Genomic DNA, 144,179 nt, shown 5'->3' with positions numbered 1-144,179 from the left:
ACTTTTTGGTTTCTAATCTCTTTCTATATGGGTCAGAATATCCACAAGATTTTGAAAATTAATTTAAAAAGAATAAAGCGAAAAATATCATACATACGAACAAAAATCACAACTCTTTTAGCATTTTCTTCGTTACCATATGCGTTTGTTTAAGTTTTTAATTCCGCCATTAGACAGTGACTGCAGTGCCCCCTATAGTTCGTTGGAGTTGCGAATTCGGTTAAAAACCGATTTCACCATAGCAAAACTGGCTCCAAGGTCAAAATATTTTAATTACTGACAAGAAAATTGTATAGTGGAAACAAATGTAACAGATAGTTGAATGCAAAATGTTGATTTAATTACATTCAGAATCTTCTTTGTTTGGTACTTTAGTGTTAAGGTCGAGTGCTTAATATTTCGTTAAAGTGAAGCTTTTCAAGTATATTTGGAAACGTATTGAACCGTAAAAAAATGAGTTGACAAAAAATAATTCTTTTAAAGCCGAGCGAGGCTCGGTCGTCCAGGCACTTTATTTAAAACTAGTGGTACCCACATGGCTTTGCCCGTAATAGAAAATTAAAAGGTCTTTTGGTTCGCCTGCACATTTACATATAATGTATGGTGAATTTTCTCGCCAATTGGCTTGGTTACGGTTTCACGTAATGATAATTTCGTAATTTACTCGTCCATCTTATGAGAATTTTGTTCTTAAAATTGGAATAGAAAAAGAACCACATCGAATTTTCGAAAAATCGCTTCGAGGTGCACACCCCCATGCTACAAACTAACTTTGTGCCAAATTTCATGAAAATCGGCCAAACGGTCTAGGCGCTATGCGCGTCACAGAGATCCTGACAGACAGAGTGGACTGACTTTCAGCTTTATTATTAGTAAAGATAAGGAAGATAAAGATAAAGAGATAAAGATGTAAAAAATATTACAAGACACTATATCCACCCGCGCTTTCGGTGGATGTATTCGCTGCTGTGCGGATACATTCGTTGCGGACACGCGCATCTCGCGATATTCGTTCAAATTCTTACTGCTTACTTCTAATTTGTTTTAAACATATATAATTTAATTAATTTGTAAAAATTATAAATGGATAGTATATACGCAACCGCGTTATTTTGATACATTCGCTGCGGGCACGCGCATCTCGCGATAATCGTTCGAGTTCTTACTCCTCACTTCTAATTTGTTTTAAACTGATATTATTTAATTAATTTTGTAAAATTATTAATAGATAGTACATATGCATATGCAAGCGCGTAAGGCTAATATATTCGCTGCTGTGCGGATTACATTCGTTGCGGGCAAGCGCATCCCGCGACAATCATTCAGGCTCTCCTTCTTTACTGCTAATTTTTTTAAAATTAATATTGCTAATGTGAAACGTAGCAATCATAACTAGATATAGACCAGCGGTTCCCAACCTTTTTTGCCTTGCGAGTCCTTTTCAAAATCTGTGCGAGTTTGGCGAACCCCTTGTGCACTAAGTTATAAGTGGCAAGCAACCCCCCCCCCCTCCTCCACACACACAGTATAGTTTGAGAAACCAAAATAATAATTACAAAATATAGAAGTACAAACGGTGCTACAAGCTAAAATGATAGCTAAAAAAGTTATTACAAAACAAATTCAACGGAACAAATAACCCAGTGATAGTTCTTTGAGTTTCTGCACACTTTGAAAGATTTCTTATTAATATGATGGTTGCGGAAGAACTAATTTCAAAGTTTAGCTCAAATGTCTTCTCTGACAGTTTCAGTCGTACTTAATTCCCTTCTGGATTTATCTCTATGTGCTGAAATTTATTTTTCTTTGGAAACTTTGTCCAGAACGGGTAATAAAATTTAAAATATTTTTTTTGTTTCAACAGTACATTTATTTAGAATGCGAAATCAGTCAATCAAAAAATAATCTTTGAAAATACCTTTTGAGGAAAATGTCTCACATTAACTAAATATTTTTTCTTACAGAAAAATTAGAAAGTTCTCTAAATTTACATCTTCTTGGAAAGGACTGCGAATCCAGTTTTTGATCGTTTGGGTGCTGAAGAATTTTCTTGTCCTTATACAAAAAGTGCGGAATAAAATGCGTAGGTTTTTTTCATTATTATTATTAATATTTTTTAAAATTTTATTTTGTTTTTAAAAATAATAGAAGCGTCTGCAACTAAATATAATTATTACATTAACGGTCAATTTTACCAACAAAAATGTTTTTATGCTCACTTATTACAAGAGAGTTTTTCTGCGTAATTTTCATAATTCACCCAGGAACTTTTCTCAACATATTTATTTATCTTTTTCACACTTTCTATAGTATTTTTTTGGGGTTGCTAAATTTCTCTATTTCTTAAACAAAGCTAAAACTACATTATAGTCTTAGGTAATGTGAAAATTATAGCATCAATCAGCAATGCCACTGCACTTCTGTCACTAGCATTTTTGGCGAAGCACAAGAGAAGCGCGATAGATCTTCGTCACACGCAATTTATAAAGAAACTAAACTTAGAAAATTAAATTAAGATGTTTAAAAAGCTCGCATATGCTCCATGTAATGTTTCCACTGAGGATCAAGATCAATCGAATTTTCCAATCAAACGGAGAAAATTAAAGTATTCATACGCTGTCATCCAAATAAATTGGGTTCAAAAGTTGAACTTTTTCGGCACAGGTTTAATTCTATCATGCTGAACGAAAATGATAAAAACCTTTGCTTTGTAATGACAGACTTAATTCTTTAAATTTACAAAATAGAATGACAGCAAGTGTGCTAAAACATTTGTACCCAAAACGATATCGAATGCAGCAATGAATATATGATGGAGAAAAACATGAATAAATGTTGAAGAGAAAAAACACTTGAACTTGAGACTTCATCTGAAACTTCAAACAAACATGTTAAATTTCCGCCATTACAATATTATTTTCGCGAACCCCCTTTGTACATCTCGCGAACCACCGGTTGGGAAACGATGATATAGACGGACTCAGATACATTCGCTGCTTAAGAAAGTATTTGCTGGATTGCTGCTGTGCGGATACATTTATTGCGGACATGCGCATCTCGCCATAATCGCGAGTAATGATCTCGCTTTCCATCTGTTATTTTTTTCCTTCTGTTAAAAAATTACTAAAATATTGACCCTCCCTTCTTTACTCCCGAAGTGGTGATAGCTAAGCAATTCTTTTCATGTGGCTTTGTATTTCTTTTTTTTCCCTCTTTTTTTTTTGCGCTCCTATCAAATCACGAAAGCACCTGTGGCTTTAAAGCATATCATATGGGGTCACCAAGTTCTCACTTGCCAAATTTTTGGAATTTTTGCACCGCACCCGGCGTGAGCGCCGCGCTAACGAACAATGTTAAAGAAAAGTTGTTTCCATTATTTATTTATTTATTTATTTATTTTTTGAAGATCTGGAACGCAACAGATTAAATATTTCAAAAAAAAAAAAATCTTAGCTACTTTATTGATACATAGTTAATTACCCTAAATCTTACAACCACGGACTTTTCTGAATTTCAGATTGCTGCAGAAAATTTTGACATTGCGCATGAAAAAACTTTGAACGATCGCCTTTATGGATGTTTAAAAACGTTATGAACTTACTTTGAAATAATTACAGGATAAACTCGCTTAAATTTCAACACCTTAGTCCAAAAAACTATACTTAAAGCAGGAGATTCGGACTTTTCCGCGAAATAAAAACTTCGCAAATTTTCCCGATCTATACGCGAAAATTTGGACATTTCACCGATTTTAGTTCAATCCTTTTAACTAAAAACCAAAGAAATAAAATACATTCTGGCATGATTTTATATTACTTTCCGTTAATTAAAGACTTAAATTACACTAGAAGCTAAACTGTGCGAAAAAGGCGGGACACGCCGATTGTTAATTCATCAATTGATCGCTTGGGGGGAAAAAGTCTGTTTAATAATGCTACCGGAAATTCAAAAAGAAAATTTTGTTATTTTTTATTCAAAACACATTTTGAACATATTTCTGATCATTTCAAAGAAAGTTCCAAACATTTTATTTCCCACCTTTTCAAAATAGTTTATTTTCTGTGAAATATTAACTAAATTATTAATAATAATAATAATGATAATAAAACATCGTATGCGCCGCACCTACTGTATCCGCCGCATCGGCAAACAAACTTTTTTTTCTCGTAAGCACCGCGGCGCTTCCGCCCGAAATTACTGTATAGTTTTGGAGCCTTTGTGTGCATTGGGCTATTAAGGGACCAAAGGCAGATGGGAGACTTGAAATGCACATTTGCTTTTAGCTCTTGAAGAAAAATATATTGAACTGATGAACTGCATTTTGGTGGTTCCTAGCGCAGGTGTCTCACGGGTCAGTAATTCAAGGTTTCATGCCCTCGCCCCCCTCAATTTTTTTTTGATATTTTACATTATTATGAAATCTATACAGCTTTTCAGAAACAACTCATTCTTATTTTTGTGGTGTAACGAAAGTTAGTTTAAGTATAAACAAATATAAACTGCGAATGGACCTTATTCACGGTTTGGCAACGGTCCCATCAGCTGTCCGTCTGCGGGTATTTTGACCAATCACGCAGTGTCAGTAGTGCTAAAAAAACTCGTTTTATTTAAGGATTACTGGACTTCATGCGCATAATGAACATGTTTAGAGCTTAAAAAGACTTACGAGTGCATGGAAAATGCCGAGAAACGGAGAAAATAAAAAGAGAATTCGAGTTTTCACCATGTTTGTGATAAGGAACCAAAGAGGCTTAAACCCATGAAAATACGATAATAAAGAAAGTATTTCGTATCAAATGAATCGTTCATCATTCTTTTACAGCGTTTCTTAGTTAAAAACGTAAAAAATCTCCCATTTTTAAATAGAAAGAAGAGTTTATAAGCCACACAAAAGCAAGTGTTATTATACGCTGTAGTGCCGGATTTTCGTCTGCTACAGTTCCCACAATGCACTGCAGTGAGGGTTTTTACCCGATGAAATCTAGAGTCCCTATTCACCAAATATCCTAAATAAACAAATAAACCACTGACGTAGACCGGAAGTAGCGAGTCTTATTTCCGGTTAAGCGCCAATCTCCATTGCTAGAGATAGGTGTTCATAGCGAAAGCGATTTTGTTGTGCTTCTTTAAAAAGCAGAATAATGTCTTCTGCGTATTTCAATGTATTAAACAAGAAAGACAAACTTAGTTATTGTTAAAAATTATCTTTCAATGGCTGTGACCTTACCGATCCTAGTAGATGGATGGCGAATCTATTGCTAACGATTGATGTTTACAGTGTTCAGGCAATTTTGTTTTCTTTCAGTTCTAGGTAGAATCATGTCTTTTGCGTATTTTAATGCATGAAATGAGTATAATAGGCTTTGCTATTCTCAAAAATTGTCGATCAACGGATCTGATTTTCCTGATCCTTTAAATACAGAAATAAGAGAGAGAAAAAAAAAAAAAGAGTCTTCGTTTGTCGATCATTACCGCGATTTCAATGATAAGCATTTATGAATACCTCCTAAACAGAAATAAAGTTGATACAAAGTCTGCTTTCAAGAATCACAAATCTACTGGATTGCAAGTACTACGTTGTGAATTATAATTCCTATTCTTAAGTTGAAGCTATTTTTTCAAAGATGGGAGCTTTTCTGCACTGTGTTCACACAGAATGGCTATGACAGGGAGTTTTGATGTCATATTCAATCAATTCTCCTGTTGTAGCTTTTCAGTTCACACACACTTATTACAGTTGCTACCTAATTTTCAGGTTTGATACTTAATATATTTTATTACATATTTGTTCATCACTTTTTTTTTCTGTTTAATCAACTTGCTTCTGTAGCAAGATTGATATAGGCATAAAAAAAATTGAAAGATAACAAAATTTAAATTTAATCTCCGAGTGCTTTCTCCTGCGTTAAAATTGCTTTGAATGTAATACCAATAGCTGTACTATGATACTATACTATAACTTTAATTAATGTGTTTGTTTACCGATTGTCGAATATCTAAATTTGTTTACAATTAGAGCGCCTAATATTAAAGTACCGTCAATAACTCGAAGTCCCAAGAGACGGGCTAAATGGTTCGAGTTATTGATAGTTCGAGCTATGGGAAGTTTTCTTCTCATGAGGTAATGAATAGTGGTTCTTTATTTTAATCACACAAATCAAACTGTTTGAAACCCGTCAAAACACTGGAAACTTTCAGCTTTGCAGGAAGCAAATAAAAAATTGTTCATGTTGAGTTTTTCTAATAATCAATTTAATATAGATCAATATAGATCTTCACACATTACAGTAAAAATACAAAGCTGATGAAATTAAGGTGAATGTTTCCAGCTCGTAAATACCTCGCACAAAGTGTGTTTACTACTTAATATTCATTAAGATTCAATTCTTTCGATTTAAAGCATTGGCTTTGATTCGACGATCAAGACCTTTAGAAATTTGAACATCTTTATTTCTGACATCTTATTTGCTCCTGTCCTCATGCTGTACCCGAAAGCAGAACAACATCCCCTCTTTTTACGAAAATTTTGCGCCTTTGAAATTCATGATTAATTTTAAAAATTCAATCAAATTACAGATACGTAAACAGAGCAATTCGTCGTAAGAAGCAATACAAATAAGACTTCCGCCGGAAGTTTTGAGTGACCCCGTGCAGCCCTGCCACCTAGTGTTCAAAAGAGTAAGCGTGGCTTGGAATTTGGTGAATATGAAAACGTAGTTTTCAGAGTTGCGACAACAGCTACGCTCGGAAAGCGCAACCATAGACTAATAATAAGAGTAGACCGAGCTTTTTCATTCTTGCTGATGAAGAAAATTGGTTCATAGATGTATCACGTGACTAGTGGAAGGGCTTGGCGAAGACTTTGGCAGCATGGTTGCTAGATGGCAGCATTATCTATAGTTTGACACTCGACATGTATTTTAAGACAATGTGTTTTCATTAAAAATTTTGTTCCAAGTGCAGAGATTGAACTTTTTTTTTTAGTTATGCATTATTTTGACATTAGTAATAGTTTTTGGTCACAGCTTTCAGTAACTTTTATTTCATTCGGAACTACTACGTCAGTGTTAGCGTAAACGTAATGGCGTAAACGTTTTGCGTTAACGCAAAAATGTACTAATCGGTATCTTAAATTGAAATTGTAGGTAAAAATCTTACCGTTTGCCGATTCTTTTTGGGCACTTGCATATTTAATTGCTTAGAGAGTTATTGAAATTGACTAAAGAAAATGCACAATACTATCTAAACGAAAAACTAACTATATTAACAAAATATTTACAACTTAGAATAACAAATTTACAAATCGGACTCCATAAAAGATTCCGTGTTCCATCAATTCAATTTATTTTATTTCTCGTTGATCGTCTGCTACGATCAACGCTCGCTGTTGCTAGGATATCCACCAGTCACATGGTTTGGTTTATGAGCAGCAAAAGGGTTGCCATAGCTCGGTCTATTCTTATTATTAGTCTATGAGCGCAACCGGTTACAGGGGGAAGATAGGGTTGCCGCCGAGCTGCAAGATTGGCTCCTTGTTCGCTTTCGAGTTTCATTTAAAAAAATAGTCGCAAGCGGGATCGGAAAGAGTAGATGAAACGGGTTTTGAAGGATGAAAGCACGCGTATTCGAAAATGCATGCTGTTCAATAAGAGAAACGCTCGATTTTGATTCAAACATTAAAAAAAGACAAAATGGCCATGTTTTAGCAGAATTAAGGCTCTTCTAAACCTCTCCGTAAAATCAGATTCGACGAAAACACGAAATCTGTGGCAACACAGGGGGTGTATCTGGGAGGGGCTAACTCGATTTTTTTGCACTGCTAATTGGTCAGATTTCATGATGGACAACGTCAATCATTGAGTTGTTGAAAGGACAGTCGTAAATCTAAGCTGTCCCCATGAGGGCAGAGAGCGAGCTAAGAAGGATTCTGTTCCAAAACATGTCCCCCACCCCTCCGGCCTGTTTCCCACCACGACAACAGATCGGGTAGAAGGGTGTAGTATGAGGGTGAAGAAAAAAGAATCCAATTCTCCTATTCTATTCTACCACCCTTCTCACTTTTACTTGAAAACTTTGGAACCGCGAGACAATTCTACACATTTACTCTTCGAATCGAATTCTGTATTTGTTTTGCAATTCATGGGCGGCATAATTTTCGTTTTTTTTATTTGTTTTATATTTATTCGTTCAGTTCATTCATTTATGTATTTTTCAATATATAATTGAGGGGGAGAGGGCGAGCGGAACACTGATGATCTTTATAACTTTATCGATAAAAGATTGCTTTCCTTTTTACAGAAATTTCTGAAACTATTCTTGAAAAGAAAAGCAAATTAATCATAGAAAAATGTCGAAGAATTTCTGCGGATGTCGGTGTGAGCATAAAATAAAAACATTTGGTAGTTGTGTAGTTAGGTTTGCTGATAGCTAGTTTGATGAATGTTACAATTAATAAAAAGGCATAAATAGTAAATCTTTCGAAAACAATCGCGCCCTGTACAAGGATTTTCTGTGCAGTTTTTAATTAGAAAATTATGCTTTTGTTTTGTCTGTGAATTTTCTGCGCATTAAAAGAGGAAATAAAGAAACTGACGAATCTGCATGTTGGCACGATAGAAAACAGGAAAAGAAAAAAAATGCTGTTGTCTTGTTAGTGATCAGAAGGATACCATATTACCAGTGGCGCACATGAATTTTTTAAAGGGAGGGTCCAAGGTCGAAAGTCTCATTCCATTATTACGCCGTCAAACATATTGACTTGATTTTATCGATTCCCGAGAACAAAAAACAGTAAAAAATAAGCTAATGAATAAATAATTAGCATTAAGTAAAGAAATAACCAGAAATTAAATAATTTACGCTTTTATTTTTCTCATAATAAAAAAATGAATTCAAGTTCAAAGGATCTCATTTCAATTTGTAATCACAAAACTAAAAACATACTTATTACTGTCTATTCATTTATAATCCCTATTCTTCTTCTCATAGGCTAAGTGCACAATATTTTAAAAAATCTCTTAACATGCGGGTTTTATTTTTTCACTTATTAAAACAGAAGTTATTGTAACCTTTGTTTGAAATTATTTCACGCACAAAATATAGAATCGTAATCGATCGGGGAAAAAAGCAAGACCTATGGGAGGGGTCCTGACCCCCTGGTCCCTAGTGTACGCCAATGATAAATACCCACTAAGGTTTTCATTATTTATACACGTGTACTAAATAATTAGAATGAAATGACACCTCTCAGTAATGCTAAAAGCAAATTATTGCAGAGCTTAGTATTTTTGACAGTTGCATGCAGAATCAACGCTTGATTTAAATCTGAGAAAAGCCATGTTACTGCGTACAAAAGCCCTTTATCACGCTCTGAATGCAAATTGGGAATTTTACTGTTGTTTTTCTTGGATAAAAGCATACTTCAATTCAAACTTTCGTCGATGTGCCTATTCATCAACATTTTAAGATAATTTCAATTCATTGAGCGTATTGTTAAAAGAATAAAAATTATATGTTCACAAATTTTACCAATGCATATAATAAAACGTAAGTAATTGAACTCTAATGGTTTAAATATACTTCGAAAGAATGAATGAAGTGTAAGAAAGCGTACAGTGGTTCAAAATAGTCAGCAAGTGGTATTTAGGAATTTCCGTATCATAAAAATTTGATTTCTTGATCTTGAGGCAAAGAATGTTTTTTTCTTTCAGTTTGACACTCTCTGTTATTTAAACATTTTGTTCACATAGTAGGAAATAAATAAAATTCCTTATGAAAATAGAGTGGCGTTAAACAATATGAGTAGCACAGTATACAAATGAAAAACGTTATCTATCATGAAAGCGTCTCGAAAAATATTTACGTGTACCAACAACTACGCTGTTGTAAAAAGATTGCCATCAATCATGAAACGAGAAAAAAAAAATCCTAAAAAAAGGAAGGAACATGGTTTTGTTAATATTTTCGAAAAATATTTTCGTTTAGAGTTGAAAACTGTCATATGACAAAAAGAAAAAAAATGCATCGATTCAATGAATCAAATGTATGATCATGTTCAATATCGAGAATTATAGGAAAAAATAGATTGCAAAAGACACAAAATTAAATAAGCATTATTCGAAAGGAGAGACAGTGAGGCACTCAATTTATGTGCCGAATTAATTATCACTATGAGGAACTTTCTTTTTCCCAGTCTCATTCGCTGTACGCAAAAGAGAAGACTTGTTTATCCAAAGTGGGGAAACAAAGTGCAAAAGGTGAGAAAAAATTATACATGAAATCAAATGAATTGATATCGTTCCATCTTCAGTATTGGAGGCAAACAAAATAATATGAAAATTCAAAAAAAAAAAAAAAAAATGAGCAAGGAAAAAATAGTACTGTGGCCCTAAATTACTGTGACAGTATCACCATACTAAACTTTCTTGTTCGCAGCCTCATTTCTTTTCATGCAGTCACGATGATTGACAAATTCGGATTGCAAAAATAAACTTTATGTAACATGAAAAGATTTCGGAAAATGCATTGTAAATTGTGAATAGAGTTCTTTGATTGTGAGCATGCGCAAATGATCAAGACGAAAGTTCAACTAATGATACTTCTTGAAATATGGAGAATGTTTTTGATATGAAGTGCTGCTGGCGTCATTGCTTTCTGGATTCTTTGAAAAAAATACTTTCAATTAGTGTTTTAAAGAGCCATTTGGGCGGAAAAAAGCATCACTTTATACATGAAATTGAATGAAGCAAATATGATCTTGTTCCATCTTGAGTATTGGAGGCAAACAAAATAATATGAAAATTCAAAACAAAAAAAAAAAAAAAAAAGAGCGAGGAAAGAGTACTGTAGCCCTAAATTACTGTGATAGTATCACCACACTGACCTTTCTTGTTCGTAGTTTCATTTCTTTTTCATGCAGTCACGATAATTGACAAATTCGCCCTGCAAAATTCGTATTGCTTTCTTGATTCTTAGAAAAAATATACTTTCAACTGGGGTTTTAAAGAGCCATTTGGGCGGAAAAAAAAAGCACCAATTTATTCATAAAATTGAAGGAACCGAATATGATCCTGTTCCATGTTGAGTGTTGGAGGCAAACAAAATAATATGAAAATTAAAAAAAAAAAAATGATCGGAGAAAAAAGGTTGTGAGGTACAAGGGCGGATTCAGGGGAGGGTCAAAGGGTCAGCCGACCCCCTGTGAGAAGAATGTCATTATGATTATTATTAAACTTCAATTCTTTACATCCGAAAAAATAGTACATGGAATCAATGTCAACATTTTTTTTTTGCTCGGTTCTGTAAGGTAGTTCTTTTTAGCGCGTCATAATTCAAAGAATTGACTGGATTTGTTTACTGAGGCATTGCTATTTTGATTTCTTTGTTCATTTTCAAAAGCGCAAATTTCTCTAATGAGCTTAACTTTTTCCCCAGTTCTCCTCCCCCTCAAACCACATGTTGTGCGTGTTATGGGTGCTTTTTATTACTATTTATAGATGTTATCTCATATAACTAAAGCTTACGGTGACACGACCAGCATATCTGCCGAAAGAAATGTGACTTTTGATGAAAGTTTGAGGGAATATGATCCATGGCTCAGGCTGTGGCATTGAAAATTTAGGGGGAGGGGAGGTAATTTGAATGGGTTTTGACTTGGGGGGGGAGGGGAGTGCTTCGTAGCATATGAGGCGGTACGCTCTCCTGCATGGAATGATGGGCAACCCTGATTAACTGCTACTTTTTTACGTAGGAATATTAACGATATCCATTGAAACTTGACCCCCCTTACAAAAATTTCTGGATCCGCCCCTGTTGATGTACTAAATCATACTTGCTGATGACAGTATCACCGTACTGAGCTTTCATGTTCGCAGTCTCATTTCTTTTTCATGCAGTCACGATGATTGACAAATTCGCATTGCAAAAATAAACTTTATGTAACCTGAAAAGAGTTTGGAAAATGCATTGTAAATTGTGAATAGAGTTCTTTGATTGTGAGCATGAGCAAATGATCAAGACGAAAGTTCAACTGATGATACTTCTTGTACTAGCGAGAATTATTTTGATATGAATTGCTGCAGGCGTCATTGCTTTGTTGATTCTTTGAAAAAATACTTCCACTTGAGGTTTCAAATAGCTATCTGGCCGAAAAGCATCATTTTATACATGAAATTGATTGAATCAAATATGATCCTGTTCCACCTTGAGTATTGGAGGAAAACAAAATAATATGAAAATTTCAAAAACATTGATCGTAGAAAAAAGGTTGTGAGGTACTAAATTACTTGCTGATGGCTGTATCACCACACTCAACTTTCCTTGTTCGCAGTCTCATTTCTTTTTCACGCAGTTGCGAAGATAGACAAATTCGCTTTGCAAAAATCGACTTGATGTAACATCAAAAGAGTTCGGAAAATGCATTGTAAATTGTGAATAGAGTTCTTTGATTGTGAGCCTGCGCAAATGATCAAGACGAAAATAAAAGTAATGATAATTATTGAAATATGTACAATCTTTAAAGGAGAAGCATTTTGATACGAGGTGCTGACTTTGCTGATTCTTCGAAAAAATACTTTCACCTGGGGCTCTAAAGTCACAGGGGAGGAAAAAATGCATGAAATTGTGTATTTATATATATATATATATATATATATATATATATATATATATATATATACATATATATATATATATTGGATTAATCAAATGTGATCCCTTTCCATTTTGAGTATAGGAGGAACACAAAATAATATGAAAATTTAAAAAAACAATTATCTGGGAAAAAGATAAATACTGGCTGATGAGAGTATTACCATAGTGAACTTTCTTGTTCGCAGTCTCCTTCTTTCCTTTTTTTTCACACAATTATAATGACTGATAAATTGATATTGTAAATAAAAAAAAAATAAAAAGAAAAACCTTTATCTAAAATGAAACATTAAAGAGTTCGAAAAAACCATTGTGAATTAAGAGAGTAGATCCATGGTCGCGCCGTCCTTATGTGCGAGGTCGTGAGGCGCACTACGGCGCCAGAGTCAAAACGGCGCCTTTCACTACCAATCAAAAATGTTCCAAATGGGGGGAATCTCTCCAACCAAAGAAGGAAAAAAAAGAACTTTTCATTATATCCAGTATCCAACAGGGCCCTCTCAGCCCAAAGTGATGCCCAGGCCCTGGCAAAATTTGGTGCCCCCTCTCACAGGAATATCTGCAATTTTTTTGTGTGGAAGTTTTCAAAAACGGGAAGAAATAAAGAAATTTACCCCCATTTTGGTGCTCCTAAAATTGTGGTGCCCAGGTCCATGGACCTACCAGACCGTGAGTTCATCAGGCCCTGATTATATATCCTATGGTGGCGGAGAAATTACACTGCTCACTGAAACAAGCAATCCTCTCGCTGCCTATCTAAAATGAAAAATTATTGCCATGTTGTGTGTCTAAACATGCTTTTCAAGAGTGCAATCTTTTACACTGAAATCACGTGATGCTAGTTAATTCATACATCAGCATTTTTCTTCTTCGTGTGGAGGCGTGAATGCTGTTTAGGGTTAATAGTACACGAAGCTGAACATATGAGGCGCGAGAAATTTTCTATTCTTCATTTTGGATCTTGAGGAGAATATGTTGTACTATAATTTGTGCAATATGTCTCTTTTTGATTTTAAATTATTGCTCGCGGAAATTCGACTATTTCATTTTATCATACATAAAAATTATGGTAAGTGTATTTGCATATATTTTACTTGTGCGTAATATTTGTATATTGTAGACTACAATTTTGACTAACTTTTTAGTTCCAAAAAGTAACGACTTGACCATAATTACTCGATTCCTCTCCCCCTCCTTTTTTTAAAACTATTTGTGTGTCAGAAAAAGAGCTTTGGACAATGTATTTGTTTTAGATATCATATTCAATGCCTTCCGTATTTTAGAATTGTTAATATTTAAAATATTTTCTTTTTCCTAAACGCATTAGCATATCAGAGGAGCTACTGAACTCGAAATAAGTTCGAGATATGAAGTGAAACTGTAATCACACACGTGCACTGTAATCCAAAATTAAATACACATTTTTTTCAAAATCAATTAAATGACAAACGTATTTTTTTCTACGTCATATTGGTCTACAAAACGTCAATCCAGCTGTTAACTATATTTTCGCCGAACGCCACTGCATAAAGGCGCTCAAAAGACATTTGCACAACGGCGTTGATCAGGCTTGGCGCGGACCTGAGTAGAGCTCTTTGATCTTGGTTATGCGCAAATGATTAAGACAAAAGTTCAAGCAATGACAATTCTTGAAATATGTATATGAATCTTCAAACGAGAAGACTCACATTTTTTCCCATTATAAGATGCAGTAATTTACACAGATTCTTTAAACAAAATAACTTCTACACTCAAACGGTGTACTTATATTAAAACAGCATTGAAAAATATATCACCTAAATAATTTCAAAAACTTATCGAGGAACTCGAAAAAAGAAAAAAAAATGCGTTTTCTTTTTAGAACGGATGTCACCGTCGAGTCACATAGATACAAAAAACGACAAAGAATGAATGGTCATTAGTAGGGATCCAGTTTATTGCCTGGCGAGGCCTGTGGCGAGGCAGAGGGGAAAAGCGGAGAAGCAGCCAAAGACCCTGGGGGAGAAGAGAAAGTGGTCCCTCAAAGTGGGGTGTGGGGGGGAAATGGGTGTGGTCTGGTGGAAGGCGTGTTTTTCGCAGTTTTTCTCAATATTTCGAAAATAAGGCTTTACTCCGTGGAGAATATCAATAGAACAAATTGTCTCAGAAACAAACTCAAAATATGTTTTTAAAGAGAAATGTTCAATCTCTTGCTCTCCTTTTTCCGTTTTTCCATATCATTTTTCAAACGTGTGAAAATAGTCGTTTAAAGTTTTAAAATGTTATTAAAAAAATTTCAAAATAACTACAGAAAAAATAAAAAAGAGCATCTCTAGTTCTAAGTCATAGCCATCGTTTAAAACAAACCGCATGAAAATATTCCAGTAATTTCTCGTGTTATGCTTTGTATAGGTAGCAGATTTTCCCGTAGAGAAAGCATTAGCGTCGAAAACCAAGATGGACGGTATAGAAGAGCCTTAAGAGCAGATTTTTTTTCTTAAACCTTATTCTCTTTAATACGATCAATTTTAAATTAATCAAAAGATTCCGATACAACGAAAATTATATTATAATTTTAATTGATTCAAAATAAATGAAAGAATAAAGACTGATTAAGAAAATGAAAATAAATATGCAACAAATAACGAACATAAAAAATGGCTTGTTTTTGCTACATTAAATTAAGCTTTATAAAGATTTTTGAACATAGAAATATTTCTTATATTGATATCAAAAGCATTACTTATTTATTTTTTTTCTATAAGAGGAAAAATATACAATTTTCTGATTTAAATGGAACAAAGTTTAGCATTAGCTTAAAAATTCCGAATTTTTATACCAAAACAATACTAGAATGAAAGGTAGTTAGATAGTACACATTTTTTCAATGAAAGAAAATTAAAACAATTCAAAGCACCAAAAAAGGACTTATACTTATTTTGAATTCTTATCACAAAGCAAAAACTAGAAATTGAAAACAGTTTAGCATGAGGAAAACTCATTTATTTCATGCTAAGTTTTCAGATCAATAGCATGATCTTATTGTTGTAATCTTGTTGTTGTTGTTGTAAACAACATAGATCTCTGTTGTTCAATTTACTTTTTGGTGTTATTGTATCTATAAACTTTATTTAAAACACAAAATTTTCAGCATTTTCATCCAAAAAAGAAAACATTAGTTTAATTAAAAACTTCAGTCACTAAAGGGCTAATCTTCAAAAAGTGCAACTTTGCTGTCACATGCCTTTTACAGTTAAAACTAAGGAATAATTTATTATTTTTTAATTTCAGCAAAAATATATCCATTTAAATCTGCCAACAGTTTTTTTTTTTTTTTTTTGTAATAATTTTTCCTTTTTTTTTTTTTTTTTTGGTTCGCAGCATGTGAATTCTCCTCTCCATGTGTTAGAATTTAATTGATTCAAAATAAATAAAGAGATAAAAAATGGAAAGAAAATGAAAATAAATAAATGAACGACAGATAATGCACATTAGAAATTGCTTGTTTTTGTTTCGGAAAGGCAAACGTGGTAAACAGTTTTAAATCTAAAAATACTTCCTGTAACCATCTAAAAAGCAATATCACTAATTAAAACGGTTTGCTTTATAAAAAAAAATGCTAATTAAAATTGCATGTTTAAGTTTACCCTGTACAATTTTCTGATTTAAATGTGATTAAGTTAAACATTAAATTAAAAATTTGAAAGCTAAATATGCAAAGGAAAATTTGAAAGTTCAATACTAGAAATAGGTAGATGGTCAAAACGAGGTAACCCCCCCCCCCAAAAAAAAAGAAAGAAAAAATACCAAGAACCTCTAAATATTTTAGTGGTTCAGTAGGCACTATTGGTTAAAATATTAATTTGAATAAAGTTGAAAATTATTACTTTAATTTGATGTAGATAGAAATATTCAGAAATAAATTGAGGAGCTGAGGGGGTGTAATTTGAAACATTACTTATTTTCAACTCATATTGAATAAGAAACAAATGTATCTATTGTTATTTATTTCTCTGCATCACATCATGCATCTATTACTTAGATTTTGAACAATATTTTCAAATCAAAACAATGTTATAAAGAAAAAGAAAGTAGACACTTTCTTAATGAAATGAAGAAAAAATCATTCCCAGCACCAGTAGAGAACTTGTTCTTATTTTCAATGTTTGTGGAAAAGCAATGTTTACATTTAATTTTGACAGAGATTTTAAATACAACTTAGCATGAAGAAAACTCATTCATTCCATTCTAACAGTTCAGGTCACTACCACATAAAGATTACAACAAAAGTCTCTAATGTTCAATTTATTTTTTGGTGTTGTTACATCTGTAAACTTTATTTCAAACATAGAATTTCTAACATTTTTACACAAAAAAATAGAGAAAACAAAGACATTTTTCTTAATGAGGCAATTAAAATCAAATTCAGGGTACCAAAACAGAATTTGTAGTTTTTATAGATTTTGGGGCAAACTATTATTGTCAATAACTGCTTAAGAGACAAAATAAGCAAAGATTAATCTTTGTGTTTTCTAAAATGCAACGTAACTTTAAAATATTCACATGTTCAAAATGTGGTTAATATTATCAAATTTTTAAAAATTCTTTACACCAAAGTATCATTTCCTAAAACTAATAACTATGGATGAAACACAAGTTTAATCAAAAATCAGTCACTTATAAGCATAAAGAAAATAAATTTTGTTATAGGCTTTACTCCCATCTACTCAATTAAGGAGTTTCGATTAGACAGGGCAAAAAATACTGATGCTTGTAATTTATTTCCTTTTATACTATTTGTGAAGTGAATGTTTGTGGGGAAAGAAAAAAAAAAAAAAAAACCTTGATTGAAATAAATTGAATTTTTTGTTCAGATTTTTTCATATAGATTGCAATTCCATTCATTACCCTGTATCATGGATGGATGAACATGACCTATGTTCCAACATCCTGAAAAATGCTTCCAGAATTTAGTCAGAAACAGAGAAGGTGCATTGACAGTCGGAAGTGGACTAAGATAACAGTTGCTACCTATCCCTTCCAAAATTGGAGTTATTTGCAGTTATTCAAATCCTGTCCTGTAGTTTAAGTGGGGAGAAAAATCTCTTCTTGAGAGCGGGGGGGGGGGGGGCGGATTTCTGGATAACTACACAAAGAGAATAAGCATCAATGAACTGTTCATTTAATGCTGAAATAAACAAATCTAAATATATCTTTCATAATTTTATGTATACCTAAATTTTTTAGCCTTGCATTGAATACTGAAAAATTTATAAAAAATCTAAATTGAAAACAATATTTTTACATGACAAACAAGCATAAACCTTAAAGCATTTGTTTTACAAAACAAATTCAAAACTCTAAATTTAGAGAATCAAAACAGAATTCCAGCTATTTCTCAATTTCTGTTGCAAAATTATTGTTTGTTTTACCTCTTTACATTTCAATATTATTATACAAAATGAATGATAATAAATATGATAATAAGCGTGACAAATCAGAAATACAGCATTATTGGTATGAAGAAGATCAAAATTTCATTTAATTACACTATTTAACATTTAAACACAGAATTTTTGTTGGTTTGTATGTCATTGTTGAAAGTTCAAAGACTATTTCGGCAACAAATTTCCTGAAGTCATCAGCATAATAAGAAACATAACAAACATGAATGGCATATTATGTATGGAAGTTTATTTTTTTTTAAACAACTTCATTAGTTTTGATAAAGCTATCAAGCTAAGAAAACTTGGAAAATGATTTCTGGACATCCTTGTAAACTAAATATTGGAGATCATTCTATTATACAATTCTTTAAGCGAACAGTACAATACTATCATGAGTTTTCTAGAACATCTGCATCAGGGCTATAATCAGTGGCGTACTGGGTTCAATATGTGTACCGGGAAATACACTTGACCGGCGCCTTGTTCTATTTTCGTAATCCCCCTTCCCCCCAAGTTAACTAATAAATTAAAGTTGACGAACTTCCTATCAGAGGAGTATATAATCTTCAGCGTCCTGGGGAAAATGTAACCTTTGTTCCCCCCCCCCCCTCGCCTCCCGTTTGACGAAATGAGAGAAAGTTTCTTTTTAATCTTCCTTCAGTGATGTTAGAAAAAATGATGTTCTGGGTCGGGGGGAGGGGAGGAGGAAATATGCTCAACCGGAAATTTTTCGAAATTGAAGTCCAAAACAAGATTGTAGGAAAATCTGAGACAACGTTAGTGAACGGGGAAGGAATGCGATTTGGGACTCTTTTTAGAAATTTTTCGAAATAAGTCTCAAATATGCAATACAGTAAGCCATCTTAGATGAAGTTAGATAGGTTATCGTTCGGAATTTTTTACCCAGAAGATTTTCGATATTACAGTCCGAAAAACGAAAACTAAGATGGTTTTTATAGCAATTTTGGAGCAATGCTGAGGTCGGAGATTCTTCTCCAGAATGCTTTTAAAAAAATTAGGTTCTGAAAACGAAATTAATGATGTGAGAGATGAGTTGTTCAGAACTTTTCCTCCGGAAATTTTTTGAAATTAAACCTCTTAAAGTGTAGCTGTAGACCAACTGTGATGATTTCAGGGATAAAGATTGTGCATTGTCCTCTGATAATGTTTAGAAATACAAGTCCTAAAGAATAAAAAATAAAGATTATTTTTTAATAACGTTTGGCCGAGATAAGAGTCTGGGGCGGAAATTATTCAAAATTGAAATCCTAATTGCACCTTTGTCTGCCATCGTTGATGACGTCAGGTGAAAGCATGGGTTTCGGGGACTTTGCCTGGGAAATTTTCAAAATGGAAGTCTTAAATCGGAAATTTTAGACGATCTTTAATGTGGGAGGGGGATTGCGTTTGAAGGGTTCTCCTGTTTTCCGAGAAAGTTTTTTGAAAAGTATCAAAACGTAATTTGAGACTTAGGCTATCTTTGATTACCTGTAAGGAAGAAATGGAGATCGGGTTCTCATTCCCGGCAATTTTTCGAAATCGAAGTTCTAACTTCTAAAAATTAAACTTTAGACCAGGTTTTATAACTTTGTGACAGGATTCTCGTGGACGGGGGAAGAGGAAGCTTTCCCACAAAATTTTTAAAATTTCTGACTTGGAAACGTTTTTTTATACGTTTATAAATGTGGGACTGTTGCTACAGTCAGGAGCTCCCCCAGGTCTCCCGTGAAGTCAAAAAAGTAGGGTAACTACAGGGGCGGATACAAAGAAAGTTTTTTCAGGGGGCAACGGTAAAGTAAAAAGCCTCCCCCCCCTCCGCTCATACAATTTTAAATTTCGTGAGTGTTCCATTTGTGCCTCCCCCCCCCTAAAATGCGCTATTGCAGGTGTATGAAAATGGCGGCCCTTTAATTGTTTCAAAAATATCTATACTAATAATATAAAGCTGAAAAGTTTGTTTGTTTGAACGCACTAATCTCAGGAACTACTGGTTCAAATTGAAAAATTATTTTTGTGTTGAATACTCCATTTATTGATTAAGGCTCTAGGCTTTTTTTTTTTAAATCAGATTGACCGAAATATTTGTAATTGCTAATTAAATGTTTAATTGTTTAGTTCTATGAATTCCTAATAGATGGCGGAGTAAGTTAACTCATCGAGTTGGCGCTGGCCGAAAGTATCGATAGCTGCCAGGAATCATGCCACACGGCTCAGATGCTACGCTATTGTGGGTCTGTAGTGGTCAGCAAACTGATTTTGGAATGCGTTTTTTTTTTGTTTTTTTTTCATGTTCAGGTACATAATTTGATTTTGTAGGCTTTTTCGATTGGGTTTTGTTTTCCTTATTTCTTCAACGTTTGTTTTTGTTCTTATAGTTGAAGATAGTTACTTATGTAAGTAAATAATTTGATTTGTCGTAGAGTTTTTATTTAGTATTGTTTGTTTGGCGAAACATTTTAAATTGCAGAAAAAAATCGTTAAAGGACAGGGTTACGGTAGCGTGGTTACTTAGCGCGTTAAGCGATGAACTATACTGTTGAAGGATTATTTTGAATTGTATAGTTACTGTTATTCTTTAATGTGTTTTAGCGAATAGTTTTGAATTCCAAAGAGACTTGAATAGGTTTTTTGAAAAGGTGTGTACGCATTTTAGTTGAAGAAAAATAATCATTTCACATCAGAAGGGGGGGGGGGTGCGTGGATTTTTTTTTTCTTCTTCTACGGACTTTCTTTACATTCCTAGTACGGGTATCGCCGTGCGGGTACCGCTGGTTTTAAATAAAGAGTAAGAGAATGTCTTCATCTTCTAGTTTAAGAGTATGGTCATTACTAGATCTAAATATTGACAATATGAACCTAATCATGAGAATAATATTCAATCAAAAATAAGTGTGGGGTACGAGGGCTTCTCCCCCGGAACTTTTTTGTTTTTTTCGTTTTCAGAATGCATTTGAACGATCTTTGGTAATGTTAGGAGCAGGAGAGGAAAGTTAGCGCTCCCTCGTCTATTTTCCGGAATTGAACCGTTGAAATTAAATTGTTATCTACAATTATGATAATGAAAGGGGGTCTGGGGTTCCCCCCTTGAACTTTTTTGAAATTTTAGCTCTTTAAACGCAGTTTTAGACGATCTTTGGTTGTACTATAGAAAGGAGATCGAGGCCCATCCCGGAAAATGTTGTAATTTGTGATTTTAAAAGTGCATTCTAGATTATCATTGGTAATGTTAGGGGCTGAAGAGGTTCGTTGATGCTCCGCGACCATATTTCAAAATTGAAACTTTAAAAACGCAATTGTAGATAATATCCTTTTTTTTTTAGAAGGAATGTGTGTTGGGCTGGTGCTCTCCCCCAAAAATTATAGCTGTAAAAAAAACGCATTTAGGCTATCTGTAGTGATCTTAGGGAAGGAGAGCCACTAATCGCCGCGCAATTGTATACTTCAGTATATCATGAGACATATTTTAATATTTTAATTTTTTTTTTTTTTTGGGGGGGGGGGGGGGAGGCGAAATGTGAACAAGCTTGGGAAAAAAGATTGTTTCGAGAAAAAAATTTCCATTCGCCTTTCTTTTCGCCGCCCCCCCCCCCCCCTCCTTTTGTGCTCGGCACCCTACGCGGTCGCATGCCAGACATCCTCGAATCAGCGCTGTGCATATCTCTAGATAGTATAAAATAAAGTCTCCAAAAACCGTCTGTTTGTTTAAACGCGCTAAACTCGAGAACAATCCGAGCCGATTTCGCTGAGATTTTCGCAGCATCTTTCTTTTAACCCCGGAAAGGATTGCAGACAGGTTTGAAAAAAAATTTTGACGAGTAGTTTTTTTTTTAAATTTCAATATAGACCCAATTTTCACATAAAATCCCGAATATGGGGGTGAAAAATTACTTGCACATATATTAATATTACATATCGTTGGAAAGGGTAGAATGTTCCACGTTTTACGCAATTTGTTTCAATGCTCTAACTTAATTACGGCGGGAGTTATTTGCGTTTTTATCTCGAATTTTTTTAGGCTTAGCTGAAATTTAGGCACTACTTTCTTCATTAAATCTATCAATAAAAAGTGAAGGAACTGTCCCACAGTGTTTTTTTTTTTTTTTTTTGACACCATTGGAAAAAGCGATATTTTTTGCTTCAAATCCATCTCGACCTATGGTCGAAAAACTAAGCTTCTATCTCGAAAGGAAAAAAAGTTACAAGCCTTTTTAAATCAAGTTCAAAAATTCTCTTTCCCATTCAAATTGTTAAACATTTTCATTCGCATTTCAATTCCTTAAATTTATTTTATTTTGTGTTTCCATGGTTACGCTTTTAAAATCCATCTTTCTCGATTTAATTTCTTTAATATCTGTCGTCATTGTTTGGGAGGGAAATTTTGCATGATGTTTTCTTTTAATTTATTTATTTAAACATGATTGTTGAACATACGTCACTTGATACAATTTTTATTTTCAAGGTGGACCGGGCAACGCAGATTATGAAACTGTTGAAATATTCCGCAGCGCTTCTGAATCATGAATAATACTAAAGTGCTATGCAATGCTGTTAGTTATGATTAGTTATATCAGTGGTGAATCTAGAGAATGAGCTATCGTTGGAAGCGATCCCAAGACAATATAAAAATTTTTCGTCCTCAGTCCCTCACCACTCCCCCCCCCCCCCCGGAATAAAATTTTTGCTTGCCACCGAGTTATTGAGAGAAAGGCGCCGTAGGAAAGTTAGATGTCCAAAATAGGCACCTCGGTTCAAAAATATCTTGGAGCCATAACATTAGCCAACAAGGGCGTCCATATGGGGGGAGGCAAGTGGGGACTCAAGCCTCCCCCCAGAAATTAGAATTTCCTTGCTGTTAGTTCTTTTTCTTTACAGAAATGTAAAAACATTTATTCATCAGTCATTAATGAATAAGTTATTAGAAAATTCAAATTTTAATAACTCTGATGATCTGTACTAAAATGGGTTTCCATGAGGAATTTTTCCTGCTAAACCATGGGGAAAATATCTGAGCCTCCCTTAAAATTTTGCATACAGGCGCCCATATTAGCCGAGACTTTTAATGCAAAGATTTATTAGTTTCAATTGAGTTCAAGTCGGCGCTGAAAGTTTACTTATTGTTGTTTTTACGATTCGTGAATTGATACTAAAAAAAATAATTAAAATAAAATCCTATGAAGTAGTATATGTCACTTTTATTTTGAAAACGAAGAAAAAAAAATTTTTCTTTGGGAAATAGGTAAATTTGGAAAGGAGGGAAATTTGGATGAGAATGAGAAAAACAGAAACCGATGATGATAGCAACTTTGATTTTAAAAACTCCTATTCCGTAGTTTTATGACGTCAAGTCGTCTTATTTGTTTTTATCACACAATAAATCTTATGGAATTTAGGCGTCATAATATTCAGCACAAAATCATAAAAAAAAAAAAAAAATACTTTGGCACCAGCGCACTAAGGGCACCGGCGCACCGGGAATTTTCCCGGTATCCCGGCGGCCCAGTACGCCACTGGCTATAATTCAGCTAATAGTTGAGCTTTCTTCAAGTTGCAGAATATCTGGAAGAAACTTAAAAAACATTAAGGGCAAATAAATTTAAAAGCAGAAGTAAAACTCTTCAAATGTGCTAAATCATCAATACAGCTGAACACAATTGGCAGGAATGTTTTTTTAAACTAGTTCATAAAATTATAATTGGAAAATAAATAAACACACTTTATTTGTAATAGAGCTGTATTTCAACTACTTTGCATTAAGTGTGTCGTAAAATTTAATTTCAAATAACAGGGTGTGTTTTAAAAACACTTGAAAAAGTAAAACACATATTACAGGGGAATATTTCACCTTATTCATCAATATTTTTTGACTAGCATAGACTGTTTTTCATTAAATTATGTACATATTTGTTACTGCGCATCATCTTTGTTCTTAAGAAGAGAAATCATCAGTTTATGATGACTAAAATAAGTAATGAACGTTCGTGATTCTAAATTTTTTAGGAACCGTGAGAAAACTTGCTTGTTTTTTCTGCACCTCACTTAGGAATATCCACAACAAAATTGTAGGGGGAGGTGGGGCACGTTGGACAGTGGGGCATGTTGTACGGGTTCGAATTATTTGAATAATATTAATATTTTTTATATAATTTTTTGACCAACAAATAGCTCCTATGGTCCTACAAATCCTATAATGAAATCACATGGTACAGTTATATTGAACAAATTTTATTCCAGAAAGTGTTATTTCAGCAGTCCTGAGTACTTTTCAGAAAACTGTGAATTAATTTTTTTAATGGTTTTAGTCAAGATTACGGAAAAAAAAATTGAACTCCTGTCTTAAACTTTTACGTGATGTGAGTGCATACTAAAGAAATTAATTATAAACTGTTTTTGTTTGTTTTTAATATATAAATTTAAGTGAAGTAAAAATATAGAGAATGCAATATACTGATGCTTGAATTTAAATTCTTTAAAATAAAGCCACATTTTTTAGTAAATTCATTTATCTATACCTGATATTTCAGCTGGCCACATGAATCAGTTTTGAAAGCCGTATGTTGGGCACCACTGTTTTAGAGCTTTTGAATTCCCCTTTATTTCAATATTCTATTTCCTGACAAAAGTATTGATTTTCTAAAGACTTCAACAAATTAAGATAAGCTCTGATAAATTGAATATTGATTTATTTGTATATTTGTTTTTATGAGCGGTTGAAATGAACTCGGCTGCAATTGAATTACTTTTTGAGTGAGTGAGGCAAAATCATGAACATGTAATAAATGAATATAAATAACGAAAGAAAAATTACTTTTAAAGTTGATGCATTATAATAATAATATAAGAAAATAAATACCTCTGATTTAAGGAAGCAGTTACTAAACACTTCATTCTGCATTGGTTGAAAACATCGGATAGATATCAAAATATCCAATATAGAGTCGACTCCCGCTACAAAGCGATCCGACTTACGCGAAATGGCTATTACGTGATTTTTTCAACAGTAAAGAATTTTTGAGCTATCGCGAAATCCTCGCCCGCAACATGAAAATTTTCGGAAAGGAATCGCGGTGAGTAAATTGTTTTCGTCAACGGACCTTCATCCCTTTAGAATCACCGAGAGCAGAAGTACCCACACTGTACTAGTCTTTTATCGCTTATATAAATAAGTACTTCTCATTTTCCATTATTTTTTTTCATTCTAAATGCAAAAGTTAACGAAATATAATGACACCTAGGAGCGCTGCTTTACCTAAAGTTGGTGAAGATAGAAATAAAAAGAGAACGTATCTGACAATTAAAGAAAAGGTAAAGCTTCTTGAAAAGCTGATGCTGAACCAAAAAAATTCTTCGAAGGGTAGCACAACAATTAGGTATGACGGTATGAGTGAAAATTCCATACGTACAATTAAAAGTCAAGAAAAGGAAATCCATAAAAGTTCACCGAGTAATAGTATCCAAGCAAAATGCAAAAATTATGAAAATGGAAGCTGTTTTTTATTGTAAATTAAAGAAACCAGGAAGAGGGGTAATGCCATAGATGGAAACTTTATAAAAGAACCAATGAAGCAACTGTATTTAAAAATATATTAGAATAACTGCAGCATGAATCATCATTTTCACTTTTTTTAAGTTACAAATATCATTACTGAATCAACTGTACAGTACAACTATAGGGCATTTGTTCTTCTTACTACATGCCGTACGTACAGTACTGGTTTATTTTATGTCTTTCTTTCCCATTGATCATTGTTTTTGTGCATCATAGCAGTATTTTATGTTGAATAAAATGGCTTTTTTTTAAATACAAATAAAAATTCAGTTCTTTATGTAAGAAGGTATGGTTAAGAAAAGGTTTTTAACTGTTTAAGGTTGTGTTTACACGTGTCTAAAATGATTGGTTATGTTTATAAAAGTTTTTACACATACCTTTTTCCACAACGCGAAATTTCGACTTACGCGAGGGGTCTTGGAACGCATCCCTCGCGTAAGTCGGGACTCGACTGTATATCAAAATATCGGATATTTTCGAACCCTCTCAAAGGTAATTCAACACTTGTTAAAACTTAATTATGTTTCAATCATGGCCATAATTATTTAAAAATCATTTTCTCAATAAAAATAGAAATTTTTACTAACCTGAAGCGGTGTGATAGCGTGCACTTTATTCTTCAGGTGATAAAGAAAGAGTAGCATGTAAAGGAAATAACTAGGCAACCTAAAAATTAGTAAACCCTAATTAGTGCATAATAAAAAGTACCAACACACTACTTGAAACGAACTTAGAACATCTCAGTTTTCTGTTTACATGATGGAACACACAGCGAGTGTCATGCTTGTTGAATAAAAAAGAGTAAATTACCAAAATAACCAAAACTGCCTACAATTCATTAAATTTTTAATAAAATAGTACATTTTAAATTGGCTCGCTCAACCTAAAAAATCGATAAAAACTGCCGTGTGTCAAGCAAGTGTTCTACTTCATATCCATCTCAAACGCTTTGGCAAATTCATGTGGTGACATTAATTTCATAATCGAATTGACATTTTTTTTTACAATTTTTAACTAATAAATATTTGGCAGAAAATCATAACAAATCGTTTTTCCTTAAATCTAAATGTTATTAAAAGATACTGCCAGCAAGCATTGAAAGTTCTATAATTTATAAGCATTTTATTTCCTCTGCATCTCCTTTCAAAAAACAAAAATTTGACACTGGAAATACTTACGTTGCATAAAGAGAAGATTTAACTTGGAGTTTTATACCTTGAAGGAATACTAAAAACGATACATAAGTCAATTTTTGTCAATGATCAGGAAAAATAAAAACCCTAACATTAAAACATAAGTTAAAATGGGTTTTAATATCAAGTCACATTTATTTAAAAAAAAAAAAAAATTCTGCAACATACAGCATTTATAATACAAATCACAAGTTAAGACATCCTCACGCACATCCAAGTGTATGTTTTGTTTACTTCCACTCGTCGCCAAGCACGAAATTGATCGCGCCAAACCGAATACAGAGATCTATCGTTAAAAAAATTTAATTTACACAATTTAAACTTTTGCCTTGTCTTAAAGTATTGTTTTTCAATAACGTTGTGATTGGAATCATCGATTTAACAGGAAAGCTAACTATAAAAGACCCAAATAAAGTGTCAGAAGGGAATTTTAGCACACCGGAACACATGTTCTTGATATAATTACGCGATAGTTAAAGAAATAGGAATGGACTCACTCAAGTAAAGCAACACACGTATAATTTGAACATTGTAGAACAGTAATATGAGCATTAAAATCTTGGACTCACCTTTAATTTTCCAGATTCTGGGTTTTTCCACAGCACTGTCATACGCTCCATGTTAATCCTACGGGAGAAGAAGAAACACTGCCTCAGGCGGTCTTCGACCAATAGGAAAATGATGCCGTGTTGTCGCAACTCTGAAAACTACGACGCAAGTACTAATTACAAGGAACCTTTCTTTTTTAATGATAGAAGATGTGAGCTTGTGAATACCTCATCCAATGATAATGTTCAATTTTTCCAAACAGCGTTTGTTGTTCTGGAAGAAAGGATTTACTGTCGGTTACCCCACCCACGTGACTGAGGCCACGGTACGCCCATCATTAAGGTTACATTTGCCAACCAACGCCTGCTACTGATAGAAATTTGCATTTTCTTATAGAATCCGTCAATTATAAAATTGAATTTAAAAATAATAAATCCGTACGCAAATGAAAACGCAAAAAATGCGTATGGTTAATTGAAGGAAAATCATTTCGAGAAACGTATTAAGATCGTGACCGTAACATTTATATGTCGGTTAGTTTCGTTTTTGTTTACTCGTTAAAAAAGAAGGATTTTAGTCTTTTGATGTCTTGTTCGAGGAAAGGATTTAGTCCGCTTTTCTTTGTTATTTTTAAAATACATCATTTTTAAATATTAAATTTGAAATATTTTAATGTATTTGATGTATATGAGGTTCTAAATGCAATAATAAGGTTTGTTATATACCTTTATAAATTTTTAAACGTGATCGATCACTGCCAATTTTTTTTACAAGTTGTTGAAAATGAGCGGGCGAAATTTAAGTGATATATTGGAGAACTGCACCCTTGAAGAACCCAGTGCATGGTCTGTTATTCGTGAAGATGTGGAAACGTATAAGGGAATAACGAAATGGGCAATTGATACTTCTAAAATAAGACAACTGCACAACATAGGTGATGTTTGCACGAGTGAATATTTTCACATTGGAGGAAAAAGATACTGTCAGAACTTGCGAATAATGCTATACCCAAGTGGAAGGGATCGCAAATCCGAGGATTATGTATCAATATTTATAATTTTCTATAATACACCTGACAAAGGAACGACAATGAAAGGAAGGATAACTTTCATCAATGAAAATGGAAAAAGCTTACTGTCGAAATCATTTTCGCAGAGAGGGGACAGTGCACCTGAAATTGGCTTTGAGTGTTTTGTGGAAAAGAAGAGATTAGATCGTTATTTTTCAGGAGACAAATTATTATTACTTTGCAATCTTAAAATAACAAATCGACTTTCCGACTGTAAGGCTGAGAATCGTAGCTTTTCTGTTACACCATGTGATGAGGGTGCACCTGATTATACCACCATTTTGTTGGAAAATCAATCTCTTGTAGATGTTAAGTTAATAATTGGACAAGAAGAATTTTGGGCGCACAAAGCTATATTAGCTGCTCGAATTCCGTTGTTGAGGATTCGGTTCAAAGGAGCTCCTTTGGAGCAAAATTCATTTGAATTGAATGATATAGAAAGTAGTGTGTTTAAAGAAATATTATGCTATGTATACACTGGAGAGATTCCATTGCTTAATTTCAAATTAGCCAGCAAGCTGTATTTTGCAAGCCATAACTACTTAATTCCAGAGTTGAGTGAAATTTCTTCTGCCTATCTTGGAGCTAATTTGTCAGAAAAAAATGTTTATGTTACACAGGCTCTTGCTCATAGATTTCAAGATGTCAATCTTAAAAAAGCTTGTATAGATTTTACTAAGTCATGCGATTCCCAGTTGTTAGCTAATGAATCTTTGATGGTGGATTATTAAAACAAATGCTTTTAAAATGTTTGCTGCTCCAGTGTACTAATCTTGACAAAATTCGGAAAAGATTGTTTGAAGAAACAACCATGCCTAATTTTATCTTGTCTGCATTGAAACTTCTCTACTATAGCTTAATCATTGATGAGGATTATCAAATTTAGATCCTTTTAATTTTTAATTCTTTTTGGTTTAATGTACAGTACAAGCTTGTTTATCCGGACTAACTGGTGCCAAAGGCAATCCAGATAACAGAAAATCCAAATATACCCATAGGTAATAAGCGAAGCAAGTTTTTAAATAAGCAGGCTTTCTGTTCATGGTGGTAAAACACCATGTTTTTTTTTTTTTAAAGAAAAGAAAAAGTGCATAAATAGTTACAGTACAAAATGTAAGAATAATTTTTCCTATCATTTCTTACCAAAGAATGTTCACCATTTTCTCTTTCAACTACGTGTAGCATTTGAATGAAGATTCATATTAAAGCTTTTCATTAACAGAGCAAGATAAAAAGCGGATGTTTAGTGTACTTATAGTTACGTTTTCTGTATCATAATTTAAAATTACGTGAGTGAGGAAAGCTTCAAACTTGATCGGCATAAACGAGGTTCTACTGTATAAATTCTCCCTCCTTCGTTTCTTTTCTTTCTTCTTTTTGAGCAACATATCTGTTGAGCAGTTTTTACTTGTCTTTGCCTGTTTTATTAAGTGTTAAGTTAAATCTTACTGAAAGCTGTTTCAAATTTAAAACAGTATGAAATGAAGGATTGAAGAAAGTTAATATTAGTGTATGGTTGACTCTGCTTAAAAGTAGAGAAGACAACTTTTTTTTTCAGTCATTGTTCATTGTTCCAAATATACTGTTGATTTTTATATTGTTGAGATTAGTATGCTGGAACAAGTAGGTACCTTTGAAAATACTATAAAGCACTGCCAATATGTTTTTCACTGTATAAATATAGATACATGGTACAGATGTTTCACAGTGATTGTGTAAAAAAAAGTAAAATGAATAAGATCACTTAATGCAAATATGATTGTTTCATCCTAAAAAGTGGTTTTAATTTCTGATATTGGAAGGACAAAATAATAATTTGAACCAAACTTTGAAAATTATCAGCTTTTGATTTTAAAGTATTTATGACAAAATAGCTATTATATCAGGGACAAGTAAGAATAAACTTGAAGGTGCTCAAGAATAGAGTTTGAACAATATTAGTAATTTTTTTCTGGCTGTAAATTTTTTACAAAGAGTAGAAATCTTATCTTTTATTTTAATTGTTAGCATCTTTGATTTTTAACAAAAAAATCATTGTTGGTCTTCTCTGTACAAGTTTTGTTTTATTTTGCAAAGTATTTTTTGCACAATATTTTTGTTTCAAACTTATTTTTAAGCACCAATTTGAAATTCATCAGCTGAATCTGTTTTGAGATTCGCTGGGTATTAATTCAATTCTATATACCGTATATGCTTTCATACAGGTCAAGCAGTATAGTATTAAAAATCAGATTAAAAGTTATGCGGGACAGAATTTCCGAAACTTTCCCCCTGAACAATTCTTTTAAAAAAAGAACTAAAGAATGAACATTTTTCTGTTTTTTTTTTTTTTTTTTTCAAACTCCTTTAAACACTAAAGAAGTAAATTTGCACACTGATTTGATTTTACATAGACTGGCTGAAATAAAGCCTAAATAATTATAGTAAATGTACAAACTACTTGATAAGCACAGGCAAATGCTGGATTTACAAATTTTTCTCATAAGTGGTTAGTGGAAATTGATGCTCATTAAAAAATAAATAAAAAGAATGATGATGTGGGTGCACCTCACAATTTTATTGATATTGGTTCAAAATTGAAGCTACAATAAACAAAACTTGTTATCTTAAAAATGAACCCTTTTCATACATTCCACTCAAAAAATTAAACCTTTTCATAAAAAGCATAAAAAATCACATGTTCTCAAAACATTTATTTTCAAAAATCACAACTAAAACCTTGCTAATTTTTTTTCCGAAAAACAATGGCTTGACCGATAAGTGGGTTTTTGGTTATTTTTGGCAATTTCAACCTAAAAAGTAGGTGGCTTGCTCAACTTATATGTGACTTTATACAGTGTTTTAATCAAAACTATAAATAGTGCAAGTAAGTGTCTCAAGTGTGATACTTTAAAAATAGCTCAGAAATGTATTCAAATTTTATAAAATAGTGTCAACTTGCAATAACTCAAAGCCTGGAATAGTCCTTTATCTCAAAGTTTTCATTGGGCCTCAACTCCTGAGAGGATTGGAACTTCTCATAATCTGAACTATATACCGTATTTTCCTGTGTATTATCCGTCACAGCGTATAATCTGCAGGTTCTAAAACCAACCTAAAGAAAAAAAAAAGTTCATATAATCCGCTGATAATAAGATGTAAAAAAATGAGGTTTTGATTTAATGTACAATGTTAGTGACTAAATTAAAAACATGAAGAAATAATAACTTTTAAAGTATTATCAAATTAATTTAAAAAATAATGATTTCTTCTTGAAATCGTGATTATAGTACCTAATTACTTAAAGACAAAAAGCAGTCAAGACAGTTAATGGAGGCTTTTCCCTTCACTGTATGGTTGTTTATTGTACACAGCCTGAATCGCATAAGAGGAACATTCAAGCTATGTAAAATAAACAACCTACAGACAGCGAAATAGTGTTGAGAGAAGAAAAAAAACATGGACAATCCGCACCTCATTAACTTCACACTTTTTAAACAAATAATCCGTTGATTTTACAAGCTGGAAAATATGGTAGAGTGATTAGGTGGGTAGTTTAAACGCACAAGATTGTTGATGTGTAATTCTTTTAAGTTATTCCAAGCCAGGTCAACCATATTTGTATTAAGTGTTTAGATTTTTCATATCATACAAAACTTTTTTTTATTGGTAGATACTAATCAATTTTATTGAGTGGTATTTTACTTGTCCATTGTATACGTTTACAACCAAACTTTGTCAAATGTCACCTATCAACGTTGTGTTTCCTGCGCTCAAGCTTTGCGGTCTTTCCAATGGGATCAAGATCTAGAAATTCAAAATCTTGTATTTTCAACAACTATGTAACTTTATGGAGAACTGAGACATCTGAACTTTTACTTAGTGAGCATGGGGCTTGTAATCACAGTTACATTTAGAGACAAACTTAGAAAGGTCCAAAACAGCCCAGTTGTCCCAACCAGAGACTGCAGTTTCGTCTTTGTCATGGACTCATCAGTCTGCAATAAGGAATAACCCAGCTGGAGGCAAATGTCAAATCTGCTGTGGTGCAATAACTTACTGCTTAACTTAGAAAGTGTTATATGTAACTATGGTATATCACCCTTTTTAAGTAGAATTTCTAGTCAACATTGTGGTATGCTAGAGAACTAAAACCAAAAAATACACACACACAATATACATAAAGTACAAAAATGTATTTAGTACTTAAAGTGATGTGCTGTTTCACCAGCTTGCCATTATCTGCCAAATATATGCATTGTTTAAGCTATAACATAGTTGATAGACCTATTTTTAATACTTAGTTTTAGCTGAATGGAAGCTGTTGAAATCTTGTTAATATTAATGTGTTTATATACAAGTTATTAATGTTTTATCTCAGCACTGTTAATATAAATTTGTTAATTAAACTTAATTGAAATGTATTTATATTCCATGGCAGAAATCAGGAGGAAAACGATAGCAAGACATATTTCTCATAAACTTGCTTGCTCAGAAGATATTTGAAAGAGCCTTCATCAAACATCTTGAGAATGAGAATCAATAAATAAGTGGTTGCATTATAGGTATGGATTGTATTTTTCTTAACAATGAATTTAGTAAAGAGTTGAATACAGTTTCTAATGTTATTTGCTTTCCTGCTTTGTATGGTTTTGATGAAATTGGAAATCTGCTGACAAAGGCGGGTCCAGCTTCTGGTTTTAGAGGGGGCCATTATGAGTAGGCTTGCCAAACGTCCCGGTTTTCAGACAAAGTCCCGGTCGGCTTACTTCACGTCCCGGAAAATAATAAATTTGATAATAGATAACGAAAAAAAGGTCTAAAAATAATTTTCTGTAAAGGATTTTTAAAATAATTACATATTTTTCATTTGTAACATTAAAATGTAAAATTAATATTGAATTTACTTGTGAAGGTTTTATACAGCAGCATTAAAACCAAAAGAGCTCTAGCCAATGAAAAGTGCATGTAAATAACATTCAATTTTTTTCCTTATTCAAAGTGTCTCTACTTACTTAAGTAAATTAAAAATATTAACATGTAAGAAATAAAATGTTTAAATTTACCAGCTTGGGTCATGTTTTATCACTCCTGGTTTTGGTTCATAATTTAGTTACCATTTAGTCAATGCATTAAGAATGAACTACCCTCTAAAACACTAAAAACCAGCCAAGGGTGTGAACCCTTTTGAATACCCGCAACATTAATAGGGGAGGGGGGGGGTCTCTTCCAGTGTCCCGGCTGAACATTTCAGAAATCTGGCAAGCCTAATTATGAGAATAAGATTACTCAAATGAAAAATTGGCAAAAAGTTTTTTTTAAACTTTTATTTTGAATACTTTATTTCTCAATAATAAAATGTTGAGAAAAAAGGGGAAGATATAAAAGGCTATTTAGCATTAATGGCAGCCACAACAACAAAGAAAGAGGATCTAAGGCAGTGATGCTCAGTTTTTTTTACTTGAAAGCCTCACATTTCAGTGAACTCCCAATTATCTGCGGAATTGGGTGGCACAAATATTGCAAATAACAAAAATTGCGGTTAAACTGCAAGAAGGCTAAAATGAGGGACAAATAAGGTAAAAATTGTGCTTCCTCAAAAACTTGGCTATATTGATGCACAATACTTTCTACAAATAATGAAAATACATACAGTAGAGTAAAAATGTTTTGTATTTTTGCACAACAGACTTTAACATCAATAAGTACATGACTGTACGATGAAGATAGCACAAATAAATAAATAAATAAAACTAAAATAACCGAGTTTGAATTTACAAGTTTTTGAAAAAAAAAAAAAAACAGCCATTGGTATTTGTTTTATGCTGCAAAAATATATGTTCTTGATTGTTGGTTGACTTGTGGATATCAGGAGTTTACTGTACATTAAAATGAACCTTGGGGATCAGAAAACATCAAAAATTTAAATATGTTTCCTTTTTTATCTATATAGTTTGGGAAAACACAGAAAAGAAAAGAAAATTACAAATCAAAAAATGTTGTGCTTATTTTACTTTAAGGAAGTTTAAATCTGTTTTATCGACACCAATTTTTGCTTTCTTGTCTCCAATTCAGCAATAACTATTCTTTATACTGAAAGAAGCTGATCCGTAGTTTTGGAACTTTCTAGAATGTAATTTTCGATTCATACCATTGACCATTGCAACAAACCACATGGATCAGCTTGGCAAATATATATTTTATATATCGTCACCTCAGAGCAACACTAAAAGACATCTAATCCCCAAGAATAACACTAAGATATCCTACTATTGCTCTGAGCAACGATGGTCCGTGGCCGTTGGTTGAGCTTCCCTGATCTAAGGTTTTCTATTTTTTCACATCAAATTTGAAAATGTTTAGAACAGTGTAAAAAACATATCATGATGATCCTGGTTTGTTTCAAGGTTGTAACTGTCTGTCAAAATTTGCAGGGATGTGAAATAGTAGATTTATTTCTTTGCATTATTCTTATTCTTGAAAACTTGAGTACAATCAATCACAAAACGTCCAGATTAGTTGGGATTGTCAAAAAAATTGTTACTTAACTATATTAAAGTCTCAATTTTTGCAATTAAACAGTCTTGATCCAACCAGGTTCACAACAGTAACTGAAAGTTGAAAATGTTTTTGAAATTCAGAAATTTGCTTAAAAATGGAAGGTGTTGTATTTGATGAAAATATAAATGATTATTGTATTATATTCAATGTTGAGGTTAACTAATAATATATGATATGATACTGTTGTATTAGTATTTGAATCAATATTGTTGAATGAAATATTTAATAGAATGTTGAATTATAGTTGAATAATATTTTTATGAAAAATGTAAATTTTTGTTATGAAATCTAATGCCAGAAAGCATATAGATTCAAGGATATTTTTTATAGTTTTATGGTGCAAAAAAATGTTAAAATAACATATCATTTTATAGATTAAGAGCAGTGCATTTCTTATGTACATATAGGGGAGAGGCTGGTGGAATGGGATTGTAGGAGGAATGGGACAGCTGTGCATTTATATATTGAAATAAAACATGAAATATTATTTCTGCTAGAAAGTCGCCCGTCAAGGTATGATGGGTAAAAACTGCTTCTACAATTGAACGAAGCCATTGCTTGTTTGGTGATATTTTGATAGTTGAAATGATAACCCTAACTCCAGTGGATCAACCCTAAACCCCAGTAGGTAGCATTCATTGGTGACCATTTTTTCATTTCTTCATTCCCCTGAAATGACACAGTCTTACCAGTAAAAGGGTTAAGTTGCCGGATCGAGTTCAGCCTTCTCACGATAAAGCCTTTCCCTGCATGTTAAACATTACCAAAACATATTATCAAATTATTATGCCATGGCGCCAGTTTCATTGTTGAAACAGGCGGGTTTCTCAATCATCGGCTGTTATATATAAGAGGATTTTGTCCAGTAGATGTAACAGCTTTAGACTCTTGCTGTTACAATGTTGGATGAATTAGAAATAATGTTCGTATTTGATTTTGGCACATGAAAAAAGGTGTCCCATTTTTCCAGACCTTCCCCTATATATGTACAATATACATACAAGGACATATCCAGTTCAACATAGAAGGGGGAGGGAGGCAGGTCCGTCATTTGGGAAATAAGGAGCTGGGTCAATTCCCCTCTCCCCTCCAGACTTTGGAACCAATATAAGTATACATTTGTGTATGTTTTTTCCCCACGAAATGCATTGAGTTTATACCTTTTCTCCCAATATGGAGCACACTTAAAAGGCAGGCTTCGGGGAAGCCCTTTTCTAAATTTAAACTGTTTTAGATCTTGTGTAACTGCACTTTTGCAAAAGAAAGAACAGCTTTTTGTTTTGTGGAAAAGGGAAGTGGTTTGGACCTTGCGTTACTGTCTAGCAGTATTGTGGTATTAACTCAACTATACACCAAAAAATTTTCTATGAGCTCCCAAAGAAGAAATGAACTTTCAAAATCAGTCACGAAGTTACAAATGCTGAAGTCATTGATAAATTTAGAAATAGGAGTATCTGTCAGTTTATCAATAGTTTTATTTTAATATTTTTTATTTTGAAATGGGGGGGGGGGAGTTTGATTGCTCTCCCAATTAGGAGCGGATACAAAACCTTGCAAGTGTAGGAATTTTTTAAGAGAAAAAAAAAAGAATATTAAGAAGAAAATTTAAGAAAAATTTAATGCATCTCTTTTACAGATGAAATTTAGGTTTTAATTAGGAGAGAAATGATGTCCCTCTCCTTGAAACAGAAATAGCTATTTTATTTCTTAAATTTTGCTCCATCGTCTTGATGCCAACTTTATAAAATTATATGATCTATAAATGTTGCTGTCCTTAGAGTATTCCTGAGCTCAGGATATCAAAGAGAGCCTAAATTTGCATTTTTATGACTTTAATTTCGAAACTTTTCTGGACGATAGCCTCCTTTTCCCATGCTCCCCACAAATGCCCTGATAGGGAACTAAAAATTGCAATTTAGGACTGCAATTTAAAAAAAACATCCTTTGATAAAATGAGCTTTTTGGAGGGAGAGCTCTCAATAGACGATGATCTCACTAAATATTTCATCCCCTTCTCTAACACGTACAAAACTAGCTCAAAGTTGTGTTTCTAGAGCCTCAGTGACAGAACATTTCCATGAAAGGGAGATTCCCTGAACGCTCAGTCTCTCTTTAGTGTTGGCAAATATTGCATAAAGTGCGTTTTCAGGCTTTTCCTTGCTGCATAAAATTTAAAACTGGGTTTAAGACTTGCATTATGCAAAAGTTCCGACGTTAATCTCCCACACATTTGTTCTTCCGTTGACGTAAAAGACAGACGACAGACAGACTAAAATTGAGTTTGAAAGAATTTTTAACTTTTTATATCTTATTCCTCTTAGCAATAAATTGCATATAAAGAATTTTTCAATGTTAACCGTATCTTAAGTTTTATGAATTCGCCCTACTTCTGTTGTTATTTCAAAATTCAAACTTGGTATAAAAACTTGAAGATGAGTAGAGGCGGTTGTTTTATGGAAAAGTCAATGATTTGGTATTGTTTGAGAGGTGACCATTAGTAAAAACATACCAAGCAAGTTGATTAAAAAAAAATTGTATGTGCCCCCCTCCCAAAATGATCGGCTTGAACCGCCACTGATCCCTATCCCCCTCTGGATACGCCCATGTATACATATGTGTGTATATATACAAAGGTAATTTAACTGAAATCTTATATTGGGATGTGCTTGAGCGGTGAAATTATCATCTGAAATTGTTGTAGAAAACATGAATAGATTATATGCTTTTTTTTTAATGGTTGGAAAACGTATTACTATTTGCTTCTGATCAGTATTAAGATGCTCACGAGCATTTTTTCTGTAGGTCAAACCTAATTCCTAACGAAAGAAGTGTGGGAGTCTTCAGATATAATTTTAATTTGTCAATGGCCTGAATTCTGCCAATTATGAGCAAATTTACATAAAATTATAAAGAAATGTGGGAGCTGAGCCATCATGCAAATTAAGCCCTGGGTGTAAAGTTGCACATATGAGCATAAAAAAATGTTCAAAAATGGTCATAATGGGGGAGGGGGGGACTTTGGCATTGGAGACTCAAGTTTGGAGCAAGGTTTACTTATATGCGTTTGAAGTATACGATCACATTTCAGATGTCTTCCTTTAATGTTGTAGTTAAGCCCAATGCAGTTACATTCAGATTAAAAATTATACACCTTTTCTTAACTGCCAACAGCTATGGTTTTCCTAGAGCACGGGTACTGAACCTGCAGCAGTGGCTGATTTACCATTTTGCCATTGTGCCCCACCCCCCAACATATGGGCCCAGCAAGGGATCCACAACTGTGCATGAAAAAATGTTTATACTAAACAAAGGGCCCCCCCAAATATGTGAATCCGTCACTAACCGTGTCCTGGCCAACTTTTGTGAGGAGCCAGTGAAGGCAGCTATGGATGTAGCCAGAGGGGGCAGGGAGGGTGCCCCTCCCTAGAAGAGAACCTCTGACTTGCAAAAGCTCTTTTCTAATGTTAGCAAAGATAATCTAACATTGCCTTTTTAGAGCTTCAATTTTGAAAAAAATTCCGGGGGAGAGCCACATAACCCCCTTTTCTACCCTCATGTGACCAAAAGTAGCATAAAAAGTTTTTAGAGGGGGTGGACTATAATTTTAAGCTATTTCTGAGGTCTATACTGGGGGGGAGGGGGACTTAAAATGACTATTTTTTTTTGCGCCTATGCTAACGGGAATCCTGGCTACGCCTATGAAGGCAGCCAAATTTTGTTTGTGCAAGTACGCCTTGGAAAAGCACTTTCCCCCCTTTTCACAAGTAGTTGCAGCTCGGATTTGGCCCTGAACGGCAGTTTGTCAGATGTCATTATCAAAGTCATGAACATTATTCTTCATTAATTTTTATGTTGGCCTGTGTGGAGTAGCTGTTATTTGCTTGCGGTTCTAGAATATGTTCAGGAATGTATGTTCTGCACACAGCATAAATTTGTTTTGTAAAAATAATTTGTTTTGTTTGTAAATCTTAATTTTAGCATTAGATATTAAAATCCATTAATCCGGGGAAATTGTTGTAATTCCATTGAAATTAACATAATCAGTCATACATACGTATAATAGATTCCGGTATAACCCACGGAGCTTCATTTATTCAAAACTTATGTTTCTGCAGAGGTGGAGTTTCTGCATCTGCTCTGTGAAATTATTCCAAAGTGATCACAGTTTCTGTTAATGTCATGTTTTATTTTAATAAAAACTTAACTACACAGCAAAATGAAAGAAAATAATTATTTTTAGTAAAGCCTTTCTAGTGCTGACGTTGAATGATAATTCTATTTGAATCATGAATCTTACTGGTGCAGTTCTGACCTATAATGAAATTCATTAATTTATTGATAATAAGTTACTGTAAAATCACTTATTTTTGCGATTTTCCCGAGCTTGTCGTAATTGAGAAAATTCAAGCCTTGATGAGTTTTTTTTTTTTTTGCCTTTTTTAAAAAATAATAATAGAAATTCAGAAATTTTTTACCTATCCAAAATTCAATGATTTGTTGCAGTTATTTAAATAAAAAATAAGTAAAAAAAAAAGATTCAACCATTTCTTGAATACTGTACAACTGTTTCTTGAAAATATAAATCAAAAATACAAATAATAGAACACAACTCATTTCACTTACAAAATTTATACTATCTTACTTGAAGCTACTTAAAATTATCTCATGTTTGGCTTTGACACCACTAAATGTGCACACAAGCCTAGAAGCGTGAATCAGGATTTTTTAACTTTCATAGTTTAGTTCACATAAAGTTTCCGAAGTTTTCAACTCGTTAAGTCACTTACATATATTTATCAATGTGAAAATAAGTGCTTTTGTAGTAAATAATTGCTTACGTTTTTTTAAAGCTTTGTTTGTAATAATTTTCAGTTAAAATATAGTGGATTTGCAAAACATCATAAAATTTTCTGATGCCTATTTCAAGTTCAAAAGTATAAAATTCTGTTGATTTTGATAAATGATGCTATACAAAAAGTTCATGCAATGAGGCCAAAAAATGCATTTGTTATTATAATGTTTCCTATTTTTTGTACTTCATAAATTTTGCTGTTGATTAAATTTTGGAAGAACGTCAAGTGTCAGTGAAATGCAAATTAAATGTATTATAAGTCTATTTTCTTTAAGTTGATATATTTTGTCTTTTTAAAATTAATATTTTATGTATTGTGCATAATGTTTACCTGATTACAAAAGAATTGACAGAGATATTTGTTTTATAAGTGCAATTTATTATGTGATTGTTATATTCTGTTCAATTTATTTATTTTGTTGTAAAATTTTTGTTTTTAACAAGGCCCAGCCACATATCAAATAAAAAGTTAAAAATTCAATGTGTACTGAGTAGATTCATCCTATTTTATTTGTGATTTTCTGTGGTATCCCCATACACAGTTACGCCCATTTATTGTGAAGCCACATAAGCAAATTTATGGCTATAACATAATAGTTCCAATTCCTCTAATTGTTTTACTGTGTATTATTTAACTTTTTATTACGAAATTATGGCCATAACAATTTTTTTTCCCTTTGACTTCTATATAAATGGACATGACTGTAAATATATTATAAACCTCTCCCCATGCATGGGAGCCCGGATTATGAAGAAGGAAAAGCAGCTAGGAACTTGGACTGAAGAGGAAAGGCAGCTAGAAACCAGCATGAAGAAGAAGGAAAGGAAGCTATGAAATATACCTCGGGCTTGGCACACTGGGAAAATGATAGCAAAGGAAGAGGTTATTAGGGGACCTATTTGGTCCCCTAATAGACAGTGGTGTAATGGTTAGACGCTGGTCTCTTACAGTGGCGGATCCAGACGATCCTGTTGGGAGGGGCGAATGAGTGATACATTATGGGGGAGGAAAGGGTGACTAATGAAAATAAAGTTTTTTTGTTTTTTCTCTTTTTTTTTTCGAATAATGTGTATCTTTTAAAGAATTCAAATGAAAGTTACAAGTGTTTCGAGTACCACACACACACACACAAGAATTAAAAAATGGGGGAAAAAAATAAATAAATAAATAAAAGGGAAGAATTTCTACCAATATTTTTATTCATGATCTAAATTAAACTCTTCAATTTTTAATTCATTTGAGGACTCGTGAAGTATTTTCAGTAGCCATTTTGCGTCCTTAATTGTAAGTTTTTCCTTGTAAATAAAAGGTTGCCGCATCAAGATAGCATCTCTTTTTACCAGTTTTTGCACCAAGCATAACAAAATACGAAAATTGCATTTGTGAATCAAATTTGAAGATAGTTACGGATTTGTTTGTTGATTAAGCTATTTCAAATTTGCTCACACGTAGTGTTTGCGGGTTCTCTCCCAAAAATTTTTGTTAGGAAAGCATTTTTTAAACTCTTTGGTGGCTAATAGGAGAAAGGGAGGCTTAAAGGTCTCTCTCCAAAAAATTTTGGAAATTTAAGGTTATTTTTTCGAAAACACAATTGTTTGCTATCTTTGGTGGCTTGAAGGGAGAGTATGAGATTCAGGAATTCTCTCCAGTTGTTTTTTGAAATTAGAGCTTCAAAAACGCAATTTTAGATATCTTCAGTGATGCTAAAAACCAGGGGTTCAGGGGCTTTCCCCCGGAAAATATTTTGGAATTGAAGTCCTAAAAACAGAAAAGTAGGCCACCTTTGATGACATAGCAGAAGACATGGAGTGCAGAATTTTCCCCCCAGAAATGTTTCCATGTAGAAGTTTCTAAAACAAAGTTTTAGATGATCTTTGAATGATGTTAAAAGATGAGGAAAGAATTGACATGGGGGCTGAAATTTTTCGAAATTTAAGTCCTGAAAACGCAGTTATGAGCCATCTTTTATGACATAGGTTGAAGAAATAGAGATCGGAACTTTCTGTATCGGGTCCAGGAGCTATTCCTCCCTTCGATATTGAAGCTTCAAAAACAAATTGTAGTGTACCTTCATTGATTTTAGGGGAAGGACTCGGGATCAGGGGCTCTCCACTGGAATTTTTTCAGAATGGAGGTTCTAAAAACGAAATTGAAGGTCTCTTTAACATTTTTGAAAAAAAAAAGTCGATTCTGGCAATATTTTTGAAATAGAAGCTCTAAAAATTCAAAATTTTAACGATCTTCAGTGACATTGGAGAGAGGGGTTCAAGGACTCTCCCCTGGAAATTTTTTGGATTTAAAGTCTTAAAGATACAGTTGTAGACTGTTTTTTGTGATGTATTGAGGCGGGGTGGGGGTGGGGAGAGAGTTTGGTAGCCTCCTCCCGAAATTTTTCCAAATTTACAAATTTTTTTTTTTTTTTGGGGGGGGGGGGGTGATATCCCCCCCTGTGAATCTGCCACTGGTCTCTTACGGCCAAAGGCGCAGGTTTGGTCCTGGCTCTCATTGGTGAATTTTCAAGATGCAGAAAATCAACAGCGTCCATGTTGTATGATTATGCAGCATGTAAAAGATCCCTCAAGTACTCATTTGCATGGAGTATCTCTTGGCAAAATTAAATTCCTAGTACTTCTTCACATCAAATAAAGCCCAGGTGCCTCCATCTAGTGAAGAAACTGGGCCTCAAAATTATCCTGGCAATGGCATCCCACTGATAGTGGTGCCAGGTGAAAGAGCGGTTGCCATGCCGGGGAATCGCACTAGGTATGCAAAAGGCACTGCCTCGACCGCAGCCCCATTAGAAAGACAAAAAGTTTGGTCAGTGTTTTTATAAGTTTGGCCAGTTTAGATCTCTAATGGCAATTAATTATTGGGGAAAAAATGCTCATAATAAAAGAAACCACAACCCCTGTCTCTCTTGAATAAAGTTTGAGAATTGTAAAAATCGAGTTTGTTGGGCCATTCCATGGAAAAGTAGATGTGTTGTCTTGCAGTTGACAGCTCTATAGTTCATTTCAAAACGTGTCATAAAAAAAAGAAAATTAAAAAAAATAATAAAATATAGAGGTGTTCCGTGCAGGGCAAAATGTCTGACTTTCAGAGTGTTTCTTTGAAAGTAACTCTAAAAAATGATTAGTGAAAGCAAAGTATATTTTAAAAATTTGCAACTATAGATTAGGTGGATATTTTGCTAGAATTGAGAGATGATGTCCTGAAGTGTGTCCTGCACATGACAGGTTAATTTGAACATTTGGTTTGACAAGTCATTTGAAACTGAATTAAAAAAAAAGATATTAGAAAGCTTTTTTATGTAACAAATCACACAAGTAACGTACTTTAACAAGTGTCAGCAACGTTTTTTCAGCCGTAAATAATTTGTATATGTGTTTAAAAAGGTGAATAAACATTTAGTGTGATTTGTTTTACACAATAGCAATGAAATCCCCCATAATGATATTAATATGCCCACTCAAATAGAAATACTATCTAAGTACAGCAGCGAAAATATGTCAATTACGGATAAACTCATTGTGAGGGTCCTCCAAGAGAATGGGACTATGGAATAAGGAATTAAGAAAAATATCTTTGAAAACTGATTTTAAAAATAAGTCATTGTTTATATTTCTTTTGTAGATGAATTGTAAAAAACTATTTGAAACAATAAAGAAAAAGAATTTGACAAAACGGACATATTGTGTCGAATATAATGTCTTGGGAGTCAAATTTTCGGTAAAGAAAAGGCTTTCCAAATCAATGGAGCGCCGCCTTTTCCCTGACAGATATACTGACTCAGGAGTAAAAGAAGAAGAAGGTGAGAATTTCACATGCAAAAAATATGCTCCGGCTAAAGCTACTCAAGTTGAACATTTCATAATCAAAAAAGCATTTTATGTCTGCTGGCAGCATTACTACAGAATAAAATTCTAGGTCTGTATTTTGGAAAATTCCCTCCAGGAACTTCTTTTTGTTTTAAGCACTAAAAGTCCCCTTGTATTAGGCAAATAAGGATTGTTTGAAAAATATCAGGTGTTTTTCTTTCTTTTTTTAAAAATGAAAACCTGAGGGATATGAAGCAAGTGTGCTTGCTTGAGCTGATCTTGGTCCTTTGTGTGTATTTTTTCCCACCTGCCAACAGCTTCAGTTGTTGGTAAATGGGGCTTGACTGAGTTATTGTGAAGAGCTCTCGTCAGGTTTTTTAATTGAAAAAAAAAAAAAAAATCACAGAAAGATGGGAGCAGCGTTACTGCATCAAATTTTACCAGAAACCGTTTGACAACCATTCTGAAGATGTAGATTGCTTTAGGTTTTTTTTTCAATGTTTTTTTCTCAAAAAAAACCGGACTCCTGTGGATTAATAGGCTCCTTACTCTCCTGATATGGCCCCTTGAGATATCTGGCTGTTCCCCAAACTCAGGAGGCGATTGAAAGGCACGATATTTCAGACAAAAAAGGATATTATGTCTTCAATGACAGCCAAGCTATAGTCCATTGAAAAATAGGCCTTCTTGGATTGCTTCCAACAATGGCAACTCTGTCGTGAGAAGTGTAGAGAGTCCCAAACAGAGTATTGTCGTGTGTTTGTAGTTTTGGCTTTTTTTTTTCCATACCAAAGGTCATAAACTTTTCGTTTAACCCTCTGCGTACGGTTCCCTCTATTTGAGCGCATAGGCGGATTTAGGCCGAAATATTTGGGGGTGCAACAATAACAGGGATCTGGGGAGGGGGGGGGGTTTTCTCGGAACAACAAGGCAGTAGCGAAATCAGAAAATAATTTTAGGGCGGGACACACTTTTAAGTCTAAAAAACGCGATGTAAACCATATTTAATTTAGGGGATTGGCAATTCTTAACATTTCGAACTGCAGAAAAAGTCTTAAACGAAAGTCGATATTAGAAACAATGGGTGAATCCAGCTACTGGTTTGGAATAGGATTCGCACACCAGAAAAAATTTGAAATAGTAGTTTAGAAAACGCAGTTTTACAGTTCTTGGTGATATTTTAGGGGCAAAAAAGGTACGTGTGGCTCCAAGGCTATTTTTAGAAATTTTAGTCTTATAAATGTGATTATAGTCCATATTTAGAGTTTGGGTTATTAATGAGACTCATAGACTGTCTCCAATCGATTTTTTGATAAGCATATAGAAATACGTACCCTCCTCCCCTCCCCCACGCTACCTCTTTAACTTTTCATAACTGAAGTTCCAAAAATACTACGGAGGACAATTTTTGATGATGTTACCGGACGGGGTGTTCTGGAGCTCTTTCCTGGAAAATTTTCGAAATTGAAGTCCTAAAAATGAAGTTCTTCTGCAATATTCCACGGTATTAAAAAAAAGAAAAAAAAACGCAATTTTAAACGATTTTCGAGGTATTTAGGTGATTAGAAGATTTTCCTTGGAAGTTTTGCGAAAGTGAAGCCAAAGAAACGAAATTTGAGGTATTCTGTAATAATTTTGGCTGGAAAAAGGGCTTTGGAGAAGAAAAATTTTTAGGACTAATAGAAAAAATGAAAATGAAATAAAAAAAAATGAAAAAAAAGGGGGAGGGGAGAGATATGAAAAAAAGAGGATTGTGCGAGGAGGTACACAATTCGCCGCAAATAATCTGAAGCTGTTGAAAAATTTGAATGTCAATGTTTTTGAAAGAAATTAAAAGTTTTTCCCAACACTCTATTTTTTTTTCGTTAAATAACTGCGTTTTCCCAAAATGAGATCTTTTCTTCTCTTCAATAATAAAGAATATTTTTTAAAAACATCTACTCAGCATTTTGAGGTTAGGGTCACCAGTCTTGTGCCCCCTCCCCCCTGAATGCACCACTCTAGCAAAATGTAAGGGAGTCCTCCTTCAGAAAAATTTTGGACTTTATTAGCCATTGTTGCATCAAAATAGAAGAGTTGGCATTGATATCTTTGTATATTAATAGGCAAGCTGTTTTCTTTCGGTACCGATTCCTCCTCTGTTTGTGAACCGATTTCCTTCATTCTTTTTTTGTTCGGTAGCTATTGCCGAGTTTTAGTGCCATCAATAAAAAAATTTCGGGAAGATTTTGATAATTGGGAAATTGGCGCTCTTCATTTATTGACGTCAAATTTTTGGCATCAATTGCAGCGCGAGAAAAGTTTTTTTTTTTTTGCATACGTAAACAAAGATTAGGGAAATATATATTTTCATACGGATACCACAAAACAGGGACTGTCCACGAATGAAGTCCCGCTTTAAGGTAGGGTTCAAGAAATAGTAAAAGTTTGTGACTAGGGAGAGGAAAGAAATGACAAGGGGGGCATACAATGGGCAGAATGTGACAACAAGCCTTTTTTAACAGGAACGTTTATGAAAAACAGCGTGACATAGTGACAAAAGGAAGAGGGGTATGGTGAAGTGCGAAACTTTGTGACAAAGGGGGGAGAGAGTCGAAAATGTTGAAAAGTGTGACATCAGTTATGTACCGCCCTCAACCATAAACAAATCTCAAAGATGACCTTTTTTCAAAATTGTACTATTATTGCGACGTCCAGTGTTTTCGAATGGACAGTTATATGTTGCCACGAGTCGAGTTCGTTCATTTGATACTTAGAAAATTTCTAATGACGAAGAAGCTACTTACTCAGTAATAGTAGACGTTTTATAAGTAATATTGTTCACACAGAAGTTTTTCCTATAAGCTGAGTTTTGATGCTTCATTTCATACGGGAATATTTTGAAAATTATTATTGACGATTTTTATCCATTGGCGTCAAATTTTTTGTTTCCAATGCCAGCGCAAAAAATGTTTTTCCTTTGCATACGTAAACAAAGAGTAAGGAAGTATCTATTTGCAAAAGGTTAGCACAAATCAACATGGTATCCAAACTAAAATTAATCAAGCCAAGAATTTGACGACCACGCCAATTTCTCAATGGGGCTGTTTTTTTCAGTCAAAAGTACTACTTTTAGTCACTGAAATTGATAAAATAAGCAAAAGAAATAACGTGGAGCCAGGAAAAACTTTTGTTTTCTCGACAGTTATTTTTTATTAATATTTCAAACGTTCGATTTTGGAATTAAAGCGTGATCGTTATGACGTTACAAGTGATGTACTTTGGCACGCTATTCCATTGCCGCGCTAAATGTTTACGCTTTGCTGTCAACCGCCTTTCCACGCTATGATAATTTGCGCTGTGCGCTAATGGCATCAGTGAATGGCGTTTCATCGCGTTTGATGCCATGTGCAGAAGCGTAAAAACTGAATTTCAATCTGCGCACCGATTAAAATAATTGTTAAAAATATTAAATTTTAAAAAAATCATTTAAAAAATGGTTAAAATCCACATTTCTAAGCTTGCTCTTTTAGAAAAACACTTTAAAAATTTCTGAAACGACCCCATTACCGAAATATCTCTTTTCATCCATATATTTTGAGATTAACAGACAAAAAGCAAAATTGGAATAAATTATACCTTTTGTTATTGTTTGTACGTATAAAAATTGTATGTTTCCAGATATGCAGTAAACAAGAGTAAAAGTAGAAATAAAAATATTGGGAATAGTTAAATTCATACAAGGTTTATCAAACATTTATTTATGAATATGGTCGAATTTCGACCACTGGGCGAGCAGTAGTACGAATAAATACCCAATTACGGAACATGCAATTATTCTATCACAGCACTGAACAAGAAACCGTTTGAGAAGTTTCTTTATTTGCATGAAATTATTTATTAGGGGTTTTTTTTTTTTTCTAAATGAATAAAATTACTTTAATTCCTAGAATGAGCACAGTTATGTTTTTCTTGCACTAGCGACGTGTGGTGATACACTGGATTCGAGTAAATTTACTAGTATAGCAGCTATGAATTTTTTCCCCTAACTGCGTTTCTGAGTGAAATATACTAAACTATTTTTTTTCAAAACCCAACCAAAAATTTTGGGGGTGCGGCGCACCCCCTGGCACCCCCGTAAATCCGCCTATGTTTGAGCGGGGAATCAGTTTTGTTCCCTTACTACAGATCACGTGAAAATTGCAAGTGAAAAATTTCCCCCCTTATTAATTAGGGATCTCCCTATTTCTTCGTGTAAGATAAAAACACCATTTTGATGCTTATTTTTGCTGCTAGATGGCACTGGAGGGTTCAGGAATTTCTGTTCTCTTGCTTTATTTTATTTTTCTACATATCTGTAAGTTTGTCTTTCGTAGTCGGGCTTTCATGCTCTTGGTTTTCGTGCAATAAGCATTTCTGATCAATATGGACTTGCAGCGTATGAATAAGTAACCATTGAAATTTTTTTTTCACATTTATGTATGTATTCTAAAAAAGGAAACTGATATTTTTCTCTTATTTTTCTGTTTTATTGCAAAATTTCTGTATTATTTTTCAAGATAAACAGTTAAAAATTATATTTATCTGAAAATAAAAATATCACACATTTTTTTTTAACTTATAAAACCTGCCCGCTGAAATAGCGGGCGCCGTATTATGTATTGTTTGTAAACGTAAAATCTAATAAAATTCTTGTATTATTTTAAAAGAACTGATAAAGATGTGAATTGCAATATGTGTATATTAAGAAAATATAAAAAAATCTACTTGTATTTCAAGACTGAAAAGTATAAAAACTGAGCCGTATCCGGAGGGTTAATACATAAAAATAACATATAACAAAGTTAACCTCAACTAAAGTTACTAATAGTTTTATAATGTTCCGTCCTATACTTGCTAAGAGAAGTTCGCCTTCTCTCCTCAGTAATTGGAAAATCACTGAAAAAAAGTTTGGGGGAACACACCAAAAGAAAAATGTGTTTAGAAACCAATTTGTATTACATTTGCATATCATTAATATAAGTTAACTTGTCAAAATTAGTAGGTAGTACTTTTCATAATGAAAAATTGAATTTTACATTATGAAAGACAAAGAAATCGTAGTGAAAAAATTATTTCAAAAGAGCTAAAGAATCACAACTTTTAAGTTATTAACCTTGTGCAAGTGAAAACTATGTAAACATTGTAGATTAATCAAGACCAAGTTGGCAGTTCATCTGTGCTGATAAGTATAGTAATGTTGTATTAAATTTTGATTTTTCTTAATCTCAAAGTGATCAGATGGAGGGGGAATTGGCTACTTTATAAATCAAAGTGGTTACCTTAAATCATTGAATTTTCTAAGGGATCCAAGAGCTTTGAAATTTGTTCCAACTGTTAATTATGAGCAGGATTCATCAGAACACATTCTCCAGTGCCTGGGGCTCTTGAAACAGGATTTAGTTGACAATTTTTTGAGCGTGTATGATGTCAAGGACCTGGTCTAGCATTGCTGGCCAATGGGGGCATGCAACAACAATATAAATGGAAAAAATGCTGGATTTCAAAGTAATATATAATGTACGTGTACATAAATTCTTTATTTTATCATCTAATACAAAAATTCTTTACAGTCAATATATCAATCATAAAATAGTTAACTCAAACAAGCTTGTTGCTTTGGGACTGTCTATAAATGGTATCATACTTTTTTTAAAACATTTTGACCCCTGCCGTTAATCACTAAGTGTTACACTTCATTTAACCCCTTACCACAAATTACTGTTTTACATAAACATAGTTAAAAAATATGTGTAACATCAGTTATGGACAGCCCCTTTGCACATTTTATATAAACAATGTTAAGTAATAAGATATGTTTTTGATTTTAATTGAAAAAAAAAAGCTGCCTCTACATATTATGGTAAATGAAAAGCAATCTTACACATATATCCAAAGCCTGATCCAGCTTCTGGTTTTGGAGAGGATCATTTCCATAAGGGTTTAAGTGTTAGTTTTGGGTATAAATGTGGGATTTGATTTTTTTTTTTTGAATATGTCTTAAAAATGCAGTTTTATATTATCTATGGTCAATTAAAGGGGAGATACAACCCTTATGGCCACCCTTTTGGCAGGGGTTCCCCTAAGAGCAAGGGCTCACTCCCTCCTAAATTTCCCAATTCCCCCAAAAAGCAAGAGCCCCCCCCCCAAATCGAGAAATATCTCCTTAAAACACTGCTCTAAAACTTTCAATGGGGCAGTCTGCGCCATGACCCCCACTAGGTGGGCACCCCTGCTCTTGGATTTGTATCAGCAAATATCATTCTACCAACATTTTATCAATTTTATTTACTAATACACTTGATACTCAAAAAACTATCTCTATTATTCAAACAAAATATATTGCTATAATATGAAGCCACTATACATAATCTGCACATTATTTAGTCATAATTTAAAATATTAATTTTATTAACTTATGCCTAATGTTAACAAATAATTAAGAAATTATTAGTGAATTTTTTTTTTCTTTTTACCCTTACAATAATACAAATTTGCACATCATCCTACTTAAATACATTTTAGGGCAAAATGCATGGAAAAAACCCTCATCAGAAATCAATTGTTTTAAAATAGAGATCATAGCTTGCTTTTGGATTTTCCTTCTTTTTTTTTTAATTTGCGATGCAAAGAAACTTTTCCAAAATGGCCTAAAAAAATGATATAAAACGACCAAAAAAGGAAAAGTTTGAAAGACATCAGTTATTGCATTATTTTGATATTTTGCTTTTCAGTGTAAGAAAGAATGCTAGACTTAAAAGCTTTCAAAGTAAATAATTTCTTCTTCCAAGACTTTGTCCAGAGCAGAATTTTGTTTATGCATTTCTATATACAGAGGTTTAGGATCAAGTTTTACTGCATTAAAATCTGCTACAAGCTACATCATTTTTTTAAAATCTATAATATATATTGTTTTATTTAATACAACTAAATTCTGATACAAAACTAAGACCATAAAATGGTTATATTATTTTCTAAAGCTATTTTATCTAAATATTTAATTATGTCACTCCTATATTTTATTTTACAAAAGGGGCGTACAGAACCTAAAATTTTTGGAATGGAAAAAATTCTCGATTTATCAAATAAAATTCCGAATTTTAACTGAATGAATAATAATAAAAAAAAAAGCATGCATTGCATACATACCTAACATCTAATGAGAAGAGATATTAGGCATTAAAAAAAGATAAAAAATGCAATGTCTTTAGATTTTACAAATCGTCAGTCGAAGTTGGCCAAAAAGAAACTTTTTTTTTAAGGTCACAGTGACCTCCTATTGGGACACACCTCTGATCACATTAGCAGGCATCTAAGGAACGAATCTATATAGTTTGTATGTTCAAAATTGGCACGTATAAATGAAATTGGCAGTGATAACAGCTCCACTAGTCATAAGTTGTCAATGATTACATTCAGATCACAAAAAGTAACCTATTTCAACTAATCAGAACCACTCAGGTTCCAAAATAAAGTAATATAATAAAAATAGGTGATGAAACATAAACATAAAACTAAGTATATAAACAAGAAATCAATATTTTGGTGTCATTTGATTCACACAATAAAATAAAAATCATTAAACTCTGAATACAAAGTGTCAAAAAGTGGTAATCCAACACAGAAGCAAACTCCTATATTCTCATAACTCTTTTTCAGCATTTTTGACCCTTTGTCACACTATTTTTTGTTAACATATTCAAATTAAAAATTAAGTGATGACACATTTCTTGTAACTCTTGCCACATTGTTACAACATCATTTGTGGGCAGCTGTGTTATAGAATAAAGCCTACATGGACTTAAAAGATTCAACCAGTTTTTCAAAACATGGTGGGCTTTTTTCAACCACAGAAAATGGTGAAATAATTTCTTTAAAAGGCCAGGAGTATGCTGTTCAGTTTTCGTCTCCTCATCTTAAGAAAGATATTAATGTATTGGAAAGGGTTCAAAGTCGGGCTAAAAGGCTAATAAATGGACTTTCTCATTTAGACTATGATTCCAGGCTTAGAAGGCTAAAAATGTACAGTCTTGAGCAAAGAAGAGACCAAGGGGACATGATTCAGTTGTTTAAATTTATTAAAATGAAAGATGTTACAAGGCTGAAGTTTAGTACTGAAAACAGGACAAGGGGTCATTGTTTTAAGCTATTTAAATCTCAGGCTAACATGGATATTGGGAAAAATTATTATTTTAGCAGGATAGTGGAACCTTGGAACAGCTTATCGGAAGAGGTGGTAATGAGCAAGGGAGTAGATAGTTTTAAGAGGGCCATTGATCTTCACTGGGGATTGTAAATTGACTAGGACCAGTCTAGCTGGGCCCAGAGCCTGTTGCTGGTTGTCACTTTTGTATTTGTATTTTACATTAAAATTTTTAACGTAACTAAATAAAAAAACAAATTAATTGACAAAATTTTCATTTTATCCATGATTTCATATGAACCGTTGATGGTGTTAAGAGTTCAACTGTAGTTCTAAGGAGAAATTGAGAAGTTTTTTTCAAATGAATGTAGTGCTGCTGCACCAAAATGTCTTATTAAATGCAGTTTGGTTGACATTTGCGACAAAAAAGTTGCAGAAAATCTCGCCTGGATAATCTTAATATGTAGTGAACCAAAACATTGTTTTTTTTTCTGCTCAGAACCACAATAAGATTTTACATACACAATATGATTCTTTCATCAATTACAAAACTATTATTTCAAAAGTAGGGAAATATCGATTTGAGAAATAAAGAACAATGTGATAGTTATCTATTGTATTTCAAATTTAAAGTTATGTTCTGAAAGCTACCCATCAACTACTATCCAAATGTTCATAAATGCTATAAACAAACTACAGTAGACCCTCATTTTACGCTGTTTAAGATTTGACACCTTTATTTTATTTTACGCGGGTGAGTTTCGGTTTTACGCAGATCCAGCAATGCAAAGAGATAAAAATTTCCTCTGTTTCAAAATCCAAACTCCTAAAGATTTTTGATTACATGTAATTAGCTGTATTTTGGAGTGCTAATAATGGAGCTTGGGCCACTGGAGACATTTTATGCGATTGGTTCCAGAGCTCTTTCCAGAAGTAAGGTTATTAAACTCACATAGTTCAGAACTCACTGGAAGAAGAGTGACAAAGGAGGACAAAACCAACGAGGATACCGACATCAGTGACGCACAACCAAAATGGTTCACATTGAAAAATTTGAGTCATTCCTAGACAATAGAAATGATTTTTCTGGTTAGTTAGTAAATGAAGATTCTATTATGGGAAATGACGTACATGATCATGGATGGGATAATGCTCTGCAAAGTATTACAGAGAAAAGTTCTTAATGACTGCCAAAAGAATATCATAGCCAGCTCCTATTTACAAACAGAACACGAAATTAATTTATGTTTTCTTTATACATGTTGTGCATAAAAGTCGATATAAGTACACATTAAACTTATTATACAATTAGTCATCACTGGAATGAAGTATTTTGTTATCTATGGAACCAAACCCCTATTTTAACACTAATATTAGGTCTCAATTTACGAGGCATTTCCGTGGAACGTAACCCCCGCGTAAAACGAGGATCTACTGCATTGTATTCAGTTTGTCTGCCTAGACTTAGCCATGCACAATAACTGAATGTTCAGCTAATTCTTCAGTATTACATTTTTTAATGAAATTTATGCAGACCTTTTTCAAGTGATCATCAGAGTGCTTATTTGCCAGCATCTGAACAACAAATACATTTTTCGATGACAAATTTGCTCCAAGATATGCAGCACATATTCCTTGCAAATCATAAATACCATAATGATTAGCAGCCATAAACATTTTGCAAGCCGTTTTGAAGTTCAGTTCTGGTATATCCCCAGTGTAAATAAAATGAATAACTTCCTGCAAAATGTCACTTTCCACGTCATTTACTTCGAATACATTTTCAGATGGAGGAGCAGCTTTGAAAAGAATCTTGAAGTCGGAAATGCGGGAGGCTAAAATAGCTTTGTGAGCATTTATCTGCTGCGTTCCAACATTTAATTGCACATCCATTAAGGATTCATTCTTTAACATTTTATGAGCGTCATCAGAGATTCCAGCAATCGGAGTGGCAATATATCTCGTTTTATCAGAAACACACTCTGCCAATCTTGATTTGATTTTTATGATGCAAAGTAGTGTCAATTCATCGCCTTTGATGTAATTAGTAATGAGATTTTCATCCACAAATCTATCAATATTTACTGCATTTAAATTTTCGTCCAAGCCATAAAATTTCTTGGTATGATCATGAGCAGATACACCATTCGGATCAATGAGAGATACTGATCCCTTGATTTCAGTTCCCTCTATTGGTTTCTTGTAGAACGCTACGCATACAGAAACGAAACCTTCACACGTCGCATCTCGGCCGCGAGGATAAATACTTAATCTCAACGATTCGCAGCAATTTTTGCTCCCAAGATTGAAATATGGACTTCGTATACACGTTCTAAACTTTAACGTATCGAATTCGGATTGCTTCACATTCCATGTAATTCTTCCTTTATCAATTAAATTCTCTTCTCTTAGAACCAACCAAGAACTTTCCTTATCCAAATCACAAGTTTCTAAAACCTCATTTAAATTTTTTCCAGCCATTTTGGGGCACAAAGATATTCAATCCAGTATTTAATATTAGAACATCGGCATTACATTTGTGAACAAGAGAAGGGAAAATCCCTTTAATGAGTAGGTAAAGATCGCGAATCTGCTTAGTGTTTACGCCTACTTTTATTTCGCTGTCCAATCGGATTATTTTTTAATTCTTACTAGTAGCCAATGGCGGATAAAATATTTTACAAGAGAGGCGAAGCCGATATTTCCTGATATTGTTTTTCTCGTAACTGTAATTTCCGGTCGCGAAGAATTGGGCTATTTACCATTGTCTTAAATCCACCTCCTCCGTCTGTTCCCTGTTTCGCGTTTCTCTTTTCTCAAAATAATTTATATTGTATTAAAATAAGTTTGATTTGTCAACCTTATTTCTTTATGTCTAGCTTTGAGTTCTTTGAATTTAATTGTTAATTTTTTCTGTTTGTACTTTGCATCAGTTATGTAAATGTTTTGGTTCATTTTATAAATTTGTAGAACGAAAAATGTTGAAAGAAAAATCCTGCGTAGCAACTGATAATGTGTCAGATATTTGTTGATTAGTTTTGGCTATTGGATAATTGGTGTGATTCCTATTGCATAAATACTGCGCATAACATTTACATTAAAATAAGATACAAAAATGCCCTTTATCCATCGCGTAAATGCTTCTTCATCTAGTCCATCATCTATTCAAATAAATGAGTCATCAGCTGTAATGAACTTAAATAACCAAGGTATTTCTGGTAAACTTATTTCAATTATTTATTTTTTTTCTTTTAAAAATATAGAATCCTTCTAAAATTTGTTCTGAATGTAACCTATCATCAATAGAATGTATTATTTTATTTTGAATGTCATGTACCTCACTTGTAATCCCTGCAGCAAAATTTCTATGCTCCAAGAGTTTCCAATTTTTGTTTTCTATTAACACCAGAAAGACTGAAAATTGTCGTGTACCTAGAAAGACTGAAGATTGTCATATACCTAGAACAGGCACGGATCGAAAAGAGGAGGCATGGGGGTTATGATCCCCTCCCTCCCTGCTCTCGCTAAAGTGACCAAATGTTGCATAAAGCTGTATTTTGGAGATCTACATTTGAAAAAAAATCGTCCCAAAGCCCCTATTTGAGCACAAAATTGCTTTTTGACCACTCCCTTTCCGTTAATAACCCCCCTCCAAAACCAGAAGCTAAATCCGCCCCTGACCTGTAAAGATTGAAGGCAATTCCCTTTCAATTATTTGAGACAGCTTTTTTAAAATGAAAAAATTTCTTCATGAATGAGATTGGTCCGCGTGACCAATGCAGCTTCTCTAATGACTAATTTAAAACTGGGTGCATAATAATGTTCATTGAAGCAGGGGTGCCCACCCCCCTACAATCAAGCACACACTTCCCTAAATATCCTATCCCCCAAAAGCAAGAGGCTCTCAAAAAAGTGAAAAATAACCCTCAAAACAACTCCCTCTAAAAATTTCAATTGCACAGTCTGCACCATGACCCCTTCTAGGTGGGAACCCCTGCAGTGAAGTCATTTCTGCAAGCCGAAATATAGCGTTAATTTCTTTCTTAATAAGCAATAGATACGGTTTTGCTGGTAGGTTAAAATTTTTTTTAACGCTGGATTTTCTCTCAAGTTTGTTACTTCTGTGTAATTGAATCACTAGTGGGTAGTACAAGAGGGGAGAAAAAAAGGAAAAAAAAACATTGGTAACAACCCTGAAAAAACTAGAACAGCAAATTTTAAAACCCTGATTTTGCTGAGTTTGAATTCTCTTCATTCTACTGTATATTTCTTTACTGATTCCCTTTCACTCTCTGACTTATCTTACAGCTGTGTCGTTTCCACCTATCTATTAGCAATTGCCCTAAGTGATTAGCTACCAAAATAAATCTAGATAATCCGGATAATATTCGAAACGCCAAATTTTGAAAAGGTGAACACTTGAAAATATCAGCTCACTTGAATATAACGACTTCACAAATATCACAAGTGCAAAATCGAACAATTCTCATGTACAGGAGTCATTTCTGAATTTATTTATCGCACATAGTGTATATTTTTTTAAAAATATTTCTCTTAAACTCCACTCCATTAAAAAATAGTATTTCCGAATGGTGCATCTGGAAATTCTTTAATTTTCAAGTTCAAACAAAAAAATGACTGATTAAAAAGAAAAGAATTTCAAAAAAAAGTAGAAAATTAACACTTATGCATAGTACTATATTCAAATTATTTATCCGACAATTATCAAGCTCCAAGTAAGTTACCTTTGCACAAACAAAAAGTGTGCTCTTAATTTAAGAGCTGATTAAATTCAATAAAACTTTCATCAAAAGTATTTCCTTGTTTATTTGATGATTTGTATAAACTCAATATTTTTATCTATAGAAACTGAACGCTAAAAAGTACAGCTGACTCTCAATAACTCCAAGTCCCAAGGGACTGGCTAAAACGTTTGAGTTAATGGTAGTTCGAGTTATGGAAAATTTTCACAACAGTCTTAAGAGCTTGGGAGCTCAGATCAGAAAAACTTTGAGATAAACAAATATTCGAGTTAAAAGCTATGAGTTATCGAGATCCGACTGTATCAGAGTTTTCTGCAGATTTTGAATATGAGCCCTGTAATAGATTTCACCAATGCAAAAATAGGTATAATATTATATCACCTTTAAACATTGGTAATATTTTGTGACACAAAGATTAAAAATCTCAATTGAAAAAAATTCTCTCTTTCAAAAAAAAAAAAAAAAAAAAAAGCTTAACTTCAAAAAGGGTAAGATTTTCTCATCCAAATTTTTTGTCTACAGTTCAGTCCCGACTTACAAGAGGGATGCGTTCCAAGACTCCTTGCGTAAGTTGAAATTTCGCATTGTGGAAAAATATATGCATACAAATTTTTTAAAGCATACCAATTACTTTTAGGCACTTATAAAAACCCTTCAAACTGCTCTAAAGCCTTCCTTAACCATTACAGTTTCTCTTCCATAAAGAACTGAACTTTTACTGCGTTTAAAAAATAAAAAACTGTTATTCAACATGAAATACTTAAGATACACAAAATGAATGACCAATGGGAATAAAAGATATAAAATACAACACGATACGCACTGGATGCAGTAAAATTAAAATGATACACAAAATAGTACTGTACGGTAAATAAAGTAGCAATATTTATGAGTTAAAAAATGAGGATACTAGTGATGATTTATGCTCCAAGATCGAATCAATATTCTTATCTACATTTTTAAATGCGCTTCACCTTTTATTTAAAACGTTTCAATTTGTGGCTACATCTCCTCTACCTGATCTTTTTATTAATCCACAATGCAAGAGCGCGCGTAGCTTCCATTTTCATAATTTTTACTTTGCTAGACTGTTCTGCAAGCTTAAATATTGAAACTAAGTTCTAAACTTTTACGGACATCTTTTTGTTTTGACTTTAAATTGTACATATGGAAGATTCACTCATACTTATTATCGCGCTTCTTTCAACATTTTGTAATTGTTCAAGCATATCAAGAATCTTAGCCTTTTTTAATTTTTTTATTATAAACTTTCTTTTTCTTCACATTTTCAAACTTTAGATGAAGGTGACACTAAGGTGCCATTATGGTTATTTGATGCACTAGACTAGTTTGGCATGGGAACTTTGGCTGTTAGTGATGCTCAAAGGGACGTAATAACATTCACGAAAGCAATATTTAGTAGCCAATAACGAAGCTGATACTTCCTTCTAAAAATTCATGTTGTGGGCAAAAAATTCGCGTTAACTCTAAAATTTGTTACTCGTGAAAAATTCGCGTTATAGCCATTTCGCGTAAGTCGGATCGCGTTGTAGCGGGAGTCGACTGTAATGTCCTTTGTTTTGTATCTAATTTATTTAAAATGTCCCTTGTCTAAAGTTTTTATAGCATTTGGTTGGAGTTCCAATGCCTGCTGAAAGAGGAAGGTAAATGAAACTAGAGTGAATAGCATTTCTCGTGTACACCATGTAAGCCGAACAAAGAATTTCTGTTTTTATTTTAAAGGAACTTAGATCCCTCCCTTTTTAAGAGATTTGTGAGGTTCAATATTTTCTATGATGCTAATCACTCAACGATAGAAAAAGCACTCAAATCGGGCTGTATTATGAAAAATTAGAAGGCTGCATTACATTCAGTTAATTAAACAACAGACAAACATTAAATTCAGTTATTTATTAAACAACAAACTATGAGTCTTACTAGTGTTAAAGTTATGTATTTATTTGTAATTATTGTTATGATTTTTTTTTCCAATTTAATGGAAGCAAATTGTATTTGTTATTTTAGGAGAACCACAGTTGGTGTTCGTCATCAAGCCTGTGAGTAAAATGAGGTTCCGTTACCAAACCGAAAAAGGCTCTCATGGAGTTCTCACAGGATACACGGACCCTTCTGTAAAAAGACAGAAGAAAGTTTATCCAGTTGTACAGGTATTTTGAAAAAATATAAAAAGTTGTGTCTGTTCCACTTTTTCTTATTTAAAAAATTCCTTTTTCTGCTGCACTAATAACCAGAGTAAACTTATCTTTTATTTCTATGATTTGTCAATTACTAAAGTTTTGGGAAAGATTCTTATGAGTAGGATTCAAGAATATAGCAGGGCTGCAAAGTAGGAGTTGGGGGTGTGACTGATTTTGGGGTAAAGGAGTCAGAGTCAGGAGTCGAAGGGTTTAGAGTTCCAGGAATCAGAGTTGGTTATTTTCCTCCTAAATATGCAGCCCTGCTGATAACTGCAGGTACTGCCCTTCTAAAGCAGCATGGTGAAAAAGTTCACCTTTGTCTTAGTATTTTTGCAATACAGTCAGTTCACAATGACAGGTCTCAACCCCTTTGTCTGCAATTACTTGTATGATGTTCAAGTGTGAGAAATATGCAACAAACTTTTGCTTAACTGCCCTTAAGCCAGGGCTAAGGCAGATCAACATGCAATGTTGTGCACCAGACAGCCCAGTTATCATATCCTGAGACTGCAGTTTTGTTCTTATTAGAGCTCCTCAGTTGCACGAGTTCAGTAATTAGGTTTAAAATGTTATTTAAATGAGTAGAGTTATTGTATTTTATTCTAATAATTTTAACTTTTACAGCTAAAGAACTATGTTGGAAGAAAGGCTGTCTATTTGCAAATTAGTTTATACACACTTGATGAAAAAATGCCTCATGTATTATATCTTTTTGGCAAAGACTGTGATGAAAACGGAATATGCAGAGTGAAGTTCAGTAAAGATTTGACTGCAAGGTAAGTTTTTTTGTGTAAGAGAGATTTTTTGTTCAGCTTGTATACTAGTATATGGGTCATTCTACCGAAGACGGTATTTTTGTCCCGCACATGACACCTTGTATATTTATTAAGAAAAATAACTTAAAAGGGTAATGAGCAAAAGTGCTCTGCATAAGAAATAAAAAATGTATATGTGACTTCTTGTTCTTGTGCAAAAAAATTTGCAATTGTCTTTTAAAATCAAGGGTAGAAATGGAGGAAAAAAAATAACACTGCTCCAATGGACCAGTAACTACAAAATTTCACTGGTCCATACAAACTTTTAGTGATCCAGTCTCGAGTCCTGGTTTTAAATAATAAAATTAATAAAAGAAAAAAAAAGTAACATGACAATATGGAGTCGATTAGAAGTTTTCTAAGAACAAAAAACAGCACGTTATGAGGTGGTAGAAAATTCTTAACCTGTCTTTTCTTACAAAGAAAATCTAAACATTGCAAGTAAAGGCAAAAACTTTCAGCTGATTCAAAACAATTTTTATGCTTAAAATATTTGAAAGGAAAACAAGAATACAACTTCCCTGATCCCATGGACCACTGAAAATGGTATTCTGCTGGTCCAATGGATGTTTTTGTGGTTCCGGACCAGCGGACCACTGTTAACTTCTAGCCCTATTTAAAATTTACATTTGAATGCAATAGGGGAATGTGTGGCAAAGTGAAATAACGGGGCAAAATGAAGTGGTGAAATATTTACTCAGCTGTTAGCGCCACTTACCTAGAAATATTTTAACTATGTAGTAACATATGTAGTCCATTCCAGTTAGGAAAAAACTACTTCTGAAAAACAAAGCATGTGATAATGCAAGCAATTTTCAAAAATGGATACTCAAATTCTAATATTTTGTTGTAAGTCTGAAACTATTTTGATATTATCAAATTGTAAAGTTCTTGTTGTTAACATATTTTAAATATTGATTGGGACCTTCTAATATTTGGTGCAGTATTGTTAATATTTAGCTTATTTGTGATTTTAATGTTTTTCACAATTAGTAAAGTGCATGCGGGGCAAAGTGAAATAGTTCATTTCAGTGGCGTATATATGATTTTATTTTGGAAGGGGCCCAAAACAAAGATCAGCTCCTCCCTCCCCCCTTTGCAATTTCTATTTTTCTTGGGAGGAGGGGGAGGAGCAACAGTGTCTTGATCTTCTCATTTTTTTCAAGGTGGGGCAAGGACTTCATATTGTCACCCAGTGTCACAACCTAACAAAAAGGTTAAAGGAGAGCACTCTTAAACACTTTGGCTTCTAACAGGGGAGGGGAAGGGAATCCAGGGGTTTTCCCCCGGAATTTTTTTGAAATTGTAGTCCTAGGAACGCAGTTTTAGACGGTCTCTGGTGATTCTATGGGGAGAAAAAATTCGGTAGGCTTTCTGCGAAAATGTTTAGACTTTGAAATCTTAAAAACGCCATTATAGACTATTTGTTGACGTTAGGGTAATGAAAGGTATGGGACTTCTTTAAATTGCCTGCCTGATTGATTAAAAAAAAGAGAGCGAAATCCATCATCCCTCTGCTCAGTTTTTTGAAATTGAAGTTTTATAAACGCAGTTTCAGACTAACTTAGATGATGTTATGAGCAGGGCGGTTCTGGGGTTCTCCAAAAAATCTAGTTTGAAATTGAAGTCCTGAAAAACGAAGTTTTAAAGAGATAGTCATTGATACAAGGGGGAGGGATTGAAATACTCTCCACTTTTCGAAATTGTAGGTTTTTCATTTTTAGATTCCATACGGGAGCAGTCAGAGCCTCGTCCGAAATAATTTAGTAATTGAAGTCTTAAATACGTGATTCGGGACCATATTTGGAAACGTTAGTGGTTTTGGCGATGTTAGCGTGATTACCTGATGAATAGTCAGCAACTTTTTAATTTTTTTATTTTAAACTTATTTTCAAAAGCAATTCAGATTTTTTCCCAACATTAGGCAATTTTTGGAAAGGAAGAGAGGATCCTCCCCTGAAAGGTGAAACTCAATTTCAGGTTATCTTTGGAGATAAATAACGAATAAATACCTTTGTGCTGAAAATTCAAAAAAACAGTAATCCAATGTCAGAAAGCACAAATATTGCAAGATATTGCAGACACGTGTTTCGGTGTTACAAGGAACACCTTTTTCAATGCAAAGAAATGTGAGCTTCTGGATGAAAAGTCATCCGAGAAAAGCAAAGCAACACGGTGGAACAGGAGATAGTATAAATATCAAAAACTAGAAATTAAACAAAACAAAAAAGATAAAATGACACCATGGAGGCAAAATTTATTATATAATTCCATCAGGAAAAAAACCGTTAAGTAATAAATTTTCCAAGAAAACCCATAAACAATGCAAAAAGTCCAAAAATGAAACCACTCTGAATAAATTAGCAATAAATTTACCAGCAGGAAAAACTATGTATGAAAGCAATGTATCAAATGGAGAAATGCATTTAAGAACAAAGTGAAGGATAAACATATTGGAATTAGTTAATCACCAAACGAAATAAGAAAGCAAGAAATGAAAAAAATAAAAGTAAGAAATGTACGACGTTTACATAAAAAATAATATAAAAACTAAACCAATTTTAACAAAGGAGTCCACACAGAAGAAAAATAGGGAATTGTAGTAAGATCATTGACTAAATTAGAACGGTTCCTCAGGATGTGGAAAGATTCCCAAAAATCAAGATCCAACGAATTGGGGCATTTTTGGATAATTTGATAAGAGTTAAAATCAAAAGAATGATTTGATTCCCAACATAGACATAAGGAGCGGTTAGGGATCTTCCTCCGAAATTATTCAAAGTTAAAATCCTCCAAACTGCTACCTTTTGAAACTGACTAGGTTTGGTTTTAAAGATAAATTTCGTGTTAGTTAAATAATTGTTCAGCTCAGGATGGTGGATTTTCACTAGGTTAAATAGTATTTTATAGGAGGCACTGACTTCAAAAGGTGATTAAAAACTAAGAGATCGTATATAATTAGTTAGGTATTAAAATAATTTGTCATATAGTATTTAAAATCAGTGTTTATTTTATAATTGGATGTTTAGTTTAGTTGATTTTTGCACTGGAATTGTAAAATAATTTTGATTTATAGGTTTAGGTAGGAAATTGTATGTAAATGTGACCAATTATTTTTTGTTTTTAATTTCGTTCTTTTTTAAAGGCGTTTTTTTTTTTTTTAATTTAAAAATAATTGGTCGTTACCTTAGTGAAAGGATGTTGGTTCGGGGACCTTCCTCCAGAAATATTTTTTAATTGCTGGTCGAAAAGTGCCTAAACAAATGCGTTTTTATTACATCAATTTCCATTATTACTCCAATCAAACAACTAAAACTTATTTTAAATTTCTTGCAGGAGGCGAGAGTTAAGGAGAGAAACATTTGAAAACCCTTCTTTTCAGAATGACTAGGGGAAAAGGGGTGGAGGGGTTAAAGAAAGAGAGGGGAACTTAATGTGCTAAGCAATAACCTGCATCTGTTAAATATTTTTAATTTAAAGATTTCTTTTTGAGAGAATCGAGTTTTTTTTCGCAACATTATTTGCTTTTATTTTTGTTAAAATATCTTCGCTTCCCCAAGACGCGTTCCTTTCTTGAATAAGGGGTACGGAACCCCTGACCCCTTCTGAACACCACACCATTGCCTGGTGCCTTCTAACCCAGGGTTCCCAAACTTTATCGCAGCACCTTTTGAAGAATTAGAATTTTCTCACGGCATCTAGTCTAGTTTTACATATATATTACTGTTACTATTGACACTCCGCGGCACCCCTCACCTCTTCCTGCGGCACCCAGTTCGGAAATCCCTGAACTAACATATTATAAGTTTTTTTAGCACTATCATTATTTTTTTCATTTATTTATTTATTTATTATTATTATTGCTTTTTTTGTAGCCTAAAGTTTGTAAATTATCTGTGAGCAAACTGAAACCAAATGATAACTGTCTGTAGTTAAATTTTTTTCCAGATTTTGGAGGGGGCCCCGGCCCCCTCAGCCCCTCCCTTATATACGCCCTTGGTTCATTTCGTTTACTCATTCAATTATTTAATAAATCACTTACGTGTTCATTTAATCACTAATTTATTTACATTTCTTTATTTAATAATTCACTCATTAATTTATTCATTCACTTATTTTCTTATTCAGTTCTCAAAAGGTGGGAGCAAACACAGACCTCAACTTTGAAGCTTTAGCACCAAATAACTTTCATTTTAATTAACTCAAAAATTTTTGAGTTAAATTATAATTCTGTATGAATATAAGAATCAACATAAATTATGGAAAAAATGCGCTTCAAATACCCTTAAAAAATATTTTCTCTGCTAAAAGGCACATTTTTTTGGACATTCAAAATGTTTACTGAGCAAATGAACCATCAAAAAAAATATATTTTTTTAAAATTATTTTCATGCATTTCAAAAAAATAATTAAGGGTATGAATCTCAAACTGAATAATTTTTTGATAATATTTCCCACAATTTACAAAAGTAAAGACATATTTTTTTGTAAACGATTTTAGAAAAAAGTAAGTTGGAAGTTTGATGAACGTCCAAAAGTTACGATCTGCACAATGCTATTATTTGAGAGCTAAATATATGATATATATGTTTTAAAGGTTTTTTTCGATCCTCAAAATCAATTTTTAATTATTTTAGTGTTTTCATATGTTTTTATGCAGTATTTTTGAAGCAAAATCATTTTTCTTTAACATATATGTGAGATGTCCAAATTGCGTTACGATCTAGACGCCAATAATTCTGTCCATTTATTCAATGTTATAAATGATCTTCTGTCATGCAACTTTAATAAAAAAGGCTAGTATAATGTTAATTTCTTTAATCCATTGGTATTTTGCACAATTAATACGTTATGCATTGAACATTACATAAATAACAGTAGAAACACAAGTTTTGATCATAACAAAGGCATTTAAGTAAACAAATAGGCGGCAAAAATCGCCAAGCAAACCCTGATTGGTGACAACTCACAGCGTACGATAAGCAAAGGATTACCAGCGAGGAATTCCGGTTTTCGTCAACAGCGTCGGTTTTGACGACTTTATCACCTGCGCTGGCAAAATGGATGGTTTTTTGTTTCGGATTTTACGAAACCATAACAAAGTTTTATTATTTAAAGACCAATATATAAAGTTGTCAATGTACTTCATAAATCCTCTTTTTTTCATTGCAGAATTTAAAAATAGGTGAAATTTTCTTTGGAAAAGTTCAAAAACTGAAACTTTCATTATGATGATGTCCAAAATCTGGACATCATCCTGCCTACTGGACAACTGTATGTCCAAAATCTGTTACTAACAGACCGATCATTAAATTTTCTATTTATCAATTTTTATAAATATTTGCTGTCCTTTTATGTTTGTATATGATGTTCTAGGCGTATATACTGTGCAGTAAAAGCGAAATTGATGTCAAATTTCAAAATGTTAAAAATGGCTCAGAAGTAACTTTTTTTGTTCCCATCTTTTATACACTCATTTATTTTTCCTCATTTGTTAATTAATTGTTTAATTTACTTAGTAGTTTATTGTTTCATTATATTTTATTTATTCATTTATTCTTTCATTTGCTCATTAATTTGTTCAAAAATGTTTTTCTTAATCGAATGGAAAATATTTTATTCGAAAAAATTTCATTTTTTACTTTGCCCAATGAATGAGAAAAAGTGAAAAATTTTCACTTTTTCTTAAAGGCACAATTGAGGTAGTGAGAAGCAAAGGGATGCAAATGGCAAAATTAAAAATGTTCAGATAACCAGTACAAATGGTAGGTGAACTTCTCCTCTGTCTTGGGGCAAGAGATTGTACTAGTAGCCCTGGTAGTGCTGCTGCAGGGGTGGCAAATAGGGGAATCAAGAGGGAGCGGTCGCACCCCTAAATTTTTTGAGCAGAATGATAGAAAATGGGTGAATTCAATTTATGTAAGTCGGAAATCAATGTTCATTCAAGGAAATCTCGCTGGTTCTCAGCAACTATTTGATGAAACTCAACACATTCTCAGACTAGAAAAAGTGTTTTTCGTTAATTGGATGATGACTTAGAAATTCATGAAGTATTTTCGTCTTTTTCAGAACATAGAAAACTAATAGAGAACCATGGTTAATTTTAACTAAAGAAGACATTGCCTCATATAGGCTAAAAATTTCACACTTGTGTGCCCAGTGTACCAATGGTATGTCCAATATGAGAGGCTCGTGAAAAGTGGTGTAGCAGCATGGTTTTCACAAGAAAATTCCTTGATATTTTACATTCACTTTACGTTCATTTTTTAAGTTGTATATTTATTTAATGAGTGTTCATCTCTTTCTTCTGCTAGAAACTTGTTACAGCTGCTCAATACATTATAATGCTTTCTTAGAAACTTAGTAAAAATGTATGTGATTATTGAATAAAAAAAGACATATCAACCAAATACCTTTTATGGGTGTTGGCCTAGCACCCCTTAAATTACAATTAACATGTTTCAACTAGTTTATCTCACCACTTATATCACGATTGTATCAGTCAACTGCCTAATCCTAGTATGAGAGAAATTTTTTAAGGACGTTTTTCCACCTTCTAATGCGGATGCCTGAAGATGTATCTCACACGTGCAGTCGCCGATCAATGACGTCACTTTACGTAATCGATGAAGCATCGTAACTGATCGCCATGTGCTCGATGCTCATTGGCCAGGCGCTATGCTGGCGAGTATCAGAAGCTGATTTGGCGTCCGCATGCTAATGAGTTGACTTAGGATATAAGGAAAGGTTTCGAGTAGGAAATTGACTTCTTCGGCGTTTTTCTCTCTGGCTTCGTGACTTGAGCGCTCGTTTGCTTTTAAGCAACGATGCAGGTTTATTTTAATAGATAGTTCTTAATAGTTAGATATAGCTTAGCTCTATTTCGCGTTGTTTCAATTGTTTTTAATATTCTTAAACTAACTTTACTAAATTACCAAATAAATTTGGTTTTATTTTAAGTTGTCTTCAACTATTTTTTTACGACTACTATCATCATGCATTTGTAGTCATATTCAATTTGGCTGTCGTATTTGGAGGCATTCTTGAGCATTCTCTTGCTCATTAATGGGGCTCTATAATTATGCAATCGCGGAGTGACACAAGATAATCTTCAAGAGTTAAAACAATAAAAAATTTCCTCTAACTTCAAAGCAGTGATTTGACGACTGGAAGAATTATTGCAAAACAATTCTTTCAATGGTGAAAAAGCTCATTCCCTTTAGCATGTTTAACTTCGTTTGAATTTTTATTCAAATTGTTTGTATTGAAGAAAGTTTTTGAAAAATGCTTTACTCTATCAAAACATCATCAATCTGCTACTCTTAATTTTCGGACTATTCAAGCCAAAGTTCAATCTACAATTGAAACTGAAAATAGATTTTTTATAGATGTATATTTCAATCAATCGTGAAATTTTTCAAAAAAATTCTTCCTCCGACCCAATTTTAAAGAGTAGCAAAAAATGATTTTTGCTTATTTTGTATGAAGTAATAGATTCAGTTTCGAATAAAATTAACACAAGATTTGATGATATTAATTTTTCTGTATGGTTGGCTGGGATTATGGTTATTTGGATTGGATTTTGAAAAATAAAAATAAAATGTTTCAACTGTGAGTAAAATTTTTAGCATGAGACAAGAAAAATTACAAGCAATATACCGACAGAATAGTTTTCACATCCAGAGACTACAGTTTCGTCCTTGTTATGGACTTATAAGTCTGGAATAGTGAATAACAGAGCTAGAGGCAGATATCTCATTGAAGCTGAGAGTGCCGACATGACTAGATTATTCAATGATGAAAATTTTAAGCCCCTCACAGTTTTTGAAGTGATTTTGAACAGCAGGATATAAAAAGTGTTTTAATACATAACTTTGTGTTACTTCAATTTTTTTTAACTATTACAATGAGTTCAGCTAGTAGAGAAAGATTTTTTTTATGTCTCAGGAGGTTAGAGAAATATTTTCGAAGCACAAAGGGGAAAAAAAAAATTACCTTTTCCATTTAGCTGAACTGGCAAAACAGCACGACATTGGGCACTGATAGATTAGTAACACGATTCCCTGCTCTTCCGAATTCCAAAAGTCATGCATTATAACTTTTCCAAAAGGTATAAAAACCTTTAGTAGTTTTGTGTGATAACTTTTTAGTCAATGAACCAAAATTTTAATTGTTTCTAAACACTAATTTTATTCATACTAAACTGATTTTATGACAACTTCTTATTAGCTAATGTGCGTTTGGTTTCGCTTTGGGGTTATACACATTTAAGAAACTCGACCCCCCAAATGAAATGGTGAAATGCCGCCCCTGTGCTGCTGTACAGCATGATTTTGAAAAAAATTTCAATGAAAGCCTACCTAGGATCTGATCTTTAAATGCGTTTTACTCGAAACTTAAAATAGTCCACTTGCATCCCTTTGCTTCTCACTGCCTCAATCGTAGTGTCAAAAATGAAAAATAATGTTTCAATGCAATTCAAGTATTATTGTAAAATATAATGTTTTTTCTTAAAATACTGTAATTTTCAAAACAAATTTTCAATTTGTTCATTTTGAATAAGCTCACTCATCTTAACTATTTCACTTTGACCCTCATTCGCCTATATTAATTGTCATGTGCAGGACAAAATAGCTACTTTGGCATGGAGTGGACCTAGAGATGTTTTTTTTCAATGGTTTGATTTCTAAACAAATCAGATTAGTTTCCTTTACATTGATCCTTAGCTTTCAAAACCGATATTTTGTTTCATTATTAATATGTTATTGAAGCAAAAATTTAACTACTTCATACCGCAATTTTCTTTATTCCTTCAGTTATATAGTTCATATAAGGGAATGTAGAACAAAGTGAAATATTTACTGTGTTTTTAGCTCCATGTATCAGGCATTTTAATTATATAGTAGCACAAGTAGACTTCCAGTCGGGGGAAAAAATATCCCTGAAAATCAAAGCATATGATAATACATGCTTTGATCATAAAGTTTTAAAACCACATTTAAAAACTCTGATTGCAACCTTTTTTTTTCAAACTAAATTTAATTTATTACTTCAGTTACATAGTTTATGTTCAGAAATGTGGGGCAAAGTGAAATAGTGAAATAATTGCTGAGTTTTTAGCGCCACATATCAGGTAACATTTTACTTATGTAGTAACACACGTAGGCTGCTCTGAAGATCAAAGCATATGGTAATATAAGAAATTTTCTAAAATGAATACTGATAATGTGAGATTTTGTTGTAAGTCAAAAAATATTTTGTTATTTTAAAATGATAGAGTTCTTGCTATTAACATTTTAAATATTAATTGAGACCTACTAATATTCAGTGTGATATTTATTTATTTATATTGTGAAGCTTATTTCTATTTAAAATGCTTTGTGCAATCAGTCAAGTGCATGCGGGAAAAAGGGAATTATTTTTTTGTTTACTTATTCAACCATTTATTAAATCACTTACATATTATTTTATTAACTAATTCATTTGCATTACTTCATTTAATTATTTAGTTATATTTATCCATTCATTCACTTATTTTCTTCTTCATTAAGTATTTTATTCACTCATTTATTTTTTCTAATCTAGTTAATACTTTGATTTATTTATTAGATCATTTATTGTTTTGTTATCTATACATTTGTCTACACATTCTTTTATTCACTTATTCATTTGATCAGACATATCTTTAATTTACAAATAGATAATATCTCATTAGAAAAATACTTAATTTTTCACTTTGTCCCATGGGGAAAAAAAAAACTGAAAGTTTTCCAAATTTTTTTGAAGGTACAAATGTATGACCAAGAATAAAAAAATGTGTTTCAATGCAAATTTTATCACAAAATAAATTATTCCTTCTTTATGTACTGTAATTTTCAAAACAAATTTCCAGTTTGTTCACTTTGAACAAATTCAATTACCTTAACTTTTTCACTTTGCTGCACATTCCTTTACTTAGTTAAGCATGCCTTTTATGTTCATTATAGATATGAATATAAAATTGTAGTATTTTTTAATTATGCACTGTATACTTTGAATTTAAATTTCACATATGTTAAATGCTGCGTGCATCACTAAAAGTGCTTAGTTTTTTAATTTAAAAAATATTTAATTTTGACTTTGAAAATTCAATGCAAATCATGTTAAAAGATGAGCTAAAACTCAAAGAAAAGAAATCTTTCATTTTGTGCCTACTTGTTTTCTCAAAAATTCTTTATAATAAATCAAATTATTATAAATTCAAACATGAAACTATGTTTTTCTCTCAGTTTAAATGGCGATTTTTCATGCTTCAAACAAAAGTTTTTTTAAACTCTCAGTTTTTGTTAATGCATTTAGTTTCCAAGTTTCTATTGGGAGTAGAAAAAAAGAAGACGTACTTGAGATTTTGAGGCAAAAAAAGAAACAAGAATATGGAAATGGTAAATGCAGCTTTTTTTTCTGTTACATTTTTTATATTACTAATACACGCATACAGCATCCAACAATATGTACACGAAAATTAGTTTGTCAGGCAGAAATCTGTACAGTGCTGTGCTTTGTCCATAAGACCAAGTTATTGATCAAGTTTTTGTGTCTGAAAGTAATACTGCCGTGCAAAGCACAAAACTCGTTTCTGCACTTTTTATCAAAATTGAGATGTAGTCTGCAAGTGATTCTTTGTCACATATTTTACCTAAATACAACGTTTTATTGTCATTTGCGAATGGAAAATATTTTTGAAAAAAATCTGAAAAAGTTGCGTCTGTATCAAATACATGGATGCACACAACTTTAAACGGCATTTCCTCATTTTGAACTCGGGTGCAGATACAAGTTTTGCTCTTAGCACGGCAGATTACAGCTAATTGTGCCAAAAAAGAATTTGTTCTCTGCCACTTTTCCCCCCTTAACGTTGTGCAAACAAGAGAGATGTGTAGTATTCATGTAAATTTTCCCACTCTAATTCCAACCAAAATTTTTATTTTAATCACTCCTGAATAAATTTTTACTAGTTCTTTTGTAATGTTTGTTCATATTTTTAAAAAAATATAGATGCAAAGGTATGGACAACGAAAAAGTCAAATTTAGCCACTTACAAGGCCATTTTAATAGATTTCGTCATGCCCTCTGATCTATTTTCGATAACTCAAGAACAGTTAGAGTTGTAAAATGTCAATTCTTATGGTTAGGTTCTTTACAGTGTCTAGTTGTGCACCTTCCTTTTTGATTACAATTCAATATTCTAAAAGTATTACTGGATTGGCATTTGTGGGCTTATACAAAAAGAAAACTTGTTTATTCAAATGTTAATGCTTTATGCTTCTAAATAGAGCATGATCTTTAAAATTTCGCTTGAAAGAGCCTCAAAATTATGTAAAAAAGCAGCATTTTAATAAGTTTAGTATTTCCCAACATTGTTGGGACTGGAATCAGACTTTCAATTTTAACTCTTATCAAATTATTCCAATTTATTATATCTTGACTTTTGGGAATTTTACCACATTCTGAGGAATAGTTCTATTTTAGTTGACATCTTAAAGTTATTCCATATTTTTCTACTGCGTGTCTTCCTTTTTTCAAATTATAATTTTTGTCTTTTTTCCCATCTATTTGCATCGATTTTGCATAACTTTTGTTATTAAAATTTTTTCCATTCATTTTTATCTATCTTGCTTAGATTATTTTTTTCCCATTCATTTTTATCTATCTTGCTTAGATTATTTTTTCCCATTCATTTTTATCTATCTTGCTTAGATTATTTTTTTTCCCATTCATTTTTATCTGTCTTGCTTAGATTATTTTTTTCCCATTCATTTTTATCTATCTTGCTTAGATTATTCTTAACTTGTCTTTGTTTCGAAATTTTTGTGTTTTGTTTCATTTCCTAGTGTTTCATTCAGCTTTTACTTTTGTTGTGGTTTATGGCTATTGAAATGGCCTTTGTTTTAACTTTGTGACTTAATCTTCCTCTAATTGACTTCTTTATTGTACAGGTTGAATACATGTGAAAAAGCTCTTGCTCATTGTTTGCATTCCTATTGGTTGTTTATTAACTTATAATTTTCTAATTGGTGTTTGCTTAGTCTGCAATTTTTACTTTTTAAGCTGCTTGCTTATGCTTATGCCTCTTTGCTTTTGTCAGACATCTTTTCATACATGAGCACACTTTTTTTGCATTGAAAGAGGTGTTCCTTGTAATCCCGAAACACATGCAAGCAGTAATCTACAATTCTTTGGAATTAAACATTGTTATTTTTTATTTTATTTGACATTGTTTGTTGATAAGCATACCTTTTAAAAATCAAGTAAGGTTATGAATATTACCAGTTTCAGCTTTATTCTTTGACTTTACATTAGAAAACTTAAAATTTTGAACCCTATTTTCAGAATGACAAGAAGTGTATAATGTTTAAACTTCAAGATTTAAAAATAATGTTTTTGTACATATTCCAAATTTGCTCTTAACTGTGAATATTTTTCAAGCTACAATAAATGCGTAGTAATAAATAATCATGATGTACATTTGTGTACAGTGAAATCCTGATTTTACGTCCCTGGAATATTGGGTTTTCCCATATTTTACATTTTTGTTTCATCAGAGAGGTCCCAGTTACCTGTACAATAATAATGTCAGTTTAACCCAACAATTAAATCCTGGAAGATTCTGCTTTGAGCTCAATGACTAAAAAACTGTTCACTACCGCGGAGAATTTTTCACCTAAACACCAGGATTTGTAGCTAAATGTGTTAAAATAATCTTACAATGGTATGTATAATAATGTTCTTTTCATAATATATAGATATTATGCTTTTGAAAGTGTCATCTTTGCCAGGGTGCGATTTAGAAATTTTGGGACTGTATGCATGACAAACCTGTGAGGGCCCCTTGACTTGCGGAACAACAGAACCTGCTCAATCGCACATCTTTTTGTCATTACAGAAGTCCCCCACTCCCCAAAAAAAATGATGTACCATCCAAAAAAGTTTTGGTGATAATGTCACTGTAATGTATTTGTACTTTGATACTTACATAAATAAACAATTCAAAAGATTTAAACATCTTGAAGTATTGTGAATCAACAGAAACAAAATAAATGCCTTATTTAGGCGGTTACAGAGAACTCCATGCTAACATGGAGTGACATCTGAGTGGTCTCATTCTATTCTAGATGTCTCTCCAGATAGTTTTCCCCACTACATGGGAGAGAGAAACCTCTGTTCTCATAAACCTTGAACCCCCCTCTGAACTCATAAACCTTGTTAAAACAGAGTCAGCAATAACAATTTAATTTTAAACTTATACACTGGAACAAATATATATATATATATATATATATATATATATATATATATATATATATATATATATATATATATATATATATATATAGAGCAAAACAAATGAAAATGTGCATTATGAAAAAAATTATTTTTGTAATTTTTGGCCCCTCCCCCATGCTAGGGGCCTATAAAGCCTGTTCTTCTTGTTCTTACACTTACATCAGGCCCTGACCTTTACTACCTTTAGTTTTCAATTCGATTTTTTCTTTCTATGTATCACTCATATTTTACGTTTTTTAGACTCAGTCCATCGAGAAACGTAAAATGGGAGTTTCACTGTATTCATCTTTAAAATAGTTTTCATGATGCGGTGTTAAAATAATTCATTACTGATGTTCTGCAAATAACAATTTAGATTTTGAACCTAAGTTGGCAGAGATCGAAGAAGAAGCCAAAAAAATCAACCAAAATGCTGCAAAACTATGTTTGGAAGCTTTTGTTGCAAGTGACCCAAACAGACCAATTTGTCATGCATTTTCAGATGCAATATATAATAGTAGTGAGTATATATGTTATTTTCAGAAAAAATCTTCTTAATTATAAAATCTAGGATATGTTGATACTTAGAATTTATATAAGAGGTTGTTTTTATGTTTGCTTTTTTATTTATGTTAAAGTATTGTTTTTTTTTTTTGAAACAAGAATTTGCTAACTATTGGGTTGGACTGAAAGTTCTGTCATATTTAAAAGAAAGGAAAGTTCTGTCATATTTTAAAGAAAATATTTGAATTCATTTATAAAAATATGTGTTTAATATTAATCTCTATTATATATGCTCCGTTATTTGTTACAACTTAATGCCGTCTTTCAGGTAACCTGTGAATTCCTGTTTTGTAGAAGTTATCCTCCTTGGAGTTAAAATAGTCAGCAACTGCCTTAGAACACTTTCAAAACACTCAAATTTTTTTCACGTTAGATAATTTTTCAGAGACTTGAATAGGTAATAATCAGATGGTGCAATGTCAAGTGAATACGGTGGTTGACTAAGGACTTCCCATCCTAAGGCATTCAGTTTTTGTTGTGTCATCATTGCATAGGCGGTCGAGCATTATCGTGGTGGAACAGTATTCCTTTTCTGGACGCTAATGCTGGCCTTTTTTCTTTGATAGCTGCATCAAATTTATCCAGCTGATTGCAGTACAGATCCGCGTTGATGATTTCTCCCTGTTTCAGCAACTCATAATACACTGGACCTTTCCTGTCCCATTACAAACAAAGCAGTACTTTTCATTGATGGATACTTGGTTTTGGACTTGTTGCTGAATTCTAATATTTTCTTTAAAATATGACAGAACTTTCCCTCCAACCCAATATATGATAGAAGTTTGTGAAAAAAGGTTGTTTTAGAATTTTAACCTACTTTGATTGACAAGTGAAAATATCTTATACAACTGGTGTATTGGTCAGAAAGGATATTTTTTTTAAATAAAAAGTTCAGTTTCCTGTTTGCATAGAGCGATCAATAATATTATAAGGCATATTTTATGCATAATTAACTCACAATATAATTAGTGGTTTTTAATCATTTTTAAGTCATGAAAAAGTCATAAATGTCCATAATTTTTATCAAAAAAGAATTCAAACCAACTCAAAAATTTAGTATACCATTGTGTCATGCAATAGAAAATTTTGCAACTACTACTTAACTCACCTGCTGAATAGTTAGATACTCAATTATTGTCCCTTAATTAGTTGCAACACGAAAAGCGTACAATCATAGTGCTGTTCTTGCAGTGCTTCGGTGGGGGTGAGGAAGAGGGGAAGAAAGAGTGTTGGGGGTCGGGACTTTGTACTTTTTTAAAGAATACATTATGCACTAACATCCTGCCAAAACTCAGCTTTCTCTTAAGTAGTTGCAATACAAAAAGCGTATAATCTTAGTACTGCTCTGGCAATGTTTCGAAGGGGGTGGGGGGTGGGGGGAAGCAAGATCCTGAATGGGGGGATCCTGAACAGTTAGATACTCAATTATTGTCACTAGTTGTTACTTCTTTAACACCACTCATAAAGCATGTGTAGCTTTAGAAATGCTTCAGATACAGGAGATGTTGTGCCCCCTTCCCAGAAATGCAATCTCCTTTACTGCCGCAGAGGCAGCACTGCAGATGCTTTTCACTGCTGAAGTGGTGCCACAATAAATGCTGAACACTTATCCTCCTGCCCAGCTCTTACGAAAAACTTAATCCATCGATATTGTCCAACTAAAGACCATTTGAAAACTTTGACTTCTTTATTATTCAAGTGTTGTGTTAGTAATCCTAATAAAGTTGCGGAGGCAGTGATTTTGAAAGACATAATGTTCATTAACACAAGACACAGAGGTAAAACATGCATGACACCACTACGTAAAAAATGCAATGCTGCATTGTACAATGTACAGGCAGGGACACAGAGAGCTTAGGCAGGCTCTTTCTCAGTTATGTCCCTGGGCCCCTCCCCCCCCCCAAAAAAAAAGAAGAAAGGAAAGAAGAAAGAAAGAAAGAAAAAAAAATCAGAAACTGTTTAGTATTAGAAAACAATTTACTTTATTTTGAATACCACAGCAGTAAATACCAAAAGAATAAATTTTACTTGTTTATGCGCATTTGGAGTTTATTCCCCCTTTTCCTTCCTTTCTTTCTTTTTCTTTTTTTTTACTCTGTGTCGCCCCCACCCCCAAAACCCGGCCCCCTAGTTTCCGACTAAACTGACATGCAGGGTGGCGACAGATCAGGGAAATCAGGGAAAAGTCAGGGAACTTTAATAATCAGGGAAATATCAGGGAATTTCGAAAAAGAAACGAAAATTCAGGGAAATTGATTAAATGAAGTTTTTTTTTGTTTTGCAAAATTAAGTACCCTAATTTCTAGGACTCGACCGATGTATCGGCCTGGCCGATGCATCGGCGCCGATGGTTCAACGATTTAGCCATCGGCATCGGCGGCCGATGCTAACTTGCAGGAAACATCGGCCCATCGGCCTTAAAAACATCGAAAAGCCGATGGAATTGGCCGATGTTTTTGAAAAAAAAAAGAGGACTTTTGTTGTTTTACATTTTAATACAAAGTAAAGGGAATTATTGTTTTCAAACAAAATTGTTTACTTAAATTTCAGTATGAATTTCTATAGTCACCCCTGAAAGAGTTTTTAATACTGCATTCAGGTACCAAACAAGTTAATTATTGCGTTTTTTCTTGCTGCTGGATGTATGTATGTATCTCTCATAAGTCAAAACTTAAAAATGGTAAGCTGTAGAAGGCTAAATTTTCGCATGTGGGATGTGCGCACGTTCTAGTTGTGCACTTCGCTTTTTGTTTTCGATCGGGTGTTCTAAAAAGCTTATTAACCGATTTTTTGTGGCTATTAATTACTTATTTCAAAGCAAAATTAATATAGCGTCTCAGACTGACGATCATTTAGTGATATATTGCAGAACTGGAGACCATGAAAACAAATATGAGATGGCGAAACCGGTTTTGTTTCATTTTGTTAGATTCCCGTTGAACCGACGGTAATTTTTAATTTTTCGATATTTGTAATATGAACCACAGTAATGCAGTCTTTTCTGTATCGCTTCGGCGGAGCTACATGTTTGGGGCCCATCGAAATATATTTTGGGGCCTTATTTCTCTATCACAGAAGTTGTAAAACATTTATCATAAAGATTTTTGTAACTCCTACGGTGCCCCTATGTATATGGGACCTCTCGCGCAATCGCAACATTCGCTATATTTTAAATCCGCCACTGCACGTCAAAACAAACTCGGGTGCAAGTTTTAAAAGGGTTTTTCTGCTCAATATTTATGATTATTTTGAACTCTATTTTTTCTCCGACTATTTTTTGTATTTCCGAGAACACTTGCGTGCCCCTCCTCCCACTCCCTCAATTTCTGAAATTAAACTCTAGTTGTACTTCTGAGTTGTTTAAAACTAACACCATTCATAAAATTAGAGATTTTTTTCAAGCTTTATCTATTGTTTAGGAAGAATTTAGAGCATTCATGTAAGAAATAGATTAAAGACGTTTTGAATGGTGGCATAACTCGGAAAACAGTGACTTTTGAATTTTTTCTTCAGAAGTGCTGAAGTAGATTCAGAAACTCTTCCGAGACGTTGGTGGTAGCGGTTCTGTACTAAAAAAATTAAGTCGAAGTTGCGGCCGAAGTTTAACGTTGTGAGTTACTCCAAAAACAGAGGGTGACCCCCCTAACCCATCCTCCTCATTTCACGCATTTCTTAAATAATTAGCGGTTATTAATTTTGGTCAAGAAGTGCCATCTTGCGTATTTCTTATACTTATTTCATCTACATTTTGTAATGCGTCATCTTTTTTGCATCATTAATAGCGATCGATTTTTTTTTCTGTTGTAAGTAACTATTTTTATGTCTTTATATAAAATCAAGGAATAAGTTATTTTCGTTTTCATCATATGTTTAATAATATGTTATAGAAAAGTTTCAAGGATTTTCTACTATGCCATTTTTTAAATTTCAGAAAATTATTGTTAAATTGAAAAATTTAATTTGAATTTGTTTGTAGTGCTGCATAAAAGTTTAAACAATAAAATTGCTCAATATTACGTGTGCAAACATCAGATCAAGTAGTATATGTATTCAGTTATTAACTTGTTGTAAATATTGAGTTTGTTTATTGTAGCTGCGTTTTAAGAACCTCGCTCTTTTCATGGCTATTTCTTTTTTCCGCAAAACTTATGTCATTGTTATACATTTATGAAAAATGCAAACTTTTCTATTCATAAATTTTAAATAAGTATAAAAATATTCCTATTATGATTTAATATTGTAATTTATCTGTTACCTTTTTTGTTTAATTTGATGATTAAAATATGTCGACGTGCAATCTTTCCACTTTAATTGCGTAATTTGTTGACGGTTTCATAGTTTTATTCTTTTTTTTTTGAATGATAAAACAACATAATTTAATGTTTTTTAACTATGTTTAGCTTACCTAAATCATACAATATTACAATATTACTGAAGGCTTTTGTTATGTGTTCAATTTTAAAAAAAATCAATTGGTTATTAAACAATATCTTTGTTTTTCTTCCTTTTTTTTCGCTGTTGTTCTTTGTCTTCCATCATACAGCACACAAAAAAGTAGAAGCATTACTACACCCTATACAGATTGTACGTAGTACAATCCAAAAGTTCGGGGAACAAGTTGTATAAAACCTTACCCAGAATAGTTCATATTACCGAAGCACATCCACCTTCAAAAGGTCATTTTGAGGGACTATGTACTTCTGCCAGTGTTCATATAACTTTTGGAAACACTCCTGGAAGCCATTTTTCGCTACCTTCTGTGATGCAGCTTTATCTTCTCCTGACGGAAGAAAGCGGTGTCCATGTAAATGTTTTTTTTTTTTTTGCTGGGAACAGGTAAACATCACACGGAGCTAAGTCCGACGAAATATTACGTTATTTGCTTGTCATATCAGAGTATTGACCAATCGAACCGTGCATCCTCAACAAGAAAGTCGCCTTCTTCCCCACGATGAAGTTGAAGCAGCAGCGCAAGAGGCCTTACAGGAGGTTGTGACAAATGTCCAGGAGTCCTTCTAAAAGCTATACGAACGTTGGCAGAAGTGTATAACCGTTCAAGGTGACTATTTTGTAGATACAGTGGTTCCCAAAAGTGTTCGCACACCCACGACTTTCAATGAAATAGGCCCCTATGGCATTGGTTAGAATTAATATTTCGGAATAGATATTTAATTATAAGATCTATGATCTATTTTAAACAAAACTGCACGAAAATTTTTAATAAAACATGAAAACTTAATTTCGTAAAAATAAAAAACCAAAAAGTGTCGGAAATTTTATTTTACAGGTCTTCGTACACTTCGGAAAAAATATCAAAAAATTAGTAAACAATCTAACTTTATATTAATATAATATCATGCAGTAACAATAACAGCTTTTAAACGTCTGAGAAGAGATTTCATTGTTTTTTCTGTCTTTTTTTGTGCAATTTCTGAGTAAGTGTTCAGCCGCACTACGAGTCCTACTGTTTCTAGTTCGCTTTTCGTTTCAATGGTGTATTTTCGTAATCTAGCCACCAGATATCTCCAAATATGTTCCATTAAGTTTAAATCTGGCGATTGAGGAGAAATTTCTAAGCTTAAGGACAAATTTTGAGGCACCAAACTCGAACGTGTGCTTCTTATCGTTAACTTGATAAAAAACAAAGTTGTTTCTGATTACCAAATTTTGGGCTAATAGTTTAAAATTGTTTTTTGAAATATTTAAGTGAACAGCATGATTCATTCTTTCATCAAAAAACTCCAAATTTCCAAGTCCTGATGCTGTTATGCACCCTCACACAAAAAACACCTTCACCGTCCTGATTAACTGATCCAGTTAAGCTCTTAAGATTAAATCCCTCATTTTTTCTTCTGTTGACAATTATGCACTATTTTAACCCAAAATGTTAATTTTATTTTCATCTATAAGTAAGACGTTGTTTCAAAACGTTTTGAGCTTATTTATCATTTATTTTACGACGGAAAGCGTAAGTTTACTGTTTTTCGCGCGCACAAGAAATTTTCTGCGGGAAGGGGTCCCCTTTAATCCAGCTAATCAGAGAACTTGGCGAACAATTTTAGGTGAAAATTAAACGTAAAATGTTTCATTCAATTCTGCAGAAACTTTTTCAGCGCTCAAATGTGTATTTTTCATAATTTTTTTAACTGTAAACCTCCGATCACGCTTTGTTAACTTTGCCAGTTGACCTTTTGTTACCTTGTTTTCGATCCGATTCTTGTCTTTAAAGCATTTTATCAAGCACTTCACTATAGAATGGTATAAATTAACTAATTTAGAGACATTTCAAACCAATTTATGGCTACTGTGAGGGAAAAAAATCAAATTTCGAATCGTGTTTGTTGTTTTCTGCGCATACCTGCCATTTAAAAATAATAAGCAGAAGCTTAGGGAATAAATAAACAAAAAATTAATGGCAAATGACTTTACAGTGTCATTACAATGTAAAAACAATAAAAAAAACCACATATAATAATTTTAATCATGAATTTATTCGAAAATATTTCAATGTACGATGACTTTTGTGGCGTATTTTTTCTCTGTCTCATCGTTTTTTGACAAATTTCAAAAATAAAATTTGGCAATATTTTGAGAAAAACTACTGGGTTTTATTCTGAATGGCATAAGAATAGTGTAAAAAAAAATGGTCTTCATATTCGAATTCAGTTTTGCGTTATTTTGGTTTTACTACAAAATTTCAAAGTGTACGAACACTTTTTGGAGCCACTGTAGATGTACTTCGGTAATGTGAACTATTCACGATATTTTTATACAACTTGTCCTCGAACTTTTAGATCATACTACTTACGTATGATTTTTCAACTTTCTATTTCATAACGTTTTTGTGTAACATAAGTTTACACGCATGAAGACATCACAAGAGAATTTGCGATAATTAACTAAGGAGGCGTTCAAAATGGATATTTCGGTCATCTATATGTTCTTAGGTACATATGCGCTGGAAAAACTTGTAAAGTTTAAATTGGATGATAGTAAAATAAAAATTTAGGTCGAAATCTGATTTTTTTTTTGGGAGGGGGGATTACAATTCCTTATTCCTAGAAGGGAAGTAAAGTGAAATGAATCAATGATCCTTTAAATCCTTGACAATCTTATCAATTTATTTCTGTTAGATTTTTTTTTCTTTTTTTTTTTTGCCATCGGCCAAAAGCATCGGCCATCGGCCATCGGCAATCGGCCATTTGAAGGAAAACAATCGGCCATCGGCCATCGGCCATCTTTGAACAATCGGCCAACAATCGGCATCGGCCCATCGGCCAAAAAATGCCATCGGTCGAGCCCTACTAATTTCCTACACATCTTCCGCCAATTTTCTGTTTAGAAAAAAGTAAAATTAATGAGTTGCGATTATACACTGCCTCATATTTGTGCATCTTTTTTTCTCAACGTCCAAGTATTAAATTTTAACTTATTAAACACAGGAAGAACTTCCTAAGATTGCTTCTGTGTCTGTAAAGTTGCTTATTTTACATAGCTTAAATTTACCTTTCACTTGTTCCATGCTAATAAACAAAGGGGAAGCCATCATTAACGTCGTAGCTCCCTTGCCTTTACTCATTGTCTTGAACTAATTAGAATACTGTAATCACAATTTCAAGAAAAAAAATTTGTTTTTTAAATTAATACAGATTTTAAAAAAAGCTTAAAAAATATGACTTCTTTGCATTTTTAATTTAATTGCTAAAATTAAAAATTTTAAATGAAAATAAACTTCGTTTTTTACCATCGCTGTTTCGCTGTTGCCTCAGATTATACAAAGTTTTCTTTTTCAGGCTTTAAAATTCTTTTATTTTAAAACCAAGTTATATATAGTTATATGTATATATATATTTTTGGAAATAATTGATTGTTTTTTGCATTTCAATATTGTTGTTTACAAAAGTAATCTAAAATCTTTTTCCTGACAAATAAGGAAATCATTTGAAATTAAGTTACCTTGTGTACATAAGTAAATATTTTTATTGTTTTTTAATCGTTAAAATTCTGTATTCATTCATTAAAACATAAGTTCTTGATTAGAAAGTAGCTCAATATGACTGGTTGTTATAAGGTTTCAGCTTGTTTTATATAAATATGTCTCTTATTTACGTAAATAAAACTAAATTACTTCTATACTTTCACTATTACTAGTTATTCTTGCAGCAATAATTATACTGCTTGAAAATTTAGTTCAAAATAATTTCCTTATAAACGTTTTAGTTTTATCATGATTAGATATTTCTTTAAGAGTGTTTGTAATAATTTCTCAGAATCCTTATGCTACTGGAAGCTACATACTGGTTACTGGAAGTAAAGAGTATTTGTTTTAGATTTCCTATAATATGTCCTTGTAGATAATTTAATGTACTATTTTTATTTAAAAAGGGAGCATCTTTTCATATTATATTTTTAATTAACAGCTTAAAATGTTTTCAACACTGCATTTTATTCAATATGCAATGGTTTCAAGTAGGGCAAAGCAAGGAAACCATTATCATTGGTCAAGTAAATCAGGGAAATTTGGTGAACTTAATCAGGGAAATCAGGGAAAAGTCAGGGAACTTTTTTTCATAGTTTCTGTCGCCACCCTGACATGGCCTCTTTTAGAGCTTATATACAGGCCAATAGCAGAGAGATGACATCAGAAGCTCATCAGCCAATCACAGCTATTCCATAGGGAGACAGAGTTTAACATTGCTGCTCAACATGTTTCTTATTGTCTGATGTTTTTAACCTCTGTGTTCTTGTATGGTGCTGAGAAAATATCCAAACTACATGCAGTATTCATAAATGAGTAATTAGTCACTAGTGCATTATTTTATTTTGCTAACAAATGCATAGCTAGCACAATAATGTGCTCTTATTCCTTAATATCTAATTATTTCATTCTATTAACTTACCTCCTAACTGTATTGATTGAATGCAACTGACATAAATATATATTCTAAAGATTTAAAAAATAGGCAAAAAAATAAAATTGCTTGTATTTTGTTTCAGAATCGACTGAAACGGGAGATTTAAAAATCTGCCGATTGAGTAGAATTGCAGGAAGCTGCTCAGGAGGAGACGAAATCTTCTTATTTTGTGATAAGGTTAAAAAAGGTATTTTATCGTATTTGTATAAAAATATAAAAATAATATAAATATAAAATTTTAAGTTTTATCCTAAAATTCCTAAAATGTTCCCTATTTTATTCCATACTTGTGTGCTTAAAATTAGAATTAAACCTAAAAATGAAAATTTTCATGATGATATGCCTATATATTAGAATAAAATGACTTTGCTAGACCCTAAAAATTTCTCTCAAAAAGAAAGAAAGAAAAACCTATGCTGTTGCTGCCTTCTTTATGGAGAAAGTGGGGGAGGGGAGATGTGTTTAAGCATAACATATGCTCAATATAAATCTTTGTTTTATCTATACTTTATAAGTCTTGCAGTTATTCCTCTTCTGCAAAAAAGATATAAAAATAAAATGAAAAAGAAAATAAAAACAGCTGCGCAGCAGACATTGCGGAAAAAGAGTTAGGGGGGAGAGGATAGGATCTGGTATATTTGATTTTTCCCCCTTGAAAAGAAATTAAAAATATGCTAACCATGTTAGCTGAGATGTTGCTCCCTAACCTGGTTAACATAGGAACTTATTGTTTGCATATTGTGCGTAATGCTATGCGCAAAGGAGTTGAAAAACTTTTGCTCCACATAGATAATTTTGCTTTAGGCATTCATCAATGGTTTTAAATTATCACCAACCATGAGGGAAGATTTTCATTCCATGCAAGTTGAGTTCATTAATGAAGTTTTTTAAGCTGCTCTCTGTCTGTTTACGACATGTTGAAATAAGGTGGTTAACTCTTTGGCCTGTATGTGATAGACTGATTGAGCAGTATTTAGTTATTTAACATTATCTCTTAAATATATATCTATTCAGTATGATGATGACAATTTATATAGATATAATAGAACTGCAAGTACATTGAAAGATCCATTTACACTTGTACACTTATATTTTTTCTCATTTCTCTTTGACCAGCTCAAAAAATATGTACTATTTTTACAGAAAGGAAGAGCAATTGTTCATTGTTTGTACCTAAAATTGGACAAACTTACTAGAAGTACATGTTTAAAGTTCATGAAATCTGAAGTAGCGATAGACAAAAAAGTATATTTCTGTAATTTGTTTATTTGTGAACTTATTATAAAGTCAAATTCATTAAAAGATTTTTCTTTAAATGACCTGTTTAGATTAACCCAGCTTCAAGTTGTAAGATAAAATATTTCTACTTCATCATGTGTCACTGTGTTGAAAAGTGAAAGATTGAATCTTGAAAACTACAGCAGAATAAATTCAATTTGAAATGTTTGATCACCCACTACAAAAATCGAGTAAATGAATTACATTTAAGTCATCAAAATTTGATATTTGTTGTCTTAAACTGTCCTAAAATTTTACAAAAATTGTGTTCTAAAATTTTTGAAATCATCACTTCGACCTCTAAAACTTATAAAACTTATCCGAGTTTCCTACAGGGCTGTACTCAGGGCTGTCTTCAAAGGAGTATAGAGGGTGCTACCCCCAGTCCTTTTTCTGAATTCCATTTCAATTATGTTTTAGTGATGAACAAAAAAAGAAGGCTTTCGCAAACTTACAAAATTAAAATAGTAATAATAAATGAACAAATTGAATAAAAGTAATAAAAAGTATTTATTCTACAAAATTTTTAAAGATAGTGTAATCTTTAAAAAAAAAAGAATCCTCCAAAGTTCTGTATTAATAAGATTATGTAATTAAAGGTCACTGAATGTACGTTTCAAACTTTTTTCAACGAAAAAAAGTATATAGTGTAAACTTGTGGCAAGCTTTAGTTAAAAAAAAAAAAACTGAATAGATAAATAAAATTGATTGACATATTTACATCTTTAATTGTTTGCATAAAATATCACTACAAAAATCTCTGCTAAATAGAGAAAAACACAGGATTCAATGAAATATGCTTTGACTAGAAAAAACTCCCATTAAAACTCAATGGGAGAATTTTAAACTATTACAATGGATATGCACACGAGTTGTTCTAAGTGTTTAAATGTAAAAAAAGAAAAACCTTCATCAAGAGATTCAGGAGGTATGATATTTAGAATAAAAAAAAGGGGGAAAAGGAGCCCTAAAGTATCACTTCAAAGTACATCACCTCAGTTCAAAATGGGGGGTGCGTTTTCCTGACTTAAGGTGGGTTTTCCACAACATTTTTAGCCATAATTAAAATGTTAGCCAAGAAGGGGTTCCTTGAACCTTATTCCTTCATTTTACCTTACCAAAGTTGATCAGAAGTGTGTTTTTGAAGCTTTGATTTTGGAAGCATTCTGGGGGAGAGTTTCGAAACCTCACAATTGAACAACAACTCTGAAGAAATTCAATTTTGATTAAACTAGATACTCCATCTTTCCATCGTCATTTGAATCTTTGACTCGGAACAAGTCCGGGGGAGAGTTAAAGAACCACGGGGCACAACGCACAATTGCAACCTACAACTGCATATTTAGGACTTCAATTTTGAAAAACTCCCGGGAAAGCACACCCCTGTAGCCCTTGCAACCGCCCCCTCCATTGTTAAAGACCTTCTCAACTTATGTTTACAGGCATCATTTCTAAACAATTTCTGGGGAGAGAGTTTGAACCTCCTCTTCTCATAACATTATTGGAGATCATGAAACTGCATTTCTACAGTTTCAGGTTCGAAAAATTGTCAGGCCCTCAAACCTCCCTTCTCTTGAAGATAGTCTAAAACTGCGCTTCTAAAACTACAATGTCGGCAAATTTCCGGGAAGAGACTCTTAGAAAACTCCTCCACTTAATTTCGAGATCCTTTAAGAAATCAATTTCGAAACATTTCTCAGGAGATCCTCCAAATCTCTTCTCCCCAGCACTGCCTGATCGCCTGAAACTGCGGTTTTAGAGCTACAATTTCAAATTTTCTCTCATGGAGATCCCCGACCCGTCCCCCCTATCATAATCGAAGACAATCTGTATGCATGTTTTTAAAGTTTCAACTTTAAAAAATTACCTGGTCAGGACCCTCTAACTTCTCCCCCTCATAAATGACATCTAAAACGGCGTTTATAAAACTAAAATTTCAGAAACTTTACGGGAGAGAAATTCCCCATACTCCTTATACCTGAGAGACTATTACTTATGATCAGGTTTATATTGCTTACACTTCAATCTTGCAATGAATGACACCCACATAGAGCAGAAGAGCAGAAACTGCAATTTCTCTTTGTTAAAAATTGAGGGGTTTGACCTTGCGAGGGCCATGCATTCATTTTATTGCACTTTTCTCTTTCCATTAAAAAAAAAAAAAACTTTATACTTGCAAAATTGTGTATTTGTGGGGGGGGGGGGGGTAGATTCACCCATGGGCCAGTCCGGCTCTGTCTATAGCACTTAAAAAGGTTACTAATTTCGTGAAAGCATTTAGTATTTAAGTTCATTGCTTCAACTTCTCACATACATATATTAATAAAGGACAAAGTGAGAATTGAATATAAATACTTATATGCTTGAAAAGGGGTTAGAGGAAATAAAACAACCTAAAAAGGCACAAATTTTGCAGGAAGGCCGCAATATTATTGCCTTTTTCACTTGATTCATTTCCTTTTAAAGGATAAGATGTTCATACCTTGACTTTAACCGACTATTAAACTCAGTACTGCCGTCCGAACTAAGAAAGCAGTACCTCCGAAATTGTTAGTGTCGAGAAAACAAGCATTCAAGTTATTGTAGCTGGGCATTAAAGTCTCTTTAGTTGCAATGTGTATGATGTTTTTCTTTATATTCTAGCATTAGTAGGACAACATATATCATTATGCTAAATCTAGAAAGCGAGCAAATGGGCAAAAAATGGCATTACTGTTTCTTAGGGAAGGATGGCAGAATAAATCAGTTCATGTTTTTCTCTGCCAAAACATAACCTCTTAATATGGCATCTTAGGATTTTAATGCAGCAGATGTCACATGACATGGAGTAGGCAGATTAAAAAAAATATTGAAAGTATCTTTAACTTAAAACTGCTGCTAACAGTATTATACTGTTAGCAGCAGTATGTTTAATAAAAATGTGCAGCAATACATCTGCCTTGTCAGCAGGAAAATTTTAATAACAATATAGTAATTAATTTATTCACAATGCAGTCTTGAAATGCTTAACTAGCAGTTTATATGCAGATGCAAACTCCACCACCTAGTATGTTTTCTGTAGTTATCATTAAATACTACTATAACTACACAGCAATATTGACGGAAAATGAAGCCTTCAAATCAGAGTATCTAATTGCCTACCAGCTCTAAATGAAACTATTTTTTCCCTAGTTATATTTAAATAAATAAATAAATAAGTTAAAAAAAAACACCAACAAGGTTGTCTTGAATTTAAAATATATTTCTACATTATAAACAGCAGTCTATATTTCATATGTATTTATTTAATTAAATCATAATGTTCCACTTTTACTCTTAATTGAAACCAAAACTATATAGAAGATGTTTTTCTTAGTGAAATATTTCTTTATAGAAAATGTGAAGGTACATTTTTATGAAGAAAAAGATGGTGAAATAATTTGGGAGGACTATGGTATATTCACCAAAGCAGATTGGCACCACCAGGTTAGTTCATTTGAGCGAAGTTCCACTGCACACTACAAACTAACTCAATTTTTTGAAAACAAGAACATTGATTGGGACAGGAGAATTTTTCTCCCCCACCAATAAAGTTGAATTTTTACATTTTATTTCCTTTTACATAGTAAACTTAGTATTGTAATCTCAAAAAAAAAAAAAAAAAATTCATTCAATTTTGGTCGAAATTTATGTTTTTGCTCACTCCCGAATGAAAGTTTTTTGGCCTGTGCATATGTATCTAAGAATGTATGGACAGTCGAAAGGATCACTCTGGCAATCCCCCTAGTTAATCATCGCTAGTTTTCTCGTGAAGTCTGTATATGATTTTCTTTTTCTGTTATAAGAAACTTTTAAAATAAAATTTGAGACTTGACCATGATTTTTTTGAACATTTCAATAAGTGTAATTACTTTTAATCAGGTATAATTTGCCTTTTAATTTATGAAATAAAACATTTTTTGAACTTTTTACTGGGAATATCAAAGATGGATTCTTAATTTACTAAGCATGCACATTTCAAAATAATTATTCTTAAATGATAAATGCAAGTAATTAATCAATGTTTCATGTTGAACTGTTTCCTGAAAAATGTACTGCCAATGCAAAAATGTGTTGGTATTAAATCTTTTTTTTTATAAGTATATAACTCGTTTCATTAACTATTATTACATAAAAAATTACGAGAATGTGTGGAGTATTTCAAAAACTTTTTTGGCAATTGATTACTTAAAACGCATTGAGAGCATTTAAAAGTAAAAGAAATAGTTTCAAAATTTTTAATGAGATTTGTATCTAATTTTAATTACAAATTGTTAAAGTTCATCCAATTATTGACCAATAAATTGTTTGATGTTTATGGAGTTGCTCCAAAATGGCGATGTTTCAACTCTGAAGCTATTGAGACGACCCTTTTCAAGTTATTTGAATCGAACATTCATGTTTAATGACTTGTTCCTTACTTGATGGCTGATTTTACTTTAATTAATGCATTTTTAAAAATATTTGGTCTATATCTTTTTATTACTTTAATGGAACTTTTTGCCCTGTTTAAAGGTTTGTTTTGTTTGGAAGTCAATTAAAAAGGTAAAATAATGAATGATATCGCCAAACAAGTAGTTTCTGTGCAATTTTGACCAAACATGATGGCACTAAACAAAATGAAGAATAAGCGTCAAGATTTAGAATGAGCCAAGTGGATTTAATGTATGTACCTCAAAGAAGTACCCAATTTTCAATGTTTATCATACTTTTATGTGTAGGAAAATTTTAGAACGCTATTCATTTAAGAAGTACTGTTTCTAGTGTGTGTTCATGAGTACATGCACCCATTCTTTTGAATCTTATTACAGTCGTTTCCAGTTAATAGGGCCACATTAGGGCCGGGACCATTTTGATCCTAATAACGGCTGGTCCAATAGGGAAGTTGCAACCTATTAAATGTTCATATTTTGGCTATTGGATATTGTTAATTGACCCTCAAAACTAAAAAATTCACCATCGCCGAATTTTAAAACACCGTGGTTGATTTTTAATGAATTTTTAAAAATCCACGCGCAAAAGTGCGCGCTTCTGAAACGTCACGAGCCTACGTCACAGGGCGCGAATGGGCAGCCTTCCGCCGAAGATCCCTTGTTTTCGCTAGGAACATTTTGAGCGCGCTGATATTTTTATTTTTTAGAAATTCAATAATCCTTTTGAACACACTATGGAGGCCGGATTCGTTAAAGCACAATCTAAATAATCTTCCTCGTGTAACATCAATGATTTTATTCGAATATTTCCGAGAGGATGAGAGGTTTAATGTTCCAGAAACGCGAGGAGATAAGCCTTTTACGTTTCGTCTTCGAAGTCGAATGCGTGACCTTCGGCTTCTCCCTACCAGAAGGCGCATGACGTCACTTCCTATGCCATCTGACGTCACTGGCGCTTGAACTTTAAAAATTAATTTAAAAAAAACTACTTATCGTATCGCAAAATTTTTTTCACCTATGATGTTCATACATGTTACTCTATCATATAAAAATAAAATTGAAAAATCTAAAACTTCCCTATTAAGTGAACAGGACCTGTATAGCTTGACCAAACATGCTATACGCAAAGCATATAAATGCCCTTATGATTATAGTGGGCCCCATGTGTATGGTAAGCATACAAAGAAGAAAAATCGCTTGTTTACGAAATTTTTCCATGAAAAAATAAAGTGAAGCAAATAATCTTTTTACTCTTGTCCCAGACCGATATGGTTTAAATAGTTCCTTCCAGTTAGTGTCTGTCGACTAAATGTAACAACCAGAAGTAACTAAGTATGTGAGAGTGAAAAAATAAGTGCTAATAAGTACTAATTGGTCATTATAAATTTCCAATGAAATGTAAATTACACATTTTACAACTAAATTGAAGAAATTTGAAATTTCACTGAAAATTTGATTTTTGCTGGAACAGCGCAGCCATGAAATGGGAGTTTCGTTAACCATTTGTTTCCTCATAAATGTTGCTGGATTTAATTGAAAGTTACAAGGAACCATTAATTTTTATTGCATATATATTAAGTTTTTTGACCCACTTAAAACTCACTTCAAGTGGGCGATTTTTAATTTTCTTCTAATTTGTTCTCATGTCCCTTGGTCTGATTAAACAGATTTTTTTTTAGCAATTAGTGAATAAATATTAGGCTTGTATTATAAGATTTGCTTTGGTTCTTTAAGATTTGGTCATAATAAACAGCTGGTCCTATTTACTGGTGTTCCAATTAAGCGGATTCCACTGTATTTAATAAACGTAAAAGGTAGTAGTGTGATGTCCTCATCATTTTTTTTTTGTATGACTTTGGGATTGAAAAATTTTTCCCCTCTCTCTTTGGTAAAAATACTTGAAAATTAGGACATGCTCCCAATTTGAAGTTCAAACCTTTAAAGAAACAAAAGAAATAAGAACTGACACATAGATTTTATTTTGTATTGTTTAATTAAAAATTACTTAGTGAACGCAAAAGAACTGCCCAAAATCTTCCAGAAAATCAGGCTACACACATTTTTCTATGATGGGTCTTGTGAAAATTAACTTGTTTTTAAGAAATGACTCTGTAATGAGCTACTAGAAATTGAAAAGCAAAATATTATGGATATCAAATCTGAATAAAAGCAGCAAATAGCAAATATCCTACTCATAAAAACAAACCTTTTACAAAAAATTGTAATAGCAAAAATGAAACCTATGGTACAAGAGTATAGTATGCAAAATGTTCATTTACAATCTTAATTATCATGCAATATACCAGACAGCCCGTTTTTCACATCCTGAGACTGCAGCTTTGTTCTTATTAGAATTCTTCGGTTAGGAATAGTGAATAACTGAGCTGGAGGCAGATGTCATCTCATTGAAGCTGAGAGTTCCAACAGACTGGTAGATGGTGCTGCCATAGCCCTGGCTTAGGGTTGGTGACTTACCGCTAAATCTTCAACATGTTTATTGTGTTTAATTTTCCTTATTTTGAAGTTTTATATTTTCAAAACGGGTAGAAAAACATTCCTGATTTTGTTTTCTGACTGTAGGAGGCCAACTTATACATAGATTTTCAATTCTTTTTAAATTTTTTCTTTGAAATTAGGATAGTTTTTGAGCATAAGCATATCGAAATTATTTTTCCAGCATTTCCAGTTTGCCAAATACAGCATTTTCCCTGAAAATATAGATTTTGTTTCAGCCTATTCTAATGTTCTTAATACATGTCTTGCTATTGGGTTCTTATAAGATGTTCATCAGTGTAAATGCAACTAAAATTTCAATAACAGATGACCAAATGAAATCATTTTTTTTATTAAAACTTAACCTTTTTAAGCGCCAATGTTCCCACATGGGAACATCAGCTTTGAAAAATCGAAAAAATTAAGTTTTGTTTGTGGGGATGTAATTTTTTTCTTTTTATTGTCAAAAATAGACCTGAATTTTTGAAAGAAAAACTAGTTCTATTTTGCTATTAGTATTTTCTACAAAAATTGGAAAAAAAGTGCTTTTTTACTGATTTTCACGGAGACAGATAAAAATATTCATACATTTTTTAAAAAATGCTTAATTGTTTTAATATTCTAGAGTAACAATAAATGGGGTCCTTTTGATGACCAAACATTACAAATAATAATTTCCACTAAAAATGTAGATCCTATAAGCGAACAAACTTCGTTGTTCCCGATTGGGAACATTGGCGTAATCCAGTATACAAAACTGGGCAATTTATGCCTCAGTGTAAGTTCTATTATGCGTGTAGTGAAAGCCTCAGAATTAAGAACAATGTCCATTGACTCATTTAAAAGCAGGTGGGCGACATTTCAAACTTTCACTGTTCCCCTTTCTGCCTCCTCCCCCCTTTTGTCCCCAGTTTCAGGGTGAGATTGATGTCAAAAAATCGCTCTGTACCTTGAAATGAAGATGTTTACAGCTCTTCTCTAATACCCCGCTTAGGCTACAATCTGTTAGCAATAAATTCCAATCACTGGTCACATGAGACTTTCCAGAGATTCGGCCACCAATCAATGTTTTTACTTTTGGTCTACTTTCCCAGTAAAAGTCAGATAAAGAAGAAACAAGCATGAAAGAAAGTTTAATGCATCTTAAAAATTTCACTAAAAACAAAAATGTGTCAAAAATATATAAAGTAATGAAAGAAATGTTGAAAAATTAAAAATTGGAAAATAGGGTATTGAGATGCAGAACAGATGCTGAACCGACATGCAACTGTCAGTCTGCCACCCCCTTTAAGAAATTTTTCGTGAATAGTCCGACTCAAATGAATTTTTTTGTTGTTGTTTGAAAGATCTCGGGAAGGACACCTTATTACCATATTTCATTTCTTGATTTGAACACTTTTTCGTTCAATTTTGATCAGTTCAACAAAAGGTAACATTAGTGCCTGCTGACATGACTGACTCCGACTCTTGGATTTCATTTAATCAGTATCAAATTTTTAATGAATTAATTTATAAATGCGTATTGATTTTTTTTTCTTTTTTTATATATTTTGAAATATTTAACATTTGAAATTGAAATGAATGTGACAAATAGTATCGTGTATATCAAGTGTTTCTGCATCAATGCAAAACTGAAGCTATAGCGAGTGTGAAGCATAATCGATTAAAAGCCTTAATGGAAAAACTTAGCATAACAGGCCAATGTTCCCAAACAGAAACATGCCCAAAATATTAGAAAAAAATTTTTTCTTCGAAAATTTCTTCTTACATTGTTTAAAGGGATGTCTAAGAGTCCTATTTTTATGAAGCAATTCAATATTTTACACTTGGAACATAGAACAACGTTTAAAGGGTTAATTATGAAAAATTGCTAATATCATAGGTGAAATTATATATTTCTTGTTATATCTGTTTTTGATTTCATGGACAGTATTGAATTTTTTACAGGTGGCATTAGCTTTTAAAACTCCACCATATGAGGGCAATAAGGAAGCAAAAGTGTGGATTGAACTGCTAAGAACCACCGATGATGTTAGAAGTGAACCTCGTGAATATCATTATATTCCAAATGAACCAGGTATGCTTTTTGTATATTGAATACAGTCAAACTGGCTTATGGCGAGTGTGTAAGAATCGCAATATTTGCTTGTTATGATTCAATGCTCTCAAAAAAAAAAAAAACAGGATCCTTAAAAAATCATAAAATTTCATACATGCTTGCTTTTTTTTTTTTTAAATTCCGAAACAGTACCAAAGAAGTTGGTTAACTTGCTTTGAACTGTCAAATTATCTCTTTCTTTGATTATTGTTTCTTGAGGATTACCCTTGGCCCAAAAACACCACCACAATGTGCAGTGCACCCTTGGCTACATAGTTTTTTTTTTCTGCAGATCAAAACTTATACTCATCTAGCATGTTGAGGGTGATTCAGCTCGCAATTATGCACATTTGTCATTATCATTGTAGCCTTTATTATTTCTTTTATTTGCTCCAGCTTAAATTTGAGTGCTACAATGTCCTTGGAAGTGATAACATTGGCGTCAATAAATATATAATTTGCAAATGCTTCTCTACTCCATAAAAGGGGGCGAGGGAGGGGCTGTAATCAACTGCAATTTTAACTGTAGGTGGTGCAATTGGGAAACTGATATATATTGCTTATGTGTTTAATTTGTCTTCTTGTTATTTGAAAATTCTGAGTTCTTGTTCTTAGTTAATTTAGTCTTTTTTTTGAACTTTATCTCTTGAATCTTGAAATCTTGAATTGATATAATTAACTTTAATTTCGTTAGTAGTATTTACAAAAGTTTTAGTTATAGTTGCTTTTAATGTTTTAAGTAAAATAAAAGATGTTTTTATAAACATTTTGAGTTGTGGACTGAATTGCGAGTTTTCTGAAAATAGCACATGTAGTTACGATACAATTGCTGTTTTTGGTATTTTTAGGCAAAAACAGTATTGGGCCATTTCACGGAAAACAGTCATTTTCTCCCGGGCGTGACGCCTCATACATGTCATAAAAAATGATGCTTTAAAATATTAATAAACAAGTTTTTTCTGTTTACAGGGGTCGATCCAGGTTTTATTTTTTGGGTCCTCATTTTGTGAAAAAGCAAAATATTTTTGTGATATTTCTTTATTTTTGTGAAAAAGCAAAATATTTTTGTGAATTTTCTTTATTTTTGTAAAAAAGACCTTCTCGTCATTTTTTTCTTGGATAATATTATATTAAAGCATTTTTAGCTGTCGTATCGTTAAAGAAAAGCCCTAGACAGGTTTCAGGGGTGATTTCAAGTTCTTGAAGAATACCTGAAAGCTGTCAAGAGAAAATGCGCTGGGGGGGAGGGGGAAGTAAGACTCTTAACATTTTATTCGTAATTTGACACATACATTACATTTATTGTTTTTTACAAATATTGTTGGAACTCGCATACTACCGTGGATGAAATACCCGAAGTTCGAGGAACTAAAACGGGTTGTTGCAAGCCCAACAGAAATTGTGGTGTGATCTGCTCGGGGGAAAAATGGAATTAAAAACACATTTACCAGTCAAAAACAATTTTATTCAATAACGATAAATATATCTTAAAATTTGTAATATCAACAAGGGTAAAGAAACTACTTTTAAACCCACAAACATTTTGACTGAAACCCCCCCCCCCCACAAGAACATTTATAGAAACACATTATATAATACTGTATCGTTCAATTCCAAAACTTAACGGACTAGTAAACGCTAGTCCACCTTGAGTCCATTGCTTAAAATAGAATAGTCCTGATAATATTCAAGATGAAAGTTCATACCGTTCAGGATATTCACTCTTTAATACTTGGCATATCAAAACGTGAAGGCCTGATCCTTCCATAGGATCCTACGTGAAAGTTGATTGCAGCCCGCACCACTTGTGGCCAGCCGCCATGCTGGACCTCCCATAGACTTGACCTCTCGGACACCAAGAACCGCCACATCCGGTGAAGAACCCTTACACGCGGACATCCAGTCCAGCCAGACTCCAGGACATCTTTTAATCCAATCCAGCGTGAACCTTCGACGGTCTTGTGAAGCCTACGTTCAACAACATCAACTTCCGTGAAAGAAACTCCACAATCTTTCACCTTTTCATTCTTCACCACCAAAATGCCTCAAGATGACCAATGGAACCTGCCCGCTCTTTTAGCCGGGCACAACGAACTTATTTCCTACATTTTTCTAAAAATCAAGTCCACTCGACAACGTGGAACTGATGAGAAACTGGAGCACACCGCTCCCAGTAACACACCGAACTGCAGTTACGGCAACATCAAAACTGATAAGATAAGAAATAGAAGAGATTGATTGATTGGGTGCACTCACTTAAATACACTTCCCAATTCCACCACGTGATGATGTGACGTTTATCGAATCACATGCATAAATTATCACTGTGAAACAACACAACACCTTTTATATTTTAACGGTGAAACCTTTTAAAATAGTTGTTCACCTGCACTCAGCAAAACGTTACTCAACTCGGTAACAGTGACGTCACATCATCGCGTTGTGTAAACAAATCCATGATTCTGTTGGAGTTTCTACTTTGGGGAACAATTCGTCCGCCGGTTAGGTAGTTGGATAATTTTCAATGTTTGTAATACAATGAATTAAGTTCGAACTTTCTTAAATCTTTGGAAATTGTCTTCAAGAACTAAAATTTCATATTTTTGCTAACAAATATACATATGCAAGGCACACTTTCTTAAGGTGAAAGTCTCACAACAGATTTCCTGTTTGCCCTTCTCAAATACTTTTGGAGCAATGAAAATTGCACATGCTGCTGAACGTAATGAATAAATACAATATGAATAGACTCAAAGATATCACATATTTCTTAACACAGAAGTGAAATCTTAATATATAAAAATGGAGTTTGGTAAATTTGTTCCCTAAGATCTCAGAAACTACCCGGCAGATTTGGCTGAAACTTTCACCGTTTGTTCTTTTTGGTACTGGGGAGGTTTGTAGACCAGTTCGAAAAAGATCTGATTGTTAGTTTCTTTTTTATTCCATTTATTCCAATTTTAGCATAAATGCCCCATTTTGGGGAAGAAAAAATACGTGCACATATCAAAATTATGTGTCCATCGAAAGAGCTAATTTTTCTGCTGAAGATGGCATTTGCTAGAAAGTTCAAAGTTGTATAAAAAACGAGTTATGAGCTTTTTTGTTCCATGTTCGAAGGCTTTCATCAACCCAATTCATTATTTAATGTATCATCTCAACTCCGAGTTGATAGTTGGAATTGTTGTATTGTTGAATATTTTTGCGTTTCGTCTGACTGTTCAAGGCTTTTCTCAAGTTAAATCTTAAAGTAACGTTTTTACACAAGATTGGCTGATAATGAATGGATTTGGCTGATCATTTTCCATGTAATTAATGGTTTTTATTTTTATTTATGCTGATTGAACACTTACTCATTATCCAATCAACTAGCGGAAATATCGCCAAAATTTTTGCAGAAAGATTTCCATAGCTGATGCAATTGGCAGTTTTTTCAATGTCGCTGTTTTTGAAGCCGAAGACTACGTCATAATGTGTCTCAGCTTTCACCATGTAAACAAAATATCGCCAATCAAATAATCTTTAAAAAACTTTTTTTACTGTGTTAAATAATCCAGCAACTAAATTAGGCAAATCCATAAACACCACAAAAACTTCCATTAATTTTCCTTTCTGCACTATTTCAAACAATCGCCAAATTTTACTACTTATTTTGGAAATATTTCGGATGAAACTCTTTAGCACCATTTTATGGTGACCAAAAGAATCTCAGCATCTGGCGAAACTCTTTAGCACGATTTTATGGTGACCAAAAGAATCTCAGTATCTGGCGACAAAATTAATATCATATCGTTTTACAAAGTAAGGAAAGAAGGGGGGAGCATCATCGAATGTATCGCAAAACGATTCCCGCAAATTCGGTAAAATCGCACCAAGAGCCCACAATCATTGAAATTTCCAAGAATAACTAAAGCAAGTATAAGGGGATTACGAGTGCGGCTACATTTTTTTTAAACACTTCGTACTTCAATAGCCATACAGAGAAGGTTTTAGACTCCATGTTAAAAAAAAAGTATCAACAGATTAATCTTTTTAAACATGAGAAGATTAATTTCATTGTTTTGGAAATTTGTATATGCTTAAATATAGTGCTTTCGTTTCTAAATCAATACTATTTTTTTCTTTATGCTTATTGCTATTTTAGTTTTAAGAGTAAAGAAGATGCTCGATTTTTAATCACGTCAAAAAAAAAGTGTTTTAAGTTCTTTCACTTAAAACAGAAAACAAAAGCAAGTAACGACTTTTTCTCACAATTATTACTGACCCAGGCAACGCCGGGTATTTTTGCTAGTACTCTTTAAAGATGCTATGTATGTGTTTGAAAAACTTAAAAGTAATTAAAACCCAAAATGATACTGCACCAGCATTCAGCGTTAAATTTTTTGACATTTGCCGTTCTTACAGAGTTGGTATTTCGTTTAAAACTTTGCAATTTAATGATGTTAATAAATATATTAAGAAAATTTATTTGTTTGCAAAAATGCGAAACATCAAAAATGCGAAAAATTCGTTTACCATGGCGGATGTAAGGAAATCAAGATCTTCAAAAGAAATAAAAATATAAAAACAGCATATAAAAGAATTTATTTTAAGTAAAGTTATTTTAGAATTGGATTTTGAAACTCAACACAAATTAATAATAAATATATATTGCGTAATCAAAGTAAAATTTAGGATTTTCCTGAAAACAAACCACCAATCACAATCGTCCCTCTCCCGTCCCCCCTCTGACGCTCTCAAGCAAAAACACCTCATGCAGCAAGCAAAAAGATAAGATGGGGGAAGGTGGAAGAGGGGTAGGCTTCCGCGTAGATGCGTACACATTTGTGGTTAAAAAATATTGTGAAAAGGCTGCCTTTTTATAAATTTTTGTGAAGGGGCTGCTTTTACGACGCGGAATTTTGTGAACGGAGCAGCTTTTGCGATGGGGAATTTTGTGAAGAGGCCTCAAAGCGACCCCAATTTGGCACTGGATCGACCCCTGGTTTAGCAAATTACCAACTTATTGTCTGACTACGGATTGTATGGAAAGGCAAACATCCGGTTTACAGGCGGAAATAGACGCATCTATTAGTTTTTAGGGATCTCAGCATTTGCAGATGTATGTTAGCCCCTAAATATTAAGCAGAGTCTCATTCATATGAGCAGAACATGCGCATCCAAATTTTTACTTTTCTCTCTGCTTCAGATAGACTCGTCTTAACTGGACGTTTGCCAATTTCATACAATCCGTTATTGAACTGTATGTGTATTACCTTAAAACAAAAAATTTTGTCATTATTACCCTTTAAAATTATTACTTTTTAATGAAATATGTGAACTAAATGGTTGACTTTTTCGTGGACTGGTACTATTGTGACTGGTGTAACTTGGATGGTATTGTCAGGCTAAGGACCTCAATAGGGGTTGTCCTAGAATTTTTTTTGCAGTGGGTATTAAAAAGGACATTGATCTTCTTACTGGTCATTGTTCTTTAAAGCCGCACCTTATTATAATGAATGTCGCTAATGATCCAACCTGTAAGAAATGCGATTATCATGATAAATTTTAAAAATTTTTAGTGTGTTAAATGTTGATAATATGTGGTTCAGAAAAGAATTAGAAAATGTTAATGTTTGAAAAATCTAAATTTTTAGAACTTTTACGATATTACTTTTCTTGTAAAAATTTCTCATTACTTGGAATTAAAAAAAAAAAAAAGAAACAACAGCATTAGATTAGAAATTTACAAATACAAATACAAAAGTGACAACCAGCAACAGGCTCTGGGCCCAGCTAGACTGGTCCTAGTCAATTTACAATCCCCAATGAAGATCAATGGCCCTCTTAAAATTATCTACTCCCTTGCTCATTACCTCCTCTTCCGGTAAGCTGTTCCAAGGTTCCACTACCCTGCTAAAATAATAATTTTTCCTAATATCCATCTTAGCCTGAGATTTAAATAGCTTAAAACAATAACCCCTTGTCCTGTTTTCAGTGCTAAACTTCAGACCCGTAACATCTTTCATTTTAATAAATTTAAACAACTGAATCGTGTCCCCTCGGTCTCTTCTTTGCTCAAGACTGTACATTTTTAGCCTTCTAAGCCTGGATTCATAGTCTAAATGAGAAAGTCCATTTATTAGCCTTGTAGCCTGCCTTTGAACCCTTTCCAATACATTAATATCTTTCTTAAGATAAGGAGACCAAAACTGAACAGCATACTCCAAATGGGGTCTTACCAAACTTCTATATAAGGGCAGATGAACTTTAGATTTGTTTGAAATAGATCTATTGATAAACCCAAGCATCTTATTGGCTTTGTTGCTAGCAATGTTGCACTGTTGGCTAAACTTTAAATCCTGACTTATTAAGACCCCCAGATCAGTAACTTTGTCTGCCTGACTAATGACTGAACCTTGCAGATAATAACTTGTACACTTATTTCCATGCCCTAAATGTAGCACTAGACATTTCTCAACATTAACAGCCATACCCCATTTATTAGCCCACTCTGTAATATGATCTAGATCCTCTTGCAGCTGATTTGCTTGTTCTTCATTTTCTACACTCCCCATAACTTTGACATCATCAGCAAAACAATTCATGTTCCCAGAAATATTTTTATGAATATTGTTCATAAAAACAATGAACAAAACAGGCCCTAACACTGATCCTTGAGGAACCCCGCTGTTATATTCATATTGAATATTTTTCTCTTGCTTTGAGAAAACCAGTTGGCAAGGTATTCATTTTTTTAAGTCTACTAGGGGACCTGTTGATGCCAATCATTTCAAAGCTTTCCTGGGAGTGAGGGTCAAAGAGTATTCACTCAATGCATATTGTGTCAAAAAACTGCAAAAACCGTGCTGATGTTCCGCTGTCTATAATGAGTGAATGACCAGTTGTAAAAGACTTAATAACCTAAAAATTATTTTAGATATCTGACAATCAAAAAGGCAATTTAACAGCTGTGTATTTAGGTTAGTTTTCATTTCAGTATGCATAAGAAATTAATTGAGCATTTATGGAACTTTTCTGGGGCTGCTGTTTAGGACATCAAGATCATAAAAGTATTTTTTTGAGCAATCACGATTGCTTATTGTTTTCATTTGACCGTCTTTGGTGTCCGTGCCTTTTTCAACTTCCACCGTCACCTGCAGGCGCGACTCCGTCCCCCGGTAGTCGCTCCTAGACGGTGCCGTCCATGTCCTACACACATACACGCTCATACACATACGCACTCACACACATACATACACGCGCCTTTACACACATACACACTCGCCAACGTGCATATACACAGATCTACGCACACACAAAAGCCTACACATACACAACTGTACACGCGTAACCGCCCAAGAGGAGAGGTAGGCTTGGAGGGACAGGAGCCGTGTCTAAAAAGAAGTGAGTAGGGTAGTAACCAATGAGTAGGGTCCTGTCGCAACTCGTGATTGCGAAAAACATTATTTGAATTCAAAATTTCAGAATTCAAATTAATTTTTCCTTTTTTTTAAAATTTTATTTCTTTCAATTGACTTACAAATGATTCCTGCAATTATCAAATGAATTTTGAAGTATAATTTTTGTTTTTAAAGGCTGTTAGTCTAATGATAGTTCAAATAAATATGTATATTTTCTAAGAACTTTTTAGGTCTATAAAATTTTTTCATTTTCTCCAGTGCTTCATTGAGAAAGAAATTGAATCTATTTAGAAGTTCCAATTGGATCCATTCTAGAGTTCTTAAGTTTAAAAACAGAATCCACCAATATTCACTGGCAAAGATTGAAGGCAAGCCTTGCCTTCAATCTTCGAGTTGAACCGAACCACTGCTTCGGTCACTCCTTTGGTCGGTACTAATTCTATATTAGCTACCAGTTTGTTTGGCACTCTTGGCTTCCTTAAGAGGTTTTCCATATCCAGCTCAGTCACTTTCCTTCCTATGCTGGACTGAAGAGTGCTAATGAGCATGAAACTGCAGTCCTCGGCTGGAAAGGACTGAGCTGGCGGTGTATTTCATATGAAAACATGTTCATTTCTTTTTTTACACTAATTTACACCCCACATTCAAGTTCACAGAGTCAGTAATGATCTGAGGAAGTTTCGCACAGACAGAAACTATACCAATATTTTTTGTGCAGTGCACAATGAATTCTTAGAGTAATCTTTAGATTAGAGGTGAGAATTCAGAATAACCATTTTGTTTTTAAAACGAAAATCTTTCTTCTTGTTTTTCAACGAAAATCTTGCAACTTCTTTATGGCTAAAAATAAACAAAGGGGCTCCCTTGTATCATGGAAAATAAGATGTGATGTCATTACTGCCACCTGTTTGTTAATGAGAAATGGCATTTTATGTTTAGGTAACAGAGGTGAGAATTTATTGTATGACCATATTCCTTATCCTACTAAAACAAACTAAAGCACAATATTAAAAAAATAAATATACTTAAAAAATTAGTATTTGAGACACTTGTGAAAGAAATATTAAATTATTAAATATATACTGTATTTTCAGGAATAAGCGCCGCGGCATATACAAGAAAAAAAGTAAAAATAATGCCTGTGCGGCGCATATAATGGGTGCGGCGGGTACAGTGTCGTTTTTATTTATTTCAAGTAAAAAAAAAAAAATCTGAGTTTTTGTCAAAAAGTTGAAAATGCTGCCAATAGATGGCGCCACTACGATTCCTTTTATTTTGCGAAATCCTTTGCCCTTCGACCTAAGGCGACGAGGTCGAAACGGGGAGGGAGAGGAGGTGAGTCAGCGATTGCACGTGTTTCACTGAGGAGAGAAACGCAGAATCACGTGGGCGAGCAAGCACCATCGGAGCGAAGGGGGGACAGTGGGTCAGGGGAGGAGCATTGTTAGCAAAAGTTCTATTACGGGAGGGGGGTAGCCGTTTCAGTTCTCTAAAGGGGATTTACCCTTGTCACAAAAGTGGGTTGCTCGGAGTGGTCAAGCGACCTAATTGGAAACTTGTTTCTCCGTCTCCTAGCTCTAATTTTAGTCACTCACATCGTCGCTTCTTTTGCTGTCGTTCGTGAGTTTCTTGCTTCTCTTTTTTTCACCGAGTTACTTTGAAATGGCTCCTAAACGACTGAGAAGCTATACTGCAGCCTTCAAGTTAGAAGTAGTTTCGAAGGCAGAATCAATAGGAAATCGTCCTGCGGCCAGAGAATTTGGAATCGATGAGAGATGCGTTCGCCCTTGGAGGACAGAAAAGTCCACTATCGAAGCAATGCCAAAGACAAAACGTGCTAGACTGGGACGAGCAGCTCACTGGCCGGAGTTGGAGCGAGACCTCAAAAAGTGGATCTTGTTCAGCGTTCAAAAGGACTCTCCGTTTCAACTGTTCGGGTTTGAAATCAGGCCCGGAACATCGCTGCGAACATGAGCATCGCCAATTTCAAAGGCAATGCGAATTGGTGCTTCCGCTTCATGAAGAGAAACAAATTGTCTATCAGGTTCCGGACAACTGTGGGGCAAAGACTTCCGGCCGATTGGGAGGAAAAGAAGCAGAAGTTTCTGGCCTATGTCGAAAGGCTGAAGATTGAAAAGAACTTCCAGCCATCACAACTTGTGAACATGGATGAAGTCCCCTTGACATTCGACTGCCCGCCGACAAGAACAGTAACTTCTGCTGGGGAAAGGAGCGTCCCCATTACGACCACAGGAAACGAAAAGACTTTGTTTACCTGTGTTTTAGCATGTACGCAGGGCTCGCATTCCCCCTAAAATTCCTAAAATTCCTAAATATTTTCACAGCTCCTAAAATTCCTAAAATTATACTAAAATTTTGTTGGTGTTCCTAAAAAAACGTAAAAACTGCCATTTGCTGACCGAAATACGTCTCCCGCACTTCTTCTGACGCATATTCCTAACCCGCTTCCGGAAGGTAACTTAACAAAAAGATCAATGACAAAATGATAAAATAACAAAAAGATCAATGAGTTGAAGAAGAATAAAGAATTAGCTTTAGGCCTGATAAAAGAGGGAACAGAGAGACTGAAGAATGCTACAGTAACTCAAAATATTGTACAAATGACAGTTGCACAGAACCTAATTCTTGAAGGCACTAGTCAGTTACAAAAATTAGAATCAAAGTTATCCATCTTCGAAACTGACAAAGAACAAATTTCGAAAAAACGACTAAAGATAAAATAGAAGTTTTAATCAGTGTAATGTAACCCCAAAATTGCTTTTGAAAACATTATTGGATGAATCAAATGTGCGGTCAGATCTGTTTTTTCATAGTAGCAGATTACGTTTTTTTTTTTTTTTTTGATGAGATGCAAATAAAAATTTTGAATTCACCATTATAAAATGTAAAAAAAAAAATTTTTTTATGGCTTTTTCTTTAAAATTTATTATAGAATCATATTTGAGTTCAACACTAGTTTTAAGAAGGTATGTTGAAAAGTTGTATTAAAATCAGGGTTGGCTTTTTGCCGGCAGAAACTGGTTTTTGCCCTGCCAGTGGCAGAAACTGGTTATAACCGGTAAAAACCGGCAGAAACTGGTAGAAATTGGCAAAAACTAGAAAACGTTTTTAATAGCTCTAGTAATTACTTAATGACAGGCAATTAAGTAAAATAAAAAATATAACCCCATTTCGTCATTTCAAAAACTTAATATAATAGTTATTTAATAATTAGTGTAAAAATATGTTAAATAACAAGACTGACATTTCCAAAACAAAGTAAAATGTATCATAGTTGAAATTGCTGCGTGTTAGAAATTTTAGCCTTGTAATGTTGTAAGTAACAAATTTTTCAGTTTGTTTATAATTATTTTGTTTGCATTCAAGATATAAAGTATAATATATCAAATATTTAAATAAATACAAACTTTTTTTATTTCATTAAACTCTAAAATTCAGGAACTTGTCATTTTACACTTAATATAACTGAATAAAGCTATTCTCAAAGAGCTCCTGCTGCTGTAACTTACTGTGCTGATTTAGCGAAAAATGCAATAACAGAGCTTGAAACGAAATATGACTGCAAAGTATTATCTTTAGTAACTTATAATGAACACAAGATGGAGTTAATGAGGAAAATTATTGAAGAAGAAATGCCATCTGTTACAACTTATGGGTGTTCAGCTCATTACTTAAATCTTCTTGGACTGGATATCACACCAGATTCTCTTATTAAACATGTGGTTTCAGTCCAGAAATATTTCAGAAACCATCACAGGCAAGAAGCTTGGCTAAAGCCCAAAAGCTGTGAAACCACACACACCTTGTAATACACGGTGGAATAGCCAGGTGGACTGCTTAGAGTCGTTTATAAAGAATCGCCCGTATTATTTACAAATACTAGAAGAATATGAAGATGGCAAAGGTATTGTTCAGATTATAAATAATCAGATGATTTACAAAGAAGTTAAACACTTGCTGCTGCAGATAAAACCTGTTACTATTGCTCTGGATTCAGTTCAAAAAGAAAACTGCTCAATTGCAGATGATTGCGATGTTTGGATTCATTTAACAAAAGACGCTCTTATGTGTGCTTTTGAGAAGGAAGTGATGCACAGATTTAATCAAGCAGTTACTGATAACCATTTACTAGCCTATATGCCCCATCCAAAGTATTTGGGAGTAAATTTATCATGTAATCAAGAAGAAATGCCCGAACTTTACCCACAAATATTAACCCTGATTATGTACCTTATACCGTAGCTTTACAAAACAAATTGGCCCCTTTTCCCGAAACCTATTTTTTCAATCAAGTTATAACAACTACGCCAGCTACGGCATGGTGGTTCAATTTGAAAAAATGTGCTATAGATGAAAGTTTTGTGAATCTTGCTTGTTCTTTGATGATAATGCCAGCTAGTTCTGCTGGAATTGAAAGAATCTTCTCAAATTTCTCCTTTGTGCACAACAAATTGAGAAATTGTTTAGGTTTAGCAACAGTGTCAAAACTTGTATTTTGTTACAGGCTGCTGCAGTGTGAAAACAATGTAAAATTTGATTTTGAATGGTGATAGTGTTGTAAATAAATTGTATTTGGGTTAATATTTAATTATTTTTCTTATACATTTTATATCGTATGTCAGGAATTACATTTATGTCATTTTTTGAGTTTCTGCCATAAATGTGGCAGAAAGGGGTTTTTGCCATGCCGGTTTTAACCGGTTTCTACCAGTGGTTTTTACCGCCTCGGCAGAAACCTGTCAACCCTGATTAAAATGTATTTATACTTAATATTTTAAATTATGATTTAGTTTAAATATTGTTTACCTTAATATGTAATGTAAATTGGTTAAAAAATTATTTTGCTTTTCTTTTTGCTTTTTTTTTTTACAGAAGTAATTGAAGTAAGTAGTTTATGCATGCTGTGAGATAACATTTATTTAAGTTTGGTTGTTGTTTAATAAATTATGGTCAAGCTGCTTGTTTAAAGGAGATTGTAACTCAAAATGCCCCTAAAATTTTCCTAAAATTTTGTCAAAAAGTTCCTAAAATTCCCCTAAAATTTTGGAAAAGTCGACTCTGAGCCCTGTACAGCCAGCGGGGAGAAGTTAAAACCTATGCTTATCTTTAAGCGAAAAACACTCCCCAAGGACACCTTCCCATCGATCCTCGTTATACGCTGCAACGAGAAGGGCTGGATGAATGAGCCTCTGATGTTGGACTGGCTCAACGAAGTTTGGCGCAAGAGAAAAGGCTCTTTCTTCCAGCCGAGTGGCATGCTAATTTTCGACTCCATCGGCGCACAAGACCGACGCTGTGAAGGAGGGGGCTCGGACATGTTCGGCTTCCCTAGCCGTCATCCCGGGTGGGCTGACAAAGAAATTGCAGCCGTTGGATTTGGCTCCCAATCATGCCTTCAAGTGCCACATGCGGCAAAAATGGGAGTCATGGATGGCAAACGGTCTTCACGACTACACGAAGGGCGGCAACCTCAGGAAAGCGTCGTTCGGAGAAGTGGCCAAGTGGGTGGATGCAGCTTGGAATGCTGTGAAGCCTAGCACCATCATTTCCGGCTTCGCGCAGGCAGGAATAATTCCCCCAGTCCTGGATGTAGCGGAGGAAGATGGCGATTCCGACGATGGAGAAAATAGTCCGGAGTTAGATGTGATAGACATCGGTAAACGATATTTATCCGCGTTCTCATTCCTAATGTAATGTAATATAAAATTAACTTTATTCAAATTAGAATAACTTCTCAACTCTTTCGGCACGTGTAAAGTTTCAGTTTTAGATTGGCATCCTTTGATGCCCAATCATATGCAAATGAGGCAAGTATAAATAGTGAACGATTCCAATTGTTCTCTCTCTCTTCTTTTGTGTTCGTCAGCCTCTTGTGAGTTAGGTCCGATAGGTGTTGGGGAGGCGAACTCCGCCTCCACTTATGGCCAGGGTTTTATTCTTAAGAACTTATTTTTGTTAGTTATATTTATTTTAGTTACTATGGACCAATAAATTTTTGGTAAGATTTTTAACGAGTTTCCAATGTTCATTTCTTCACATTAATATTTGATTCTGCACCTTCCACTGTGTGATATTATCTCTGCTTGTATAAGCATGTAACATTGTTGACTGACTTACGAAATTTAGCCCTTCGGCTTTTCGTTTAAACATCGTAAGTTATCATAAGGGTTATGGGCCCAGCCCTACCCAATTGTATCATAATAATTACGTGTTCAGTATCATGAGTAATATGAATGTATTAAGATGTTTTCGAATTGTCAGCAGAGTAGAGTATTAGACTTCGTGTTTTTGTGATGAAATGGAATGTTGTAACTGACTTGTCTTTTTGCTGAATCAGTAGATGACAAGTGTTTGGAAATCTTTTCAAATTGTTTTCCCCGCATCGGCGTTGAATGAAAACTGTGAAAATAGAAGCTTTTCTTTTACTTTTTGGAAATTTGTATCGAATCTTTAAGCCATGTGTAGTGTAAACTTTTTCTCAGATGTTTCGTTTGCATTTTATGGGGGGATATAGTTGGTTTGGTGTTAGGCAGAATAGTGGCTGCTAAATTCAGCGGAAGACCTGGACTTGTTCCAGGGGGGAAGCTGTAACAGTTGCACTATTTAGGTTTTTTTTTCGGGGATATTTTGAGATTTTGTTGGTTGTTTTTTTTTTAAATTAGGTTTTTTTATTTTTTGGCGTGTTTCATATTCTTATCAATCATGGCATCCCAGAGTGTTCCTATCGAAAAATTAAGGTCTGACAACTATGTATGTTGGTCATCTGATATCAAATTTGTCCTAATGGAACGAGGTTTATGGAAGATAGTTAATGGCATTGAAAAGGAACCTTTTTCTAATGATGAAAAAAAGGCTACTGAGCAAGAGATTCGTAATTTTCAAAATCGACAGGATGTGGCTCTATCCATAATTTATTTAAATTTGGAGAAAAATTTCAAAAAGATAATCAAAAATCAGGTCAACGCGGCTGATGCCTGGAAGGCTTTGAAAGATCACTTCTTTCCTGACAATCGTTGTCAGCACATGACATTGTTTTCAGAGTTATCCCAATGTCGTATAAAAGAGGAAGAGTCGATAAATCTTTTCGCTGCCCGTACTCGGCAAATTTTCGAAAGAATTAAGGCTATAGACGCGAATTTCTCTGAAAATTATTTGATTTTTCAAATTTTGCGTCATTTGCCCTCAGAATTTGACAATATTTGTCAAGTTATTCTTAGAACTACTGCACAGGAATTCACATTTAATAAAGTAGTCAGCGAACTTATTGCCGAGGAATCGCGAATTCGACTAAAAGATGAGGACGATAAAATTATCGGCAGAGCTAACTTTGTAAAGAAACCGGGTAATTTTGACAAGAAAGGAGTAAAAGGGAAACTAATTTGTTTTAACTGTAATAAACCCGGCCACAAGCGAAATGTGTGTCAATATAAGAGGCTTGACAAGGACCTCGAACAACGAAACAGAAAGTCAAGATCACCAATTCGGAACAAGAGGAAGGCGAACAAGAAAACTGCGAGGTGCAGTTCCCCATCAGTGGAAAAGGAAACATGTGAGTACCAGAACTTTTTCATTTCCGAAGTACATCTAAATGAAGTATCAGAAGACCCAAATGAATTTATTTTCGACACTGGTTCCACCCATCATTTCGTCAACATTCGTAGTGCGTTTGAGGACTTTAAACCATTGCGAAACAAAGAAATGGCTGTAGCCGTTAGAAATGAAACTTTCCCCATTTTGGGGATGGGAACTGTGAAATTAAAGTTTGATGATACTATCATTGTTTTAAAAGATGTAATGTACTCTCCTAATCTACGTCAAAATTTGTTATCGGGTACTAAATTCGATAAGGGGGGTGCTAAGTTTGAAGGGGGAAACGGCTCCGTGGCGATATCTGGTCGAAATGGATTTATATTTAGAGCAATTTTAAGAAATGGCATTTATTTTGTAAAACCTCAAATTTTGTATAATAAATCGTATCAAGAAAGTATAAAACTAAATAAAAGTAATGATCATTTCGAAAATGAGAAAATTGAATGCTCTAATGTAGAAAAATTAGAATTGTGGCATAGAAGGCTGGCACATATTAACACCGATAGTATCAGAAAGAGCGGTGAATTTGAGTGTGTCCATGGCCTGCCTAAATTCAAAAACGTAAAAATAGATTGTGAAAATTGTAAAATTGGTAAATTTAAACGTGTTTCATTTAAACCAATAGGTAAAATACGGTCTAAATGTCCCCTTGAATTACTTCATGCTGATGTGTGGGGTCCATGTAATATTAAGGGAAATAAGGGGGAACGTTTTTATTTATCAATCATTGATGATTTTTCACGTAAATCTGCTTTGTATCCAATTAGTGAAAAGAGCAAAGTACCAGAAATTTTTATAAGGCACATAAAGCGTGCTGAAAGATTTTTAAATCTTAAAGTAAAAGCTGTTAGAACTGACAACGGGGGAGAATTCGTAAATAAAGTTTTTGACAATTATTGTTTGGATAACGGTATAAAACACGAGTTAACCAATATTTTCAGTCCAGAGATGAACGGTTTGGCCGAAGTGTACAATCGCTCAGCCGCTAATGCAGCAACAGTATTATTGGAAGAAAGCGGGCTAAGTAAAAGATTTTGGCCGGATGCTATGCATTATTTCAATTATACTTGGAATAGGATTTGTCACTCAGGACAAACTAAAACACCTTTTGAGTTATATGGTGGACGTAAGCCAAGTGCTAGGCACGTCAAACCTTTCGGTGTTTTGTGTTATCTTGGAACACCCCGTCAGCAAAGACATAAACTTGATGTTAAAGCCAAAAAAGGTATATTTTTGGGCTATGCATTTAACACTAAGGGTTTTCGTATCTGGATTCCCGAAAGCGGAAAAATTTTTGAAAGTATAAATGTAAATTTTAATGAAAATGTGTATTACAAAGAAGCTTTTAAAAATATATCAGAGAGTGACTCTAGTGGAGCTGTGCTGGGTCCCTGTCTCAAATGGTCAAATATTCAATCAGATTCTCAAAATTCAGAAAATGAATCGAATTCCGAATCGGATAACGGAAGTGAAAGCCCGAGTACGCCGTCTAAATTCTTATCTTATGATGAGAGTGAAAGCGAGACGAGCGGGGATGAATCAGATTCGAATTCTGACTTGAGTGAAAATGGGGAAAACCCACCACGCGCCCAGCTGCGTGAAACAGAATGGGTGAGGAAAGCAATCCCAAGGTCAGATAAATCTCGTACTGATATTTATTTTTATGAGAAACATTCTTCTAAACGATTATGTTCTTTAAATGATGTTGAAAAATATTGTTCTAAAAATGCTATTTTGTTTAAGCCACATTTATTTGATTTTAATGGTAAAAATTTATATCAAGGTGAAATTTCTGATCAAACTGTTCATTTAAATTTATGTAACTTATGACTAGATGATGAAATTGTAATTCCTAAGAATTACAAACAGGTTCTTAAATCTAAGCAAAAGGACCAGTGGTTAGATTCAATGAGGGATGAATTAGAAGTTATGCATTCTAGAAAAGTGTGGGATTTAAAACCTTTGCCTGCAAATGAAAAACCAATCGGATCGAGATGGGTTTTCAATGTTAAAAGAGATGAATCGGGAAAAATTGTTAGATATTGTGGGAGACTTGTTGCTCAGGGATATGCACAATCCCCTGAATCGTACGACCAGACTTTTAGTCCGACGATTCATTTTTCATTGGTTCGATTTTTCTTTTCCTTGAAAATATCAGAAGGTTGGTTCGATTTGCAGTGCGATGTGAAAAATGCTTATTTATATGCACCTCTAAAAGAATGCATCTTTATGAGACAACCACCGGGTTTTGCAACGGAACGGAAAGAAAATCTAGTTTGTAAGCTTAATAAAGCAATTTACGGTTTGCACCAGAGTGGCCGTATGTGGTTTTTTGAGATAAACAGTGTTTTATTGAAAATTGGTTTTCAGAAATTTGAAGAATGTAATTGTGTTTATATTTATAATTCATGTGTCATTTTATTGTTGTATGTTGACGATATTGTTTTGCTCGCACGGAAAGAAAAGAATTTAAATCATGTTTTAAATTTACTTAGGAAAAATTTTGACTTAAAAGTTCTCGGAAAAACGAAAAAAACTGTTAGGGGTTGAATTTGAAAGAACTGAAAATGGTTTGAATTTGTTTCAAACGAAATATATCATTGAAGTTTTTGAAAAGTTCAAACATTTTAATTTTCCGGTTTCATCATTGCCGATTTGTAAAGGTACTGTTTTTTCGAAATCGAATTGTCCTAATACAGAAAATGAAAAATTTGAAATGTCAAAGATTCCTTATCGTAATTTGTTGGGTTGTCTTTCTTTCATTGCGAGCAGAACGAGACCGGACATTTGTTATGCGGTCAATATCTTCAGTCAATTTCAAAGCAACCCTGGTGTCATTCATTGGAACGGTCTTTTAAAACTTCTGGGTTATGTTTTTCAAACAAAAGATTTAAAACTTAAATTAAATTGTAATAGAACCCAATTAATAGCTTTTTCTGACGCCGATTATGCAGCTAATCGAGATGATCGAACTTCACTCGGGGGGCAGTTAATTTTGTTGGATAATGCGCCGATTGTATGGCGAACCTTCAAGGAACGTTGTATTAGCCTTTCCACTATGGAAAGTGAGTTTGTGGCCCTTTGTGAAGTGTCTAAAGAGCTTATGTGGTTTGACCGTGTATTAAACGAATGTTTACGCTGGGGAATTGTTAGAAAAAGTAAAATTAAATCTGTAATGTACGTTGATAATCAATCGGCCATTGACTTTGTTAAATCTCCGATTGAAAATCACCGTACAAAACATATTGATAAAAATTATTTTTTGTTCGTGATTTGATTCAACGGGACATTTTTACCGTAAAACATGTAGGCAGTAAATCCAATAGGGCCGATATTTTTACGAAGCCGCAGACCCGTTTTGAACTGAATCGTTTTTGTGAACAAATATTTTGTTAGTTTTTAATGGTGTTAAATTGTTTAGTATAATAAATATAATGGGATATTAAAGTATAAATATTTTCGTAACAACTGAAATACTTTTTCAAATTTCTCGTTGGTTTAATCTTTGAGATGGAGGAATTTGATTCAATGACAAGAGTTTATTTTTGGAAACTAAGCGTTTTAAATAATTTTGTCATTGTGAAAAAAAAAAAAAAAAATTTGTAAAATCATTGTGCCTATCATTTTCAAAGATACTGTTTCGAGTATTTTTGTCAATTACAGTTTGACAAGATAGTTTGCAGTGGAAATGTTAATCTTGGACTTACTATTTCCTTGGACTGTGGATCATCAATAGGCAAGAAGGACTTTTTTGGGAAAGGACTTCAATCAAATAAGCAGTGATGTATTGAGCTGCAGCTGCTGATGGATGATGTATTATGATGGATATATATCCATATTTGTTTATTGTTGAATTGTTGAATTTTTGTAAAAGATTAAGCCTGGCCCTTTGTGGATTTTTTTGGGTTATTTTTAAATCTATTAAAATTGTATAAAAATTTAAAGTTTAATAACATTACTGAATGAGGAGGGGGGATATGATAGACATCGGTAAACGATATTTATCCGCGTTCTCATTCCTAATGTAATGTAATATAAAATTAACTTTATTCAAATTAGAATAACTTCTCAACTCTTTCGGCACGTGTAAAGTTTCAGTTTTAGATTGGCATCCTTTGATGCCCAATCATATGCAAATGAGGCAAGTATAAATAGTGAACGATTCCAATCGTTCTCTCTCTCTTCTTTTGTGTTCGTCAGCCTCTTGTGAGTTAGGTCCGATAGGTGTTGGGGAGGCGAACTCCGCCTCCACTTATGGCCAGGGTTTTATTCTTAAGAACTTATTTTTGTTAGTTATATTTATTTTAGTTACTATGGACCAATAAATTTTTGGTAAGATTTTTAACGAGTTTCCAATGTTCATTTCTTCACATTAATATTTGATTCTGCACCTTCCACTGTGTGATATTATCTCTGCTTGTATAAGCATGTAACATTGTTGACTGACTTACGAAATTTAGCCCTTCGGCTTTTCGTTTAAACATCGTAAGTTATCAAGATGAAGGCTTCTTGGGGCTGTTTGCGTCGGACAGCGAGGAGAGTGAATTCGACGGATTCTGAATCGCTGATCCGTAGTGGATGCGACCCACTTATCAAAGCGTGCCTATAGTGGATGCGACCCACTGATCACATCGTGCCTATAGTGGCGCCGACCACTTAAAAAAACGTGGAGTGCTATGAGGAGAAGGGTCCGCGTCCCGCGCTCTGGATAACCAACCAATGTCTCCTTCCCAGGTATTTAGATTATATTAATAGTAAAAATTTCTATTGTTAGGTTAATTAAAAATATTTCTTTTATTTACATTTCATTCCAGCCTTTTTTTACTACTAACTGTGCTTTTAAGCTGTTTAATGACGGGAGCGGCGCTTATAATGGGTGCGGCGCTTACATTAAATTTTTTTTTTTGAGTAGAAAATGTTACGATGCGGCGCATACACCGGGTGCGGCGCTAATTCCCGAAAATACGGTACTTTTGATCGCTTTATTACGCAACACACCAGGTGCGTGACATGCCACAGAAGTGAGAATTCACATGTTGTGAACCAAAAATATATTAAAATAAAAATTAATGTTAAAAAATTGCTGGCAGGTTTAAATAGATATATTTTCAATGAAATTAAAAAGCATTGTTAAATGAATTGTTCCTTCTTTTACTGTAAAAGGTGTGTGACAGAAAAAGTACACTTTTTGAAGAACGACCCAAAATGGTTTTAAGGGATTGCAAAAAAGAAAACAAGGAAAAAAAATTGTAATGACCTGTTTCTGAAATTGATTCAACTTTTAATAAAAGTTGGTCTGTTGCAAAAAAATTTGACCAATACTGCTTTATTTACAATTAGCATTTGTGTTTTGTTATAATGAACAAATTTGTTTCAAAAAATAATGGTAACCTATAGTAATTGCTCACTGTTACTTTTATATAAAAAACTTATTAGTCAGAATGCTAAAATGCTATTTTTTCCTCCAATAAAACTGAAGACCTTGTTTGGAAAAAGAGAAAATTAGAACCACATCCACATGATGATCTATCACATTTCAATGTCATCAAACCTTGTCCTTCGGAGTATCTGATGAACAATCCTCCAAGTGAGTAATTTCATGCTATTTTAGTATTGCATATTACAAAAAAGTAAACTGCTGTGCTAAGCACAGATGTGGTATCTGCAGTAGAGCTTAAAATGATAAATTGATGATTAAAGTTTTGTAACTCGTTTCTTTGATTTATGACTTAATTAAATGCTCAACTTGCGGTAGTTGTTTCGTAAATAACTTATCTAACCTACATAAGAGCATATTTTTGTAAAAGTCTTTATTTAAAATTAATAGATGTAGCTGCGGCAAATTTTCTCTTCAAAACCTTTTCGTTTGCAGTAAAACCTGTCTACAAAGATACTATTGAGACCTAAAAAAATATTGTTATAGACAGTTTGATTATTTATGCTGACATTTTGCTGGGACCAAGGAAAATGTCGCTATAGGCAGGTTTATTGTTATAGACAGTATCGTTACACACAGGTTACACTGTACCAGGTTTATTCCACCGTAAGTGGTTATTACTAGTCATTTTTATGAGTATCTGCACAGATATGACAAAATTAGCTTAGTAAAATACGCTTAATGTATCATTAAATAATACTGAAAACATCTGCTTTATTTGAATTTTGCTGCCTCTTTATTTTGTTAATACAAATCTAACAGAATCTGCCTTCTGAAAAATACCATTTTCAAAATTTCGGACATTCAAAACTGTATATATATTTATATATGTATATAAACCATAATAATTTTCTGTTCTTATGTTCAAAGAATGTGTTGATGCTATCATTTATAATGTTTTATTTTCTAGATTCATTTTTACTAAGCATGGAGATAATTTTGACAGCAGACAATACTTAAACAAATATAAATGGGCCACAGAATGAAAAGGTTTTTTTTTTTTTTTTTTTTTTTTTTTGCATAAAAGAATTAGATATGAATATTTTACATGCATTTCATTTTTTAAGAATTTGCATTTTAAATAGAAATTTAAGTAAAAAAAGCTGAATATTCACTTGAACATTTATGCAAAGTTGTTTTAGTTTTTCATATCGACCTATATTAAGTAGTAGGTAAACTAATAGTAGGTATTTAGGTAAACTAATTTTAGTACTCTGTTACAATACCTGCTACATTATTAAATATGCTGCTTTACTAAGGTATAAATGTTGTATCTGCATAATTACTAAGGAAACGAGCTGATGTGTGCACCACATGACTTCCGTTTACTCCAATTTAATGTCATTTCCGCATTATTGGCAATTTTAATGTGATTCAATAGTGTACATTCTAAATATCACCAACAGTGGCAAAATTTAAACCAAATTTAAAATTAAAAAAAAAAGAAAATCGCCAAATTTGTTGCCAAGTTGGCAACAAAACTTGGCGACCAAAAGACTGGCGATATATCGCCAAGTCTCCAACAAGTTATAACACCACTTGAGTTTACATCAAAATTAACAATGATTTCCTCCCAAAAAGGGGCAAAAGACCCCCTTAGGAACATCCGATGCAACCAAAAGGGAAGGTGCACAACTAGGCCCCACTAGGAGTCTACATACCAAATTTCAACTTTCTAGGTCGTACCGTTTTAGGCTATGCGAGATACATAGGCACATACATACGGACGTCACGAGAAAATTCATTGTAATTAACTCGGGGGTCGTCAAAATGGATATTTTGGGTGTCTGTAGGTTCCTAGGCATATATCCACATGTAGTCGGGTCGAAAAAAAACTCAACATTCATTCAGGGGTGAGAAAAATTGAAAGTATATTGAAAGTATTGAAAAATTCCCAAATCTTGGCTGTATTTGGTCAGAAAGTTGTGCAAATTTTATGACTGGAAACTAATGGTTAAGGAAACATTTTTAATTACTTTTTTTGGAAATACAAAAGAATTTCGTATGTATAGAATGAAGTTTGAATTCGGACATGCCTTTAATATGGACAAAATTGTAAGAACAGTTAGATTTGTGTGTTTTAAAATCAAAATTTGTTTGTTTTTTGTTCTGCTAACTGTGCTACATAAAGATATAAATACTTAGTAAGCGATTGGGGAAGTCACATTCTATATTTACGGTCATGCCACTAGGTACTAAACTTAAATAATTTGAGAACAGGAAAATAGTTGATTGAAAAACTTCACAACTTACTGTACCTCAAATAACAACTAATCTGAATAGACTGAGATTGGTTATTTAGAGTTTTCTCCAAAATCTTGGCAAATAAGGACCACAAAGACGAACAGGTCAGAAATCCTCTGCTTCTGCATATGTGAAACACTTGATAATAAGAGGAGCTTGCTCTAAAAAACAAACATCATGAGATATTAGATGGGAATTCAAGTTATGATGCAGTTCTCGATTTGTTCAACATAATTTACAAAAAGAGAAAAAGTTTTATAAAGTGAAACTAATGTCACAACCGACTCTTAAAAAAGTTCACTAGAGACCAAGAGTCGAACGTCCCAAAAATGCCTTGTTTTGGATAAAAAGTTGAACAGCGTAATCTTTTTTGATGAGAAAAAGTTTAATTGGTATGGACTAGGTGGTTTTTGCTACTTCCGGTATAATACTAGGGAAGGAAAAAGCAAATCTCAAAGCGTACATTTGGAAACTAGTCAGTAATGGTCTGAAGAAGTTTCGCACAGACAGAAACTATACCAATATTTTTTGTGCAGGGCAGAATGAATTCTGAGAGTAATCTTTATGTACTGAACAATACTTTTTAAACAAAAAGCACCTTTAACTATAAGTTTAAACAATTTGTTTCAGCAGGATAATGCCTAATTACATGTTTTTCAAACCTCAAAAGGTTTTCTTTGTGCTTACTTTATGAAATTTCTGTACTAGCCAGACAAAAGTTTCGATCTAAGTTTAATGTAAAGTTTGTGCGGCATTCTGGCACCCGAAGTATGAAAAAAAATGATATTCAATATCGAAACAAGCAAAAACTCATTCTCTCCATCAAAAAAGCCAGGATAAAAATTTCTAAAAACATTCTTCAACTTCCATGACACAAGACTGATAAAAATGACTGAAAAAAGAGGAGGATTTTATTGATTACTACAAGTTTTCAATGCAAAACACTAGTCGTCCTAAAATTTTGTCCAGTTTTATCAATGACATTTTTTTAATTAATCACGGTAAAATATTGTTTTTTGTATTTTCAAATTTTCTGCACTCCACAATGATTTCTAGCCTAAAAAAAGCATTTTGTGTATAAATGTCACTGAATTTTTTAAATTTCTTTTTAATGTGCAATTTTCTGCCTGTCCTTATAATTCTGACCACCACTGTATAAAATCAAAAGCATTTCAAATCGCAATATTTAAAAAATCTAGTGTCATAGGTGGAGAGAATTGAGTGGCATTTGCGAGAAGTAACAAAGAACATTTTAGGCAGCGAGAAGCAAAGGGATGTAAGTGGACTATTAAAAGTTTTGGGTAAAGCATTTCAGTAATAAACTGAAAATCGCCATTTTTGGACTTACGTTAGTCTGGTTCTGAGGTACAGATTTAATGAAGTTTGGTTAATTTTTACAGGGTGTCTGCACATATGAAAAGTCAGGGAAAGTCATGGAATGTCATGGATTTCGACTATAATCGAAATTGGTCATGGAAAGTCAATGATTTTCAGCAAAAAATGCTCAAAAGTCATGGAAACTGACATCTGGTCATGGATTTTATTTCAAAAATATTTATCAAATTCAATTTACGTGCAAAATTTAAGCATATTAGCCGTTTCTTACGCTTTTTGCTGTCAGCCCTGATTTTTCACACATTTTGAAATCCGATTGCATTTGCTTCTATAATACTCGCTCGTATTTAGCTATGTTATTCCACTTTTGGACGTTTATAATTTTGTGTTTAGTATTATTTTTAACCTCCTTATTTGTCTAATTGTGTAGTTTAGTTAAGGACTTGTTTATTTCTAATTTTATCACTCTCATTCAACTCAAAAATGTTAAGTCATTTGCATCCGAGTTGATTTAAGAGACTCATAAAAATTATCATTCATTTTTAGCAGTGTCTTAAGTTAATAAACATTTTAGAAAATAAAATTGATCTAAAGAATTAATTTAGGGCGCTTAGGACAATGATAAAATACAGAAATCAGAGAATTTTCAATCGGGAGTTTCTTCAATATTGTAGCCTGTCCTAAAACTTTGGCAGTAATGCCTGGTAAGTTATTTAATATATTATATTTTTTCTGATTATTTGTTTATTTTATTTATCGTGAACATAATTTTAGTATTTAATAAATTATTGCTAGTCACAGATTTTTTTAGAAAACTACTAGCTTTTTAAAAAAAGTTTTAGATTCATTATTTTTTTTATAAATAAAATATTTATTTTAAAAAATGCAAGAGAAAAAAAATCAAGCTTAAATGCTTCGCTGTTCACTAGCATAGCAGTTACATCATTATTGCTGTATGTTTAAAGCTTTTATTTTGAAAAATCATTTTGCAACTAAAACTTTTTTTCAGTATTTTTAGATTGAAAAATTCTTGTTTATCACTTTTTTTTTCTGAGAATAAATAATAGATTTGTTTTCATATGAATTCTTGCCTTTTATAAAAATTTTGTATAATTTATTGAATCTAAAAAATATTTCCAGAAATTTTAGATTGGTAAATGTATGTAATTGTAGCAAAATAATCAAGTTGAAACTCGAATTATTTCTTGTGTATCACTAGTCATTGTTGCATAAATTGATTTTTAGTTATAATGGTAGCTGAGCTAGTTACATTTTACTTTAATTTGAATTTTTACAAACATATGTCAAATCATAGATCAGATGATTGCAATTTTATTTTCATGAAACACATTTGAAAAAATTAATGTTTTTTCTGGAAAAATTGCATTTTGTGAGTCATGGAAAGTTACATGCAGAAGTCATGGAAAGTCAGGGAAAGTCATGAATTTCAAAACTTGAAATGTAGCAGATACCCTGTTTTATTAAATTTGTGATGAAAATCCTTTTACTAAAAATCGCCTCTGTTATGCACTATAAAATTCAAAGTATGTTTGCAGAATGTCTGGTTTAATGCATAAGAAAGTGCAGTACAGTATATCTAATAGAACCTTTAGAATAAATTTTATTTTCGTTGTTAAACTTTTTACTGTAAAAATGTTAATCATTATTTGTGGTTTTATTCTTATTTTGAAACCATTTTGCTTATGTATGTATCTGCAATGTATTCCAATTTAGGTTTTCCGACTTCAAGCATAAGTGAAAACCCACCTATTCTTAGAAATGATGTTAATTTCAATTCAGGTAATTACAATATTATCTTTGTATCATATCTGCTGCTATGATTTGTTTTGAAATTTTATTTTCACTTTAAAATCTATATTTAAATTATGTTATTGATTATATTATTTTCAATTATATTATTGATTAGACTACAATATTGAATAATTAAATTAACTGACATGACTTTTCTTACAGTCTAAAATTAATAAAAGAAATTTTTGAATTTAAGTAACTCTTGTCAGTTCTTGATATTTGTGTAATTTTGTTAGAACATTCTTGTATTCAATCGCCGTTATAAGTACCCTCAACCAATTTTGATTTCTAAAATCTTCAAAAAATCAAGAGTTTGTAAATAATTAAAAAAGATCTAGCACTTTCATTTAGTTATATTCATTAACTCAGATAATTAGTTTGCAATTTGAAACTTTTCCTGTCACAAGTAACTGCAGTCAAAATTAAACACTAATGATATTGAAAAGCAGTTAAATTTAGGTAAAGTCATGTGTACAGTTGAAAAATAAGTAATCCGCTCTGAAGAGTTGAGTTACGCATAGGCTAAACATTTCGCGCCGCGCCAAACTGCCCACTAACAGGGGTTGCCGCTAAACAAGGGTGGCCACTCAGAGAGGTTTCACTGTAATCCTATCTGAAGCAATCATTTATTCCCCATGTCTAGCTATCCATTTACAGTTCTAATATGTTGATATATGCTATTACTAGCATTCCCATACTCGGCATTGCTCGGGTAATGGAATTAACATGGGATAACAGTGTTTGGTGCACCTAGTTAAGAAAACTCCCTATAATAATTACTTATCTATAATTTTTCTAATTTTGGGAGGGTCCCGAGGCCCCTGGACTCTTTAGAAATATTACCTTGTCTTTAACCGATCCTTAACTGTCATTAATGATCCTTTTAAAGCATTGATTTTCTTTGCAAACACAGGCCATTCATATTTTATTGTTATAACTATGTTTAAGCAAGAAGTTATTTGTATACAACATTTTTGGGTTTTTTTTCTGTTGCTAAAATTATTAAGCTGCTTGATGAACTGACACTGAAGCAAGCTACATAAAATTGGCCGTGTGAAAAAGTCTTCTCTTAAATCAATCGCTGCTACTTTTAATGTCTGTCCTTGTGACTTATTAACGGTTATTGCAAAGCTAACTTTTAAGGAAACTGCACTCTTTTAAATTCAAAAGGAGAAAGCAAAAGTCGTAAATATTATTGTTTGACATGAGAAAAGCCTCGAAGAACCATGTGAGAAAACAATATCAAATTTAAAATTCGCTATCGACCAAAAGTTGAGATGAAGTACTGAATAATGTGAAATACACCGCCAGCTCAGTCATTTCCAGCCGAGGACTGCAGTTTTGTGCTTATTAGCACTGCTAATAAGCACTGCTAATAAGCACAAAACTGCAGTCCTCGGCTGGAAATGACTGAGCTGGCGGTGTATTTCACGTAGTTTCGTGCTTATTAGCACTGCTAATAAGCACGAAACTGCAGTCCTCGGCTGGAAATGACTGAGCTGGCGGTGTATTTCAAGTATTTCTGTTTTAGCCCTGGCTAATGGGCGGTAATTTACTGAATAATGATTTGAATGGAGGAAAGCCTTCGAAAATAAGGGATTTGAATTTCAATAACAGGTTTTAATTACGCCGAAATTAAGGGGTTTTAATTAATTTCTCCCAAACTAATCGATATTTCGAAAAATCCTTTCTTAGTGGATACTTTCGTAACCATGTGGACATGCCTGCCAAATTTCTAGTCTGAGGTATCAGCGGTATTGGCTGTGCGTTGATATATATATATATGTTATCTCAGGACATTGATTTTTATATAAATAGATTATTATTGTTTAAATCATGAGCAGGGAGAAAAGTCCTTAAGTGCGAACATCAAGCTGTAGAAATCTATAACAACAACTCCACTTGCTAACCATTTTGATTCGGCTATGATAAAACAAATTAGAAAAGTTCCATAAACAAAACAAATACCTTCAGTTGTTAGTTTCATTTGAAGAAACAAACAACAAACGCTATATTTTGTAGTATTAGTGATCTATTGCTTGCTCAAGCATCATAGATGTGTGCCATTTTTTTTTTTAATGCGAAATTAGCTCATCCATGTACAAGCTGATACTCCTAATGTAACTTAAAAAGATTACAAAATATGTCGACTTATATAGGGAAAAATGAGTTATTTTGGTTTCAGTTTTGCTTTTTCAGTAAATAATTTGAGAGGTCCATTTTGATGGATTGGAACTTTGTTAAAGGTACATTCTGGTTGATCGGTTTTTTGTGAATATTTTGTGAGAAAGAGACCGACGTAAAATTCTTCTTGCCAGACCCCGGCAACAGAAAATTTTGAAAAATACATTTGCGTACATGCATATGAGGAAAAAAAGTTATTTTTATATCATATCCTGCCTTATACATTTCAGGTATTTCTAATGAAAGAAGCTTTAATGAAATCTTCCAAAATAGTGATGAAGAACCAAGTCTCAGTCCTCTATTAGATAGTGGTGATTTAAGTTTTGATTGTAAGTTCTTTTTAAAAATTCTTTTCATTTGTTTTTTTAATTCTTCTCTTTTTTTTTTGCTTGGGAGAGAATGTAAATATTCTTAGGAAGCTGAATAGAGTAAGTGCTCCAGTAGTCGGCCAGTCTCCAGTACTCGACCACAAGGACATGAAACTGCTTATGTATAACTCAAAATCAGATATAACACATTCCCACATTCATTTACTTTTCCCCAATTATCAGCTAATAACAGTTAAGTTGTGGGTACTTTTTCTTAAGTAGTAATGAGCCATTTTATTGCAAATGATGCGCCATTCTTGTTTGCGATTCTGCTTATTTTTATGTTAAGAACACACATCTTCTTTTACCCTTCTTTTTTTCATTCTACTGCAAATTTGATTTTACTTTTGTTTTAATGAAGTATCTAACATACAGGGGCGGATCCAGTATATGTTCAAGGAGGGGCGATTACTTTTTACTTATCACTCTTTGGAACTTCAATTCAAAGGGTCCTATATTCGTGTTTCCCTTAAAAAAAATATCCAGGAGAGCCTTTGAACCTATCTCTAATATCATCTAAGATCTTGTAAAATTGTGGTTTTGTAACTTCAATTTCGAAAAAATTCGGGTGGAAAGTTCCGGTTCCTATCCCCAGTGTAATAAGAAATGGGCTACGATTGCGTTTTCAAGACTTCATTTCTGGAAGAATTCCCTTTCTCCTAACATTATCGAGAGCTATGTAAAACTGCATTTTTTTGTAACTTTAATATTGAAAATACACGTGAAGAAAGTTCCTGTATCTCGGCTCAAAGAGGGGGCGATCGCCCCCATTGCCCCTCCCTTGTATCCGTCCTTGCTAACATAACGTTTCAATGTAAAAACAAACTCCTTCTTAGACTCGATTGTTTTTTAAAGGGATGGCCGACCACACTGGGTATGAAACTCTATTACACTTCCAGTAGTGGGCCATGGCAGTTCGACAACTGGTTTTATGCTGTTTGTTTGGTCTGCCACATTCTTAATATGGATTTTCTAATGTTCATCAAATAGTAATTAAAATAAAGTATCGAAATACAGCGACAACTTTGCTGTGTTGAGTAAAAATTCGGTTTTAAAGTTATTTCTTCTAAAGAAAATGTTTAATTTTTTGCCTTACCGTTTTTTTTGACAAAAAGAGTCAGTTTGTCATTTTATTGCTTCTAATGTTTTTAATTTAGAATTCTTGAAAACAGGTTTTGTAAATTCAGCTCATCCTTGCTTTAGAATATTAATTCTAATACTCAACATGTCATTATCAAATGGTGATTTATCCTTTTTCTTATCAAACCATCTTACGTTAATGAAATTGATAAAACAAATGATTTGATTTCATTTGGTATTCCTTTTGGCAATTAATAAACATTCTAATGGTAAGGAACTAAGATGTGATACTTCAATAATTACTTTACCTCAAGTTATTTCAGTGAGTTAAACCTATGTTTCTTCTATTGCTCAATATGCTAAACTATTTGCTTCACCAAAGGTTCAAGTAGCCTGTATTTTATTAAGGTTGATTATTTCACATGTTTGTACCACTTATTACTGCTCCTATAACCAAATATTTAATTCTTTAGGTTTTCTTCTCTAGGAAATCAAATTTATTTCTGGTTTAAAATAATGTTTACTTTGCTTCAAAATTGCATTACGTAGCTACAAATTCCATTTCAGTTTATTCATCGCTCATTAATACTCTTGTTGAAAGCTTTAAGATTATTTTTATGACCCCCCCCCCCCCATTTCTTAATTGTATCAATAGCACTGTTGGGCATTAATCAATTATTTTTTCAATTGCCTTGTTAATTGATTAAAAATGCAATTGTAATTAACTTAATTGCAATTAAATCAATTGTACTTTCCTATTAATTTAATTAGATTAATGTATGTTAATTGCTTTTCACAATTAAAATAATTGCAATTAATTTTTTAAATTGTTTTATGAATAATTGAAACTAACAATTAACTTAATGTATCAATAGGTACAGCACAGCGTACAGAGTTCAAAGTATTATTCGAGTTTGTATTTTCGTTCAGTGTCGATTGCTCGCTTGCCACGTGAACTATTCTCGTCTTGGCAAGTGTTTTCCAGACGTAAATGTTAGTGTTTTAAAATTGTGCAAATCATTGTTTTATAGTTTAACCTGTAACAGGGGAAATCAGAAAGAAGGACATAACAGGGGACGTAAGATCTCAGAGACCGCTCTGTTTAATTTTTTTTTTTTTAATCGTGTAATTAAGATGCATTTCTGTAATTTCCCTCAGATGTTCTTCGGACTTTTACTAGTACGGAATTTTTTTTTTTTTTTTTAAATTTTTAATTGAAATATACCTTTTTTGAGGATATCTTGCTGGAGCCATAAATTTTTTTGAGAAAAGTCATATGCTGCAGTAAATAATTTATTGCTCATAATAAAATTACTGATACATGAAATATACCGCCAGCTCAGTCATTTCCAGCCGATGACTGCAGTTTCGTGCTTTTTAGCACGCATCAGCCCAGTATAGAAAAATAGCTGAGCTGGAGATGGAAAACCTCTTAAGGAAGCCAAGAGTGCCAAACAAACTGGTAGCAAATATAGAATTAGCACAGACCAGACGAGTGACCAAAGCAATTGTTCGGTTCAACTCGAGTATTTCATATATTCCTGCTTTAGCCTTGGCTATTGGGTGGTAATTTACTGAGAGTTACTGATATTTTATTGATATTTTATTTGTTGCTAACATGTGTATTAAAATAGTTAGATAGTAATATGGTACTCGATTAGCGTCCACGTCCCAGGTAGACCTGTCGGCTGTAGAATATCTTGTACAAAACCAGTAAATTTTTTATGAGTTAGTTTTAATTAAAATTCACAGAACAATTGACAATTGTTAATTGTAGTAAACTACAATTAACAATTAATTAATTGTTAACTGTGGTAAACTACAACTAACAATTAATTAATTGTTAACTGTAGCAAACTACAATTAACAATTAATTAATTGTTAATTGTAAGTTTCCACAATTACAATTGATCAATTGTTAGTTGTTGTGGTTACATTTACCAATTAATTAATTGTTAATCTTTAATTGTCAATGCAATTAAAATTTGCCCAACTCTGATACAGACCCATCATTTGAGCAGTCTGGAGGGGAAGGGTGCAATTGATCCATCTGGATTTTCAAAACATAATGCAGTTATGCATTTTAGCTTGTATTTTGATGCTTTTTTCCTATAAAATGCATTGAATTCATACCCTTTGCCCCTCCCTCTCCTCTTCAAAAAAAGTTTGAAAATATGGACCTGCCTATATACTGTTTGACCACGGATTGTATGGAATTAGCAAACATCCAGTTAAGGTGACTCCATCTGAATGAGGGGAAAATAAAAATTTTATGCGCGTATTCCGCTCATTTGAATGAGACTCTGTTTAATTTAGAGGCTAACATACATCTGCAAAATCTGATATCCCTGAAAACTAATAGATGCTTCCATTTCTGCATGTAAATCGGATGTTTGCCTTTCCATACAATCCGTAGTTAGACAGTAAACTCTTCTTATTCTAGTTTGTTCACAACAAAGTATCTTTGTTTTTTATGATAAATTTTGTTTTAGATGTGATTTTGATTGCTAATCTGTTAAGTAAACAATTTTTTACTTGCATTGTTTTGAAGTGAAATGATTTCTAAAACTACAACTTTAATTTTTTGTCCCGTGTGTTGAAGTTTATTCTAATGGAACATAGACCAGTCAAGTGTCAATCATATCAATCAATAATTCTCTCTTTATCAGTCATTAATTCTATCAACTCTTTTGTCATTCTCTATGTTAACATAAACAGTTAATACAGAAACCTTTTTGTGCCGGAGTGGGAAGGGGGGGGGGGGAATACAAATTCTCGTATTTTAGAAGTTTTCAAAATTCCTTTCTCAAAAAAAAAAAAAAAAACTGGTTTAACCCGGGTCTTTTCCATTTATCAAATTTCTACTTTCGCGATATATCATATCATTTAAGTTAGTGATGTGGAACGGGAGTTCTTAACCTTTCAGACTCTGCACCCTCCTGAGGTTATGCCACCCCCCCCCCCCCCCCATCATATGTAGCTAACACATTTATGAGGTCACGTCGCCTTGGCCCCCCATGTGCTTTATACAAACAGTCTAATAGGAGCTGATATGAATAGCTGAAAACTAGTTAATAAGGAAAAATGCAGATACTTTCACACACGAAATTTAATTCAACTGTTCAAAGCTTTTTTTTGAACAGCTTATTACTAGAACATAGGAAATCCAAGATGAAAAGAAGTAAATACAATTTTTTTTTGAGGTGATTTAGGATTCGGGTGAGTTTGGCATGCACTCTCACTTGGCATGAGTGTGGCACAAAATCGCCACCCCCCCCCCCCCCCTGGTTGAGAACCGCTGATGTGGAAGATAAATAATAAAAAATGTATATGCATGTGATTCTTATTCAAACTGATTGCAGTTTGAAAGATAATAAATATAAAGACAAACGTTACAAAAACATCAAGAATGCAGAATTATTTCCTAATTAGAGGAATAATTAATGTTGTAAGTGCACTGCTGTGCTGTAAGTTTTGCATTCAATATTGTTTAAATTTATTCGCTCAGTCTCCATAAGAGTTATGAAAATGAAACGGCCGACTACTGGGCTCATACATGGCCAAGCACTGGATTTCTATATGGTCAACTACTGGATCATTTTCTCATATTAGCAATAGCTTTGTTTTTAAAATAAAAATGTTTTTATTCTAGAAACAAATTAGTGATTCACTATCAGAAAGGTATTGCATAAACTTTTGCAATGTTTTTCTTGTTGCATTGATTGTTGAAATTTATAGGTTAACAAAAATCAATAACCAATCTCTTAAATGGCCAGCTATTGGTGCTTTTACCCTAAATCAAGGTTTCCTTTCACCTATTACAAACCTGGTGTTCAGTGATCCACCATTAAAAGAAATGTGAATTCGTTAGCAAAATTTAAGGCGGATTCCTTGAATTTTGGGCTGGAAAACCATATTATTGAAATAAAAAATGTAGTATATATATATTTACAAGTCAAAAAAAAAAAAAAAAACATGTGTTTTTCTACTATATTATGGGTTCTGCATTCTTTAGAATGCCGCAACAAGGGTTCTCAAACTGGCTGCCATAGGAAGAGGCAAGGGGTGCTGCGAAGTGTCCATGTTATCTATTTATGTGCTAGGTGGGTGTGCCAAATAAGGCCATGTTGTCCAATATAGCCAGTCCCCTTTTTTGATATAGCATTATAAAATTTCGCTGTATCTTGTCTTCATGGTCATCATAAAGCCTGACTGATGATTAAGCCTTTTCAACTAGCAGTTTTTAACTACCAGGCAACAATGTAGCCAAAGTTATTAGGTACAGAAAAAAGATGTCAAAACTATCTTATCTTATTTTATGGTAGATTTTGTTTCTTCGTGGTTGACAGTAATTAACTAGCATAAAAAAAGTTGTTTATTGTTCTTGATGCCTAATTTATGTAGTTGACGAATTCAATAGTCAGCACCCTACTGTGAATCATCTGCTTCTCACTTTTAAGAGAAGAAATGAAGAAATGCTTCAGGTATGAGAATCTCTTACCGTTCAGTAGATTTATACCTCTAAAATTTTCCAAATTGCCTCCTGCTATAAATTTTATACATTAAAAGAAAAAAGAAAAAACATGCCTAAATAATTGTCTTGATTATAAAAATCTGGAGAGGTGCAAGCCATCCTTACAATAATTCTGCCTCTTGTTCTTTAGAATCCAAAAGTGAAATTGTAAACAACTTCTTTTGGGGAGGGCAAGAATATAATTTTGAAATTTCTGCTATGCTGTTGATTAGGTGTGACTTCAATGTATGACACAGTTGCAATATTTATTATTATTTAGAACTAAAAACTGACCGCCTTGTCTGAGTAGTCTGACAAGTAGTGGTCAAAGAAGTCTGTGATGGCCAGGTCCTGGGCTGGAATCCCACCTCTGTCATGAATGTAATTTCTCTCTCCTGTCCTTGTTCTTTCTTTGTGCAAATGTGCTGTGAATGGTTGCCTACCCTATAAACCAGTCCCTATGGCATGTGTGTACCATGAAAGTCTGACTTCACACCTAATTGGGGTACAGTTGGAAAAGTGAAGCAGCGCATCCCAAAATGCCACCCTAGCTGGCACAAGACAACGACAACATTTAGAACCTAAAGAGTTATGTACTTTAATGAACTGTTCTCAGATATTCTTGTTAATGCTTTGATAAAATATGTTATTATGATTCAAATAACAGTTTAACTTGGTGTTTTTATACTGTTCTCTCATTTTAAATTGAATTCTGAACAGTTTTGGAGCCGTATGTATCACCAATGGATTACACAGACTTTATGCCTCATGCTAAGGTGTTAACAGATGCTGTAACTGAAACGTATGCTGAAGAACAGATCACTCCAGATGCTAGAGCCTTTAAGCATACTGAAAGAGGGATAATTGAAGGACAGATGGGAGAGAGCAAAGATGCTTTAGCCATGAAGTTGTCTTCTCTAGGTCTCAGGTCTAAATCATCATTATATCAAAATGAAACAAAATTACAAAAAATAGAAATGCCACCTGAATCCAAAAAACTTAATTTTGAAGAAGCAGTAAGAGATGCCTTTAGCAATGGTAGCATTGAAACATTACTGCGTTTTTCTTTCCAATTGATACCCTGGCAAAATAGAAATGGGGACAGGTAAGCATATTTTGGATTTACATTATGTTACATTGGTATTAAATTTTTAACTTGTGTTATTATTATTTTATTTCAGCCTTTTGCATTTGGCTGTTATTCATCAAGGTGATAATATAAACTTTATTTCCAAGTTATTAGAGCTAGTTCCAGGTTACGATTACAACCATCAAAATAAGAGAAAAAAAGTATGTACGGTATTTCATTTTTATACTCTTGTCAAAATGTGGTTAAAACAACAGTGTGTTAAAATTACGTTTTGACTTTTTATTTGCCTAATATGTTATGATCACCTGTATTCCCCCTTTCCCCCCTTGTAATTTGAACAAAAAAATTTTGCTAACAGAACAATATTGCAGTTTGAGTTCAGATCTGAGTGAAGTAAGTTGTTTTGTAACATACAAGTTGGTTATAATTAAAGTTACCCTGTTCAGACCCCTTTAGTGACCGCTGTACACATGGGATTTTGATGAAACTAGGAATATAGATTATATAGGCCATAGGGAGCAGGATTATGCAATAAAAAATAGTTCAAAACTCTGACACCAGGTTAGAAAAGGTCCTCTTCTGGCAGCACATCCAACTCACCAGTTTGCTCGATTTTTATGATCATCTTTTTCAAGGATTGCCTTGACTTGGGCCCTTTCCGTATGCATTTCAATCTTCGATATTCACAGTGTGACAGTAAGATTACTACCGTTCTGATAGAAGACCTTGATCAGTAAGGCTAACTCTTTCTTTCCTAAAGCCATCGTGATGAATGATGAGTGAACTTCGGCCTTTTTTATAGCTCATCTAATTTGCATATTGCAGGGGTGATTGTGTTCCGCATTTCGCTATCGTCAGGCTCGGCTCTTGGGGTAGGCGACTGCCTAGGGCAGCAAAATTTAGGGGCGACAAGTTTCAAAATTGAAACATATTTTTTAAAAGATGAATATCTGTTTCATCATCATCAAATTTACTGCTTCAATGCTTAAAAAAAAGGAAAAAAAAAGTTTAGAGTGTGTACCAGTGCTTGGATATACAAGACATAGTTCGGAAGAAATTCAATTTAATTTAAAAGGCGGCAAATTGCGTGATTCAAAAGTCTTTTAAGAATATGAATATCTGTTTCAGTGTTATAAGTTGCACTACTTTAATGTTAAAAAAGATAAGTTGAAGTATGCACCATAGCTCGGATATGCAAAACCCAGTTTGGAATTTAACAAAAAATTTACTTTAAACTTTAAGCACTTAAAAATTATTTTTTTTATCAATGTTTTATTAATGTTTCTATTTTATATTATTATTATTCAATGGGAGGTGGGCGGCATTTGTCAATATCGCCTACGGCTGCATAACTACTAGAGCCGGCCCTACTTTATCGGTGTGTAGAGCGCCCCTATCTCCAATTTTCGAACTAATTTTTTTTGTTGCACAATCCTACTCCCCATGGCCTATATAATCTGTATTCTTAGTTTCTTTGAAATCCCATGTGTAGAACAGTCACTAGAGGGGTCTGATCAGGGTAACTTTAATTATAACCACCCTGTATGTGAAGATTAGGGTGGAGTTTAAAAGCTATGAATTTTTTTTTTCTTCTGATTTTCACATGTCTCACCCTTTTATTTGGTTCCATTTACTTTAAAAATAACACATGAGAAATTAGAATAATGTAATAAAATATTTAGAGGTAGCTCAATGGCCTCAAAGTTTAGAAAACATAGCAAAAATTATAATATCTTAAAACTTAATGAATGTGTTTAAAATTGCGTCATTAATTTCAAAGTTTTTAACTTTACTGTACACAATGACTTTAACTTTTGAAAAAAAGAAAGAATCATCATTGCAGAAATCAAAACTTCTGTCTCTGCCAGCAGGGCACTTTGACTTCCAATATCTTGTATCAGGAATTGCTGCTGGTTTTCAACATGGATTAACCCACTGTCTTCCATAAGAGCAATTTCACATTTGGTATGATCATTTACCACTTGTAGCACTGTAATTATATCCACCCTGTTAAAATCTGTTTAAAGCCACCCTCCTTACTCTGTTAAGGTAGATTACATTCAACTGTAAATTCTAACCGTTGAAATAATATCATTGACTTATCTGTAACACAAGTTTCTATGATTTTATTTTTTTACTAGTGGTACCCGCACGGCTTTGTTAGTAATAGAAAATTAAAAGATCTTTTGAATCGCCTGGATATTTACAAGTAATGTATGGTGAATTTTTCGCCAATTGGCTTGTGCCCATGTTACGATTCCACGTTATGATAATTTCGTAATTTACTCATCCATTTTATGATAAGTTTGCTCGGTAAAATATTTTTAAAATTGGAATTGAAAAAGAACCACATGGAATTTTCAAAAAATCTCTTCGAGGTGCACACCTCCATGCTGCAAACTAACTTTGTGCCAAATTTCATGAAAATTGGCCGAACGGTCTAGGCGCTATGCGCGTCACAGAGATGCTGACAGAGAGACTTTCAGCTTAATTATTAGTAAAAATTCAATTCAACTCAACACTGATTTTCTTAGAGTAACATCTACTTTTTATATAAGGATTTTCATTTTACATAGCATTCACGCGTACCGTACGAATTTTGGTTGATATACTAACAGCTATCAATCAAATGAAGTTAAACAAGTCCTGATAAATACTACAAGGAATTTAGAAATTTTACTTGCTTTTGATTCCGGAATAATGAATTATTGATGACTGTTCAAGTAGCAATTTCAAAAACATGTGATTGTAAGAAACCCTGGAAGCTTGTGCAGTGCATAAAGTTTTCAAATCTACAAACTTTGAGAATGTTCATATCGCAATTTCTTTCTTTTGACATCAATTTCACTTGAACTTTGGATTTCCAGACCATGAGAAAATATACGACTTAAGACACATCCACCAGATATGGTGGATTGCTCTCTGTGACATAAATCTTAACTATTCTTGCTGAACCAGCAAAAAAAAAAAAAAAAAAAAAAAAAAGGGGGTTATTATGAGTTCTAGAAATTTATTACCATCTCCTCTTATCTCTGGTTTATTTTGTTCTAGATATTTGTTTGCATTGTCAATTGTCTTTATCCTTATACCTTCTACTAGCTTTACAATAGCCCTGAATGAAGTTCCTGATTCACACTTCACTATATCAATGAAATTCCAACATTCTTGAAAACGTTTAAACAACGTAGTCTTCAGGAGAGCATGTAATTCCCATGCATGCTTCAAAGACTTAAACTAATTATATACTCCCTAATTTGATGTTTGCTATCACATAGTAGAAGTGTCTTTATTTAGCTTATCGGCCCACCGTTTGCACTGGTGTTATTAAAGCACATTGCAAAAATACTGTCATATTGACATCGCCATAGCTGTTAACAGCTGCAACCTGACCTTTATCATTTAAAAGTATGGAATCTTAGGAACTGTCTAAAATTAAAAAATTACTTTCCCAGCAACTAAGTAAAATTCACTAACTTCGCTTAATTTTGGCCAATTAAGTAAGTTTTACTACTGCATTTTAATAGTTATACTGTCTGAAAGAACTAAGTATAGCCTTAGGAATTAAAAACCAGCCTTCAATTGTAATCCAAATTATCTATAATTTCTCAATACTAAATTTTAAAAAGAAATATTTTGAAAATTTTATGAACAGTGGTTAATACGTTCTGTGATTGCAGCACAAAATTGCTCATCTGATTTTTTTTCCTTGCACTATTTAAAGTTTTAAATAGTCCAGTAGTACCTCATATGACTTAAAATCTGAAACTGAAGTAATAATAAATGATTTTTTTAAATGTTATCATTAAATTACAATGCTCATATGTTATATATATTGATATGTGCATTAAAAACTTTCCCATCACACTTCCCCACCTCTAAATAATGTTAGATCTTGCTAAAATTCAACTTGATTTTTTTTTTCATAAAAAGGAACCAAATTAGGGGATGAGAAGATTAGATTTTTGTACTTCAAAAATAAGCTCTACCCTAATGAAGATGCTAAATCATTTCAGAAGAATGTTTATTTATGGTACCTAGTGATGGGAATGGCTGGTTTTTTTTTCCTGAAAAGGTTCATTTTCACTCGGGACAAATTGAAAATTTTGAAATTTCTGGTACATTATTATGTATTCAGAAATTTATAATATATGCACTTGAATATGTTTTTTTTTTTGTTCAAATATTTCTTTTTTTGTTCAGTATCCCACACGTAAACATTGACTTTGCTTGTAGTATCTAAGATAACTTGATTTCTCTGTACACCAAAGTACTATTTGCTACAGTTCTCATCAATACTGTAAATGAGGAGTTAACTTTCAAAATGGATTATATCCAATTATATATTTTTTTGCCAAAATGAAAAAAGTATTTTACGCACAAACACTAACTGTTAGAATTTCAAATTTTTCACAATATTTTGGTAGAATAACAAATGACTATTGGCATGAGTTTAGGAATTTTTCCACAATTTTATCCAGACCTAAATTGCCAATTTTATTTTGAATATATTACTTTTTGGTGTAAAACAGTAGATATCCTCCCTTTTGCAAAAAAGAAAAAAAAAAGAAGAAAAAAAAAAACGCATTTTCTTCAGAAATATACTTTAAAATTGAAACAAAATATTCAACGTTTTAAGCACTTTTATTACACTTGGCTTGATTGTCACAGAAAAATCTGAGGCCTGCTTTTGCTTATATCTCCGCAAATAGACCACTTAGAGACTTCAGGATTGCACTAAATGACTTGCTTAGTCTTAAGGTACAACTTAACGCTAAAAATTCAATTCTAAAATAGAATTATTATTTTGGTTAGGATGGAAAACAACAAATTTCATGTAATTTCCCCATTAAATGTTTAATTATAAAACCCATTGTTACAAATGTTGTTGACTTATAGCAGGAATATTAATAGTAATCCCGATAAAAATTTTGAATCAAAGCCTTCTCAGGAGCGAGCATGAAATTTATCCACTATCATTGCTTTCTTAAGTTTTTAATCCTCATCTATGCCAATAATCAAAAATGAGGCTAAAGACACAAATTAGGATCTTTATCATGAGTAACTTGTATGTTTTGAAATATGAATTAGTTTCGCAAAGCTTTAATATTTAAATGGTTCTAATTAAATTAGCACACAAACAAATCCTAGAGAGGAACAAGGATTAATTTTTAGTTAGTGATGATGTTTGAGTGAAAATTTTAATATGCAGTTGATTCTCTAATGACTTTCAAGGGATCACAAAAGATCGTCCTTAACTAGAATGCATCCTTAAATAGAATGCTCCTAAAACTACGGTGGAGCATCCGGGAAAGTGAAAAGTCATCTTCAAATAAAGAAAGTCATTAAAAAGAGTTTTGTTAAACAAAGAACCAACCGTATTTTCATTTGATGTATAAAATTAATGGTTGATTGATGATTTGATTAATTTGAATAATGTTTGGTGTCCTGTTCAAAAAAAACTACTGGCTGTTTTTTTAACAATAAAAGTTTTATGTAAATTTAGGTTTAAATTGAATGGATTGCATGTATCTTTTATGAGTTCATCATTGTGTATGTTTTCTAAGAATATATATGGGTCATTCATCAAAAATATGTATTTTCTGTCACACGCCTTTGCCTTTTACAGTAAAACTTTTTGGAACAATTCATTTTCTGATGTTTTTAATTTCATCAAAAATATATCTATTTAAACCTGCCAAAAAATTTTTTATAATAATTTTTATTTTAATATATTTTTGGTTCACAGCATGTGAATTCTTACCTCCGTGGCATGTCACACACCTAGAGTGACTGTTTATATTGTTTAATAACTTGTTTAGTTAAAAGCATATATTTATTTGTTTATTATTTCTTTCAGAAGTGTCTCAGATACTAATTGTTTAATTATGTTTAATTTTTTAATATTTTGTTTTTGTTTGTTTTATTAGTATAAGGAACTACGTCACACAATAAATTCTCACCTCCGTTACCCAATCACAAAAGGCCATTTCTCATTAACAGACGGTATTAATGACATCACATTTTAATTCCCATGATACGAGGGAGCGCCCTTGTTTATTTTCAGGTGTAAAGAAGTTGTGAGATTTTTGTTAAAAAACAAGGAAAAAGATTTTTTTTAATTACCTAGTGTGGTTACTGGGAATTCTCACCTCTGTGAACTTGAATGTCAGGAATGTGAATTAATGTACAAAAAAGAAATGCACATATTTTCATATGCTTAACATGTGCAAATTGTTGCAAAAAAAAAAAAAATCTTTCCCTGAAAAATGTATTTATTAGGCCTATATTAATGGAAAATTCCTCACCTCCGTGACAGACCTCATCAATGTCATTATTTCTGAGGGGAGAATAAATGATGGAGGGGAAATACATCAATTTTAAAGTTCACAAAAAATATCAATTACCTTTTTTTTTTTTCAAATTTACCAATTTGGAAATATATAATTACTACACTATTTTTTTACGACTTGGATAGCTAAAATTTAAGCCACACTTTAATTAAGAGAGCTTAATATTAGATTCACACTAATCATAAGTAGCTTATTATTTGCACAATTAACAAAATTGCATCTTTGATATTGAATTAGCTTCTATTTTCAAACACTAAAAGCATTTTTTTTTCTTTTTTTATTTCCGCGAACAATGTATTTATTTTTTATTTATAAGTAGAATAATTGGAATAAAGCTGGGCGCCTTGTTTATGGTTACTTCTAGTAGGGAACACTTTCATGTAAGAATAAAGAAAAAAAAAAGGAAAAAGGTTTTGAAATTTAAAAATATTTTCGTTCAAAAGTTACACATCATGGAGAATGTCCCATATATATCTATTAAATGCATTTTAACTCTTATAATATCAATTTTTCTAATTTTCCTCAGAAAAACAGAGAGAGAGAGAGAAACCAGTTTTTTTCTATCGCCTCAAAATTTTCTGAAATTTTATACAGAACTTTTCCTATTACAATGGATCAATGAGGTGGACGGTACTTAAAATTTCACCAGTGGGGCTGTATATAAACACTTTAGCACTTTCAAACAATATATTTCTTACTTATTTGTTTTCAATAGTTATTCCTGAGGTGTTGTCATTGCTAATCTATATAATAAGTAACATAAATGAAATAATTTTGATTCCTTATAATTTCAGACGCCACTGCATATTGCAACCGAGATGAACAAGCAGTTGCTAATAAAATTGCTTCTGGAGCATGGTGCCTCACCTACTGTTCAAGATTCAGTAGGTGATACATGCATTCATATTGCATGCAAAAAAAAGTCTGATAAAATTTTGAAAGAATTACTTACCAAGATTAAGGGTCCAGCTGAGCTTTCAATGTCAAATTATGAAGGTAATTCTTAAAAAAGTATTTTTTTTAAAAAACTTACACCTTCTCTTGAGGGTGGCAAGTCATTCAAAGCCCTAATCATTGGCGCCCATATGCAAAATTATAAGGAGAGGCTCAGATATTTTCCCCATGGTTTAGCAGGCTATTTTCCCCATGGAAACCGAATTCAGGACAGATTAGAGTCATTAAAATTTGACATTTTTAATAACTTATTTATTAATGGCTGGAGAAGAAATGTTTTTACATTTTTGCAAAGAAAAAAGTAATAAAAGCCAGGAAGTTCTAATTTCTAGGGGGGGGGGGGCTCAAGCCCTCACTTGCCCTCTTATATGGGCGCCCTTGGCCGTAATAGCTTTTATTTGCTCATACTGTAGGAATGTACGAGTAATGTTGAACACGTTCGGTTCAGTGGCCTTCTCGTTTGTCAGATTCAAAACCTTGAATTTTTTTGTAAAATTATGATAATTATTTCATCTATAAGACCATTTTACTGATGTAAAACTCCTGCAGCAAATTATAGCTACTATTCATCCCATATGCTTTCAAGTACAGCATCCCCTCTTTATGTAATTGTTTTATCATGCTTGTTCGGAAACAACCAAAGGCACAATATAGACAAAACAATGTAATCAATGACATTAAAATAACGATTCCTTTAACATGCTGGGAAGGGATCTGTGCATCTCCAAAAAATTTAGTTTCTTTTTATGCCAGGGTAACATTTAAAATAAAACAACAGAAGAAAATTAGCTTGGTTTAGATTTTAAAAAAGAACTAAATATTTATATTGCTTTATATGGTAAAACAAGAATCTAAAGTTGCAGTTTATACTGCTGTGAATTCAGAGTGGTAGAAAAGATCTCTGCTTTGTTCATTGATTCACTAGAAGATGAGAAATATATTTGTAGAGAAATAATTTCTATTCTCTTTCAGTATTCTGTAATTTAATGCAGTATTTTCTAGCCTTTTATTTTGTGAGAGGGAGAAAAATGCAATATGTCCAATTAAGAGATATAAAGAAAGGTTGCTCCTTGTATCATGCCTGATGAAATTGAGCATTGCTAAGATTCACTACCAGCCATCAAGATATGGTATATTGAACTACAGTCTGAGTAGAAACTTTAAGGCTAGTGAACTTTTTTGAGAAATTGGACACATCTTTAACTGAGGATCAAATTTGAGAATACATAATTTGAGAGATAATTATTAACCTTAAGTACAAGTAAAAAAGACAAAAAAAAAAAAAAAAATTCATTTGTAATTATTTCATTATCAGAAAATGTTACAGATGAGCATTTGAGCCTGAGTAAAATAATTAAAGCCAGTATAGAAAAAATCACAGGAAGAAAAAAATAGAAACATTTGGAAGCTTGTGTAGGAGCCACTTCTTCGAATTACTTCAAATACTCTTGTTTTCATAGATGAAACAAGTTTTTGACAAAGTTTGGGATGTGTTCTATACCATTTATCTTCGACAGAAGATTTCAGTTCTATTGATAAAGTAAAATGTCTTCCACTTGCATAAACTGGTCTTGCTAAGTCGCCCAATAAGATCTCAATTGGTTTGAGATCTGGAGACTTACCTGGCCGTTTCAAAGTGTCTACATTGTTTACTTGGAACCAATTTTTGGTACTATTACTGGAATGGATAGATGCATTGTCTCGCTGATATTTCCAATTTTTTCCAGCAATAAACTTAGCATTTGGTAAAAAATGATTTGCGAGGACATTTTGATATGTTAGTGAATTCATTTTACCTGGAACAAAAGCAACTGAGTCCATACCGCTGCAAGCAAAGCACCCCCCAAGTTATGACAAACCCTCCACCTAACTGGCGCTTGGGAAATATTTCTTTTACCTTTCGTAAATCATGCCAATTCCATCCCAGGGTTCGTACGCTCCTTCAAAACTCCTCCAATACTCCCTCATTTAGGAAATTTTTTTGAAGGGCCCTTCAAACTCCTTCATTTTGGTTTTAACTCCTTCAAAACTCCTTTTTTTAGTTCAAGACTACATAATCTTCCTCTATGACAGTAACTCATAATACTTAAGATGGACAGCTAACTTTGTCACAAGGGCGATTTTAATGTAGTAATTTCTTGCATTTATTTTTTTCATAAAGATATGATTTACAAATTGATCTTTGTTAAGTCATAAAAGTTGAAGGTGAAAATTTTATTAGAAGACTAAAACATTTCATAAGTGAAGTAAAACATGCTAAAATGGTGCTTGGCTATTTTTTCAAGTTTTATGATTATTGTTTTTTTCCTCCACCACACTCTCAGCAGCAAAAGTCAGGTTGTCTAATTATTATTTAAATATTTAAACTGCATAAGTAGATGTACTACATTAAGTGATTGTGTTAAAAAAAACAATTCTTTAGTAAATCGCAGTTACTATATAGTAAAAAGGGTCATCCACAAAAAATGCCATGCCTTGAGGAGGAGACCAGTTCATGGAAATTGTGACAAGGGGAAGAAAGAGGGTGACAAAAAGTGACATCATACAGTTATTGTATGAAGTATGAATTGAAAAGGGGGGGGGGGGGGGTGCTTGGAACGAGTGCAAGCACTGAGAACTCAGGTCAATTGTACTATCCCCGCTTAGACTACTGAAGGAACCCAGTAACAGAAATAAATTTCAGCAGTTGCCTAACCGAAATTCTAGGCAGTTCCCAGGGATCTACATAGTGGTATCCCAAGTGCTCAAATCTTTGCGCAGAGTAGAAGTCACATTCACATAGCACATGAATTGAGCTTTCATCAGCCATATGACATCCTCTACATGAAGGATTGTCAGTAACGCCCATCAGATTAAGATGCCTATTAGGAGAGCAGTGACAGTTAGTAACTCAACATACATCTTGATCTGATTCCTACTCAAATTAAGTAGTTCCTTGGATCTAAGCCAGGGTGGCTGCTGGTTCAGAGTCTTGGCCAGTCTTTGACAGTCGGACCTAAGCCACAGGCCATATGATTCATCCATAAGAAGGTTCTTTGCAGTAGTCCTTACTGCATTGTAGGGCAGGCAGAGGGCAGGCTTGGGTCCCATAAATGGTGCATTGGAGCCCTGCTTAGCTAACTGATCTGCTAATTCGTTGCCCACAATGTCACGATGACCAGGAACCCAGTAAAGGGAAACCCAATTACTGCCAGCTAGTCTTACCAGTGCATTATAGCACTCCCAAACAGTTTGGGTAGAGAAGCAGTCTCGATTGAGAGCTTTCAACACAGCTTGGCTATCAGAGAATATTCTGATAACCTTCCCGCTTATGCCTCATTCTAGGCAGTTATTTACACAAGCCAATAGGGCTAAAGCTTCTGCCTGGTAGACAGTAGCAAGCTTCCCTAATGAGAAGCACAGATTTGTGTTATTGCTGCTGCAGTATGCACCAGAATCAGTTCCAGATACAGTCTTGGAACCATCTGTAAACCAGATTTCGTGCGCTTTGCCAATGATATTCTTTATACCCTTTCATTGCTCTCTGGACAGAAACATAATGTTATAATTGGCATTAAAGCTGAATTGTTTTAACATCCAGTCTGAAGGCATCATAAAGTAAGTATTTGCACACAGTTAATTATACAGAGACAGGTAATGAGGAAACTTATTGAGACCCATGAGCTTGAGGTGGTACGCACACAGAATCGCCTCCAGTACAGTTATTGTAACAATATGTGTATAAAAAAATATGGCATTCAACAAGAGGAGGAGTTAGGTGAAGTGTGACATTTTGTGATAAAGGGGGTACCCCCTTCCCCCTTTTCAAATATGTTGAAAACAAGTGCAACATTATTTAGTTAACAGCCCATTAGTACTCCTTCAAAACCTCATTTTAGTCCTTCAAAACTCCTTCATTTTATTTTGGAAATTGAGTACGAATCCTGCATCCGTCTGGTCCATTCAAATTCCACTTCTTTTCATCAGAAAAATTATTTGTGTCCATTGGTTAACCTAGGTCGTGACTTTCTGGTTAAAGTTAAAATGCTCTATTTTGTGCCTATTCAATAACTGAGGCTTAGCCAATTTTGTAACACAAATAAAACTTTCACACCTTCTAATTGTGTTATCTATTGTCTTTTGACAAACATTTAAGCCTGTCATCTGAATAAGTTTAACGATTGAGTACTTTCTAGTTGATGTAAGTTTGTAAACTCTTCTTTCATCACTTGAGGACAAAGCTCTAGGTCTTCCACCGGTGTTCTTTTTACAATAATTGTTTTTTAATCTTAAAAAATTATTGACTACAGTCTCCTATCTTCCTATTTTTTTTGAGTACAGCTACTCATCCCCATTGACGAAAAAGCTTCAGTCTGCCCTCTTTCACGATCATTTAACTTCTTACCTTTCGACATCTTCTTCACAAAAAACACCAAAACTTTGATGAAATAAACGAAAAAAAAAAAAAAAACAAGTTGAAGGGTTTCCATATTCTTATTAACTGCTGTGATATTTATTCTACTATATGTACATATAGTTTTTAAGAAATACTGCTGGCCTCAAAGTTGTTACTCAGGCTGAAATACTAATTTTGAATATACCACTTTTTTTCTGGTAGTTGCGTACTTGACAAAACCTGTGTATTGCATTATTTCTTACAAATGAACATTAATAAAATTAATAATTCAATAATATTAATACCCTTTCAGTTTTATTTTCCCGTTTTCTGATTTTTCTTTACTGTCCTTAAAGTTTTTACTCAGGCTGTATACCTACTTTGCTTCAAGGCAACTTTGCCTCAGTGAGATGATTTAATTTTATTCCTAAGGGACCTGGTGGCCTGATCGGTAAGACATCGAACTTGTGACCGAAGGGTCCCTGGTTCTATCCTAGCCCGTCGAAGATCCACTGTCTTCATTAAGGGTGAATGGGGGGGGGGGGACGTTAAATATGCCCGTAATCACAAAGTCCTCCAAGTGAAACGATACCTGTATGGGGTGCTAAGCCAGGAGTTATTTGACTTCTGGTTTGGTTCTAAACTGTCCATAGATGGTGCTGCCATCTATCGTGTTGTCTGAACCATTAGACTTCCATCTAAATAGGTGCTCGATTAAACGGAAGTCTTACCTGTCTGCCTTAAATCGAGTAACACCACTCCTCGGGCTCGGGTTCTCGAGTGGCATAAGTAATAGCAAGAAAAACAGCAATTTTATTCCTCATGCTTCAAGTTTTTGAAATTTTTATATTTTCATCATTCTGAACTACCTAACAGTTTTGAGACAACCTGTCGGTATGAATTCTAATGCTATATGCCTTCAGACTTGGTTATTCCAAGGGGGAAAATGAATCTTCTGTAGATGATAAGCTACAACTACAATCAATATGGTTTCAGAAAAAAAAATTTCCTTGATACAGTGTACCAGAAACATAAAAAATAAAAGTTAAGGCAGGAGTCAATCCAGACCCCGTATTGAGTCCGCTTTGTGGCCCCTTCACTAAACTGCATAGTAAAAGTGGTTCTTTCACAAAAGTTCGCATTAAAAGAGGTTTTATCACAAAGTGTATACCCAAGCACCTATGCAAAAGCTACCCCTTCTGCAACTCCCATCACCTTATCTTACTGCCCGCTGCAAAAATTGAGTGATTTTGTGAAATTTATTTATTTTTAATTTAATTATAATACTCAAGAAATTTATTACTATCTAGTTTTTGGAAAATTGCTAGTCTTCAAAATAATAAGCACTTAATTGCTAAATTCTCTCTTTTTTTTTTAAAGTAAAATATTGGTCTAAAAAAAATCTCTCTAAATTAAAAAAAAAGCTTTTAAAATTGTTTAAATGGTTCCCTTTATCAGTAAATGTATTATGTATCATTATTAACACAAATTTGAAGATTCTTTTATTCTGGGAATCTAGTTTAGAGTAAATACTTTTATTCAATATTTTTAGCTATGGAAAGAATGTTGTGCAGCAGACATTTTTCTGAGAAAAAAGCAAGAGGAAGTTATAGATAATTTCTTTTTTACAAAAATAAATAAAATTCACAAAAATATTTTGATTTTTGCTAAATGGGGACCCAAAAAAAAAAAAAAAAAAAACCCTGGGTCGACCCCTTGTTAAGGATAATTTTCGGGATGAAAATTGTTAAGTTAGATTGCATTTACACAGAAGATGCCTCATTTTATAATTTTATGTTTTGTTTTAGGTTTAACTCCTGTGCATATATCTGTTATACGAGGAGCAGAGCAATGTTTACAGCATTTAACTAATTTTAAAGCAGATTTAAATGCTATAGACAAGAAATCAGGGAGAACTCCATTGCATTTTGCTATTGAAGCTCCTCTTCCCATTTTAAAGTTTTTATTGTTACAGGTAAGTACTGCTGTAAAAGTAGTGATTCAGTATTAGTTTTATATTTTCCAATGAATACTGCAAAGAATTTTGAATACGACAAAATGTCATGTTGCTCTGCTTGCTTTCAATGTCAGTTCTTGCTGACTTCACTATAGAGTTTAGTTTGGACACCCTGCTTAAAACATACGAGTATTATTTCAGGTTATGTCTTTTTCATTTTTTTTGGGGGGGGGGGAATGGGGGGGAAAGCAGCTGACTTGCAGCCTAGTTAATATAAGTCCTAATTTTATTTTCCTTGAACCAACCCCTACCCAACAAAGAACTTAAGGGAAGGAAACTTAATTTTTAAGGAATTTTAGAAAGGAAACTTAATTTCTTATATTAGTCATCAAAATTTCATTAGATAGTAAGTGCTTTTCAAGATTTTGTTATCCCCTGAGCCTTTTTTCCCTTTTCCTATTTTAGTTATATCCACTTACAATTCCTAGATTGAAAGCATTCTTTCTAATTTGTGGGGTGAACACTACACTTAGGTAATTACAATTCAGCTGTTTGAAGGATTTTGCAATTTATTGTTTTTTCACAAATTTTGGAGAATGAAGATTTGCAACGCTAAAACAAGATGCATTGACTTGCCTTGTTGTTGCTTCAATCTTGCTCAGATATGTTAAGTTGCCTAGCCATAGAATGGATTTTTTATTGTCCTGATGATTAACTTATCGAGTTTTTATTCTTCATACAGTACTTGGGAATTGTTTATAACAGATAACTATTCGTAGTATGTTGTGGAAAATGGAATCCTAATGGAATTTTTCTTTGCAATTACCTCTGTTTTACTTAATTTGTAGTTACCTAGTTTTAGTACTCTCCCAACAAATTTCTCACCATTAAGTTTAAACTAGTGTGTAACTGGGAAAGTTGATCAGAAAGTATGGTATAGAGCTTACATAAATCAAATTCAAAGTTTTCATCAACAGGAATTTATAAACTGAGTAAGTGATGAACTATAAAGATTCACACACATGAATACGATTTATCGCAACAGCTTCTCATTGAAAGCGTTTTTTCCCCTTTAAACTTCACTACACTATCAATAATGTATTTCTACTTTGATTTTATTGTTGATTAGATAAAGACTAACCTTTTGTTTTGTACAGCCAAGTATTGACAAAACTGCTGAAGATTTTAGCGGGAGGACAATTTTAAACTATGCTGAAGAATCTGGTTCCAAAGAACATAAGCTATTGATAGAAGAAGCTCTTTTTAGCAGCTGTGAGGACAGTAATGAATTTAATAGTGTATGTATTTTCATGTTATTTTGAAACTTTGCTGTTTTAACAATAGGAAAAAAGATTATGCGTTCCTGAAATAAATTGGTATTTGAAGAGATTTTATCCCATTATGTAGTAGTCAGTAAATTACCGCCCATTAGCCAGGGCTAAAGCAGAAATACGTGAAATACACCGCCAGCTGAGTCATTTCCAGCCGAGGACTGCAGTTTTGTGCTTATTAGCACTCATCAGCCCGGCATAGGAAAGTGACTGAGCTGGAGATGGAAAACCTCTTATGGAAGCCAAGAGGGCCAAACAAACTGGTAGCTAATGTAGAATTAGCACAGACCAGATGAGTGACCGAAGCAATGGTTCGGTTCAACTCAAAAATTTATGGCAAGGTGCTTCGGTCACTCGTCTGGTCAGTGCTAATTCTATATTAGCTACCGGTTTGTTTGGCCCTCTTGGCTTCCATAAGAGGTTTTCCATCTCCAGCTCAGTCACTTTCCTATGCCGGGCTGATGAGTGCTAATAAGCACAAAACTGCAGTCCTCGGCTGGAAATGACTGAGCTGGTGGTGTATTTCACCCATTATGTAGTGTTCAAAAAAAAAAAAAAAAATGCTTTTGAAGGTTTTTAAAATGAAATCTATGCAGGAAAGGTATTTAATTTAATTTTTTTTACATGTGCAGTAGAACCTTGATCATCCAAGCCCCATTTATCTGGATGAGATAACGTGCGACTCTAAAAAAACAAACTTTTGTTGAAATACATCGCCAGCTCAATTCCAGCCGAGGACTGCAGTTTCGTGCTTATTAGCACTCATCAGTAGGACTGCAGTTTCGTGCTTATTAGCACTCATCAGTCCGGCAGAGGAGTGACTGAGCTGGAGGTGGAAAACCTCTTAAGTAAGCCAAGAGTGCCAAACAAACTGGTAGCTAATACAGAATTAGCACTGACCAGACGAGTGACCGAAGCAATAGTTCGGTTCAACTCAAATATTGAAGGCAAGGCAGGTATATTCAGTAAGTTACCGCCCTATAACCAGGGCTAAGTCAGAAATACATGAAATACACTGCCAGCTCAGTCAATTCCAGCCGAGAACCTCAGTCCCCTTTTCCACAAAGGCCTAAAAGTTCTAGCAATTTTCTGTTTTTTCAATTTACAGATACTATTAAAATCTGTGCACCTCTGTCTGAAGCTTGGTGTTCTTGAGAATGGCTGCAAGTTGAGAGTCGAATGAGGAACCGATCTATTCAAAAATTTTCAAAGAAAACAATAAGACTCATCTTGTATTTGTAGGGCTTTAATTAGTGAAAATATTAATTGAAACATCAATTAACATTATGTTACTCAGGAAATTTTTTATTTCTTTCCTGTTGCCATATTGCATGTGGGTTAGCAAATAAAATTTTAATACAGTCAAACATCGTTACTGTGACACCCGGATTTCATGACACTCCAAATGCCACGTCACTTTTTCAAAGTCCCAAACTTATGCCATATAATTTCAAT

General features: G+C 33.2%; 1 protein-coding gene across 1 annotated transcript; it reads left to right on the top strand.

Moving 5' to 3' along the window:
- Positions 1 to 54,586: 54,586 nt before the first annotated feature.
- Positions 54,587 to 143,907, top strand: LOC129223223 (nuclear factor NF-kappa-B p105 subunit-like). Its single transcript, XM_054857788.1, has 17 exons — positions 54,587 to 55,021; positions 58,592 to 58,734; positions 59,389 to 59,540; positions 69,918 to 70,000; positions 73,258 to 73,401; positions 82,443 to 82,547; positions 87,012 to 87,103; positions 92,530 to 92,659; positions 113,174 to 113,281; positions 118,445 to 118,510; positions 120,937 to 121,035; positions 127,388 to 127,772; positions 127,849 to 127,957; positions 134,902 to 135,103; positions 141,245 to 141,411; positions 142,551 to 142,691; positions 143,833 to 143,907. The coding sequence occupies exons 1-17, from the start codon at positions 54,919 to 54,921 to the stop codon at positions 143,905 to 143,907; spliced, it is 2,304 nt and encodes a 767-aa protein (XP_054713763.1). The 5' UTR covers positions 54,587 to 54,918.
- Positions 143,908 to 144,179: the final 272 nt, after the last annotated feature.

This window comes from Uloborus diversus, chromosome 5, assembly GCF_026930045.1.
Source record: "Uloborus diversus isolate 005 chromosome 5, Udiv.v.3.1, whole genome shotgun sequence".
In the NCBI taxonomy this organism is placed as follows: Eukaryota; Metazoa; Arthropoda; class Arachnida; order Araneae; family Uloboridae; genus Uloborus; species Uloborus diversus.
This window is presented reverse-complemented; position numbering and strand designations above follow the sequence as displayed.

What these genes read in the sequence shown, in the direction of transcription:
- LOC129223223 (XM_054857788.1), top strand. Translation starts at nt 54,919, where the DNA reads ATGCCCTTTATCCATCGCGTAAATGCTTCTTCATCTAGTCCATCATCT. An exon ending in TTATATTCCAAATGAACCAG is followed by an intron (nt 92,660 to 113,173) that starts GTATGCTTTTTG and finishes ATAAAACTGAAG; the next exon opens with ACCTTGTTTGGAAAAAGAGA. An exon ending in TGATGTTAATTTCAATTCAG is followed by an intron (nt 118,511 to 120,936) that starts GTAATTACAATA and finishes TATACATTTCAG; the next exon opens with GTATTTCTAATGAAAGAAGC.